General features: G+C 47.1%; 4 protein-coding genes and 1 long non-coding RNA gene across 9 annotated transcripts in view; 2 read left to right on the plus strand and 3 right to left on the minus strand.

The window, feature by feature from the left end:
- Positions 1–1,746, minus strand: part of LOC310753562 (uncharacterized protein) — a 100,132-nt gene extending 98,386 nt beyond the window's left edge. Inside the window, exon 1 of the mRNA XM_083594968.1 lies at positions 1,700–1,746. The gene's annotated coding sequence lies outside the window, so the exon portion shown is untranslated. The remainder of the gene's footprint in view (positions 1–1,699) is intronic.
- Positions 1,747–32,101: 30,355 nt separating this feature from the next.
- On the plus strand, positions 32,102–92,490 carry MUC16 (mucin 16, cell surface associated). Of its 5 annotated transcripts, XM_083594307.1 has the most exons (75): positions 32,102–32,388; positions 34,629–34,745; positions 35,646–35,774; positions 36,333–36,487; positions 36,585–36,652; positions 36,781–36,953; positions 37,388–37,414; positions 37,923–38,077; positions 38,165–38,232; positions 38,361–38,533; positions 38,973–38,999; positions 39,543–39,697; positions 39,789–39,856; positions 39,946–40,118; positions 40,625–40,651; positions 41,164–41,318; positions 41,410–41,477; positions 43,991–44,163; positions 44,675–44,701; positions 44,988–45,142; positions 45,239–45,306; positions 45,434–45,606; positions 45,930–45,956; positions 46,176–46,324; positions 46,410–46,477; positions 46,610–46,782; positions 47,981–48,007; positions 48,354–48,508; positions 48,605–48,672; positions 48,806–48,978; positions 49,443–49,469; positions 49,689–49,837; positions 49,923–49,990; positions 50,123–50,295; positions 50,611–50,637; positions 50,825–50,979; positions 51,076–51,143; positions 51,277–51,449; positions 52,198–52,224; positions 52,418–52,566; positions 52,652–52,719; positions 52,852–53,024; positions 55,111–55,137; positions 55,271–55,434; positions 55,651–55,718; positions 56,638–56,810; positions 57,849–57,875; positions 58,004–58,164; positions 58,570–58,637; positions 58,775–58,947; positions 59,856–59,882; positions 60,053–60,192; positions 61,499–61,569; positions 62,066–62,238; positions 63,196–63,222; positions 65,124–65,272; positions 65,362–65,429; positions 65,807–65,979; positions 66,391–66,417; positions 68,406–68,548; positions 70,177–70,244; positions 71,454–71,626; positions 73,360–73,386; positions 73,479–73,624; positions 74,991–75,058; positions 75,451–75,623; positions 79,755–79,891; positions 80,947–81,014; positions 81,963–82,117; positions 85,414–85,577; positions 87,355–87,422; positions 87,564–87,736; positions 88,699–88,737; positions 88,942–89,021; positions 90,942–92,490. In XM_083594307.1, the coding sequence occupies exons 1-75, from the start codon at positions 32,283–32,285 to the stop codon at positions 91,038–91,040; spliced, it is 8,034 nt and encodes a 2,677-aa protein (XP_083450433.1). In that variant the 5' UTR covers positions 32,102–32,282; the 3' UTR covers positions 91,041–92,490. The 5 variants fall into 5 exon arrangements, with proteins under 5 accessions (XP_083450433.1, XP_083450434.1, XP_083450435.1 ...); XM_083594308.1 differs by lacking the exons at positions 51,076–51,143; positions 51,277–51,449; positions 52,198–52,224; positions 52,418–52,566; positions 52,852–53,024 and adding an exon at positions 54,025–54,197 and having other exon boundaries at positions 32,103–32,388; XM_083594309.1 differs by lacking the exons at positions 50,123–50,295; positions 50,611–50,637; positions 50,825–50,979; positions 51,076–51,143; positions 52,852–53,024 and adding an exon at positions 54,025–54,197 and having other exon boundaries at positions 32,103–32,388.
- On the minus strand, positions 36,452–40,143 carry LOC310753625. Its single transcript, XR_014543397.1, has 4 exons — positions 40,004–40,143; positions 38,410–38,505; positions 36,830–36,925; positions 36,452–36,626 (listed from the first exon to the last, which is right to left on the minus strand). It is a non-coding gene; the product is annotated as an uncharacterized lncRNA (long non-coding RNA).
- Positions 92,491–99,542: 7,052 nt separating the features above from the next.
- Positions 99,543–101,244, plus strand: ACTL9 (actin like 9). The gene has a single exon (XM_083594291.1). It carries the CDS (start codon positions 99,826–99,828, stop codon positions 101,155–101,157), a length of 1,332 nt encoding a protein of 443 aa, XP_083450417.1. The 5' UTR covers positions 99,543–99,825; the 3' UTR covers positions 101,158–101,244.
- Positions 101,245–124,757: 23,513 nt separating this feature from the next.
- ZAP70 (zeta chain of T cell receptor associated protein kinase 70) overlaps positions 124,758–142,983 on the minus strand; it is a 24,689-nt gene continuing 6,463 nt past the window's right edge. Inside the window, exons 2-13 of the mRNA XM_083594603.1 lie at positions 140,730–141,188; positions 139,060–139,220; positions 137,135–137,273; positions 135,220–135,301; positions 133,306–133,346; positions 133,017–133,071; positions 132,384–132,567; positions 130,998–131,204; positions 129,315–129,507; positions 127,038–127,178; positions 126,029–126,141; positions 124,758–125,673 (exon numbers count right to left, since the gene is read on the minus strand). Of these exons, the coding sequence (XP_083450729.1) occupies positions 125,556–125,673; positions 126,029–126,141; positions 127,038–127,178; positions 129,315–129,507; positions 130,998–131,204; positions 132,384–132,567; positions 133,017–133,071; positions 133,306–133,346; positions 135,220–135,301; positions 137,135–137,273; positions 139,060–139,220; positions 140,730–141,131 (1,836 nt within the window). The 5' untranslated portion in view covers positions 141,132–141,188 and the 3' untranslated portion in view covers positions 124,758–125,555. The remainder of the gene's footprint in view (positions 125,674–126,028; positions 126,142–127,037; positions 127,179–129,314; positions 129,508–130,997; positions 131,205–132,383; positions 132,568–133,016; positions 133,072–133,305; positions 133,347–135,219; positions 135,302–137,134; positions 137,274–139,059; positions 139,221–140,729; positions 141,189–142,983) is intronic.

Raw genomic sequence — 142,983 nt, forward strand, 5'->3', positions numbered from 1 at the left:
TTTCCAGGCCTTTGACCATTTTGGTTGCCCTCCTCTGGACACGTTCCAGTTTGTCAGTGTCCTTCTTGAACTGTGGTGCCCAGAACTGGACACAGTACTCCAGGTGAGGCCTGACCAGAGCAGAATACAGTGGCACTATTACTTCCCTTGATCTAGATGCTATACTCTTAACTCTTTATAAAAGTCATTTATAAAGATGTTGAACAACAACGGGCCCAGGACAGAACCCTGTGGCACCCCACTTGTCACTTTACCCCAGTATGATGAGGAACAATTAATGAGTACTCTCTGGGTTCAGTTAGTCAACCAGCTACACATCCATCTAACAGTTACCTCGTTAAACCCACATTTTACCAACTTCCTCATGATAATATCTTTTTTTATATATACATTTTTATTGGGTTTTTTTAACATATCATTTCGCACAATCATATAACCTAACTTCTTATCTTATACAATATTTTAGACGCCTCTGATGATTTTTCATTCTTTATCACTTATTCTGCATTTCTTAATTTCTCTATTACTCTTAATTATCATTAACTAATAGTTCTCCTCATAGTCTTTCTTGCAATATTTTGAATAATCATCCTTACAAAACTTCTTGCAATCCTACTAGTGTAATCTGTTCATTACTATTACTTTTCAAATAGTTCGTATATTTACCCCAGTCTTCTATGAATCTCTGGTCCTGCAGGTTTCGAATCCTTCCTGTTAATTTATCCAATTCTGCATAGCCCATCAATTTCATCCTCCATTCTTCTTTCGTTGGTAATTCTTCTTGCTTCCATTTTTGTGCCAATAATATTCTTGCTGCTGTCATTGCATGTAAAAACAACTTACAATCCTGTCTATTGATATCATCTCTTACAATGCCGAGTAAAAATGCTTCTGGTTTCTTAATAAATGTGTATTTCAACATCTTTTTCATCTCATTTCCTCGTGAGAATATCATGGGGGACTTTGTCAAAAGCCTTACTGAAACCAAGATACACTATGTCCACAACTGGTTTTACATTTGCTTGCTTGTAAACATGGTGCCGTCAGTGTGCATGGAATTTCACAGAGGTCGAGAAATTTCACAGGTTCACTGTCCTTGATAGGAAGTACCTGTCTGATGCTTTTACAAAACTTTTTTTTTTTTGAATTTAAATTTTTTATTAATTTTCCAATATAAAATTGTACAAAACAAAACATCCAATTTATCACCAACATCCTCTTTTTGGACTTCCATCAGCATGTCTGATAATTCTCCGTTTTACTCACTTCTTCCACATTTCTTAATTTAATATTGCACTGCATTAATATCTTATTTTATCTTATTTTTTAAACAATATTTCTACTGTACATTTTCACAGAACTTCCTGAAAGCTTACAAACGTTATCTGATCATCACATGTACTTTTCATATAATCTGTAAATTTATTCCAGTCTTCCGTGAATTTCTGGTCTTGTCGGTTCCGGATCCTTCCTGTTAGTTTATCAAGTTCTGCATATTCCATTAATTAAATTGGAATTAATTAAATTCCATTAATTAATTTAAATTGATACTTTTACAAAACTTGGGTGTCTGCACCCCTCTCTGCCGAGCAGCGGCAAGAGCCCCTGGGGTCCCAGGCACCCGCACAGGGTCTGTGTCCCTTTGGAGAATAGAAGATGCGACGGAGACTGTCGTGGCTTTAAGAATAGGTTTACTCACCTATTTACACCTTCAGCCTGCATGGAGGGTGTCCAGATCTTGCAGCAGTTATTTCCAGAGCCTCCCCCCAAAAATGGAGGCGTACGCTTCCCAGTCTCCAGATGCTGGGTTGAACGGCGAGAAGCTGCTGTCGGTTGCCATTCTGAGTTCCTTGTGTCCCGGAGCTGAAGCCTGGATACACGGTGCGAGGCAGCGGTGCGGCAGGTGGTGGTGCTGCGGTGCTGTGTGTGGCAGTCAGCTCAGCGGGATCCCATCCTTGTCGCCAGTGAAATATACTCAGAGTCACAAAGTGATTTCATGCTCTTTATTCAGCTCATAGTGGTGAGGAGGAATGAATCAAAGTCCCCTCAAAGTATCTGCTTTATATACATTATTTACACAATGGGCTGCACATGATTGGCTAATTCCGGAATTCTACTGTAAGCCAATCAGGCTGTGGATTCACTTCTATCTGGAGCATGATTGGGTGGTTCCTGCCGACCAATCATACTGCTGCATTGTTCTAGGACCAATCAGACTGCTGCAGTTTGGATCCTATTGTTCTAGGACCAATCAGACTGCTGCAGTTTGGATCCTATTGTTCTAGGACCAATCAGACTGCTGCAGTTTGGATCCTATTGTTCTAGGACCAATCAGACTGCTGCAGTTTGGATCCTATTGTTCTAGGACCAATCAGACTGCTGCCTTTTGGATCCTATTGTTCTAGGACCAATCAGACTGCTGCCTTTTGGATCCTATTGTTCTAGGACCAATCAGACTGCTGCAGTTTGGATCCTATTGTTCTAGGACCAATCAGACTGCTGCCTTTTGGATCCTATTGTTCTAGGACCAATCAGACTGCTGCAGTTTGGATCCTATTCAACTCAGTACATAACACATTTTCTCCTCCTCCTTCTTCCCAGAACCCTGGCTCAAAAACACCCCCATCACCCTTCAAACCCCTCTGTCTGTCCACACCTCAGGGCAGATGGGGGGAGTTTTCTTGCATTGGCAACCAACCCTCAGCGGCCCTCTATTGTTCCCTTAATGGCCCTCGCTTGGCCCGGCTACCCAGGAATCTCTCTGCAGCTTATATTTCTCCCTTCCCACCCCAAATATGGCGGCTGACAGATTGAGGTTGAATCCTGACAAGACAGAAGTACAGTGGTACCTCGGGTTAAGTACTTAATTCATTCCAGAGGTCCGTACTTAACCTGAAACTGTTCTTAACCTGAAGCACCACTTTAGCTAATGGGGCCTCCCGGCGCTGCCGTGCGATTTCTGTTCTCATCCTGAAGCAAAGTTCTTAACCCGAGGTACTATTTCTGGGTTAGCGGAGTCTGTAACCTGAAGTGTATGTAACCTGAAGCGTATGTAACCTGAAGTATATGTAACCCGAGGTACCACTGTAATAGTAGTAGTACAGTGGTACCTCTGGTTAAGAACTTAATTCGTTCCGGAGGTCTGTTCTTAACCTGAAACTGTTCTTAACCTGAAGCACCACTTTAGCTAATGGGGCCTCCCGCTGCTGCCGCACGATTTCTGTTCTCATCCTGAAGCAAAGTTCTGAACCCGAGGTACTATTTCTGGGTTAGCGAGGGTGTAACCTGAAGCGTACGTAACCTGAAGCATATGTAACCCGAGGTACCACTGTACTGTTTTGGGGGGACAGTGACACGCAGCGTAAACTAATAATGCAGAGTTTTAGAGAATAAAAGCGTTACTTCTTCATAAACAACATGGTTCCAAACAGTTTGACTGAGATTACATACTGACTCTGTTCGCAACTGAAACAGACGTCTCACTGACATCTTACAGAGAGCACAAAGTGAAAGCGGCTGCTAAGCCACATGACTCAGAATGACTCAGCAGTTAGCAGTTAGGCCTGGAGAACTTGACTTGGCCCAAATGACTGTGCAGTTCCATCACTTCCCAGCCTGCTTTGCTGCTTCGGCTCTCAGGTGTCTTTGTCACATGACAGACAGGGGGCGGCAGGTGTGGGGATTCCCTGGTCCTGAATGGGGCAACTGTGTCCCTGAAGGACCAGGTGCGCAGCCTGGGGGTCATTTTGGACTCACCGCTGTCCATGGAGGCACAGGTCAGTTCTGTGTCCAGGGCAGCTGTTTATCAGCTCCATCTGGTACGCAGGATGAGACCCTACCTGTCTGCAGACTGTCTCGCCAGAGTGGTGCATGCTCTGGTTATCTCCCGCTTGGACTACTGCAATGCACTCTACGTGGGGCTACCTTTGAAGGTGACCCGGAAACTACAACTAATCCAGAATGCAGCAGCCAGACTGGGGACTGGGAGCGGCCGCAGAGACCATATAACACCGGTCCTGAAAGACCTCCATTGGCTCCCAGTACGTTTCCGAACACAATTCAAAGTGTTGGTGCTGACCTTGAAAGCCCTCAACGGCCTCGGTCCAGTATACCTGAAGGAGCGTCTCCACCCCCATCTTTCTGCCCGGACACTGAGGTCCAGCGCCAAGGGCCTTCTGGCGGTTCCCTCGCTACGAGAAGTGAGGTTACAGGGAACCAGGCAGAGGGCCTTCTCGGTGGTGGCGCCCGCCCTGTGGAACGCCCTCCCACCAGATGTCAAAGAGATAAACAACTACCTGACTTTTAAAAAACATCTAAAGGCAGCCCTGTTTATTGAAGTTTTTAATGTTTTATTGTGCTTTTAATTCTGTTGGGAGCTGCCCAGAGTGGGTGTGGAAACCCAGCCAGATGGGCAGGGTATAAATTATTATTACGTATTACAGTGGTACCTCAGGTTAAGTACTTAATTTGTTCCGGAGGTCCGTACTTAACTTGAAACTGTTCTTAACCTGAAGCACCACTTTAGCTAATAGGGCCTCCTGCTGCTGCTGCACGATTTCTGTTCTCATCCTGAAGCAAAGTTCTTAACCTGAAGCACTATTTCTGGGTTATGTGTATGTAATCTGAAGCGTATGTAACCCGAGGTACCACTGTAGTAGTATTATTATTATCATTATTATTATTATTCACAATCCTAGAATTCATTAATTTCTAGGGTTATGGGGGATCCCCCCCAATCTATAACAATACTTAAAGACTGGACCCCAACTCCCCGAACAATGGCCTTGCTAGCTGAGGCTGCTGGGAGTCAGAGTCCAGCAACATCTAGAGAGGCACAGATTCTCCACCCCTGATTTTAAGAATAAACATTCCCTTCTTTCGGTAGGGAAAGAAATGAAATTCCTACTGTGAATCTCAGATTGCTCCTGCGCTCCAGCATCTGGCGAGCAGGAAGCCGATTGTGTCAAAATTAAATTCGGGTTCTTTGTCCTACTCCGAGTCCCTGAAGGGTTTGTTTAAGACTTGCACGCTTCGTTTAAAACTGTAACGAGGCAAAGGGTAGCGAGGAAGAAACTTGTTAATTAAATGAAGGCTCGCCCGGCAGCCCAGACTGCTACAGCGAAGAGCCAGCCATGCCACAGCTTCCTGGGCAGGGGGAAAAAACAGATTTAAATCAGGCTTGTTCCTTGGTTATCCCAGCAATTTTACAAGTATTATTAGATTGTGAGGATGATTAGGGAGGCAGGAGAGGATATATTATTTAATGCTATCCTTCCGTATTCTAGGAGAGTTCCAAACATCCCCCTTTTTAGATTACGCAGCGATCAGCTTGTTGCTGACTCGTCTAAGTCTTACTATTAAAGATTCCTTCCTGGTAAAATCCCTTGCCTTTCCCTCTTAAAAAGAATGAACACAAGAATCTGATTAACATTAATATAAAAGTCGTTTACTCACAGATTCATTCAGGTTCACAGACATATCCCTGAAGGCAGGCTTAGGTTACATAACAAATAGAACTATTCCGTAAAAAAGTTAAGTCCCAAGTGACTGTGACTAAGCAGTCACTTCTCTAAACACACAGCAACATACACAATGGAGAAGACACACGGATCAGAACATGGAGGCCGTGGGCTCCTCCATGCTAGTACAACACAACACACCCTCTTCAAGTCACAGGTCTACTGTCGGCATGCTGTACTTGACTGCAGTTTTACATCCCACAGCGATTAAGGACCAGAGAGAAAAATGCTGAGGGTGGGGCTGGGAAGCCTGTACTCAGGAGAATGGTGCTGAGTTGCACCATTGGATGGCATTGTCTGTCACGGATCCTTTAGCTGAGATTCATAGAATCATAGAGTTGGAAGAGACCACAAGGGCCATCGAGTCCAACCGCCTGCCAAGCAGGAAACACCATCAGAGCACTTTGTTTGCTCCTGCGCTCCAGCATATGGTTGTCAAGCCTCTGCTTAAAGACCTCCAAAGAAGGAGACTCCACCACACTCCTTGGCAGCAAATTCCACTGTCGAACAGCTCTTACTGTCAGGAAGTTCTTCCTAATGTTTAGGTGGAATCTTCTTTCTTGTAGTTTGGATCCATTGCTCCGTGTCCGCTTCTCTGGAGCAGCAGAAAACAACCTTTCTCCCTCCTCTATGTGACATCCTTTTATATACCGTATTTGAACATGGCTATCATATCACCCCTTAACCTCCTCTTCTCCAGGCTAAACATGTCCAGCAAACATTCCTGCACTGCAGAGGGTTGGACTAGATGACCCTCGGTGCACCTTGCAACTCTGCAGTTCTTTTTTTCCTTTTTTAAAAACTTTATTCCAAAACCGAAAAAGAATTGCAAACATCAAATTCAAAATCCATATTCGTTTTGTAACATAAGCCTATTACATAACTGACTTGGTTAAAATATACCTAATTGCTATAGACTTCCCTTTGCTATATATAAATGCAACACAAATAGAAATATTATATTAGAAATTTTTATAAATTCCCTTATACCCTGCACTCTGCAGTTCTATGATTCTTTGATTTAACAGGTCCAGCAAACTTGAAACAGGAGCATTTTAGGGGAATCGCAGAGCTGGGAGAGGTTACAGGAAGAGGGTTAGGAGAAAGGCAGCCCCCCTCCCGTCTCCCCCTAGAAAACTTTCTTTGATGTATTACATTGTGCTAAAAGTGGTCAGGTTTAGAGATGATCGATCACTTGCAAACCTGAGTGCTTTGTTTATATGGAAAGGGTGTGTGGATGTGGTTTGTTTGGGAGAGAGAGAAGGGCGATTCTATTTTTCCGCACCCTCTCCACCAACTTTTTATAATGCGGGAGGGGGGTAGTTTTAAAATTCCATGGCATGCTCCCCCCCAGTCCTAATCCTAAACTTTCCCACGGAATGCTGAGCACATCCAGACCGTCATTTATTTTCTTTTAATCCACACATTGTGGCTGGTTTTCTGAGCTGCTTTGGAACTGCCGTTGTTACGCTATGTATTGCTTTGTGCTGTATTCTGTTTCACTGAATTTTATTTTTTAATATAATTTTGTGTGGCTGAGAAGCCCCTAGGCGATGCCCAAATAACCAGTTCTGTTGCTTTGCTTCCAAAATGTTTGTTGTGGAAACACCCACCCGGGGCATCAGGAGGGTGACGGTGACGATGCAAAAAAACGGTGACTTTGCCTGTAGTTGGCCCCAATTCGCTGCCAGAATGATTGTCACAGGAACACCCACGTTTGGTATTTAGAGGGCGTGCAGCAGTGACGAGAGCATGAGGTATTTGGGGATTCCTCAGTTGCTGCGAAGTGGAAGAGTTAAGATTCCAAGTGACTGTTGCGCTACACCTGTTCTCAGCAGGCTGCAGTTACCAGATGGGTCCAGCAGGAGACGGCATCTAATCATGGGAGTTGAGGTAGACCTGGGTAAGGTGGCATCTTCTCAGAATAATAATAATAATATTTATTTTTGTTATTATTATTAATTTATACCCCGCCCTTCCTGGTTCAGAAAACCGGGCTCAGGGTGGCTAACAACAAATTTAATTACCGTATTTTTTGCTCTATAAGACTCACTTTTTCCCTCCTAAAAGTAAGGGGAAATGTGTGTGCATCTTATGGAGCGAATGCAGGCTGTGCAGCTATCCCAGAAGCCAGAACAGCAAAAGGGATTGATGCTTTCACTGCACAGCGATCCCTCTTGCTGTTCTGGCTTCTGAGATTCAGAATATTTTTTTCTTGTTTTCCTCCTCCAAAAACAGTCTTATGGTCTGGTGCGTCTTATAGAGCAAAAAATACGGTAAATTTAAATAACTTTAAAATTTAAAACGTGAATAACAATAAATTCAGAATTCAAAAATCAGTTTAGGGGGAAAATCCATCCAATAAACATTAGATGATCACCAGGGCTAGCTGGCTAAATTAGTCCTATCTGGGCCAGCGAGGAGACCGGGGGGGAATTAGCTGTGGGATCCCAGAGCGGGTAATCTTCATAAAAAGGGGAGACGGAGGGAAGGAAGGGGAATAAACGATCAGGCAACAGCAGTATTTTACTGTAATAGGGATGGGGGTGGGGGGAGAAAGAACCTCTCAAAGAAGCACTTCCGTAAGCTAGATGTTAAACAAAAATGATGCTCTTGAGCATAGTAAAAAAAAGAGAGAGAGACATTATCATTTATTTATTAATCACCTTTCGAACAACTCTAATTCCTGCAATGAAAGTGGGTTGGACTAGATGACCCTTGGGGTCTCTTCCAACTCGGAATGTCCTACTTTTCCTTAGGATGTCCCTATTTTTTTTGGAGAAATGTTGGAGGGGATGGAGAAGGACGTCTCTATTGTCATTGGAGGACGTCCCTATTTTCATCGGGGAAATGTCGAAGGTTATGAAATAGGATGTCCCTATTTTCGCCAGAGAAATGTTGGAGGGTATGCCAGAGTTATCTCCAGCAACGTTCTTCTCAGAGTAGACCTATTGAAGTGAATCGGCGCGGCTAATTTTGGTCCATTCATTTCAATGGCACCACATTCACATCAGACGCTCTGATGAGAACAGGGACGTTCTACCACACTCTCCAACATTTCTCCAATGAAAATAGGGATGTCCTAAGGAAAAGCAGGACATTCCTGGATCAAATCAGGAACCAGGACAGCTTCTGAAAATCTGGGACTGTCCTTGGAAAATAAGGACCTCTGCTCCTTTTGCAGATGCAAGTCCCTTTTAGCTGCCGTAGTTAATAGCAATTTGTCTAATCCTCCCCAAAGCCACCTTAATCCCCCGCGGCCATCGCCACACTTGCTGTGCCGTGTGTTTCATAAGGAAATAATTCAATGTATGCAGAGATATTTCCTTCTGCCAATCTGTGGTCACCCAAGAAGCAATTTCCTTGAGCTCTAAGTGTTGTGAAACAGCCCTTTCTCCCCACGGTGCATTATCTAAGAACGTAAGAGGAGCCTGCTGCAGGATCAGGCCAGTGCCCATCTAGTTCAGCATCCTGTTCTCACAGAAGCCAACCAGATGGCTGTGGGAAACAGAAGCAGGATCTGAGCACCAGAGCAACTCTCCCTTCCTGCAGTTTCCACCAAGCGGTTTTCAGATGCCTTGTTTCCCCCGACCGTGGAGACACAGCATAGCCATCCTGCCTAGTAGTCTTCAATACCGTGAAAATCCCTGAAACGAGAAGTAATCGACTGGAAATATAATCTTATGGAAATAAACTAAACAACACAAATCAAAAAGTTTAAGGGAAAAGTTAGGAAAACCTAAAAATTGAACGAAGCCTTAACGAGATGCCGGCTGCAAACCTCGTTTCACTGAAATATTCAGTTTCCTCAGAAGGAAATTGAACAATCATAAACCTTAAATGACCAGAATTTTAAAAAAAGGGGGTAGAACTCCCAAAAATTCTGAAGTATTATAATCCTAGCTCGACCTGGGTGAAGCAAAGAGTAGTAATAAAGTACTGAATTTACAAAAAAGGGTTTGGAAACCTAAATGGCAAGCCCAACTTAAAGAAAGCAAAGCACAGTAATAAAGAGTTGAGGACTCAGCTGTGAAAATACTAGTGTTGCCATCACAAAAAGGTTTTAAAAACCTAAATGGCACAAATTCAAAGGAAGGAATACAAGATAAGCTGTTTTAGATTTTAAACAAACTCAAGGACAGGGCTGAAACTCTCCTCTTTTAAAGCCAACCAAGTTGGGAGCCAACACTGTCTCCTGTGGAAGTGAGTTCCACCGTCCAACTGTGCACTGCAGAAATAAGTTCTTTCTTGTATAATAATAATAATAATAATAATAATAATAATAATAATAATTTATTTATTTATTTATTTATTTATACCCCACCATCCCCAACCAGAGCCGGGCTCAGGGCGGCTAACACCAATAAAATCACAGTAAAAACATAATGGGGGGGAAGAGAGGGGAGGGAACCAATTTAAAATACAGGTTTAAATACAATTTAAAATGCAGTCTCATTTTAAAAGTAGCCCATAGATCAAAACCCTAAGGGGAGAGAAACATAAGGGTCAGACTGAGTCCAAACCAAACGCCAGGCGAAACAGCTCTGTCTTGCAGGCCCTGCGGAAAGATGTCAAGTCCCGCAGGGCCCTAGTCTCTTGGGACAGAGCGTTCCACCAAGTTGGGGCCAGTACTGAAAAGGCCCTGGCCCTAGATGAGACCAACCTTGCAACTTGGGACCTCCAGAGTGTTGTCATTTGTGGACCTTAAGGTTCTCTGCGGGGCATACCAGGAGAGGCAGTCCCGTAGGTACATGGGTCCTAGGCTGCATGTCTGCTGTCGCACTCGGGTCCTGCTTGTGGGCTTTGTATTGGACCACCTGGTTGCCCCCTGTGAGGTGGGCTTCCCTTTTGTTCTGGTCCAGCAGGCTATTCTCCTGTTCTGATATTCTCTGTCATGGCCAGAGCCATTAGGTCCATCTAGATTAGTATTGTCTACACTGACTGGCAGCAGCTCTCCAGGAGTTCAGGCAGGGTTCTATCCCAGCTCTACCTGGAGATGCCATTGGGGATCGAACATGGTACCTTCTGCATGCAAAGCAGCTGCTCTACCGCTGAGTTGCAGCCACCAAAACATAATCAGCTTGCAGTATTAGCAATGGGGCTGGGACGCAGTGGCGCTGTGGGTTAAACCACAGAGCCTAGGACTTGCCGATCAGAAGGTTGGCGGTTCGAATCCCCACCACAGGGTGAGCTCCCGTTGCTCGGTCCCTGCTCCTGCCAACCTAGCAGTTCGAAAGCACATCAAGTGCAAGTAGATAAATAGGTACCACTCTGGCGGGAAGGTAAATGGCATTTCCGTGCGCTGCTCTGGTTCGCCAGAAGCGGCTTAGTCCTGCTGGCCACATGACCCGGAAGCTGGACGCTGGCTCCCTCGGCCAATAAAGCGAGATGAGCGCCGCGACCCCAGAGTCGGCCACGACTGGACCTAATGGTCAGGGGTCCCTTTACCTTTTTATTAGCAATGGGATCAAACTGAGTTTTGCCAGCATGGGACGCTCTGTAGCACTTGAACAGACCTCCCCGTCAGGATGGGCTGGGTGGGAGAGTCGAGCTTTGAGAGCCCCCAAGTGCCCCTCCAACTAGAAAACCCAGCAGCTCTTTCCAAAAAGGAGAGACTGCCTCCAGACTCGCTGCCGTCTGCAAACGTCAGGGAGCCAACAAGGAGATCAGAGAAAGACAGGGAAACACCGGCTAACTTAGTTTCTTTATTAGGGAAGCAGAATGGAGAACACATGGAGAGTTCAAAGGGTTGCTCCTGTCTAGATGAAGCATTTGCACAGACTGGCTTGTAGCTCCCCCTCCACCTCCAGGTCGCAAGGTGGTTAGATTGGTCTCAACTAGGGCCAGGGCCTTTTCAGTACTGGCCCCGACTTGGTGGAACGCTCTGTCACAAGAGACCAGGGCCCTGAGGGACTTGACATCTTTCCGCAGGACCTGCGAGACAGAGCTGTTCCGCCTGGCCTTTGGTTTGGATTCAGTTTGACCCTTATGTTTCCCTCCCCTTACGGTTTTGATCTATGGGCTACTTTTAATATGACGCTGCATTTTAAATTGCATTTTAAATTGGTTCCCCCCCCCACTATGTTTTTACTGTAATTTTACTGGTGTTAGCTGCCCTGAGCCCGGCTTCGGCCGGGGAGGGCGGGGTATAAATTATTATTATATTATTATTATTATTATTATTATTATTATTATTATTATTATTATCCATCTGTGCCAGGCCCTTTCCTCTGTCTATGGTGAGCCCCAAGGGACCTTCTCCATTTCTGCCTGGCTCCCTGCTCTGTAACATGCAATAGACAACCTTGTTCTGAGGGGCTTGCAGGCTGTCAGCAGAGAAGCTGTTGGGGTGGCTCTGCAGGAGAACTGCCAGGTCTGATTCCTGCCTCTGCCCTGTGCTGGGACACCTGCCTGTTTCCTCCTCTTTACTATCTTTCAAACTTCCTCTTTACTATCTCTCAAGTGTTGGACTAGGACCTGGGTTCAAACCCCCACTTGGCCAGAAATAATAAATAAATAAATAAAAATTTAATTTATACCCCACCCTTCCCGGTTCAGAAAACCGGGCTCAGGGCGGCTAACAACAAATTTAAAGCACTTAATTGATGCAACAAAAAACAGCATAAAATACAGTACTGTATAAAATGTGAATAACAATAAATTCGGAATTCAAAAACCAATTTAGGGGGGAAATCCATCCAATAAACATTAGATGATCACCAGGGCTAGCTGGCTAAATTAGTCCTATTTGGGCCAGCAGGGAGACCAGGGGAGAATTAGCTGTGGGATCCCAGAGCGGGTAATCTTCATAAAGGGGAGGGGGAGGGAAGGAAGGGGAATAAAAGATCAGGCTGAATTCAAATTAAAGGCCAGGCAGAAGGAGGTTAAATCCTGCAGGGCCCTGGTCTCCTGGGACAGAGTATTCCATTAGGTTGGAGCCATCACTGAGAAGGCCCTGGCCCTGGTAGAGGATAATCTGGCTTCCTTAGGGCCCAGGACCTCAAAACTAGGATTATTCATGGACCTTAAGGTCCTCTGCGGGGCAGACCAGGAGAGGCGGTCCCGTAGGTACGAGGGTCCTAGGCCGTGAAGGGCTTTAAAGGTCAAAACCAGCACCTTGAACCTGACCCTGTACTCCACCGGGAGCCAGTGCAACTGGTAAAGCACTGGATGAATATGCTCCCATGGCAGAGACCCCGTGAGGAGCCTTGCTGCAGCATTCTGCACCCGCTGGAGTTTCTGGGTCAGCTTCAAGGGCAGCCCTGCATAGTGTGAATTACAGTAGTCAAGCCAGGAGGTGACTGTTGCATGAAGCCCTGTGCATGGCCTTAGGAGCCAACAACTCTTGCCTCTCAAGCCTAACCTCCCTCGCAAGGTTGTTGTTGGGATTCGGCGAGGTGGAGAACCCTGAGCTCCTGGGAGGAAAAGTAGAATAAATAAATAAGACGCCATTCAAAGTACGTCCCCTCCGGAGCTTAAATATTTGGGGTGATTAGTGTCCCTTGCGATGAGTCACATGCTGCACTGTCCCAGATCAATGTTCCAGGAAATGATGACCTTTCTTCAAAACACAGAAAGTTTCTCTTGATTCGTCTTATCAAGGGCGGGGAAGGCAGAGCTCTAAGAGGCGGCGATGGGTGTGTCTTCTGACACCTGCTCCTCAAACAAAGGGTTTGGTCAAGTGAGCAGGAGATGGCACTTGGGGACAGGACCTGATCCAAGCCAGAAGCATCGTGCTCATAGTCGGAGAGAAACCACAAGCAGTGCATGGCATTCTCGCAGCACCTGCACGCTGGAGAAAAACAACTTTCATGACAGAGGGGTGCAATTTCGCGAAGTTTCCATGAGATGGGAGTGTACACGGTTGCGTGTTACCTTCTGGGTGAGTCACTTTTTGGGGGGTCTTTTTAGAGTTATGGGTTGCATTCAGGGTAGCACTGAGGATCATAGAATTGTGGAGTAGGGAGGGACCTCCAAGGGTCAACAAATTCAACCGCCTGTATTGCTACAGAATTCCTGACAGGTGGCCATGCAACCTCGGCTTCAAAACCTTCTTGGTTGCAACCTCCACCGCCTAATGGATTTCTCTGCCAGAAAGTTCTTCCTGGTGTTAAGTCCGAATTGCCTTTCTTTTCTTTTCTTTAAATGATTTTTATTAGATTTTCCACTTTTATCATATTCACATTTTGTTACATAATTCTATAACTTAATACATTACTCTATAAGAGCATCGACCTCCCTCTTTCTGACTTCCACACACCTTTCTATATTCTTTGCATTTCTAGAATCACTTGTTTACCTTCTGTCTTATTATAATATTTCACCTTGTTATCGGTAAATCAGTTCCTTATATTTACCTTACAAAACATTTCAATTCAAGCCTACAGACGTTTTCAGATGTTTACAATTTTCTTTCATATAAAGTATAAATTTGTTCCAGTCCTTTTGAAACAGTTTGTCACGCTGATTCCCAATCTTCCCCGTCAACTTGGCCATCTCTATGTACTCCACATCCTAACCTGCCAGTCTTCCAGTGTTGGGAGTTCCATTTCTGAGCCAGGAGTATCCTTGCAGCCGTTGTGGCATAAATAAACATATTTTGCCTTTCTTGCAACTTGGATCCGTCAGTTCAGGATCCCCCCTCGGGAGCGGAAAAGGCAAGCTTCCATGGGACAGCGCTTGAGATATTTGACGGTGGCTTAAGGTGCCGTCACTGTGAAGGTTTTTCCTTGCATGATTCCCAGGTGAACCCACTGTGTCCCTCTTAAATTTGTTCAGAGAGTTTCCCCAATCCTCCGGAGCAGATTTTGGGCTGGAGGGTGGGAGAGGAAGAGGAAATATACTTTTTGTGTTAGCACTAATCTTTGTGCTAACGCAAAAAGCGTGTTGAATCCCTTTTGTTAATCATAATTTTTTAACTGCTTTCCGTAGAGTTTAACAAATTCAGATCAGTTTCTCTTAGCCTTTTGACTTCCCATCTGTACTCAAATCCTTTTCTCTGCTGCCTTAAATGCAATGCTTGTTTCTGTAATACATATCCTACATTATATTCCTTTCTCTTTCTCATTCCTACGCTTAAATTTCTAGTCTTGCCCGCAATTTTTATTTACTATAACATTTTCTCAGGTAATCCAGAACGGGTCTCCATTCTCCCACAAATATTTCGTCTTTTGGGGGTCTCTTACTTTTGCTGTCAATTTCGCCATCTACATATCATCCAGTAGTTTTAGAAGTCCACTCCTCTTTTGTTGAAATAATAGAATTACAGAATCATAGAACCGTAGAGTTGGAAGGGACCACAAGGGTCATGCAAGAATATTTGGCCCAACCTGAGGCTCGAGCCCACAACCTTGAGATCAAGAGTCTCATGCTGTACCGACTCAACTTCTTCTTCTTTCCATTTCTACCAGAGCACAGAATCTTGAGGGACCCAGAGTAGGAAGTGACATCCGCTCTTAATAAATTGTCTGTATTTTTTGACACTGCCCATGGATTATATCCCAAGGGTGGTTTGATGCTTGATCCCCAGTTTTGGGTGACTCTGAGGTAGACTGCCTTGACTGGGGAGGCTCCATTGAGCGCTCATGCTTAATTGCTCAGGAGAAACTAATCCTCGACGGAGATGTCCTTTCTATTTTTAGTGATAACGGACCAAACTTGCTTGGTCTGGAAAAGGTCACTGAACATTAAGGGCCTGTGCTGGCTGTGGGGAGGAGCATGCTAAATGCGTTCTTTCACATATTTTCTTCTCCATTGCGTCTTAGTCAGAGTCAGTGTCAAAACTGTTTGAGATCAGGCACTGGAAGGGAGGATCCTGCCCCTGGCAGATCTAATCTTCTGTGACACCACCTGTCATATTCCGGTGAGCCACAAGCTGTTGACCTTGGAGGCGAAATTAAGCCAACCAATTAAGCAACCTGCCTGATGCTCTCTCAAGGTGTTTGCTTTGCTAAACAGCTCTTCTTCTGCTTCCGCGTAAAGGTGCCAGAGAATGGGAACAGGATCAGGCCGTCTAAATCCCTCATCCTGTCCTCGCAGTGGCCAACAAAATGGGAAGCAAGGACCTGAGCGCAACAGCAACTCTCCCCGCTTGCAGTTTTTAATTAATTTACTAATTATTAAATGTGAGTACTGCCCCGGCACCTGCAGGTCTCAGGGCAGTTACAACATGAAATCACAATACAAAAACACAAAATACATAATCAAAACCAAAACAATCAGCCCAAGGCCTGGTTGAAGAGGGACATTTCGGCAGCTAAAGGTGCATAATGAAGGCACCGGCTGAACCTCGCTGGGGAGAGCATTCCACAAATGGGGAGCCACTGCAGAATAGTTTGCAAATATTCACCAAAATCTATCTTTTGCAGTCTTTGCTGGGGTGCGCCGGGGTTCTGTTCTTTTCTCTTTTATATATATATATATATTTATTTATTCATTTTCAACATATTATTTTCAACAATAATTAAACGTTTTTTAACATCTTATACAGTTTTTTGCCTTCCATCAATCTCGTCTGAAAATTTTCCAATCTAATCACTAAATATACATTTCTCATTTCCACAATTACATTTAACTCATAACTAATATCACTATTCTTTCTCTAATTTGCAATGCTTCATACATATCTCCTTACAAAACTTATTGTAGTCCTACTAACGTAATTTGTTGATTACAGTTGCTCTTCAAATAGTTCGTATATTTCTTCCAATCTTCTGTAAATCTCTGCTCCCACAGGTTTCGAATCCTTCCTGTCATTTTATCTAATTCTGCATAGTCCTTTAATTTTGTCTGCCATTCTTCTTTCATCGGAATCTTTTCTTGCTTCCATTTCTGGGCTAACAATACTCTTGCTACTGTTGTTGCATATAAAAACAATTTAACATCTTGCCTATTAATATCCTCACCTATAATACCAAGTAGAAATGCTTCTTTTTTTAAAAAAAAAAGTATATTTCAACATCTTTTTCATCTCATTATATATCATTTCCCAGAAGTTTTTTACTTTCTTACATTCCCACCACATATGGTAAAATGTTCCTTCTTTTTCTTTACATTTCCAACGTTTATTATTTGTCTTATACATTCTAGCTAATTTCACAGGTGTAATATACCATCTTTACATCATTCTCATCATATTCTCTTTCAAGGCATTTTATTCTTTCTTTCCACAAGTTCTTTTCTCTTTTTTTAGAGAGGGGGAGGGATAGTTAGAGTGTAGCCCAAATGTACGGAAAATTCCTAGCTTGGAGTTTTCATTCCATTATTGACAGGTGAGCAGTCACCCGTGTCTAGAAAACAATGGTTTGTCTTTTGGAAGGGAAGGTGTTTGGGATGATGAACTTTGAGAGCACATAAAAAAAGGAGGAAGAGGTGTTGGGTTGAGACAGACGTTCCTTCCTGAGGTTGTTTTCACTGGCGTCCTTCTGCTATTTGTTTGGGAACGGAAAGGGCACCAGGAAATGGCATGTTTTTGTTGTCTTAGGGTTAATTCAATGTCGCAACAAGAGCCGTACATGTCATGGTTGCCTCTTCCAGGTTAAACTTTGGGTGAATCTATCAACAGTGTCAATGCTCTGCCACTGCAGCTGCAATCCCAGTTGCTGCAAATTTCAGGAGGGGAGAGTTGCTCATGTGATGGACTCCAGCATTCAGGTTTCCCCACAGGCATCTGAGTGGCCACTGTGAGAACAGATTGCTGCATTAGATGGGCAGCTGGCAGCAGGAACCGCATACGTTAGCTCCTGGCTTACTAGCAGTACACGTGAAAAAGATCTTGAGGTCTTGCATGATCACAAGCTGAACATGGGCCAACAGTGTGATGCAGCAGCAAGAAAGGCTAATGCTATTCTAGGCTGCATCAACAGAAGGGAAGTAATGGTCCTACCCTGTTCTGCCTTGGTCAGACCACACCTGGAATATTGTGTCCAATTCTGGGCACCACAGTTTAAGAAGGATGTTGACAAGCTGGAAGGTGTGCAGAGGAAGGTGAACAAGATGATCTTGGGGTCTGGAAACCAAGCCTTATGAGGAACGGCTGAAGGAGCTGGGGATGTTTAGCCTAGAGAAGAGGGAGGCGGGTAGCGCTGTGGTCTAAACCACAGAGCCTAGGACTTGCCAATCAGAAGGTCGCCGTTTGAATCCCCGCGACGGGGTGAGCTCCCGTTGTTTGGTCCCAGCTCCTGCCAACCTAGCAGTTCGAAAGCACAAAGTGCAAGTAGATAAATAGGTACCGCTCTGGCAGGAAGGTAAACGGCGTTTCCTTGCGCTGCTCTGGTTCGCCAGAAGCGGCTTAGTCATGCTGGCCACATGACCCGGAAGCTGTACGCCGGCTCCCTCGGCCAGTAAAGCGAGATGAGCGCCGCAACCCCAGAGTCGTCCGCAACTGGACCTAATGGTCAGGGGTCCCTTTACCTTAACTTTGAGCCTGGAGAAGAGGAGACTGAGAGGAGATATGAGAGCCATTTTCAAATATCTCAAGGGCTGTGACAGGGAAGAGGGAACAAGCTCATTTTCTCCAGCTTTAAATGGTAGGACTTGAACCAATGGCTTCAAGTTACACGAATGGAGATCCTGACGTCAGGAAGAACTTTCTGACAAGTAAGAGCTGTTTGGCAGTGGAACTGTCTCCTTCGGGAGATTGCGGACTGTCCTTCCTTGGAGGCTTTTACACAGAGGTTGGATGGCCATCTGTCATAGATACTTTAGCTGAGATTCTTGAATTGCAGGGGGTTGGTCTAGAGCAGGGGTCTGCAACCCGCAGCTCCGGAGCCGCATGTGGCTCTTTTACACCTTTGCCGCGGCTCCGGGGCAGATACTAGCGAGGGGAGGAGGCGCATTGTGCGCCCCGACGTTCCCCACTGTGGCGGGCGCTGTACTGGCTGTGACGTCGCATGTGGGCGGTGCGTGCGTTAGTCGCGCACCGTCCCGACGTCACCTTCCCGCCTGCCCGCCCGCTACATTGTAAGGGGCATGTACGCTGGTCACTGCATTGAAAGGGGGTATGTACACTGGCCACTGTTTTGAAGGGGAGTGAAGAACACACACACACAAAAAAAAGGTAACTTGTTAATTTAACGTTTATTTCTATGAGGAGGAGTAATTCTGAGGGGTCAAACAAAGAAATAATAAAAAGGTAAAAAAAAAGTTGTTTTTATAATGATGAGTTTTGCAGCTCCCATTTTTTTTTTCTTCGGAAACGGGTCCAAGTGGCTCTTTTTGTCTTAAAGGTTGCAGACCCCTGGTCTAGAGGACCCATGGGGTCCCTTCCAACTCTATCATTCTATGATTCTATGATTAACCTTTCCCCCTGAGTTTACTGGATCTCTAAGAGGTCCAGCCCTACTGTTAGACCTGTGTAACAGCAGACTCAGCTTGCAGGGTCAGGCAGTGCCCAAGTGTTGAGAACACAGAGCTGTTGTAAGAACATAAGCAGAGCCCTTCAGGATCAGGCCAATGGCCCACCTAGTCCAGCATCCTCTTCTCACAGTGGCCAACTAGATGTCCCAAACAGAAACCTCCAAGGAGGACTGAGTGCAACAGCAGCTCTCCTCTCCCTTGGCTTCCAGCAGCTGGTAATAATAATAATAATAATAATAATAATAATAATAATAATAATAATTTATTTATACCCTGCCCTCCCCAGCCAAGACCGGGCTCAGGGCGCCTAACACCAAGTATAAAAACAATTGATTAAAATACAACTTAAAAACAAGGTTAAAATACAACATTATAATGCAGCCTCATTTCAGTAGAAACTCAAATCAAAAACTTTTTGGGGATGAAAACATCAAATCTTCACCAAGGCCAACTATCCAGACTGGTCCTACGTGGGCCAGAAAAAAAGCCAGTGAAGTCCCCAAATAGGAGTTCCATCACAGAAGGAGAAAGGAAAAAAGAAGAGGGGGAGGGGATCAAGTGGATTCCAAGCCAAAGGCCAGGCGGAACAACTCTGTCTTACAGGCCCTGCGGAAAGAAATCAGATCCCGCAGTCTCATGAGACGGAGAGTTTCACCAGGCTGGAGCCAGTGTTGAAAAGGCCCTGGCTCTGGTTGAGGCTAATCTGACTTCCTTAGGGCCCGGGACCTCTGGGGTGTCACTATTTTTGGACCTTAAGGTCCTCCAAAATATTACTGGCTCCAGCCTTGGAGGCAGAGAAATAGCCAACATGGCTAGTAGCCATTGATAGCCTTTGTGTGCCTGCCCTGGGCTCCCCAAGCAAGCCCAGTGCCCTCAGATGCAGTGATATGGTGGAGGCTGTTATCCTGTTGCCAGGGGTTGAAACAAGGAAGGGTTTGCTGCACCACTCCTCCTTCCTTTTCCCTTGCCACGATGCAATGGAAAGACTGGGGAGGGATTATTTCTCCTTGGCTCCTCTCCCTGTCCTGTTTGGATGGCGGAAGGTTGATGGCTTGGCCTTTGCCTGCTAAATGCCAAGGAGCGGGTTGCTGCCATTTGACGCTAGGAAAACACACCAGAGGATTTCTCAGCAGGTTAATTCACTTGCAAGCTGGAAAAGGCTTCTGTGATCTTGGCTGTGAACATACAAACTTCTGCATGACAACAGCCTTATATTCCTATTTATATAGGAGGATGTGAAGTCTTAGTTGTGTCTGATGTGCTCAGAGAGTGATAGGAGGACCTGTCCATTTTGATTCTCAAGGTTTCTCATTTTTTCAGTCTGAAATTCTGTTCCCCACTTTTTGCAGAAGTTTGCGATTCTTTTCTATTCCTCGTCAAAATCTACCAGCCTTTTAGTGTAGCTTTCTCCCATTGAACATATTTTTTACCTTGCAGTTTTGACGAATGTCCATATTTCTGCCAGCAATTTTCCTTAACGCATTGCAACTTTACAATGTTACTTTTACTAATCTGTTCATACACTTTCCCTCAATATATGCCTTTTTGTTAGTGTTGGAGAACTGCATTGCAAATTTTGGATAAGTACAGATGGCTGCGTTTCAGTACTAAAATTGTTTCAGAAAGTAGAAATTAGTTTTCCTTTAAATGTGAACAGTCCCTACTCGCCATTGCATTTGAATCAAAAGAGGCTGTGCAGGTGTATGTTATTGGAAGCTTAAGAACATAAGAACAGCCAGATGGATCAGGACCAACAGCCTAGTCCAGAGATTGACTGGATTGAGGCCCAGTGAGCTTAAGCTGAATCCTGATAAATTAGAAGTGGGGGTGGGGGGGGTCCATTTCCACCAAAATTTGGTGGAATGAATTATGTCAGGAAAGGGTGAACTACCCCTGAAAGAACAGGTTCATAGTCTCAGACAGTGTTTGCCAGAGATTGTGCTGGGCCCGGGGGTAACCCAAGTAACGCGGTCCAGGTCCGGTCCTGAATCCAAGGGTTCCGTGAGGAGTCAGTCCGACAGAGCCAAGGCAGGAAACCAGGCAAGGTCAGGCACAGGATCACAGGCAGGTTCTGGCAAACAGCAATGTTGCTCCCGCAACCTGGGCTGGGGTCCAGCAGCCTTTTATCTTTGTCGGGGTAAAGGCCGGTCCTGATCCCCCGGTGACTCACCTCCCTGTCTCGCCCAAAAGCGAGCACTCCTCCTGCGAGTACTCAGGTCTCTCCCTCTCTCAGACCTCAGTCTCTGCAGCTTGGGAGATGTCGGTGGGTTACTAGACCCAGAGGCTGCCTCAGCCTCTCCTGACCCAACTGGTAGAGGAGCAGCTGTAAGTGATGGCCCAGCTGAAGGCAAAGAGGTAATCCCCACATCTGGAGCTAGGGCAGGCTCAGGCACCTGCAGGGGAACCTGTGCAGACTGGGACTCTTCAGGATCAGGCCCCAGACTAGGTTCAGCTGCCGCCTGAGGCCAAGGATCCAGTTTGGACTGAGACTCCTCTGGCTCCAAGTTCGACCCCGAGTCCCAGGCCATCACAGAGATGATGGGAACTGCAGTCCAAAACAGCTGGTGACCCAAGTTTTGGAAGCACTGGTCCAGAAGTATTCCTAGATTCAGCATCTCAATAGAGTCCAAAGTGGCCGAGTGCTGAGAATACGAGTGTCAAGGCCCACCTTAAACTGCTTTTGAACCAGGATAGCCTGGACTCCATTCTCCAGAGACCTCCTAGATTGACTACTGCAAAGCATTCTGTGTCGGGCTGCCCTTGACGGTGGCCCAGAGGCTGCAGCTAGTGAAAACATCAGAGGCCCCTATCTGTATAATGCAATGTCGTATGTTTTATCAAGAGCACTTGCTCGGTAAACAATGGTCCATTGTGAAATTGGGTATTGCAAATGGAATGGGAAAATGTAATCCATGGGATTACAAATGCACAAAGTCAAGAAACATATGCCAATGGAAATCTTCAAATAAACATGAATGTGCTATTCATAATACCTTCCGTGTTGCTTTAACAAATTGCAGTTAACAGAATCTAATAAAATTGTGTCCAAAGCATGAAAGTAACATTAATGTGTTTCACTTTAAAGTAGCAGGAAGCCTGCTGCCTTTGTCTACAACACAAGCAACAACGGCATCTGCAGAAGGCACATCTTCTCCGATCTCAATTGCGGTGCCCCCATCAAGTACCAAAACTGAATCCAATACCACCACAAAGACAACAGGACCGATAACAGCATCTGCAGAAGCCACAGCTTCTGTGATCTCCACTATGGTTCCCCCATCAAGTACCGAAACTGAATCCAGTACCACCACAAAGACAACAGGGCCAACAGTGACATCTGCAGAAGCCACAACTTCTGTGATCTCCACTATGGTTCCCCCATCAAGTACCGAAACTGAATCCAGTACCACCACAAAGACAACAGGCCCAACAGTGACATCTGCAGAAGCCACAAGTTCTCTGATGTCCACTATGGTTCCCCCATCAAGTACCGAAACTGAATCCAGTACCAGCACAAAGACAACAGGCCCAACAGTGACATCTGCAGAAGCCACAAGTTCTGTGATCTCCACTGTGGTTCCCCCATCAAGTACCGAAACTGAATCCAGTACCACCAGAAAGACAACAGGGCCAACAGTGACATCTGCAGAAGTCACAACTTCTGTGATCTCCACGGTGTTTCCCCCATCAAGTACTGAATCTGAATCAGGTACCACCACAAAAACAACAGGGCCAACAATGACATCTGCAGAAGCCACAGGGTCTCCAATCACAGAGTCGGTGCCCCCATCAAGTACCGAAACTGAATCCAGTACCACCACAAAGACAACAGGGCCAACAGTGACATCTGCAGAAGCCACAACTTCTGTGATCTCCACTATGGTTCCCCCATCAAGTACCGAAACTGAATCCAGTACCACCACAAAGACCACAGGACCCACAGTGACATATGCAGAAGCCACAACTTCTGTGATCTCCACTGTGGTTCCCCCATCAAGTACCGAAACTGAATCCAGTACCACCACAAAGACCACAGGACCAACAGTGACATCTGCAGAAGCCACAACTTCTGTGATCTCCACTATGGTTCCCCCATCAAGTACCGAAACTGAATCCAGTACCAACACAAAGACAACAGGGCCAACAGTGACAGCTGCAGAAGCCACAACTTCTGTGATCTCCACTACGGTTCCCCCATCAAGTACTGAAACTGAATCCAGTACCACCACAAAGACCACAGGACCAACAGTGACATCTGCAGAAGCCACAACTTCTGTGATCTCCACTATGGTTCCCCCATCAAGTACCGAAACTGAATCCAGTACCAACACAAAGACAACAGGGCCAACAGTGACAGCTGCAGAAGCCACAACTTCTGTGATCTCCACTACGGTTCCCCCATCAAGTACTGAAACTGAATCCAGTACCACCACAAAGACAACAGGGCCAACAGTGACATCTGCAGAAGCCACAACTTCTGTGATCTCCACTATGGTTCCCCCATCAAGTACCGAAACTGAATCCAGTACCACGACAAAGACAACAGGCCCAACAGTGACATCTGCAGAAGCCACAAGTTCTCTGATGTCCACTATGGTTCCCCCATCAAGTACCGAAACTGAATCCAGTACCAGCACAAAGACAACAGGCCCAACAGTGACATCTGCAGAAGCCACAAGTTCTGTGATCTCCACTGTGGTTCCCCCATCAAGTACCGAAACTGAATCCAGTACCACCAGAAAGACAACAGGGCCAACAGTGACATCTGCAGAAGTCACAACTTCTGTGATCTCCACGGTGTTTCCCCCATCAAGTACTGAATCTGAATCAGGTACCACCACAAAAACAACAGGGCCAACAATGACATCTGCAGAAGCCACAGGGTCTCCAATCACAGAGTCGGTGCCCCCATCAAGTACCGAAACTGAATCCAGTACCACCACAAAGACAACAGGGCCAACAGTGACATCTGCAGAAGCCACAACTTCTGTGATCTCCACTATGGTTCCCCCATCAAGTACCGAAACTGAATCCAGTACCACCACAAAGACCACAGGACCCACAGTGACATATGCAAAAGCCACAACTTCTGTGATCTCCACTGTGGTTCCCCCATCAAGTACCGAAACTGAATCCAGTACCACCACAAAGACCACAGGACCAACAGTGACATCTGCAGAAGCCACAACTTCTGTGATCTCCACTATGGTTCCCCCATCAAGTACCGAAACTGAATCCAGTACCAACACAAAGACAACAGGGCCAACAGTGACAGCTGCAGAAGCCACAACTTCTGTGATCTCCACTACGGTTCCCCCATCAAGTACTGAAACTGAATCCAGTACCACCACAAAGACCACAGGACCAACAGTGACATATGCAGAAGCCACAACTTCTGTGATCTCCACTATGGTTCCCCCATCAAGTACCGAAACTGAATCCAGTACCAACACAAGGACAACAGGGCCAACAGTGACAGCTGCAGAAGCCACAACTTCTGTGATCTCCACTACGGTTCCCCCATCAAGTACTGAAACTGAATCCAGTACCACCACAAAGACAACAGGGCCAACAGTGACATCTGCAGAAGCCACAACTTCTGTGATCTCCACTATGGTTCCCCCATCAAGTACCGAAACTGAATCCAGTACCACCACAAAGACAACAGGCCCAACAGTGACATCTGCAGAAGCTACAAGTTCTGTGATCTCCACTGTGGTTCCCCCATCAAGTACCGACTCTGAATCAGGTACCACCACAAAAACAACAGGGCCAACAATGACATCTGCAGAAGCCACAGGGTCTCCAATCACAGAGTCGGTGCCCCCATCAAGTACCGAAACTGAATCCAGTACCACCACAAAGACAACAGGCCCAACAGTGACATCTGCAGAAGCCACAAGTTCTGTGATCTCCACTGTGGTTCCCCCATCAAGTACCGAAACTGAATCCAGTACCACCACAAAAACAACGGGGCCAACAGTGACATCTGCAGAAGCCACAGGGTCTCCAATCACAGAGTCGGTGCCCCCATCAAGTACCGAAACTGAATCCAGTACCACCACAAAGACAACAGGCCCAACAGTGACATCTGCAGAAGCCACAACTTCTGTGATCTCCACTGTGGTTCCCCCATCAAGTACCGAAACTGAATCCAGTACCACCACAAAAACAACAGGGCCAACAGTGACATCTGCAGAAGCCACAACTTCTGTGATCTCCACTATGGTTCCCCCATCAAGTACCGAAACTGAATCCAGTACCACCACAAAGACCACAGGACCCACAGTGACATATGCAGAAGCCACAACTTCTGTGATCTCCACTGTGGTTCCCCCATCAAGTACCGAAACTGAATCCAGTACCACCACAAAGACCACAGGACCAACAGTGACATCTGCAGAAGCCACAACTTCTGTGATCTCCACTATGGTTCCCCCATCAAGTACCGAAACTGAATCCAGTACCAACACAAAGACAACAGGGCCAACAGTGACAGCTGCAGAAGCCACAACTTCTGTGATCTCCACTATGGTTCCCCCATCAAGTACTGAAACTGAATCCGGTACCACCACAAAGACAACAGGGCCAACAGTGACATCTGCAGAAGCCACAACTTCTGTGATCTCCACTATGGTTCCCCCATCAAGTACCGAAACTGAATCCAGTACCACCACAAAAACAACAGGGCCAACAGTGACATCTGCAGAAGCCACAGGGTCTCCAATCACAGAGTCGGTGCCCCCATCAAGTACCGAAACTGAATCCAGTACCACCACAAAGACAACAGGCCCAACAGTGACATCTGCAGAAGCCACAAGTTCTGTGATCTCCACTGTGGTTCCCCCATCAAGTACCGAAACTGAATCCAGTACCACCACAAAAACAACAGGGCCAACAGTGACATCTGCAGAAGCCACAGGGTCTCCAATCACAGAGTCGGTGCCCCCATCAAGTACCGAAACTGAATCCAGTACCACCACAAAGACAACAGGCCCAACAGTGACATCTGCAGAAGCCACAACTTCTGTGATCTCCACTGTGGTTCCCCCATCAAGTACCGAAACTGAATCCAGTACCACCACAAAAACAACAGGGCCAACAGTGACATCTGCAGAAGCCACAGGGTCTCCAATCACAGAGTCGGTGCCCCCATCAAGTACCGAAACTGAATCCAGTACCACCACAAAGACAACAGGCCCAACAGTGACATCTGCAGAAGCCACAACTTCTGTGATCTCCACTGTGGTTCCCCCGTCAAGTACCGAAACTGAATCCAGTACCACCACAAAAACAACAGGGCCAACAGTGACATCTGCAGAAGCCACAACTTCTGTGATCTCCACTATGGTTCCCCCATCAAGTACCGAAACTGAATCCAGTACCACCACAAAGACCACAGGACCCACAGTGACATATGCAGAAGCCACAACTTCTGTGATCTCCACTGTGGTTCCCCCATCAAGTACCGAAACTGAATCCAGTACCACCACAAAGACCACAGGACCAACAGTGACATCTGCAGAAGCCACAACTTCTGTGATCTCCACTATGGTTCCCCCATCAAGTACCGAAACTGAATCCAGTACCAACACAAAGACAACAGGGCCAACAGTGACATCTGCAGAAGCCACAAGTTCTGTGATCTCCACTATGGTTCCCCCATCAAGTACTGAAACTGAATCCGGTACCACCACAAAGACAACAGGGCCAACAGTGACATCTGCAGAAGCCACAACTTCTGTGATCTCCACTATGGTTCCCCCATCAAGTACTGAAACTGAATCCAGTACCACCACAAAAACAACAGGGCCAACAGTGACATCTGCAGAAGCCACAGGGTCTCCAATCACAGAGTCGGTGCCCCCATCAAGTACCGAAACTGAATCCAGTACCACCACAAAGACAACAGGCCCAACAGTGACATCTGCAGAAGCCACAACTTCTGTGATCTCCACTGTGGTTCCCCCATCAAGTACCGAAACTGAATCCAGTACCACCACAAAAACAACAGGGCCAACAGTGACATCTGCAGAAGCCACAGGGTCTCCAATCACAGAGTCGGTGCCCCCATCAAGTACCGAAACTGAATCCAGTACCACCACAAAGACAACAGGCCCAACAGTGACATCTGCAGAAGCCACAAGTTCTGTGATCTCCACTATGGTTCCCCCATCAAGTACCGAAACTGAATCCAGTACCACCACAAAGACAACAGGACCAACAGTGACATCTGCAGAAGCCACAACTTCTGTGATCTCCACTGTGGTTCCCCCATCAAGTACCGAAACTGAATCCAGTACCACCACAAAGACAACAGGGCCAACAGTGACATCTGCAGAAGCCACAACTTCTGTGATCTCCACTATGGTTCCCCCATCAAGTACCAAAACTGAATCCAGTACCACCACAAAGACAACAGGCCCAACAGTGACATCTGCAGAAGCCACAACTTCTGTGATCTCCACTATGGTTCCCCCATCAAGTACGGAAACTGAATCCAGTACCACCACAAAGACCACAGGACCAACAGTGACATCTGCAGAAGCCACAGGGTCTCCAATCACAGAGTCGGTGCCCCCATCAAGTACCGAAACTGAATCCAGTACCACCACAAAGACAACAGGGCCAACAGTGACATCTGCAGAAGCCACAACTTCTGTCATCTCCACTATGGTTCCCCCATCAAGTACCGAAACTGAATCCAGTACCATCACAAAGACAACAGGGCCAACAGTGACATCTGCAGAAGCCACAAGTTCTGTGATCTCCACTATGGTTCCCCCATCAAGTACCGAAACTGAATCCAGTACTACCACAAAAACAACAGGCCCAACAGTGACATCTGCAGAAGCCACAAGTTCTGTTATCTCCACTATGGTTCCCCCATCAAGTACCGAAACTGAATCCAGTACCACCACAAAAACAACAGGGCCAACAGTGACATCTGCAGAAGCCACAACTTCTGTGATCTCCGCTGTGGTTCCCCCATCAAGTACCGAAACTGAATCCAGTACCACCACAAACACAACAGGGAAAACAATGACATCTGCAGAAGCCACAGAGTCTGTGATCTCGACTACAGTGCTCCCATCAAGCACTGAGGCTCTATCCACTTCACCAAAGGAGACTACAGTGCTGACATCAACTGCACCAGAAGCCACCACTTCTCCACTGCGGACCACAGAGCTCCCATCAAGTACTGAGGCTTTATCAACTTCTCCAAAAGAGAAAGCAGTGCTGGCATCAACTGCAGCAGAAGCCACCACTTCTCCACTGCAGACCACAGAGCTCCCATCAACTACCGAGGTTCTATCCACTTCACCAATGGAGACCTCAGTGCTGACATCAGCTGCACCAGAAGCCACTACTTCTCCACTGCAGACCACAGAGCTCCCATCAAGTACTGAGGCTCTATCCAGTACACTAATGGAGACTACTGGGCTGACATCAGCTGCACCAGAAGCCACCACTTCTCCACTGCAGACCACAGAGCTCCCATCAAGTACTGAGGCTCTATCCACTTCACCAATGGAGACTACCGGGCTGACATCAACTGCACTAGAAGCCACCACTTCTCCACAGCAGACCACAGAGCTCCCATCAAGTACTGAGGCTCTATCCAGTTCACCAATGGAGCCTACAGTGCTGACATCAACTGCACCAGAAGCCACCACTTCTCCACTGCGGACCACAGAGCTCCCATCAAGTACTGAGGTTCTATTCACTTCACCAATGGAGACTACAGTGCTGACATCAACTGCACCAGAAGCCACCACTTCTCCACTGCAAACCACAGAACTCCCATCAAGTACTGAGGCTCTATCCACTTCACCAATGGAGACCTCAGTGCTGACATCAACTGCACCAGAAGCCACCACTTCTCCACTGCAGACCACAGAGCTCCCATCCAGTACTGAGGCTCTATCCACTTCACCAATGGAGACTACAATCCTGACATCAACTGCACCAGAAGCCACCACTTCTCCACTGCTGACCACAGAGCTCCCAACCAGTACTGAAGCTCTATCCACTTCACCAGTGGAGACTACAGTGCTGACATCAACTGTACCAGAAGCCACAACCTCTCCACTGCAGACTACAGAGCTCCCATCAAGTACTGAAGCTCTATCCACTTCACCAATGGAGACTACAGTGCTGACATCAACTGTACCAGAAGCCACCACTTCTCCACTGCAGACCACAGAACTCCCATCCAGTACTGAGGCTCTATCCACTTCACCAATGGAGACTACAGTGCTGACATCAACTGTACCAGAAGCCACCACTTCTCCACTGCAGACCACAGAGCTCCCATCCAGTACTGAGGCTCTATCCACTTCACCAATGGAGACTACTGTGCTGACATCAACCTTACCAGAAGCCACCACTTCTCCACTGCAGACCACAGAGCTCCCATCAAGTACCGCAGTTCTATCTACTTCTCCAAAGGAGACTACAGTGCTGACATCAACTGCACCAGAAGCCACCACTTCTCCACTGCAGACTACAGAGCTCCCATCCAGTACTGAAGCTCTTTCCACTTCACCAATGGAGACTACAGTACTGACATCAACTGTACCAGAAGCCACCACTTCTCCACTGCAGACCACAGAGCTCCCAACCAGTACTGAAGCTCTATCCACTTCACCAGTGGAGACTACAGTGCTGACATCAACTGTACCAGAAGCCACCACTTCTCCACTGCAGACCACAGAGCTCCCAACCAGTACTGAAGCTCTATCCACTTCACCAGTGGAGACTACAGTACTGACATCAACTGCACCAGAAGCCACCACTTCTCCACTGCTGACCACAGAGCTCCCAACCAGTACTGAAGCTCTATCCACTTCACCAGTGGAGACTACAGTGCTGACATCAACTGTACCAGAAGCCACAACCTCTCCACTGCAGACTACAGAGCTCCCATCAAGTACTGAAGCTCTATCCACTTCACCAATGGAGACTACAGTGCTGACATCAACTGTACCAGAAGCCACCACTTCTCCACTGCAGACCACAGAACTCCCATCCAGTACTGAGGCTCTATCCACTTCACCAATGGAGACTACAGTGCTGACATCAACTGTACCAGAAGCCACCACTTCTCCACTGCAGACCACAGAGCTCCCATCCAGTACTGAGGCTCTATCCACTTCACCAATGGAGACTACTGTGCTGACATCAACCTTACCAGAAGCCACCACTTCTCCACTGCAGACCACAGAGCTCCCATCAAGTACCGCGGTTCTATCTACTTCTCCAAAGGAGACTACAGTGCTGACATCAACTGCACCAGAAGCCACCACTTCTCCACTGCAGACTACAGAGCTCCCATCCAGTACTGAAGCTCTTTCCACTTCACCAATGGAGACTACAGTGCTGACATCAACTGCACCAGAAGCCACCACTTCTCCACTGCAGACCACAGAGCTCCCATCAAGTACTGAAGCTCTATCCACTTCACCAATGGAGACAACAGTGCTGACATCAACCTTACCAGAAGCCACCACTTCTCCACTGCAGACCACAGAGCTCCCATCAAGTACCGCGGTTCTATCCACTTCTCCAAAGGAGACTACAGTGCTGACATCAACTGCACCAGAAGCCACCACTTCTCCACTGCAAACCACAGAACTCCCATCAAGTACTGAGGCTCTATCCACTTCACCAATGGAGACTACAGTGCTGACATCAACTGTACCAGAAGCCACCACTTCTCCACTGCAGACCACAGAGCTTCCATCCAGTACTGAGGCTCTATCCAGTACACTAATGGAGACTACAGTGCTGACATCAATTGTACTAGAAGCCACAACCTCTCCACTGCAGACCACAGAGCTCCCATCCAGTACTGAGGCTCTATCCACTTCACCAATGGAGACTACAGTGCTGACATCAACCTTACCAGAAGCCACCACTTCTCCACTGCAGACCACAGAGCTTCCATCCAGTACTGAGGCTCTATCCAGTACACTAATGGAGACTACAGTGCTGACATCAATTGTACTAGAAGCCACAACCTCTCCACTGCAGACCACAGAGCTCCCATCAAGTACTGAAGCTCTATCCACTTCACCAATGGAGACTACAGTGCTGACATCAACCTTACCAGAAGCCACCACTTCTCCACTGCAGACCACAGAGCTCCCATCAAGTACTGAAGCTCTTTCCACTTCACCACTGGAGACTACAGTGCTGACGTCAACTGTACCAGAAGCCACCACTTCTCCACTGCAGACCACAGAGCTCCCATCCAGTACTGAGGCTCTATCCACTTCACCAATGGAGACTACAGTGCTGACATCAACCTTACCAGAAGCCACCACTTCTACACTGCAGACCACAGAGCTCCCATCCAGTACTGAGGCTCTATCCAGTACACTAATGGAGACTACAGTGCTGACATCAACTGTACCAGAAGCCACAACCTCTCCACTGCAGACCACAGAGCTCCCATCCAGTACTGAAGCTCTATCCAGTACACTAATGGAGACTACAGTGCTGACATCAACTGTACCAGAAGCCACCACTTCTCCACTGCTGACCACAGAGCTCCCATCCAGTACTGAGGCTCTATCCAGTACACTAATGGAGACTACAGTGCTGACATCAACTGTACCAGAAGCCACAACCTCTCCACTGCAGACCACAGAGCTCCCATCCAGTACTGAAGCTCTTTCCACTTCACCAATGGAGACTACAGTGCTGACATCAACTGCACCAGAAGCCACCACTTCTCCAGTGCAAACCACAGAGCTCCCATCAAGTACCGAGGTTCCATCCACTTCTCCAAAGGAGACTACAGTGCTGACATCAACTGCACCAGAAGCCACCACTTCTCCACTGCAGACCACAGAGCTCCCATCCAGTACTGAGGCTCTAGCCACTTCACCAATGGAGACTACAGTGCTGACATCAACTGTACCAGAAGCCACCACTTCTCCACTGCAGACTACAGAGCTCCCATCCAGTACTGAGGCTCTATCCACTTCACCAATGGAGACTACAGTGCTGACATCAACTGTACCAGAAGCCACCACTTCTCCACTGCAGACCACAGAGCTCCCATCCAGTACTGAGGCTCTATCCACTTCACCAATGGAGACTACAGTGCTGACGTCAACTGCACCAGAAGCCTCCACTTCTCCACTGCAGACTACAGAGCTCCCATCCAGTACTGAGGCTCTATCCACTTCACCAATGGAGACTACATTGCTGACATCAACTGCACCAGAAGCCACGACTTCTCCACTGCAGACCACAGAGCTCCCATCAAGTGCGAAATCTTTATCCACTTCTCCAGTAGAAACTACAGAGGCAACATCAACCATACATGTTGCCTCCACTATTCCCATAGTGCCTGTGGAAGTCACGTCTAGTGGAGAACATCCATCCACTTCTGCAATGCGTACTACTAAGTTAGCATCATGGTCAATAGCTTTTTCTACTTCCCATGGAGAGACTACTGGATTCACATCAGAGACAGCCACCACTTTAGAGACAGAGAGAGGTATGTTCCTTTATTTCCTAAGGGCTCATCCACTCTTATCTTTCCCCAAATTTTCTCGGTGCAGGTCTGTGGTTTATAATGCTGTATCTGAATGTTCAAAACAAAACAAAACAACCCTGACTCTTTCAGGAAAAAAACTTGCTGTTTAATGCTGAATTGCAACAAATCTGCCAATTTAGTGATAAAGTGTGAGCTTCTGCAGAGGAAACTGCTGTGGTGGGCAAAAAATGACTCAGCCTTTCCACTTTTAAAAAAGTTAAGAGTGCTTTACTTACAAACTCTCCTAAGGTCAGATTCACGTCATTTTCCATACAGAATTCAGAAAAAGTTGCACAGGCAGTAAAACTTAGTTTAGTTACAGTGGTAATTTTTTCCTATATTATTGGTTTAGTAACTCAAGAGAGGCTTATAAGAACAATGTGGTCTGAGCTGCAGCAACTAGCTCAGACCTCCTCACATTTTGAGCTTCTCAGACGCTGTGTTTTAAACCACTGTGCCGCTTGGACTTGCCGATCAGAAGGTTGGCGGTTCGAATCCCCACAACGGGGTGAGCTCCCATTGCTCAGTCCCTGCTCCTGCCCACCTAGCAGTTCGAAAGCACGCAGTGCAAGTATATAAATAGGTAGCACTCTGGCGGGAAGGTAAACGGCATTTCCGTGCGCTGCTCTGGTTTTGCCAGAAGCGACTTGGTCATGCTGGCCACATGACCCGGAAAAACTGTGGACAAACGCCGGCTTCCTCGGCCAGTAAAGCGAGATGAGTGCCGCAACCCCAGAGTCGTTCGCAACTGGACTTAATTGTCAGGGGTCCCTTTACCTTTAAGCCTGTCAGGACAGCTTACTCTATAGTCTTAACCCTCTCATGCAAAGGGCGAACCTCAACCTAGGAACACAGCACAAAAGGAAACCTACATGATCCCTTCCCTTATATACAGGATGCTTTGCAAGGAACAGGTATGGGGTCACCTGGCCCAGGCACTCCCTGTCTGACACAAACAGGAAGCGGTGGAGGATGGGGAGACCTGGAGGATGGGCTGGTGTCCTGAGACCTGTGGAGAGATCTTGGAAGGTTTGGTCAGAGCGGGTGGAGGAATGGGATGAGGATGTAGAGCTCTCAGAACTGGATCCCAAGGAGGTGCTCAGTAGATTAGGCGGCCTTGGCCTTGGGGATGGCCCAAGAGAAGCCAACCCCAGTGGACCCTGAGACCCCAAGTGTTGCATCACAGCAGTCTGATGTGACCCCAGCACTGTTAGAAAAGAGTCATTTGGATTTGAATATTCTCAACAGGTACAAATATTATAATAAGAAGGAGGTGACACATTTGCCGTATTTTTCGCTCTATAAGACGCACCAGACCACAAGAGGCACCTAGTTTTGGGAGGAGGAAAACAAGAAAAAAAATATTCTGAATCCCAGAAGCCAGAACAACAAGAGGGACCGCTGCGCAGCGAAAGCAGCGATCCCTCTTGCTGTTCTGGCTTCTGGGATAGCAGCGCAGCCTGCATTCGCTCCATAAGACGCACACACATTTCTCCTTACTTTTTAGGAGGGAAAAAGTGAGTCTTACAGAGCAAAAAATACGGTATTTTCTATCCCATGTAAAGACTTTTTGACAGTCCGCTGTTGTTGGGGTTCCCCCAGACCTCCTCTCAGTGGTCCGGCCTGAGGATCAGGACACCAACTATGCAAGTGTCTGACTTCTCCGCTCATTGAATGGGAGGCCCCATGGGGCCAGTGGCGTAGCGTGGGTTGCCCAGGGCCGCGTGGAGCAGGGTGGCAAAGAAACAGTTGGAGTACGCTTTCACATTCAACTGCATGTGTCACCCAGGAGATCGCAGCTGCAGAGATAAGAAAATAGGAGCCATTCCATGGTCTGGAGAGGTCACTTCTGGGTTCCCATGGAGAAGCCCAGTGACGGAAGCATGTAGCTGTATTGAGGCAGCACCGGGTGTTGAAATTTTGTGCCCCTTACAATTTTGTGCCCAGGGCAATCGCCTCTGGGTCCCCCCTATGCCACACCACGGCACAGGGACTGTCAGTTGTTGGCACAACATCTTAGCTTCTCCTTTGCCACATATCTCGGCCTCTGTTGCGTTTCTTGACCTGCATGCCGTATGCATCATAGCAACCGATGCACTGGCTGATGGAAACCGAGCTGAGAGTCTGTGTCTGAAAGTGGGAGCAGGGACATGTCAGCAAAGATCTCTGGCCGGCAGTAATGGAAATCTGTCCCCTTCCAGCCACCAAACGCAACGAATCTGTGATCCAGCCTGTTACCGAAAAGCCAATCCTGCAACCGGGAGGTGTTAAGAATGCCACAACACCACAGGCAACTACGCCCCGTGTCGGAACAACAAGTGAGTATTAACTATTGCTGATACTGTTCGGGATAATTCACTTTCTGACCCACCCTTCACTGCAATGTCCCTGGCAGGTCTTGCTCTCATTTTGAAAAGATGTCTATCCATATTCTGCAAATAGATAGATGATAGATAGATAGATGATAGATAGATAGATAGATAGATAGATACTCTACTACACTTAAATGTTTCTTGGATTGTCCTTGAATCTTCCTGCCACACTTGCCATCCTCTCCTTTCAATTCTGGATCCACACATCCTTTTCTAGTCCCGAGCTGCTCAACTGCCTCATTCCTTTAGTCAGAATGACTGAATCTGTATCCGCCGCCCATGTCCTGGTTCATGACTAGGGCGTCCACATTTCATGGTCCTGCTCCTGTTACCATTTGCCAATCACCATGGGACTTTTTTTGAGTGGTGGGGTGGCTTTTTTGAAGAAGCCTGTGTGTGAATTTGTTTTATGTGTGGGGATCAGTAAGGCTGTATTCCGATGACATGAGTATCACGGCGACCGGTAGTTTCTTCGTCCGCCTTCACAACCGTTGTAACATGCCCCTTGTTATCTTCCACCTGTTCTGCTGTTGAGGACTTCTTGGATCATTCTTTGTCTAGCTCCTCGCCTTTGACCTTACTGCCTTGGGTGACCCTGCTGGGAGTACGAGATTCCCGACAGCTTCACTCACAAGGGTCATAGGAACATGCAAACCCACTCACCAGGACGAAACGATGATCCTTTGAGAACCAGTGCTCTAAGCATGCATCACATAAGTTATCTTTCGATTTCATTGATATGAACCCTTTCTGGGGACTTAAAGGGCAGGCAAAGGGAGAAGGATTATCTCATCTCCCCATCACATATTCTCATGGTAACCCCCTGGCTCTCTATTTCCTCCATAGGCTCTTCCGCAAAACCTACGCTGCCTCCACTTATACCCGCAACAGCCCGCACAACCATCAAAATCACCCCGGTAGTGACAACCCCCAGACAGCTGCCAGTAATTTCCTCCACGGCATCCCAGTTGACAAGTAAGAAAATTTCACAGTGATGGTTTTGTTTTTAATTATTAAAAAATGATTTTTAAAGGGAGGGGGAGCTGGAAGCATATTAATAATGATTTTATTATTTAGACCCCACACATCTGGCTGGGTTTCCCCAGCCACTCTGGGCGGTTCCCGGCAGATACAAAAACATTAAACATTGAAAAACATTTTAAAAACTTCTCAATACCAGGCTGCCTTTAGTTGTCTTCTAAAGATTGTATAGTTACTTATCCCCTTGGCATTTGATGGGAAGGGGTTCCACGGGGCCCGCCCCTGGGGAACTCCCACCTGAAACCTGCCGCCATTGGCCAATTGGCCGGCAGTTGGGAGATCCTTCCCCAGCCAGCCAACAGATCAGTGGAGCCCCCTGGCCACGCCACCTTTGAAGGCGGGCAAACTTATGACATTCATTTCAAATATTGTATTCTGGGTATTGCTTTATTTCATTTCCCCCTTTTAACCATCCTGGGTGCCCTTTGCTAAGAAAGAATGGGGTAGAAATTTACCGAATACACACGTTCATTTATTCCCCCTCTGTTCCAGCCACTCTGCCGACGCCAGTCCAAACAACAACCCCAATTCCAGCGGTTGAACAATTCACCCTCAATTTCACAATCACCAACCTCAAGTACAGGGAAGAGATGGGAACTCACAATTCCAAAATATTCAATGCAACGGAAAGTGATCTAATCCGCCTGGTAAGCCTGACTCCATGGCAGTTAGCAAGGGATGTGTAGATAAATTTGTACACTTTTTATAGGGTCGAGTATGCTCAATGTCTCTTTCCTTCCTCAGCTTGATGGAATTCTCCTCAACAGCAGCATTGGCCCGGCATATCTGAGGTGCAGAGTGACTCAACTCAGGTAAGCCTTCCTCAAAGGTGAGAACATATCTGCTCTGCTGGCAACCCAGGCAAACAAGGTTGGCGTCTTCTGTCCTCCCTTGCCATATCTGTGGTCAATCCTGAATCCTGATTTCCCTCTCCTCCCAGACCAGTGAGAGATGGGGATGAAACCGGAATGGACGCCGTCTGCACTTACCGCAACGACTCCACCACGCCCGCCTTTGACCGAGTGAAGGTGTACCACGAGATCGTCAACCAGACCAACGGTTTCACCGAGATGGGGCAATACTATCTGGAAAGATACAGCCTCTACGTCAATGGTAGCTGAGTGGTTTTTAAGCTTTGGATGTGCATCAATTATCTGGATATGTGTGGATGTGTGTGTGTCCATGAATGTTAATAAAAGCAACACAGCGGTTCCCCCAGCCCAGCCTTCTTCAGAGGCCAAATTTCTAGCACCGAATGCTGCGGACTTTGATGAATATGATACTGTGTATTGTTTGGGTAGAATGGGGCTAATCATGATGCAGAGATATGACTATGGAGGTTTTCACCAGATGTTGTGTGAGGGTCTGAGGCTCCTTGGCAGTGAGATGATTTTCTCATAGAGGTGATGGATGTTCATTCCTGTGTACAGACGGTGCACCGTCCAAAATAGTGAGGAATCCCAACCAGTTACTATTATATTTCAAAAGCCTGTTTGTGGTATTACATTGTGCAATTTCATAAATGATCGTCTCTTCCATTTCCCTAGGTTATCATGAAACCCCTCCTGAACCAAGTAAGTGGAACCAAATTTAAATTCTAACACAGCAAGCCCCCCCCCCTGACAATCAGAGGAGCTGATGTTGACAATGCATGAGTGGAAGTGTACCAAAATGAAGCTTATTTGATTCAAGCGATTCATTTGTTAGATTTATCAGTCTCACCATGTGATCGACACTTAGTTGACATACAAAATATTTCAATCTGTTAAGAAGGGGATGTATAATTTGAGAATATGGAGTTTCATGGCCTTTGTTTTCATTCTTGCATTCTGAATATTGCTTTATTTGGTTTTCTTTTCTGAATTCTCAATCACACCATTCCATTGACTTTTGTTGAAAATAAAAGTATTTCAATCTCTTAAGGAGGAAATATATATCGTGAGTCCTGGGAGTTTGATGTCATGCATTTTAATTATTGTATTCTGGGAATTCCTTCATTTGATTTCCTCTTGTTTTAACTATTCTGCTTCCCCTTTGGGAAGGGTGGAATGGAAATTCATAACATACCTACATCTATTACAGCCACTCTGCCAACGCCAGCCCAAACAACAACCCCAATTCCAGCGGTTGAACAATTCACCCTCAATTTCACCATCACCAACCTCAAGTACAGGGAAGAGATGGGAACTCACAATTCCAAAATATTCAATGCAACAGAGAGTGATCTCACCCATCTGGTAAGCCTGACTCCATGGCAGTTAGCAAGGGATGTGTGGACACTTTCTGTAGGGTGGAATATACTCAGTGTCTTTTTCCTTCTTCAGCTTGATGGAATTCTCCTCAACAGCAGCATTGGCCTGGCATATCTGAGGTGCAGAGTGACTCAACTCAGGTAAGCCTTCCTAAAAGGCGAGAACATATCTGCTCTGCTGGCAACCCAGGCAAACAAGGTTGGCGTCTTCTGTCCCCCCTTGCCATATCTGTGGTCAATCCTGAATCCTGATTTCCCTCTCCTCCCAGACCGGTGAGAGATGGGGATGAAACCGGAATGGACGCCGTCTGCACTTACCACAACGACTCCACCACGCCCGCCTTTGACCGAGTGAAGGTGTACCACGAGATCGTCAACCAGACCAACGGTTTCACTGAGATGGGGCAATACTATCTGGAAAGATACAGCCTCTACGTCAATGGTAGCTGAGTGGTTTTTTTAAGCTTTGGATGTGCATCAATTATCTGGATGTCTGTGGATCTGTGTGTGTGTCCATGAATGTTACTAGAAGCAACACAGCAGTTTCCCCAGTCCAGCCCTCTCCAGAGGCCAAATTTCTGAGACAGAATGCTGCCGACTTTGTTGAATATGATATTGTGTGTTGTTTGGGTAGAACGGGGCTAATCATGATGCAGAGATATGACTATGGAGGTTTTCACCAGATGTTGTGTGAGGGTCTGAGGCTCCCTTGGCAGTGAGATGATTTTCTCATAGAGTTGAAGGATGTTTATTCCTGTGTACAGACGGTGCACCGTCCAAAATAGTGAGAAATCCCAACCAGTTACTATTATCTTTGAAAAGCCTGTTTGTTGTATTACATCATGCAATTTCCTGAATTAACGTCTCTTGCATTTCCATAGGTTATCATGAAACCCCTCTTAAAACAAGTAAGTAGAACCAAATTTAAATTCTGAAAACAACACCCCAATCTGACAAAAACAGGGAAAAGAGTGATGGGATGGGGGGGGGGTGATGTGGAAAATGCACCAGGGGAAGTCTAGCAACATGAGTACTCTTTGGTTTGTTTGTTTGTTTGTTTGTTTGTTTGATTAGATTTCCAAATCTCACCATATGACCGACTTCTGGTTGACATTGAAAATATTTCAATCTGTTAAGAAGGGGATATATAGTTTGAGAATATGAAGTTTCATGGCCTTTGTTTTAATTCTTGCATTCTGAATATTGCTTTATTTGGTTTTCTTTTCTCAATTCACATTCACACCATTACATCGACTTTTGTTGAAATTAAAATTATTTCAATCTCTTAAGGAGGAAATATATATTGTGCGAGACCTGGGAGTTTGATGTCATGCATTTTAATAATTGTATTCTGGGAGTTCTTTCATTTGATTTTCTCTTGTTTTAACTATTCTACTTCCCCTTTGGGAAGGGTGGAATGGAAATTTATGAAATACCTATGTCTATTCCAGCCACTCTGCCCACACCTGCCCAAACAACAACCCCAATTCCAGCGGTTGAACAATTCACCGTCAATTTCACCGTCACCAACCTCAAGTACAGGGAAGAGATGGGACAACCCAATTCTACAGTGTTCAACACAACGGAAAGAGCACTCATCGCAGTGGTAAGTCTGATTGCGACTGCTTGTGAGAACGGCTTGTGAGGAGGGGTAGACCAGGCTCTTGTTTTGACGTCGTGTCTCATTCCTCTCTCAGCTTGGCAGATTCCTCAGCAACAGCAGCATTGGCCCTGCGTATCTGGGGTGCAGAGTGACTCAGCTCAGGTAAGTCTTCCTCCAGTGGGAACACACCTTGCAAGTGGGACTCCATCCTTTCTACCCTTAATGATCTCCCTCTCTCTTTGTCCTCCCAGACCAGTGAAGAACGGGGATGAAACTGGAATGGACGCTGTCTGCACTTACCGCAATGACTCCACCAGCCCCGCCTTTGACCGAGTGAAGGTGTACCATGAGATCGTCAACCAGACGGACAACTTCAGCAAGATGGGGCCCTATGAGGTGGAAAGATACAGCCTCTACGTCAATGGTAAACAAGTTGTGGAGCCCTTGATGTACCTTGAGGGTACTGCACAAAACACTCTCTCTCTCTCTCTCTCTCTCTCTGTGTGTGTGTGTGTGTGAGTGAGAGAGAGAGAGAGTGTGTTTTGTGCAGTACTCTCAAGCCCAGCCTTCATCTGAGCCAATGTTTACAGAGATATTAGGATCCCTGCTTGTGAACTGAATGCTGGGGTATTTTCAAGTGATTTTGTTCCTGCTTGAGTTGCTGTGCCAATCTGGGTGCAGGGATGATGTTATAGAGGTCTTTGTCCTCTGCCCAGGAGGCCTCCCCATGTCATGAAAGTGTCCAAAGCTGATTGAGGGGATTGTCATGTGATGGACATGATTGTGTCATATACGTGCAGGATGGGTCTCACTGCCTCTGTGTAGTGTATCTTCCAAATACAGGAGGACATAACTATTCTCCTGCCCCAGAAAAACCCTCTATCAATATATTGAGAGCTTCTCAAATGACTGTCTCTTACTTTTCTGTAGGTTATCATGAAGACCCGCCTGAAACAAGTAAGTAGAACCACATTGAAATTCTAACACTTATACCCCCCCCCTTCTGACAATCAGAGTAGCTGATGTTGACAATGCATGAGTGGAAGAGTGCCAAAATGAAGCTTCCTTGATTCAAGTGATTAATTTGTTAGATTTATCAGTCTCACCATGTGATCAACACCAAGTTGACACTGCAAATATTTCAATCTGTTAAGAAGGGGATATATAATTTGAGAATATGAAGTTTCATGGCCTTCCTTTTAATTCCTGCATTCTGAATATTGCTTTATTTGGTTTTCTTTTCTCATTTCTCAATCACACGGTTCCATCAACTTCTAGTTGAAATTAAAAGTATTTCAATCTCTTAAGGTGGAAACATATATTGTGTGAGACCTGAGAGTTTGATGTCTTGCATTTTAATTATTGTATTGTGGGAATTCCTTCATTTGATTTCCTCTTGTTTTAACTATTCTACCTCCCCTTTGGGAAGGGTGGAATGGAAATTTATGAAATACTTACGTCTCTTCCAGCCACTCTGCCGACGTCAGCCCAAACAACAACCCCAATTCCAGTGGTTGAACAATTCACCGTCAATTTCACCGTCACCAACCTCAAGTACAGGGAAGAGATGGGACAACCCAATTCTACAGTGTTCAACACAACGGAAAGAGCACTCATCGCAGTGGTAAGTCTGATTGCGACTGCTTGTGAGAACGGCTTGTGAGGAGGGGTAGACCAGGCTCTTGTTTTGACGTCGTGTCTCATTCCTCTCTCAGCTTGGCAGATTCCTCAGCAACAGCAGCATTGGCCCTGCGTATCTGGGGTGCAGAGTGACTCAGCTCAGGTAAGTCTTCCTCCAGTGGGAACACACTTTGGCAAGTGGGACTCCATCCTTTCTACCCTTTTTTTTAATAAATTTTTTATTGGTTTTTCAACACATATTAAAAAGACAATACAACACAATACATAAACAAACAAACATATAAACACGTATAATTTCTTGACCTTTTTTTCCTTAAACCTTCTTTCAGCGACTTCCCCATACCTCCCCTTTCTGCATCCCTGTTTTAAATCTTTTCAGCAACCCCTAATTTCAAATACTTATAGCACTTTCTTTAAATCTTTTTCTCATATCCAATTGTTTGTCACTGCAATTCTATTTTGCATTACCCAAGACATTTTAACATTCATTAATTTTACAACAATTCTTAAGATAAACTTTAAATTTCTTCCAATCTTCTTCCACCGTCTCTTTCCCTTGGTCACGGATTCTGCCAGTCATCTCCGCCAGTCCCATATAGTCGATCACCTTGGTCTGCCATTCTTCCAGTGTGGGTAGTTCTTGTGTCTTCCAGTACTTTGCTAAGAGTACTCTTGCTGCTGTTGTAGCATACATAAAAAACGTCCTATCTTTCCTTAACACCAATTGACCTACCATGCCCAGGAGGAAAGCTTCTGGTTTCTTCACGAAAGTGCATTTAAGCACCTTTTTCATTTCATTATAAATCATTTCCCAGAAGACCTTAATCCTAGGGCACGTCCACCAAAGGTGGTAAAAGGTACCTTCAGTTTCCTTACATTTCCAACATTTGTTATTGGGCGTATGGTAGATTTTTGCCAGCTTGACTGGGGTCATGTACCACCTATAGATCATTTTCATAATGTTCTCTCTTAAGGCATTACATGCCGTGAACTTTATACCGGTGGTCCATAACTGTTCCCAGTCAGCAAACATAATATCATGTCCAATGTCTTGTGCCCATTTAATCATAGCTGATTTAACCGTCTCATCCTGTGTATTCCATTTCAACAGCAAGTTATACATTCTTGACAGATTCTTAGTATTGGGTTCCAATAGCTCTGTTTCTAATTTTGACCTCTCCACCTGGAAGCCAATTTTCCTGTCCAGTTTGAAAACTTCATTTATCTGATAGTAATGAAGCCAATCTCTTACTTTTGACTTCAATTTCTCATAGCTCTGCAATTTCACTTTTCCCTCCTCATGTTCTATAATTTCCCAATATTTTGGCCATTTGGGTTCCATATTAAGTTTTTTCACTTCCTTAGCTTCCATTGGTGACAGCCACCTGGGGGTTTTGTTTTCCAGCAAATCTTTATACCGAATCCAAACATTATATAATGCTTTCCTAACAATATGGTTTTTGAAACCTTGATGAATTTTAACCTTGTCATACCATATATATGCATGCCAGCCAAATCTGTTATTGAACCCTTCCAAATCCAAAATGTCTGTGTTTTCAAGAAGCAGCCAACTTTTCAGCCAGCAAAAAGCCGCTGATTCATAATACAACTTTAAGTCCGGCAGGGCAAACCCCCCTCTTTCTTTTGCATCAGTTAATATTTTAAATTTTATTCTGGGCTTTTTGCCCTGCCAGACAAATCTAGATATATCTTTTTGCCACCTCTTGAAACAATCCATTTTGTCCAAAATCTGCAATGTTTGAAACAAAAACAACATTCTCGGCAAAACATTCATCTTAATAACAGCGATTCGGCCTAACAAGGAAAGTCTCAAATTTGACCATACTTCTAAATCTTTCTTAACTTCTGACCAACATTTCTCATAATTATCTTTGAATAAATTCACATTCTTAGATGTCAAATTAATCCCCAGGTATTTCACCTTCTTTGCTACCATTAAACCAGTTTCACTCTGAAACCTCTCTCTTTCAACCACTGTTAGATTTTTATCCAATACTTTCGTTTTCTGTTTGTTCAACTTAAATCCTGCTACTTGACCAAATACTTGTATTAGCTCTAAAACTCTTCTCGTACTAGTGTCTGGCTCTTGTAAAGTTAATACTAGATCATCTGCAAACGCTCTCAGTTTATATTGTTTAGCTCCGACCTGAATCCCTTTAACCAGCTGGTCCCCTCTGATCATGTTTAATAAGACCTCCAAGACAGATATAAAGAGTAATGGGGATACTGGGCACCCCTGTCGTGTCCCTTTTTCAATAGCAAATTCTTCTGTTACTACATTATTTACAATCAGTTTTGCTTTTTGTTCAGAATAAATTGCACCTATACCATTCTCAAAACCTTGGCCTACCCCCATCCCTTGGAGATTTTTTTTCATAAAACTCCAAGAAATATTGTCAAAGGCTTTCTCCGCATCCACAAATATTAATACTGCCTTAGTATTAATATTAACTTCCAGCAACTCCATAATATCTATTATGTTTCTCACATTGTCTGACAAATGTCTTCCTGGAAGAAAGCCCGCTTGGTCTTTATGAATCTCCCCCACCAAAACTCTTTTCAATCTTCAATTTTTGCAGACATTTTGGCATCCTTTCTACCCTTAATGATCTCCCTCTCTCTTTGTCCTCCCAGACCAGTGAAGAACGGGGATGAAACTGGAATGGACGCCGTCTGCACTTACCGCAATGACTCCACCAGCCCCGCCTTTGACCGAGTGAAGGTGTACCATGAGATCGTCAACCAGACGGACAACTTCAGCAAGATGGGGCCCTATGAGATGGAAAGATACAGCCTCTACGTCAATGGTAAACAAGTTGTGGAGCCCTTGAAGTGCATAGATTCTATATGTGTGTGTGTGTGTGTGTGTGTGTGTGTGTGTGTGTGTGAGAGAGAGAGAGAGAGAGAGAGAGAGAGTTTTGTGCAGTACCCTCAAACCCAGCCTTCATCTGAGCCAATGTTTACAGAGATTTTAGGATCCCTGCTTGTGAACTGAATGCTGGGGTATATTCATGTGATTTTGTTCCTGCTTGAGTTGCTGTGCCAATCTGGGTGCAGGGATGACGTTATAGAGGTTTGTGTCCTCTGCCCAGGAGGCCTCCCCATGTCATGAAAGTGTCCAAAGCTGATTGAGGTGATTGTCATGTGATGGACATGATTGTGTCATATACATGTGAGATGCTTCTCAGTTCCTCAGCTTGGTGCATCTTCTGAATACACGAGGACGTAACAATTCTCCTGCCCCAGAAAAGAACCTCCTCATTTTAAATATCAATATATTGAGAGCTTCTCAAATGACCATCTCTTACTTTTCTGTAGGTTATCATGAAGACCCTCCTGAAACAAGTAAGTAGAACCACATCGAAATTGTAACACAACACACTCCCAGTTTATCTTGTCCTTTTCTAGGTTACAATGAAGCCCCTCTTGAAGCAAGAAAGTACCACCTAAGTATTTTTAAGTAGAGTCTCTTACAACATAGTCAGGGATGAGACTCATGATGTTAAAGCATTTGGTAATGCATCAGTGAACCGTGTGTCAATATGAGCACCCTTTAATGGATAGGGTATAATTATTGTATAATGCTATAAATCTCTTGACCCTAGTACGTATCTTTCTTCTCCTGTTCCAGCCACTTTGCCAGCACCAACACAATCACAAACCCCAACCCCAACACTTGAACGCTTCACCATCAATTGTACCGTAACCAACCTCAGGTATAAGCCAGAAATGGGAACTCCCAACTCGAAGGCCTTCAACGCTACAGAGAAAGTGCTCACGATGCTGGTGAGTCTGATTTTGAGGCGCTTGTGAGAATGGCATGCAATGAGGTGTGAGTGAGCTTGTTGATTTCACCAATTAAGTGTTTCTTTTCTTCTTCAGTTTGGAAGAATTCTCCGCAACAGCAGCATTGGCCCGGCGTACCTGGGATGCGAAGTGACTCAGCTCAGGTAAGCCTTCCTCAAATGTGGAAACATGTATCCTCTGGACATTACTCACTCCGGCAACAGTGACTTCATCCCTCCTCTGTTGTTCACCTTTTTGGTCTGTCCTGAAATTCTTTCTCTCTCCTCCCAGACCGGTGAGCAATGGGGAGGAAACCGGAATGGATGCCGTCTGCACTTACCGCAATGACTCCACCACGCCTGCCTTTGACCGGGTGAAGGTGTACCATGAGATTGTAAACCAGACCAGTGGCTTCACCAAGATGGGTCCCTACAACATGGAAAGATACAGCCTCTACGTCAACGGTAGCCAAGAGATTCTTAGTCACTTCATGTGCATAGATTAATTGTCTGTGGTTTGTGTAATGGAATAGAATAGACTGTCCTCTGAGCTCAGTTTCTTGTTGTGTCCATGATTTCCTGAGAGATGAGGCTCCTCAATCCCGAACTGAGGATGTCATCTTTCATAGGCAGAAGGAAATTTGGGAGTGGGGCATGGAGAGGGGGGAGCCTCCCCTGAGGAGGATTATACTCAGTGGAAGTATGAATTGAACCTTTTTCAAGTGTCTACAACTGAAATACCACTGTCTTGGTCCAATCACAAACCAGCCTGTCTTCCTTTGTCCTAGGTTATCATGAGGTCCCAGCTGAATCAAGTAAGTTTACTTTTAAAAATCCTACATCTTAAAGCCCTTCATGGCCCTTTCACCAAACTCAAGGAAAGGAGTTATAGGAAGGCAGTAGTGTTGGCTGTTTGTCAATGGAAGAGCATCTGTGTGAACACATATAAACTGATTGGTTGTTACTTTGGTCAGTCACACCATGCAGTGAGCCACTAGCCTCTCCTGATCCATTTATTTCATTTCCTGCGGTAGCCCCTCCACCAGCCCTGACACCAACCCCAGCCCTGGCAGTTGAACCCTTCACCGTCAACTGGACCGTAACCAACCTCAGGTACAACCCAGAAATGGGGACGCCCAAGTCAAAGGCCTTCAACGCTACAGAGAAAGCTCTCACCACACTGGTAAGTCCAATTCCTGCCCACTTGTGAGAATAGCTTGCCATGATCCTGTTGGTTTGATGTACTCAATGCCTCCTTTATTTTTCAGCTGGGAAGAATTCTCCGCAACAGCAGCATTGGCCCAGCGTATGTGGGATGCAAAGTGACTCAGCTCAGGTGAGCCATCCCCAAACACGGGAACCTTTTAGCTCTGATCATCCCTTGAACAGACACAAATGATCCTGTCTCGCCCAGCCATTCCAACTGCTCATAATTCGGCTCAACCTGTCTCTCTCTCTTTCCTCCCAGACCTGTGAGTGATGGGGATGAAACCGGAATGGACGCCGTCTGCACTTACCGCAACGACTCCACCACCCCCGCCTTTGACCGGGTGAAGGTGTACCACGAGATCGTCAACCAGACCAGCGGTTTCACCAAGATGGGTCCCTACAGCATGGAAAGATACAGCCTCTACGTCAATGGTAACCAGCTGTTTCCTAACCATCTCGTGTGCATGCCTTATCTCTGTGTGGGGTTTGTGTCATAGTATAGAAATAGACTGTCTTCTGAGCTCGGTGTTCTTGTTGTGTCCATGATTTCCTGAGAGATGAGGCCTCTCACTCCATCATCACCATCATTATCATTTTTAATTTGTGTACCGTCTTTCTATGTTACAATACTCAGGGCGGTTTACAAGCTGAAGAAACAAAAATTGTACATCTTATAACAATCTAATGCAATGCAAAAATGTGATAATAAAGATAACTTTAAAATAGGCAGCCTACATCAAAAAAGTAACATTCAACAATCATTAGAATAGTATAAAATAATAATATCAATGTCATGTGGCTGTAGCGGTTGCTCGAGAGTAACCAGGCAGGACTCCGACCTGTGTTTTACAGGCTTTCTTTTTGTGCAAACTATTTACAGCGAAGAGCCCCAAAGCTCATGTCTGGCTCAATCGCTAGCAGAATCCGGGAGTGGTCTTTTTTTGGACCTCCCCAACATAAGAGTCTCGTTACCCCCAACCGTCTCCTCCTCTCGCTGCGCCCCAAACTACTGCGCAGAATGGGTGGTGGCAAGGGCGTGTTTCCCTCCAGACCAGCTTGCCCAGAAGCAGTGTTAAGGCTCCTGCCAGCATCCTCTGGTCCTTGCCTCTCTTCCCCACTGGAGGTGGGGCTTTCCTCCTCCCTGGTAGAGGAACTGAGCTGCATCGCAAGATTTTCAGAGGCTCCCTGTAACACAACTGCCCTTCTATTTCTCGCCTCTGAGCCAATGGCAGTTCCCTGTCAATCAACATATAAAAGTTAAACAGAAATCCACTCAACAGTTATAATAAATAATATCTAAACTATAATCAATAAAACAACAGCAAGCCACAGTGCATAAAACAATACAATACACATTGAGAAGCAAAGACTAGAGGGTAGAGCAAGGCAGGCAGAAGGAGGCCTTGCCTGATGGAGTCTCTCCCCTCACAGTTCTTCCTTCAGGAACAGCTCCCTTATGAGGGGATTTCATGGTTCATAGGTGGAAAGAGGGGGGAATGGAGAGGGGGGAGCCTCCCCTGAGGAGTATTACACTCAGTGGAAGTCTGGATTGAACCCTTTTCAAGCGTCTGCAACTGAAACACCGCTGTCTTGGTCCATTCATAAACCAGCATGTCTTTCTTTGTCCTAGGTTATAATGAAGTTCCTGTTGCATCAAGTAAGTACCATATCATAATCCTTAAACTGTGTGAGTATGTTGTAGAAATTTTTCCACATTTATTATGGTATTTATGTGATACACAAATGACATGAGAATATGTGCTATACATGTTTGTATAACATTATTATTGTTTATAAAACCCAATAAAATAAAAATATAAGAAACTGTGCTCCTCATGACAAACTCAAGGGAACGACTAAAATGAGTGTGTCAGCAATGGCCGTGCCTCAGTGGAAGAGCATAAATTCTAACATGCTTTTGTTGATTGTTTTGCTGTGTGTCACAGTCCCATCACACAATGTACCTCTCAACGCTGCCATGTGTCCTTCTCTTCCACTTGCAGCCACTCTGCCAACGCCAACACAAACGCCGACCCCAACCCCAACACTTGAACACTTCACCCTCAACTGTACCGTAACCAACCTCAGATACAAGCCAGAAATGGGAACTCCCAACTCAAAGGCCTTCAACGCTACGGAGAAAGCACTCACCATGCTGGTATGTCTGATTCCCATCTACTTGTGAGACTGGCATGGGATGTGTTGTGGGTGAGCCTGATGATTTCACCAATTCAATGTTTCCTTCCTTCTTCAGTTTGGAAGAATTCTCCGCAAGAGCAGCATTGGCCCAGCGTATCTGGGATGTGAAGTGACTCAGCTCAGGTAAGCCTTCCTCAAGTGCGGAAACGCATATCCTCTGGTCCTTTCTCACTCTGGCAAGAGTGACTTCCTCCCTCCTCTGTTTTCCACCTTTGTGGTCAGTCCTGCATCCCAAATTCTCTCTCTCTTTCCCCAGACCGGTGAGAGACGGGGATGAAACCGGAATGGACGCCGTCTGCACTTACCGCAACGACTCCACTGCGCCCGCCTTTGACCGGGTGAAGGTGTACCATGAGATCGTCAACCAGACCAGTGGTTTCACCAAGATGGGTCCCTACAGCATGGAAAGATACAGCCTCTACGTCAACGGTAGCCTAGTGTTTCTTGATGATTTCATGTACATAGATTACCTCTCTGTGTGGTTTGTGTCGTAGTTACAGTGCAGGTGTCCTGAGGGTACCGTCTGCTCATCAGGTTTACTGTTTTCAGAGAGATGAGGGCTCCATCTCCAGAATGACATGTTTTCAAATGGGCTGAAGGAAGCTGAATTGGCTCCAGAGATAGATAGTGGAAGAGGTCATAACAACTGAGAAGGACGCCTCCTTCTTCCTCCTGCCCCTATTACTTCACCACATAGCCCATGTTCAAGAAGCTTTTCTAATCCCCACAGAGCTGGTTGGGAGTTAGGTAGATTGGAGGCCCACCCCACCCTGCTCAGAGCAGTACACTAGGCAAGGGAATTCTGGATGCAACCAGTTATTTTTTTTGCCAGAATCCCCATCTGAAACACCACTGTTTTGCTGCATTAACATGTGTTTCTTCTTTTTCCCCAGGTTATCATGAAGTCCCAGTTGAACCAAGTAAGTTTGCTTTAAAAGCTCCAACTTCTAAAAACCCTTCATGGCCCTTTCACCAAACTCAAGGAAAGGAGTTATAGGAAGGCAATAGTGTTGGCCATATGTCAATGGAACATCATCAGTGTGAACACATATAAATTGATTGGTTGTTACTTTGGTCAGTCACACCATGCAGTGAGCCGCTAGCCTCTCCTGATCCATTTATTTCATTTCCTGTGCTAGCCCCTCCGCCAGCCCTGACACCAACCCCAGCCCTGGCAGTTGAACCCTTCACCGTCAACTGGACCGTAACCAACCTCAAGTACAACCCAGAAATGGGGACGCCCAATTCAAAGGCCTTCAACGCTACAGAGAAAGCTCTCACCACACTGGTAAGTCCAATTCCTGCCCACTTGTGAGAATAGCTTGCCATGATCCTATCGGTTTGATGTACTCAATGCCTCCTTCATTTTTCAGCTGGGAAGAATTCTCCGCAACAGCAGCATTGGCCCAGCGTATGTGGGATGCAAAGTGACTCAGCTCAGGTCAGCTATCCTCAAACATGGGAACCTTTCAGCTCTGATCATCCCTTGAACAGACACAAATGATCCTGTCACGACCAACCGTTCCAACTGCTCATAATTCGGCTCAACCTGTCTCTCTCTCTTTCCTCCCAGACCTGTGAGTGATGGAGATGAAACCGGAATGGACGCCGTCTGCACTTACCGCAACGACTCCACCACGCCTGCCTTTGACAGGGTGAAGGTGTACCACGAGATCGTCAACCAGACCAGCGGATTCACCAAGATGGGTCCCTACAGCATGGAAAGATACAGCCTCTACGTCAACGGTAGCCTAGTGTTTCTTAAAGATTTCATGTACATGCCTTATCTCTGTGTGGGGTTTCTGTCATAGTACCGAAATAGACTGAGCTCAGTTTTCTTGTTGTGTCCATGATTTCCTGAGAGATGAGGTTTCTCACTCCAGAACTGAGAGCTCTCTAAACAGGGGTTTCATGTTTCATTGATGGAAAGAGGGGGGGGAGCCTCCCCTAAGGAGGATTATGCTCAAGAGGAAGTCTGGATTGAACCCTTTTCAAGTGTCCACAACTGAAACACCGCTGTCTTGGTCCATTCAAAAACCAGCATGTCTTTCTTTGTCCTAGGTTATAATGAGGTTCCTGTTGCATCAAGTAAGTACCGTATCATTTTCCTTAAATTGTGCTCCTCATGACAAACTCAAGGGAAGCAGTTATATGAAGGTGTCAGCAAGGGCCGTGCCTCAGTGGAAGAGCATAAATTTTAACATGCTTTTGTTGACTGCTTTGCTGTGTGTCACAATCCCATCACACAATGTACCTCCTATGCTTCCACTTGCAGCCACTCTGCCAACGCCAACACAAACCCCAACCCCAACCCCAACACTTGAACACTTCACCCTCAACTGTACCGTAACCAACCTCAGATACAAGCCAGAAATGGGAACTCCCAACTCAAAGACCTTCAACGCTACGGAGAAAGCACTCACCATGCTGGTGAGTCTGATTCCCATCTACTTGTGAGACTGGCATGGGATGTGTTGTGGGTGATCCTGATGATTTCACCAATTCAATATTTCCTTCCTTCTTCAGTTTGGTAGAATTCTCCGCCAGAGCAGCATTGGCCCAGCGTATCTGGGATGTGAAGTGACTCAGCTCAGGTAAGCCTTCCTCAAGTGCGGAAACATATATCCTCTGGACATTACTCACTCTGGCAAGAGTGACTTCCTCCCTCCTCTGTTTTCCATCTTTGTGGTCAGTCCTGCATCCCAAATTCTCTCTCTCTTTCCCCAGACCGGTGAGAGACGGGGATGAAACCGGAATGGACGCCGTCTGCACTTACCGCAACGACTCCACCGCGCCCGCCTTTGACCGAGTGAAGGTGTACCATGAGATCGTCAACCAGACCAGCGGTTTCACCAAGATGGGTCCCTACAGCATGGAAAGATACAGCCTCTACGTCAATGGTAGCCTAGTGTTTCTTGATGATTTCATGTACATAGACTACCTCTCTGTGTGGTTTGTGTCGTAGTTACAGTGCAGGTGTCCTGAGGGTACCGTCTCCTCATCAGGTCTAATGTTTTCAGAGAGATGAGGGCTCCATCTCCTGAATGACATGCTTTCAAATGGGGGATTTCAAACTCTATGAGTTGAAGGAAGGTGAATTGGCTGCAGAGATAGATTGTGGAAGAGGCCATCAACATCTGAGAAGGACGCCTCCTTCTTGCTCCTGCCCCTATTACTGCACCACGTAGCCCATGTTCAAGAAGCTTTCCCAATCCCCACAGAGCTGGTTGAGAGGGAGATAGATTGGAGACCCACCCACCCCGCTCTGAGCAGTACACCACACAAGGGAATTCTGGATGCAACCAGTTACCATATTTTCCGCTCTGTAAGACGCACCAGACCACAAGACGCACCTAGTTTTTGGAGGAGGAAAACAAGAAAAAAATAATCTTGAATCTCAGAAGCCAGAACAGCAAGAGGGATTGCTGCGCAGTGAAAGCAGCAATCCCTCTTGCTGTTCTGGCTTCTGGGATAGCTGCGCAGCCTGCATTCGCTCCATAAGACGCACACACATTTCCCCTTACTTTTTAGGAGGGAAAAAGTGAGTCTTATAGAGCAAAAAATGCGGTATTTTTTTGCCGGGAATCTCCATCTGAAACACCACTGTTTTGCCTCATTTATAAACCTGTGTTTCTTCTTTTTCCCCAGGTTATCATGAAGTCCCAGTTGAACCAAGTAAGTTTGCTTTAAAAGTTCCAACTTCTAAAAACTCTTCATGGCCCTTTCACCAAACTCAAGGAAAAGAGTTATAGGAAGGCAATAGTGTTGGCCAAACACATTTAAATTGATTGGTTGTTATTTTGGTCAGTCACACCAAGCAGTGAGCCGCTAGCCTCTCCTGATCCATTTATTTCATTTCCTGTGCTAGCCCCTCCGCCAGCCCTGACACCAACCCCAGCCCTGGCAGTTGAACCCTTCACCGTCAACTGGACTGTAACCAACCTCAAGTACAACCCAGAAATGGGGACGCCCAATTCAAAGGCCTTCAACGCTACAGAGAAAGCTCTCACCACACTGGTAAGTCCAATTCCTGCCCACTTGTGAGAATGGCTTGCCATGATCCTATTGGTTTGATGTACTCAATGCCTCCTTCATTTTTCAGCTGGGAAGAATTCTCCGCAACAGCAGCATTGGCCCAGCGTATGTGGGATGCAAAGTGACTCAGCTCAGGTGAGCCATCCCCAAACACGGGAACCTTTCAACTCTGATCATCCCTTGAACAGACACAAATGATCCTGTCTCGCCCAACTGTTCCAACTGCTCATAATTTGGCTCAACCTCTCTCTCTCTCTTTCCTCCCAGACTTGTGAGTGATGGGGATGAAACCGGAATGGATGCCGTCTGCACTTACCGCAATGACTCCACCACGCCCGCCTTTGACCGGGTGAAGGTGTACCACGAGATCGTCAACCACACCAGCGGTTTCACCAAGATGGGTCCCTACAGCATGGAAAGATACAGCCTCTACGTCAATGGTAACCAGCTGTTTCCTGATCATCTCGTGTGCATGCCTTATGTGGGGTTTGTGTCATAGTATAGAAATAGAGTGTCTTCTGAGCTCGGTGTTCTTGTTGTGTCCATGATTTCCTGAGAGATGAGGCCTCTCACTCCAGAACTGAGAGCTCTCTAAACAGGGATTTCATGTTTCATAGGCTGAAAGACAGGGGAATGGAGGGGGGGGAGCCTCCCCTGAGGAGGATTACACTCAGTGGAAGACTAGATTGAACCCTTTTCAAGTGTCTACAACTGAAACACCGCTGTCTTGGTCCATTCATAAACAAGCATGTCTTTCTTTGTCCTAGGTTACAGAGAAGTTCCTGCTGCATCAAGTAAGTACCATATCATTATCCATAAACTGTGCTCATGACAAACTCAAGGGAACGACTAAAATGAGGGTGTCAGTAATGGCTGTGCCTCAGTGGAAGAGCATAAATTTTAACATGCTTTTGTTGATTGCTTTGCTGTGTGTCACAATCCCATCACACGATGTACCTCTGAGCACTGCCATGTGTCCTATTCTTCCACTTGCAGCCACTTTGCCAGCGCCAACCCCAACCCCAACCCCAACACTTGAACACTTCACCCTCAACTGTACCGTAACCAACCTCAGATACAAGCCAGAAATGGGAACTCCCAACTCAAAGACCTTCAACGCTACGGAGAAAGCACTCACCATGCTGGTATGTCTGATTCCCATCTACTTGTGAGACTGGCATGGGATGTGTTGTGGGTGAGCCTGATGATTTCACCAATTCAATGTTTCCTTCCTTCTTCAGTTTGGAAGAATTCTCCGCCAGAGCAGCATTGGCCCAGCGTATCTGGGATGTGAAGTGACTCAGCTCAGGTAAGCCTTCCTCAAGTGCGGAAACGCATATCCTCTGGTCCTTTCTCACTCTGGCAAGAGTGACTTCCTCCCTCCTCTGTTTTCCACCTTTGTGGTCAGTCCTGCATCCCAAATTATTTCTCTTTTCCCAGACCTGTGAGTGATGGGGATGAAACCGGAATGGATGGCGTCTGCACTTACCGCAACGACTCCACCACGCCCGCCTTTGACCGGGTGAAGGTGTACCACGAGATCGTCAACCAGACCAGTGGTTTCACCAAGATGGGTCCCTACAGCATGGAAAGATACAGCCTCTATGTCAACGGTAGCCTAGTGTTGGTTTTTAAAGATGATTTAGTAGTGGGGGGGTGGACATGTCTGTATTATTCTAATGCTTCTGAATGGTTGTTGTTGCTGTACACTTTGGAGTAAGGGATGGCAAGTTAGGAAGTTTGGGAAACTTTGTGCATCAGGTTGTTCCTTCACATTCAGGGAGGAATAACCAGGTTCAGAAAAGAGAATTGGGGAGGCACCTGGCTTGACAGGATGTGAAAAAAGTCTAGGTGTCTTAGTAAACAACAAGCTTAACATGTATCAACAGGGTGAGACCGCAGCCAAAATGTGAATGCTTTTCTAGACAGCATCAACAGAAGTCTAGTGTCCATATCAAGGGAAGTCACAGTCCCACTCTGTTCTGCCTTGGTCAGACCACACCTGGAATACGGTGTCCTGTTCTCGGCACTACAATTTAAGAAGGATGTTGACATGTGCAGGGGAGGGTGACTAAGAAGGGCCTGGAAACCAAACCTTATGAAGAATAGTTGAGAGAGTTGGGTGAGTTTAGTGTGGAGAAGAGGAGACTGAGAGGAGATAGGATAGCCATTTTCAAATGTTGGAAGGGCGAGGAAATATCTGAACATGGAAGATGGGGAAAGCTTGTTTTCTGCTGCACCAGAGGGTAGGACACAAACAGATTAAAATGACAAGAAAAGAGATTGTGACTAAACATCAGGAATAACTTTCTGATGGTGAGAGCTGTTCAACAGTGGAAGAGTGGGTCTTGGAACGGGGTGGGCTCTGTGCCTTTGATTGTGTATTTGTAACGGCTTCCTGGGATATTGGGGGGGGGGTTCCAAGTGTCCATGGGCAAGTGCATCTTGTAGACCAGGGATCAAAGCAAGAATTATTTCATCACATTCATTCTAACACAAACCATTCCTTCCTTCCCTTTTACCTAGGGTATAACGAACAGCCTCGTGAAACAAGTAAGTACCGTATTGGAAACCTGATTTTGAGTCCATTCAGAACATGGAGGGCAGGGAAGGAAAACCGGGGGTGACGGTCTCGTGACAGAGCTTCAACGGAAGACTGCCAAGATATCGTTGTTTTCCTTTCCAGCTGTTTTGCCTCCAGTGCCAACCAAAGCACCAACCCCAACCCCACCCCTGGCGGTTGAACGATTCACCGTGAACTGCACCGTAACCAACCTCAGATACAAGCCGGAGATGGGAACTCCCAATTCGAAGGCATTCAACTCCACAGAGAAAGCACTCACCACTCTGGTAAGACTGGTTCCAGTTGGCATCGATTGTTTGGGATGCTGTGGTGGTGTTCCCTGGTAGTTTGACCTCCACTGACAGGCTAGGACTTTTTCTTCTTCTTTATTTAGACAGGCATTTGGTAAGAGTTGGGTTCCGATCCACTTGCCAAAATTGATTCTCGTAAGGTGCGGAGCATCTAGGTTCAACGTACTCAATGTATCTTGTCTTTTCCCCCAGCTTGGCAGAATCTTCTCCGTAAGCAGTATCGCCCCAGAGTATTCGGGATGCAAAGTCACAGCTTTGAAGTAAGCCTTGCTTTTTTCCTGAGTCACGCAGAGTGATGCAGCGGTTTCACCCTCGAAGCCCTAGTGATGAAGTAGAATCCACACATGAGACTTTGAAGATGACCCTTTACTTGCAGGATGGCAGCTGTTACAAGCAATATCATACATATATGCTAAGTCCAATGCAACGCATCTCACTCTCTTGAGTCCAAGAGAGGATCTTCTAGCTTCCAAAACACCTTTGAAGCAGCCCATAAATTATAGCTTGTCTGTCCGCACCAGCTCCTTCAGACACACACATGGTCACTTTTAAAGGGCGTTAACACATTGACAAGGCCACAGTTCAGCATTTCTGTGCCCTTAACTGGAGTCACAAGATTTTGCAGCCATTACATTACATAGGTTTTATTTTCCCCAGCACAACTTATTCTTTGTAAAATACATTTTCTAATAAATACAGTACAAATACCAAAGGGCAGGTAATGGGGAAGTGAAGGGAAGGTAGTGAATCTGGCCCTGGAGAGCAGAGAATACCAGGCTAGATGGTCTGACTGAGTATGGGGCAGCTTCCTGAGCTCCTGTTTAACCTAGAGGACTAGAATCTTGTACTACATTTAGGGGAAAGACCATAACTTGGTTGCTGAGCGTCTGCTATGCAAGCAGTAGGCCCCAGACTCAGTCCTCAGCACCTCTGGGTTGGGCAGGGTAGTAAGGAAGACTGCTGGGGAGGTGCTGCCAATCAGTGTGGACAATATTGAGCTTGATGGACCAGTCGGTATAAGTCAGTTCCCTGGGTTCCTAGTTAAACCAGCCATTGTTCAAAAGGACCAGCATCATCCTGTGCCCTTCTGTTCCTAACAATTCAATACTCCTTACTCTTGACCCACACATCCCAATATTTCTGCTAAAACTCTCTCTTTCCTTCTCCCTCTCCTCTCAGACCAGTGAGAGACGGGGATGAAACCGGAATGGACGCCGTCTGCACTTACCGCAACGACTCCACTATGCCCGCCTTTGACCGAGTGAAGGTGTACCATGAAATCGTCAACCGGACCAGCGGTTTCACCAAGATGGGTCCCTACAGCATGGAAAGATACAGCCTCTACGTCAATGGTGGATATTGATTATATATTTTTGTGGTTTTCTGTTTTGATTTTGTTCTGTGAACCACCCTGAGACCTCCAGGTATGGCGTGGTATATAAATTCAATAAATGATAATAATAAAATAATGGTAGCCAAATTTAAAGTGAAATGAAAAAAATGAAACAAAACGACATTGGCCAAATAGTTTTTATGCATTTCACGTGCGTTGAATATCTGTGGGTGTGTTTGCAGTATTGCAACATTGCCAAAGGCTCATTCCTTTGCTCTGCCATAATGGGAATCCTTTTTCACACAACATTATTATGCTTTCCTTATATATATGGAGGGGGTTTGGTGCCTGCATATTGCAATCAGGGATCGTCGTAATAATTCTTTCTCCCCCTTGCCTTTCATGCTAGATAGATAGATAGATAGATAGATAGATAGATAGATAGATAGATAAATTTATTACGGTCGGAGACCAGCTTATAAAACACACCTGGGGGTACAATCCCAGAAGGAAAACAAACATTTAAAACAATGTACAACAGTAAATTTAAAATTTATAAATGCGATAAGCGTATAGACACTTAAAACTTTAAGATAAGCTACCGCAGAGAGATGACCCAGAATCACCCATGGAACCGAGTTTGGGGATTTTCTTAACGAACTAGTTTGGGTCGGGGGATGCTCTGTGCCTACAGATCTGTACACAGAATCTGGCGACCATCCGGGTCGTCTTATGATCTTTGCCTAACAGGAAAAGGTCAAATTTTTGCTTTTCCGGGAGGTCAGCGAGCCTCACCAGCAGGGGATCAACGGTCTCAACTACGTGCCTCTTCCTAAAAGGGACATTTAAAGAACAAGTGCTCTGGGCTTCCTATATCCCCACAATGAACAGGCGCAAAGTATCTGAGCATATGGGACTTTTTAAAAGGATCCTTCCAAGACCGGTGAGGGCAGAGCCAAGCTTCTGGCGAGTGTAAAAGCCCTTCTTGCATTTTTGGAAAGAAGAGATATGCTGCTGACTTTCATACTAATTGCTCTTATCTTTCCTTTTTGCCTAGGCTACAATGAGCAACCTCTCAAACCAAGTAAGTCCCACAATCAAATCCTAACTTTGTTCAGAACGTGGGGAGAGGGGAAGGGGAGCCAGAGGATGTTGGGTCTCTTGCAGAGCTTCCATGGAAGAGCATTGATCGATAGCTGTTTTCCTTTCTAGCTGTTTTACCCTTGGTGACCAAAGCACCAACCCCAACCCCAGCCCTGGCAGTTGAACAGTTCACCATGAACTGCACTGTAACCAACCTCAGATACAAGCCAGAGATGGGAACTCCCAATTCGAAAGCATTCAACTCCACAGAGAAAGCACTCACCACTCTGGTAAGACTGGTTCCAGTTGGCGTTGATTGTTTGGGATGCTTTGGTGGTGTTCCTTGGTAGTTTGACCTCCAATGGTAGGCTAGGACCTTTTAGACATAAGCTTCGGTCCATAAACTGGCTATTAAATAGGTTGTAACTGTTGGGATGTGACTTGATGCTAGGAGAGGATAAATTTATTAGATATTATCTTTCCTTCCTCATGTTTGTGAGTTCAGCAGCTTGAAAGGGAAGCTTAGATCAGCTAATTTTAGCCTTAATCCTGGATGCTTTAAGGCAGTCTGGATTCTCCTGGTATTTCGGCTTAAAATAACAATCACACAATCTTGTAAAAGGTACAAATAACATTTACTCACTCGGAATATTGGATTCAAAATAACAATACTCAACGTATCCTTTCTTTTTCAGTTTGGAAGAGTCCTCCGCAGTAGCAGTATCGGCCCGGCGTATATGGGATGCAAAGTGTCAACTCTGAGGTCAGCCTTCCTCTTACCTGTAGACATTTCAGCTTTGATCATCTCTTCCCCGGACAGCAGCAGCTTCATTCCTCTCGGACCCACCCCTTTGGCCTGTTCTAGAGGCTCCTGCTCAAATCCTTTCTCTTGCCTTCCAGACCGGTGCAAAAAGGGGACGAAACCGGGATGGATGCCGTCTGCTCTTACCGGAACAGCTCCGCTGCCCTGGCGTTCAACCGAGTGAATGTGTATCATGAAATCGTTAACCGGACAAGTGGCTTCACCAAGATGGGGCCCTACGACTTGGAGAGATACAGTCTCTGCGTTAACGGTAGCGAAGCAGTTTGGGGGCATTTGCTCATTCTGCTATAGATTCCCTCAGGTGCCATGCTTTTGAGTGGCCTTCCCATTGGGGTGTCAAGGGGCTAACAGGAAGATCAGGTCATTCACTGGTCAGAGAGGAAGACATGAGTCTATCGCCCATTTAGTTTCTTTATTAAGGGAAGGAAACAATACCGTATTTTTCGCTCTATAGGACACTCCGGACCACAGGAGGGGGAGAACGAGGGGGGGGAATTCTCCCCCTCTCTGCTCAGCGCCCCTTCAGCGAAGCGGCAGGAGAAATGGAGCCCCTTCCATTTCTCCTCCCGCTTCACTGAAGGGGCGCTGCGCAGAGAGGGAAAACTGTGCAGCGCCTCTCCAGTGAAGCGAAGCCTGGAGAGCAAGAGGGATCATGTGCACCGACCCCTCTCGCTCTCCAGGCTTCAGGCGGCTATCCGCAAGCCTTCCAAGCGCAGCGGAACTCCTGCTGCGCTCCGAAGGCTTGCGGATAGCTGCCTGAAGCCCCCAGAGCGCAGCTTTTGAAGCCTCCACAGAGCAGCGGGGTGAAGGCACCCCACTGCCCTGTGGAGGCTTTGCGCAGCCATCCCCAAGCTAGAACAGCGAGACGGAGCACTGTGCAGCGCTCCGTCTCCCTGTTCTGGCTTTGGGCTTAGCCACGCATCCTGAATTTGCGCTATAGGACGCACACACATTTCCCCTTAATTTTTGGAGGGGGAAAAGTGCGTCCTATAGAGCAAAAAATACGGTACAAGGAGGCACCAATCCCAATATGAAGAGCTGCAGGGCAGAGGGGAGGGAGAATCTTGCCTATTTTCCTGCCAGTTTTGCCTTAGAGAAAAATGCTGCAATGTCTTCTTTTTCTCTCCACAAACTATCACCTCTTCTCTTTCCCCCCAGGATATAATGAAGTCCCTCTGGAACCATGTAAGTATAACTATGAAAGGCTGTAGAATCCTTACAAGAGGCATATGGTTATCTTGATAATGGCTCTAATGGGAATGAAGTGCAAACCTGTTAGTTCTGCACTGAAATGAGAGCCAAGCTGAATTTTCTCCCTCTTGCCTAAGACTGCCTCCGTCTCCGCTTTATTCCAGCAACAACTCAGACCCCTCCAGCTCGGGCAATTGAGCACTTCACCGTCAATTACACTGTCACCAACCTCAAATACAAGTCGGAGATGGGAATTCCGCATTCGAAGGTCTTCAATGCCACGGAAAAAGCTCTCACCACGGTGGTAAGAGTCCGGTTCTGATCCAGTTGTTGATAATTGTTTGTGGTCCTTTTGGGTTGACGTAGTTAGTGTATCTGCTGGAATGTTGCTCCTCAAAGGTGCCTAGGAGCTCTGGGTTCTGTTTGTGTCAGAGACCAGCCTTGTGCTGGACCCCTGCCCAGTTGGGCTCTCCTCTCTCTCTTTTAAACTTTTATTCACATGGTTTCATCATCATAGTTCTCATTCAACATTACAATCAAAAATTTTAAAATTAAAACATTGACTTCCCTTCTGCCTTTCCATGCCTTCCTTCTAACATCTTTTACTGCTGCATATTATAATCACGTGGGTGGCGCTGTGGGTTAAACCACAGAGCCTAGGACTTGCCGATCAGAAGGTCGGCAGTTTGAATCCCGGCGACGGGGTGAGCTCCCGTTGCTCAGTCCCAGCTCCTGCCAACCAAGCAGTTCGAAAGCACATCAAAGTGCAAGTACTGTAGATAAATAGGTACCGCTCCGGCGGGAAGGTAAACGGCGTTTCCTTGCGCTGCTCTGGTTCGCCAGAAGCGGCTTAGTCATGCTGGCCACATGACCCGGAAGCTGTACGCCGGCTCCCTCGGCCAATAAAGCGAGATGAGCGCCGCAACCCCAGAATCGGCCACGACTGGACCTAATGGACAGGGGTCCCTTTACCTTTACCTTATTATAATCACTCTGTCTTTTCTCTTTTCACATTTTATTTCCACTGCTGAATTTATTCTAAACCTGCTAGCGTTTTGACCCGTTTACAGAAGTTCTTCATATAGTCTACAAACATTTTCCAGTCCTCTTTAAATGCTTTTTCCTACTGCTCTCCAATTCTGCTGGTTACACTCACCAGCTCTGTGTATTCCATCGTATTTGCCATTCCTCCCTCGTTGGGACTGCCCCCTCCCTCCAGTTTTGAGCATATAAAATCCAAGCTGCAGTTGTTGCATAGAGAAATAAATTCTGGCAGTTCTTAGAAACATCTGACTCAATTATTCCTAAGAGAAATGCCTCTGGTCTTTTTGGGAACAAACTTTTAAACACCCCCCCCCCATCTCATTATAAATTGTCTCCCCAAAGTCCCAGCTGGGCTCTTCCCATCACACAACGCCTGTGAGTCAGCCTATTTCCCATGTTGCAGGGGGTTTTTTTGTAGTCTAAATGAACTGTATTATAAATAAATGCCACTATCCAACCTCCCATGTTTTGGGGGGGGAAAGTTGCTCCTGTCTACAAGGTATTTTTGGTAGCAACGATATTAACAAGTTTCAACAAAGTTTACCAATGGTATTTTTTTTTTCCAGCTTGGCAGAGTCATCTCCAGTGGCAGAGGCGTCGGCCCAAACTATCAGGGATGCCAAGTGACAGCTCTGAGGTCAGCCTTCCCCAACACAACCCTGCCTTCCCACTCTCTAAGGCTCCTCCTCTCCCAGATGTTTCCCAAGCAGTCTCAAACTGTGTCTGTGTACCTCTGGCCTCTGTTCTGCCCTCCTCATTATTCTGCGTGTTCTTGGAGAGAGCATGTTGCAGCCAGAGACTCCCTGGTTCTTCTGCAGCCTCTTGACTCCCCTCCTCTGCTTCAGCCAGGAGTCTGAACTGCTCCCTGTCACAGACTCCTCCTGCTCACCAAACCCTGTTGCCCCTTCAGTATCCAACACCACCTCCTAATTTCCCCCCTCCTCGGTGAGATCTGAGCCTTCCTCCTCTGGAGGTTGTGTTGAGGGTTTCCCAGCTGGCTCCTCCCACCACTCCTCATTGTCCAGGCGGTCCTTGACATGTGCTTACGTTGTCCAGACAATAGGAATTGCATCTTCTCCATCACCTCTGGTCCACTCTGAGTGTTTCTCTTTGCATTCCTCCTTTCCTTCCAGGCCGTTGAGAGATGGAGACGAAACGGCAATGGATGCCGTCTGCGAGTACAGGGCTCCACCCCCCTCCTCCCCCTTTGACCGAGTAACGGTGTACCACGAAATTGTGAACAAGAGCAATGGCTTCACCAAGATGGGGCCCTACAATCTGAGCCCAAACAGCCTCTATGTGAACGGTAACCAGGTTTTCGATTTCTCCGATATTTTCTATCTGCCTGCTGTGTCTCAGAACGTTTAGGATATAAGCCAGTAGGGTTGCTAACCTCCAGTTTCAGGGCCTGATCTGCCCCACCAAGTCTGACAACTTCAGAAAATAGGTAAAGAAAGACCCCATCCATCCATCCATCTCCTCCTCTTTCTCCTCCTCCTCATTTTATTATTTGTACCCAGCCACTCTGGGTGGCTTCCAGCATCTACAGGAACATAATAAAACATTAAACATAAAAAACTTCCTGATACAAGGCTACCTTCAGATGTCTTCTAAAGGTTGTATGGTTACTTATGTCCTTGATATCTGATGGGAGGGTGTTTCACAGGGAGGGTGCCACCACCAAGAAGACCCTGTGCCTGGTTCTCTGTAGCTTCACTCCTCCCAGTGAGGGAACCGCCAGAAGACCCTCAGAGCTGGACTTCTGTGTCCAGGCTGGACAATGGGGGTGGAGACTCTCCTTCAGAGGCCGAGGCTGTTTAGGGCTTTAAAGGTCAGCACCAACACTTTGAATTGTGCTCGGAAACGTACTGGGAGCCAATGTGGGTCTTTCAGGACCGGTGTTATATGGTCACGGCGACTGCTCCCAATCACTAGTCTGGCAGCTGCATCCTGGATTAATTGTAGTTTCCGAGTCACCTTCAGAGGTAGCCCCACGGAGAACGCATTGCAGTATCCCAAGTGGGAGATAACCAGAGCATGTCCCACTCTGGTGAGATGGTGCGCAGACAGTCTCAACCATCGCACCAGATGGAGTTGGTAGACATCTAGTTGAAAGTGGACCAAAAATGCAAAAACATTAGCCACTCCTGATATAAAGAGACCCAACCCTATTCTAGGACAAAAGTGGGCAAACGTCCATGCTAGAAAGTGGAAGCAACTGAACCCAATTCTACCTTTAAACAAGTGTTCCTTTTCTTTCCAGGTTACAATGAAGCATCTCTTCCTACAAGTAAGGGCATAATAATTGCAATGCTTAATTTTTATTCGTTGTGGGCAGGCTAATCCACAATTGTGGTGCATCAGTGATTCTCAAAGTGGGGAGTTCTGCCCCCGGGGGAGAATGGGATTACTTAGGGGGTTGCTAAGAGGCAAGGAAGGGGGCGGCAGGGGGTGCAGGAAGTGTAAAGTTCATTGAATGAAACTGAGTAGTTTTATTTGAATTCTGAATGAAAGGGCAATCAGTTGTTACTGTTCTATTGTGTCATGATCTTCCTCATGAGAACCGCTCTATTGAACAATGCTTTTCCTTTTTTGCAAATATTATTTTTTACTACGTTTCCAAAATTTCTCAAATTATCTTCAGGTTAGATAATTACATAGCAGCTTTGTGTCATGGATTGATTTCCCACCCTGACCTCCACAGTGTTTTTATTCAAACCCATTGCATCATTGTTGACTTAATTAATTCATCTTGTGTTGAACAATGCTGTAAAAAAATAATAATATAGAGCAGAGTAGGGGCACTGGGGATGAGTTTTTGGAACTGCCAGGAGGCTGCGCTGAAAAAGCGTGGCAACCACTACGCAGAATTAGATAAATTAACAGGAAAGATTCGAAACCTGCAAGACCAGAGATTCTTAGAAGACTGGAGTAAATAGATGAACTATTTGAAAAGTAATTGTGATGAACAGATTACGCTTGTAGGACTGCAAGAGGTTTTGTAATGTGGATTATTTGAAATATTACAAGAAAGACTATGAAAAGAATTATTAGTTAAGGACAATTAAATGTAATATAGAAATTTAGAAATGCAGAATAAGTGATAAAGAACAGAAAATCATCAGAGGTGTTGACGGAAGTCTAAAATATTGTATAAGATAAGAAGATATGTTGTATGACTGTTGGAACTGATGTGTTAAAAAAATCTATAAAATGAGTTAGATGTTGGGCTGGAAAAAAGAAAAAAAAGGGGGGGGAAGAAAAAGCATGGCAACCTCTGACCTATCAGTTAGATGGATAGACAATTTCAGCGCTGAGAAGCCGGATCAGAAATAATTAAAAACTGGGAGAGAGCAGGAAACAAAGCCTGGAATTGAAGCCACGTGTGTATGGAGTGCACATAACCTCAGTGTGACTAATCAAGTGTCTCAGGTCATAGGAGACATTTCTGGGGGGCCCTGGCTGCCAAGGCACGCACAAAACTATCACTGCGAGTGCCCAGCCGGGCGACCCAACACGGTGTGTGCATGACAACACACGGCACGCCAAGGCCCAACAGGGCCAGTCATCATGTGTGTGATGCTCATGAGGTCATGCGCATGCGCAGGGCACCCACAATGCGGGCAGACCCCTCACCACCCCTGCACTTTGCATTATGTCCCATAGCCATATAAGCAAAAGGGGGTGCTGATTTAAGTTTTTTAAAGGGAGGGCAGCAGTTCCAGGGCCCAATGAACCAGACCCAGAGGGCTCAGACCCCTTGGATGACCCCCTTCTGGTGGGAGGGTCTGGAGAAGAGAAGGCCAGCGCACTGTTCGGAGATGTCTGAGGCAGTAGGACAGGATAGTGAGGCTGTGACTACCTCCTGTTGAACTCCAAACCTCATCATCTTCAGCCAGTATGGCCAACGGTCAGGGATGATGGGAGTGGTAGTCCCGCAACATCTGGAGGATCAAGTCTGGATAGGATTGCATAAACAAAAAATGCTTTTGGCTGGAGTCAGAAAGAGTACAGGAAAGGCGTCCGCCTGTTGTCAAGAGGCAGGGAGTTCCAAAGGGTAGTTTCTGCTACACTCAAAGATGAATTTCTTCCAAGTGTAGATTGGGTATTATGCGCTGGTAATGCAGACTGGTGAGGTTGGGGGGCATACATGGGGCAAGGCTGTGATCTCACAGATTATCTCCCTTACAGCTGCCTCGCCCACCACTCCTTGGCCTCCAACGGCAGCAGTGGATCACTTTACGGTGAACTACACCGTGACGAACCTCATCTACAAGCCGGAGATGGGCACTCCCCAGTCGAAGGTGTTCAACGCGACGGAGAAGGCCCTGTCAGCACTGGTAAGTCCCCCCCCCCCGCGCCCAAGAGCACACCTTCTGCTTTTTAAGGGCAGGAATAAATAAATGACAGCACCTCCCTTTCTGCCTAGATGGGTCGAGCAGTGCGGACAAGCAGCATTGGACCTGCGCTCATGGGATGCAACGTTTCGGAGTTCAGGTATGGATGCAGAATGGGTGCTTTTTTATTATTATTTTAAAGGTGGTCTTTGAAATTTTATCAAGCAAGTAAGAGATGCAAAATAACAAATACATCACAAAGCTTGATTGTGAATGCAGTCCTTGTATTAAAAACCTCAATACGCATCTTAATCTCTGGCAGGGCAAGCGGCTCACATGGAGCTTTCCATGGTGCTGAAACGTCTGACCTGCCTTGTCCTCTTGGAGGTGCCACTCCAGCAAAGTCCCTGCTCCTTACCAGCACCACTGGTCCTTTCCTGGGACATCTAATTTAGGGCCAAAAGTGTTGAACTGGAAGGAGGAGGAAGAGGTCCCACTTAGGAAGAGTTTTAAAGTTTTTAACCTTTCCATTTCCAGATCCATAGATGACGGGAAGAACACTGGCGTGGACAGTGTCTGCAGCTACCAGAGAGACTTGATGGCATCCCCTTTTGACCGGGTGCAGATGTATCGGGAGATTGCCAACAAGACAAAGGACTTCACCAAGATGGGGCCCTACGACCTGGACCGGGACAGCCTCCTCGTGAATGGTGAGGAGCGGAAGCTTGCTGTTATGGTTGAAGCATGTGGAGGTGTTCTTGTGGAAATCAAACCACAGGACAACTCTTGTTTCTCAGCTGAAGTTTCTCTTTATTCCAAATGCCCGGGGCAGAGATCTCTGCTCTCCTGAGAGCCAGAGAGTCCTCCGAACATGACACAGAGGCCAGAATATTTCTGCAATGATTGATATGCCATAAGCGCAGAGACTTACTTCCTCAAATATAAATGCAATATTACAAAGCAATATTTCAACATGTTCCAGAATAGTTGCTTACTCTGGCAGTGTATGGTTACATGTGTTAGAACATTGTTCGCCATCCTGATTTCTTTAGCCTGGGTGGGACATTCCCCAAACAATGTGCTCTCTGCCACCTTCTAACAAGTCTTCCCTTCTTCAACAGGTTATCATGAACCATCTCGTCAACCCAGTAAGTGTGCTATTCACAGAACTGCGACACCTCAACCACATCCCAGCCGAACATAGAAAAATGCCCTAGCATCAGCTTCCCAGCGTTTCAGACTCAAGGGCCTTTCCCAGACCTGCCCTGGAGATGCTGGAGATTGAACCCTATGCTTTCCTTTAAAATAAAGCAAAATTCCAGCCCTTGTGGCCAGTGGCGTAGCGTGGGTTGCCAGTGCCCAGGGCATTCAAGCATCACCTGGAGTACTGTGTCCAGTTCTGGGCACCACAGTTCAAGAAGGACACTGACAAACTGGAACGTGTCCAGAGGAGGGCAACCAAAATGGTCAAAGGCCTGGAAACGATGCCTTACGAGGAACGGCTAAGGGAGCTGGGCATGTTTAGCCTGGAGAAGAGGAGGTTAAGGGGTGATATGATAGCCATGTTCAAATATATAAAAGGATGCCACATAGAGGAGGGAGAAAGGTTGTTTTCTGCTGCTCCAGAGAAGCGGACACGGAGCAATGGATCCAAACTACAAGAAAGAAGATTCCACCTAAACATTAGGAAGAACTTCCTGACAGTAAGAGCTGTTTGACAGTGGAATTTGCTGCCAAGGAGTGTGGTGGAGTCTCCTTCTTTGGAGGTCTTTAAGCAGAGGCTTGACAACCATATGTCAGGAGTGCTCTGATGGTGTTTCCTGCTTGGCAGGGGGTTGGACTCGATGGCCCTTGTGGTCTCTTCCAACTCTATGATTCTATTCTATGATCACCCAAGAGATCTCAGCCACAGACGTAAGAAAAGTACGGAGAGGTCACTTCCTGATTTACATGGAGAAACCGTTTTCAGTGAAGCCCAATGACAGAAGTGTGCAGCTGTATTGAGGCAGCACCAGGTGTTGAAATTTTGCGCCCCTAACAATTTTGCGCCCGGGGCATCCGCCTCTGGGGGCCCCCCATGCTACGCCACTGCATAGGGTCTGTCAGTTGTTGGTATAACATCTTCGCTTCTGCTTTGCCACGTACCTCGGCCTCGGGGCAGCCACCCATGTGACCCTTCCTCACACTACGCCACTGCTTGTGACCTTACCTGCTGCCTTGTGGGACATCTGGGAGGCCCTGCACAAATCCAGAGTGGAGTCCCTAAGGCTGTTGGATGGTGCCTTGTCAGCCTGCTTCCAGCAGCTCCTTCAGTCAAGCGAGTGCCAAGCATCTTGCTCTGCTTTCCTTTGGAATTTACGGGACCGCCTCTCCTGCTCTGCCCCGCAGAGGACCTTAAGGTTCATGAATAATCATAGTTTAGAGGTCCCGGGCCCTAAGGAAGTCAGATTATCCTCCACCAGGGCCTTCTCAGTGATGGCTCCGACCTGGTGGAATGCTCTGTCCCATGAGACCAGGGCCCTGCAGGATTTAACTTCCTCCCGCAGGGCCTGTAAGACAGAGCTATTCCACCTGGCCTTCAATTTGAACTTAGCCTGATCTTTTATTCCCATTCCTTCCTTCCCTCCCTCTCCCCTTTTATGAAGATTCCCCGCTCTGGGATCCCACAGCTAATTCTCCCCTGGTCTCCTCACTGGCCCAAGTAGGACCAATTCAACCAGCTAGCCCTGGTGACTATCTAATGCTTATTGGACGGATTTCCCCGAAATTGATTTCTGAATTTTATTGTTATTTATGTTTCTATACTGTATTTTATGCTGCTTTTACAATTAAGTGTTTTAAATTTGTTGTTAGCCGCTAGCCGCCCTGAGCCCAGTTTTTGAACCAGGAAGGGTGGGGTATTATTATTATTATTACTATTATTATTATTATTATTATTATTATTATTATTATTATTATTAGACACCCTCAGCGAGACCTCCAGACACACGTCTCAGGCTTATGGCATTTCAGGGATGGTGATGATCATGATGGTGCAACATGAAAAAACTGTTTCAGCTCAGCTCTTGGAGACAGCAATATACTTGAGGAGACAGACATCTACGTCAATAATGGCTTCTTCTTCTCTGTTATGCAGGCGTTGTCCCAACTTCTCCCCACCCTCCAGCCAGTGAACGCTTCACGACCAACTTCACTCTGACCAACCTCAGATACAAGGCGGAGATGGGGGATCCGAGTTCGAAAGCTTTCACTTCCACACAGAGAGTTGTGACCACTTTGGTGAGTCTCAGTTTCCCTGTACTTCATGGGCGCAGGATATTAGTAGGTCTAGATGAGAAAAATCCCTTGCAGAATCCCAAAAAATTCCACTCCCCCCACCACAGGGTAGGTGGGCTTACCTGGCCAGGTGCCCCCCATCTTGCTACAGCTGGGGGTGGGTCAAGGGTTGGTCAAGGGCTTTTTGGCCCAGGCTCACCTTTGTTTCTTAACAGCTTCACTGCTCTTGGTCTTCTCTAGGTAAGTGTTCCTTACCTAACTTTGGGGCTGGGATGCGACCTGCTGGGCATCCTGTGAACGTTGAGGCTTGGCTCGGGGCTCTTGTGGAGGCCTCAGAGAGGCCTGGCGGTAAAAGGCGAAAGATTTATACGATCTGACCTTCCAGGTTAAAATCGTTCGTAACTTGAAAAAACATATCTTGAAGTGTTTGTAACCTGAGGTACCACTGTACTATTACCATTAATCTACTCATAATAATCATCACTCTATTATTGTTACTGTTAATTTATTATCTCTCAACAACAATAATTGTTGTTTAGTCGTGTCCGACTCTTCATGACCCCCCTGGACCAGAGCACGCCAGGCACTCCTGTTTTCCACTGCCTCCCGCAGTTTGGTCAAACTCATGTTGGTAGCTTTTATAAGACTGTCCCACCATCTCGTCCTCTGTCGTCCCCTTCTCCTTGTGCCTTCATCTTTCCCAACATCAGGATCTTTGCCAGGGAGTCTTCTCTTCTCATGAGGTGGCCAAAGTATCGGAGCCTCAGCGTCAGGATCTGTCCTTCCAGTGAGCACTCAGGGCTAATTTCCTTAAGAATGGAGAGGTTTGATCTTCTTGCAGTCCACGGGACTCTCAAGAGTCTCCTCCAGCACCAGAATTCAAAAGCATCCATTCTTCGGCAATCAGCCTTCACACCTGTGCTTCCTCCAATGAACTCAAGGTCACCATCCCCTAATCGCCCCTCACAACAACCTTGTGAAGTAGGCCAGGCCCTAAGGTCACTGGCCCAACATAACGTACAGCCATACCTCATGTTACGTCCGCTTCAGGTTATGTCCGCTTCAGGTTACGTCCCGCGGCGACATGGAAGTACCGGAAAGGGTTACTTCCGGGTTTCGCCACTTGCGCATGTGCAGAAGCGCAAAATGACACCACGCGCATGCACAGAAGCAGCGAATTGCAACCTGCGCATGCGCAGACATGCCACTGCGGGTTGCGTTCTTTTCATGTTGCGAACGGGCCTCCAGAATGGATCCCGTTCGCAACCAGAGGTACCACTGTACAGTTCGTTTAGTCATAGAATCATAGATTCATAGAATCGTAGAGTTGGAAGGGACCCAAGGGTCATCCAGTCCAACCCCCTGTAATGAAGGAATCTCAGCTCAAGCATCCTTGACAGACGGCCATCCAATCTCTGCTTAAAAACCTCCAAGAAAGGAGAGTCCACCACCTCCTGAGTAAAAAGTAGGTTCTACTCTATTCAACGGGACTTATGCCCCAATAAGCGTGTGATGCAGTCTTTCCTAAACCTGGACCAAAGGGCCAGTCTAGATGCCAGACAACCCAGAGTCAGAATTTAATAATTCCTTCTCCAGAGTCGGGCTAATATGAGATTCTTTTCTGCCTTTAGCTGGGCCAAATGTTGAGGAAAAGTAGCATTGGAGACACCTATTCCGGATGCAACGTTACGGCTTTACGGTAAGACGTCTCGACATTCCGGAATCTTCCATGTGGCTATTATTGATTTGAACCCGCATGTTGCCGTTAAACAGTATTTCCATTCCAGTGAATTTCAACACCAATGTGCTGCAACCATTAGCCAAGAATCATAGAATTATTGAGTTGGTTTAGCAAAGCAAAGAGTAATTCTGTTGGTTTTTTTGGAAAACGTGTTATAGGGTTGTAATTGTTGTTGTTTTTCAGAAATGTTTATTAAATTTTTCGCAATATAGTAAAAAGTACATCTAGAACAGATGAAATCATAAAAAAGAAAGAGAGAGAAACAGCAAATAAAAGAGAGGAAGACAAAGGAAGAAAGGAAACAGAGGAGAAAAACAATAGAGATGATAATAAAACACACACATCTATATGTTGATAAAAGGAAGGGCAGGGATTGAAATATACACAATGGAAAATGATGCTATGAAGACTTAAAAAATAATAATGTTAAAATGATAAATTGTTTTAAATAATAAAGAGACAAGTAGATTAAAATATGTTTTATAATGCAGCAAGATAGGAAGAACAAGGCACACGTGAAGGAAGGGTGGGAAAGCAACTTTTAAATATTTAATTCGGATTAATTTGTTAATTTTTTTTGAAAAGCAATACAAATTACTAAAGATAAACTGGGGAAAAACAATAATTGTAGAGTTGGAAGGGACCCCAAGGGTCATCTAGCCCAACCCCCTGTGACGCAGGAAGAGAAATTCCTGTTCAGTCAGAGTAAAGGGTGGTGCACCAAAATGAAACAAAGGAAAAGGAAAAAGAATATAAAGCAATCAACGGTAGGATTTGAGAACCACAGGCCTGGCCCTCTAGATCTTTTGCTATCTGGCCCTTGGCAACTCTCCCTAGGCCACACCCCCTCTCCCCAGGCCACACCCCCTCTCCCCATGCCACACCCCTCTCCCAGGCCACACCCCCTCTCCCCAGGCCACACCCCTCACTTCACTCCCCAGCTGACTGATTTTCACCAGGCTAGAGATATGCCCTGGACTGCTGATCTTGCCCTTTACTTGCCTGCAGAGGATTCTGTGACTGTGGGTAGCGGCTGGCCAGAGGTACAACGATTGCCCCGCCCATTTCTGCCCCTGGCATGCGGCCCCTGCAATGCAGCCCCCGGGCCGGAAAAGCGCTCAACCCCTGCCTGCTTAGGGACTGACCATCGCGCCTTCGATCTTGCAGGTCTTCGGATGGTGGGACGGCAACTGCAGTGGACACAGTCTGCAGCTACCAGCGAGATGCGACGGCGCCACCATTCGACCGAGTGAAGGTGTACCGGGAGCTGATAAATATGACCAATGGCTTCACCAAGATGGGGCCCTACACTCTAGACAAGGACAGCCTCTACGTCAATGGTGCATTTTTAATAATAATAATAATAATAATAATAATAATAATAATAATAATAATAATAATATTTATAGCCCGCCACTCTGGGAGGCTTTCAACAGATATAAAAACACAATGAAGCGTCAAACATTAAAAACTCCACAGGGCTGCCTTCAGATGTCTTCTAAAAGTTATATAGTTTTTTTATTTCCTTGACATCTGATGGGAGGGCGTTCCACAGGGAGGGCGCCACCACCAAAAAGGCCCTCTGCCTGGTTCCACATAACCTCAGTGGCGTAGCGTGGGTTGTCAGCACCCGGGGCAAGGCAAGTAATTTGCGCCCCCTAACCCGTGGATTTGCGCCCCCTAACCCGTGGATTTGCGCCCCCTAACCCATGGATTTGCCCTAACCCCAGATGTTGCGCCCGGTGCGGCCCGCCCCCCCTGCACCCCCCACGCTACGCCACTGCATAACCTCACTCCTTACAATGAAGGAACCGCCAGAAGGCCCTCAGAGCTGGACCTTAGTGTCCGGGCTGAACGATACGGGTGGAGGCGCTCCTTCAGGTATACTGGACTGAGGCCATTTAGGGCTTTCAAGGTCAGTGCCAACACTTTGAATTGTGCTCAGAAACGTACTGGGAGCCAAAGTAGGTCTTTCAGGACCGGTGTTAATGTGGTCTCAGCGGCCGCTCCCAGTCACCGGTCTAGCTGCCACATTCTGGATTAGTTGTAGTTTCTGGGTCACCTTTAAAGGTAGCCCCACATAGAGCACATTGCAATAGTCTAAGCGGGAGATAACTAGAGCATGCACCACTCTGGCGAGACAGTCTGCGGACAGGTAGGGTCTCATCCTGTGTACCAGGTGGAGCTGATAGACAGCTGCCCTGGACACAGAATTGACCTGCGCTTCCATGGACAGCTGTGAGTCCAAAATGACCCCCAGGCTGCACACCTGGTCCTTTAGGGTCACAGTTACCCCATAGAGGACCAGAGAGTCCCCCACACCTGCCAAAACTCTTGTCATCTCCCCAGAACAGTACTTCTGTCTTGTCAGGATTCAACCTCAATCCATTAGCTACCAACCACCTCCAGGCAGGTGACTCCAGTTGAAGAGTCTTCTGGGTCAGCAGAGAGAGAACACCTGGCTTCACACACAACAAACTTCCCCAGCCAGCAGGCTGCAAGACGGACCCTGAATACATCTTTGGGGTTTTTTTTAGATAGCATGGCTCTAGTCCTCATGAAGGGGCAGGAGTAGCAATTTTATTTGTTTAGCTATAAGCCCTAAGCATAACAAAAGGCCATCCCAGCTGAGCCACCCATTTGGCAGCCGAGGCAAATGAACCCCAGGAGTCCATAATTTCCCTCATCCGATAGCAGGAAAGCATGCAAAGTCACTTGATGCAAGATCCCCCCCATATATTCTATATTCTATAGACTATATAGATGGATATATTTCACGGGGATCTTTGAACAGAGGAGGCTGGGTAATGCAGTGAACAATGTCCCCTGTAACTGTTTTTTTGGGAACACACAGAGGGTGATTTCTTACTGCACCATCCAGATATAAAGGATATTAATATTAAGTATTAATTTTGTGGGGGAAATGCACAGTTCTACATGGAGGCACGAGCTCATCTGCAGTTAGTGAGAAAGCAGCCTCTGCTTGGAGGCCTTTATTTTATTTTATTTTAACACAGGGGGATCTTGTTTCCTGTGCAGAAAACTTAGTTTCTTTACTGTCTTTCCTTTGCAGGTTACAGTGACCTGCGTAGCGTTCCGTGTAAGTATTCCGAAGTGCCACCATGCGAACGGACAACTCTCTGATCGAAACGACTCCCACCTTGAAATTCACATTGTTTCTCCTCCTTCCAGATCTCCCCGCCGTGACCCCTGACAAGATGCCAACTTTGCGGAATTTCACAGTCAACTACGCCTTGTCCAGCCTCCCCTACATGAATGACATGGGGACCCCTGGTTCTCGCAAGTTCAACGCTACGGAGAAAGCCCTGAACTTCTATGTACGTTTCATGTCCCCCACTTGTGTGCACCACCTGCAGCACAATTTGCCCAGTCCTGGAGACTTCCTGGTTAGACTACTGCCCTGCATTAGATGTGGGGCTTGCCCTTGAAGACTGCCTCCAGTGCTAGAAACTCCGATGTATAAGCTAGATGCCAAATGGTTCCTTAAACCAAGGTTGTAGTTGCCAAAACGGAATGTCTAGTTGCCATTTTGGGGCAAGATGGCTCTAAAGTCCAATTGATGGGCTGACTGGGATTGATTCTCAGCTAAACATCTGGCTAGTTCACCTTGAGCTAGTTTTAAAACTGCACACAAAAAAGAACTTTGGTTCCAGAATTTCATTCTGAGTTATCTATTTTTAGCCTACTGTTATTTTAATTTCTTGAAAGTCTTAAATTATGGCTGTTCCTTTTTCTTATGTATATTTTTATTGCTTTACCCTTTTTTTGTAATCAGCTTTGAGACCGTTGTTTTGCTTTTGTGCAATCAAGCAGTGCATAGATTTTATAAAATAAATAAGCATATGGGGCTGGGTTGCTAAAAGGGGGTCTTGCCACTGGACCCCACTGTTAGTTGTGGGTCCTTGGAAAATGCCTCCCTGGGCCAACTCTTGATGCCTCTTCCCTCTTGAGAAACCTTTAATATCCCCCTTCCTATCTCTTGTGTGCTTTTATTTATTTTGCAAAAATCTATACACCGCTTGATCATAGGAAACCTCAAAGTGCTTTACAAAAAGAATAAAACAGTAATAGTAAAAACAATTACAGTGGTACCTCGGGTTAAGTACTTAATTCGTTCCGGAGGTCTGTTCTTAACCTGAAACTGTTCTTAACCTGAAGCACTGCCTCCGTGCAATTTCTTTTCTCATCCTGAAGCAAAGTTCATAACCCGAGGTACTATTTCTGGGTTAGCGGAGTCTGTAACCTGAAGCGTAGGTACTATTTCTGGGTTAGCGGAGTCTGTAACCTGAAGCGTATGTAACCTGAAGTGTATGTAACCCGAGGTACCACTGTAAAACATTCAGAAAAATAACAACAAACAAAACCAGCAACAACCTAAAAACACATCAGCATTCTAAATTTCTGAGTCTAATAAAAAAACATCTTTAGCAGGTGCAGCAAAGAGTACAGGGAAGGTTCCTGCCCAGTGGCAGGGAGTTCCAAAGTTTAGGTTCCACCATGTGCTGAAAGATTAATTTCTTACAAATGCAGAATCTTCTTCTTCTTTGGCGATAACTCATTAGGTGGCACCGTTAACAGTGCCCCCTCCGCAGATCATTCTGCCTTTCCGGCAAAGCTTTCAAAGCGACTGATCTGCAGGTGACGGACCTCTGCCGATATTTTTCTTTCCTTTCTCCCTTCCAGATGGAGCCTCTTCTCAAAAAGACACACGTTGGCCCGGCGTTTGCATATTGCAGAGTGGAGAGATTTTGGTAAGAGTCTGGGATGGGCAGCTAAGAGGGTGGGCAACAGCCAGGCCTTCCAGTTCCAACCAGTTCTCCTGGCAGGCCTCCCGAGGTAGACTGCTGTTGAGCGTGGATGTTCCATATACCCATTTTGAGCCCCAAACCCCCCCCCCATTGATAGGGTCTGGAAACCAAGCCTTATGAGGAACGGTTGAAGGAGCTGGGTATGTTTAGCCTGGAAAAGAGGAAACTCACAGCCATCTTCAAATATCTGAGGGGCTGTCGCAGGGAAGATGGAGAAAGCTTGTTTCTGCTGCTCTGGAGCAGAGGACCCCCTTTCATTGCAGGGGTTGGGCTAGATGACCCCTGAAGGACCCCCTCTGTTTTATAATTCTATAATGCGCATTTGCTTTCCTTAGGGCTCCACAAACCAGGCATGCTGCGGCGGTGGACACTGTCTGCAGCTACTGGGAAGATCTTCTCCCTGCCCCCTTTGACCACGTGAGGCTTCACCGGGAGATCAGCAACCTGACGAGGGACGGCACGAGGCTCGGCCACTACAGCCTGGAGAAGGGCAGCCTGTCTGTGAATGGTAAGCCAGTTGGGGGCCAGAGGCTGGATGGGAAGAACCCGAGACCCATGGAAATCGACAGGCTTAAGTCATTCATTTTTTTTTATTATAAATTTTTATTGATTTTCCAACATGAATTAAAACACTTTACAACTAACAATACACAGACAAACATATAAACACGTATAATTTCATAACCTTTTTTTCTTAAGCCTTATTTCAACGACTTCCCCATGCCTCCCTTTTCTGCATCCCTGTTTTAAACTTTTTCAGCAACCCCTAATTTCAATTACTTATGATTCACTCTCTTTAATCCTTTTACTCTTACCCAATCATTTATCGCTGCAATTCTGTTTTACGTTACCCATGACATTTTAGCACTCATTAATTTTACAACAGTTCTTAAGATAAACTTTAAATTTCTTCCAATCTTCTTCCACCGTCTCTTTTCCTTGGTCGCGGATTCTGCCAGTCATCTCAGCCAGTCCCATATAGTCTATCACCTTCGTCTGCCACTCTTCCAGCGTGGGTAGTTCTTGTGTCTTCCAGTACTTTGCTAAAAGAACTCTTGCTGCTGTTGTAGCATACATAAAAAACGTCCTATCTTTCCTTGACACCAACTGGCCTACCATGCCCAGGAGAAAGGCCTCTGGTTTCTTATGAAAGGTACACTTAAGAACCTTCTTAATTTCATTATAGATCATTTCCCAGAAGACCTTGATCCTTGGGCACGTCCACCAAAGGTGGTAGAAAGTACCTTCAGTTTCATTACATTTCCAGCATTTATTATTGGGCAAATGATAGATTTTTGCAAGCTTGACTGGGGTCATGTACCACCTATAAATCATTTTCATAATATTCTCTCTTAAGGCATTACATGCCGTAAACTTTATACCGGTGGTCCATAACTGTTCCCAGTCAGCAAACATAATGTCATAACCAATGTCTTGTGCCCATTTAATCATAGCTGATTTAACCGTCTCATCCTGTGTATTCCATTTCAACAGCAAGTTGTACATTCTTGACAAATTCTTAGTATTAGGTTCCAACAATTCTGTTTCTAATTTTGATCTCTCCACCTGAAAGCCAATTTTCCTGTCCTGTTTGAATACTTATTTTATTATACTTATTATTATTATACTTATTTATCTGGTAATAATGAAGCCAGTCTCTTACTTTAGACTTCAATTTCTCATAACTCTGTAGTTTCACTTTTCCCTCCTCTTGTTCTATAATTTCCCAGTATTTTGGCCATTTAGATTCCATATTAAGTTTTTTCACTTCCTTAGCTTCCATTGGTGACAGCCACCTAGGGGTTTTGTTTTCCAACAAATCTTTATACCGAATCCAAACATTATATAGTGCTTTCCTAACAATATGGTTTTTGAAACCTTTGTGAATTTTTACCTTGTCATACCATATATATGCATGCCAACCAAACCTGTTATTAAACCCTTCCGGATCCAAAATGTCTGTGTTCTCAAGAAGTAGCCAGTTTTTCAGCCAGCAAAAAGCCGCTGATTCATAGTACAGTTTTAAGTCTGGCAGGGCAAACCCCCCTCTTTCTTTTACATCAGTTAATATCTTAAATTTTATTCTGGGCTTTTTGCCCTGCCAGACAAATCTAGATATGTCTTTCTGCCACCTCTTGAAACAGTCCATTTTATCCACAATCTGCAATGTTTGAAACAAAAACAACATTCTCGGCAAAACATTCATCTTAATAACAGCAATTCGGCCTAACAAGGAAAGTCTCAAATTTGACCATATTTCTAAATCTTTCTTAACTTCTGTCCAACATTTCTCATAATTGTCTTTAAATAAGTTCACATTTTTAGATGTCAAATTAATCCCCAGGTATTTCAGTTTCTTTGCTACCATTAATCCGGTTTCACTATGAAACCTCTCTCTTTCAGCAACTGTTAGATTTTTCTCCAGTACTTTCGTTTTCTGTTTATTCAGCTTAAAACCTGCTACTTGACCAAATACTTGTATTAGCTCTAAAACTCTTTTCGTACTAGTGTCTGGCTCTTGTAAAGTTAATACTAGGTCATCTGCAAACGCTCTCAGTTTGTATTGTTTAGCTCCGACCTGAATCCCTTTAACCAGCTGGTCCCCTCTGATCATGTTTAGTAAAACCTCCAAGACAGATATAAAAAGTAATGGGGATATTGGGCACCCCTGTCGTGTCCCTTTTTCAATAGCAAATTCTTCAGACAGGCTTAAGCCATTCATCATTGCGCCCATTCATCTCAGTGGGTTTGCTCCTTTCCCACCCTGAGGGCCTGAGTTACCTTCCGAGGGCCGCATGCCAGGGGTGGGCGGGACCAGGTGCAAAAGCGGGCGGGGCAATGGGTGGTAAATGAGATTCCTTTAGTTGAGATTCCTGCCTTGCAGCAGGTTGGACTAGATGACCCCCAGGTGTCCCTTCCAACTCTACTGTTAATGGAAAAATCTGAGGGCTCCCTTGGACAAAAAACAAGGACACCAGCCAGGAATACCAGAGCAAAACAGCAACCAGTAGGCTTGGTCTTTACTGAAGACTGTCGCGACAGGACTCCCACCTGCCACCAGGTGGAACAAGATGGAAGCCCCGACAAAAGAAAACCCAAAGTTTTATTAGCTGCTAATCCCCATGTTGGGACGCGGGTGGCGCTGTGGGTTAAACCACAGAGCCTAGGACTTGCCGATCAGAAGGTTGGCGGTTCGAATCCCCGCGACGGGGTGAGCTCCCGTTGCTCGGTCCCTGCTCCTGCCAACCTAGCAGTTCGAAAGCACCTCAAAGTGCAAGTAGATAAATAGGTACCGCTCCAGCGGGAAGGTAAACGGCGTTTCCGTGCGCTGCTCTGGTTTTGCCAGAAGCGGCTTAGTCATGCTGGCCGCATGACCCGGAAGCTGTACACTGGCTCCCTTGGCCAGTAAAGCGAGATGAGCGCCGCAACCCCAGAGTCGGACACGACTGGCCCGTACGGGCAGGGGTACCTTTACCTTTACCTTTAATTCCCATGTTACACCCCCCCCCCCAAACTACATCACTAATGCATCATGGTTACATCATGAAAGGGGAGGTCTGGTGGCAGGAATCTGAGCATCCTGGACCCTGCCCCATGGTCCCCTTGCCCTCCACCAAACACCCATCAAGTGTAACAAAAGAGATATTTACATTTCCCTGTTTCCCAGCCAAGTTCATCAGACCCTTTTGTCTTCATCTGGGTTTGTTATTTCTGGAATGGCTACCTGTCCGGCACTCAGGTATCAGGAGGCCAGGGATTATCACTCAGGCAGAGGGGCTGCTGAGCAGCTGAGCTCACATGTCTATATGAATTTATGAAGTTTTCCCAGTGAGCCAGTACAGAGATCAGTGAATTCTTACATTTGGTATCGTGCAGCAAAGGCCCTTTGAATAGATAGGAAGAAACTGTGATGAAGTGTTTTGTGGGGACAAATCACAAAAGCGATTGTGCTGGTTTTGGTAGTGGGCTGCATGTGCATGATATCTGCTGGAGGGGCAACCCCCCCCCAACCTATACATAAATTCCTGCAACACTACGATTCTATAAAATGTAAGCTTTGTAGAGAATAGGCTAGTTTCTACACACACACACACACACACACACACACAGCCCTCTCTAGCCTTCGTCCAGGCAAACAAGAGGCCGGATCTGAGTTTGAAACACCCAAGGAAGGTGTGGAACAAGGAGGGCCTAATTCTTTTTTTAAAAAAACCCGATTCTCAGTTTTGTACATTTCAATAATTTTACAACCATTTTAACATTTCAAAACTCGACTTCCTTCCCTCTCTTTCTGTGGTTCCTTAAATTGGTTTTTAAAAATATTTTCTGCATATTCCAAATTAACTTAATTGACCCATTTATTCATTATACAGTACTATTTATACAATAATCCTGCCAATGTTCTTATCTGTTTACAATTTATTTGTGAATATTCAAAAAACCGTTTCCATTGGGGGGGCCTAATTCAGTCCTCCTCCAAGGGTGACTACATTCACACCATGCCTTTAAAGGGAGGTCCTAATTGAAACCTGGACGGCTTCTGTAAATCCAGGACTGTCTCTGTAAAATAAGGACACCTGGAGGTCCTGCCATTGCCTACACACCTGTTCACCACCTGCTCCTTCCAACTCCTTTGCAGGATACCCACCAGCCCTCAGAGGAGGGGAGGAAGGGGTTGGCTATGAGCTCGGCTTCACGGTCATCAACCAGAACTTGACCCACACGGACCCGTCGTCTCCAGAATACCAGCGTCTGAAGTCTGCCATCGCCCACGAGGTCAGGATCTGTGCGCTGGGACTCACCAGACCCTAGAGGGCATAGGAGCCTTGAGGAAAGGGTCTCACGCACTTCCTTCAGTGTCCTCATTTTCTATGTGTTATATTTATATTGAAATAATTTCAGTAGTAAAGAAATGAAGTGACAGAAAGGGGGGAAAGGGGAGAAGGGAGGGGAACCAAAGATGTGTATAAGAAAGATATATAAACATGCAATGTAATAGACTCCCGTGCATTGCAATATAAATTGATATAGTGTTATTATCAGTGTTAAATTTTTAATTGCCCATCCTCGCACCTTCCTTCTGCCGTTCTGGAGTTTAAGGAAGAAGAATGGCAAAGTGTGTTTTGTCTAATCTCTTTGTAAAGCTGTTCCTAAGAACAGCAGCAGGATCAAACCCAAATTCTGAAACCCTCACAGCAGTCTGTGCAGATAAAATGCAGCCCTGAGATCGCTTCCCATTCCTATTTTTATTTTACCATACATACGTATGGCAACCCATGTCAAATTTCCTTAAGAATAGCTCAACAACAACAACAACAAACTCAACAGCTTTGCCAAAAAAAGACCAACTTTTGTGTCTGGATTTTCAGTTTTTGAAATATGGCAGCCCTATACAAGCGCCTTCCATTATTTGTAGAGGAGGCCCATAGCTCAATTGTAGGGCGTCTGCTTTGTATGGGGAACGTCCCAGATTCCACCCCACAGCATCTCTAGGTAGGGCTGGGAAAGACCCTCTATGTTAAACAGTGAGGCTGCGTGGTTTTTCTCACGCTTTGCAATGCACAGAGGCAGTGTGGTGCAGTGGTTAGAGTGTCGGGTTAGGACCTCAGGGCCCAGGGTTCGAATTCACACCAATCCATGGTGCTCAGTGGGTGTCCTTGTGGGCTCGTCGCTCGCTCTCAGCCCAACCTACCTGGTAGGGTTGTTGTGAGGGTTAAGCGAGGCAGAGGGAAACCGTATTAGCCACCTCCTCGAAGGATGCAAATGCAATAATAATAATAATAATAATAATCGCAGCAGTTCCTTATTTTAGTTTGTTCCACCCATTCCAGTTAAATCAACTCTTCCTCCGGAGTGCCATCCGAAACGGATTCAACATTTGCAAAGTAACTGGACTGAGGTCAGTACCGATAGGAAGGAAAGTGTAAGCAGTTGTCCAGGCTCCTGAGACATCTACCTGAATCAGAGATAAGGAATCTTTGGACTTCTTTATGTTGAGGGACTCCAACTCCCATCATCCCTTGCCTGTTCAGAGGCTCCAACTCCCATCATCCCTTGCCTGTTGAGGGGCTCCAACTCCCATCATCCCTTGCCTGTTGAGGGGCTCCAACTCCCATCATTCCTTGCCTGTTGAGGGGCTCCAACTCCCATCATTCCTTGCCTGTTGAGGGGCTCCAACTCCCATCATCCCTTGCCTGTTGAGGGGCTCCAACTCCCATCATTCCTTGCCTGTTGAGAGGCTCCAACTCCCATCATTCCTTGCCTGTTGAGAGGCTCCAACTCCCATCATCCCTTGCCTGTTGAGGGGCTCCAACTCCCATCATCCCTTGCCTGTTGAGAGGCTCCAACTCCCATCATTCCTTGCCTGTTGAGGGGCTCCAACTCCCATCATCCCTTGCCTGTTGAGGGGCTCCAACTCCCATCATCCCTTGCCTGTTGAGAGGCTCCAACTCCCATCATTCCTTGCCTGTTGAGGGGCTCCAACTCCCATCATCCCTTGCCTGTTGAGGGGCTCCAACTCCCATCATCCCTTGCCTGTTGAGGGGCTCCAACTCCCATCATCCCTTGCCTGTTGAGGGGCTCCAACTCCCATCATCCCTTGCCTGTTGAGGGGCTCCAACTCCCATCATCCCTTGCCTGTTGAGGGGCTCCAACTCCCATCATCCTTTGCATGTTGGCCTAATGGGAGATGGGAGTCACAGATAAGAACATCAGGAGAACCTTGTGGAATCAGGCTGGTTTTTTGAATTAACCATGTTGTTCAGAGGGATTGCCTTGGGGTTGGGTTTGTTTTTGTCTGGGATGTCCTCTTGCCCCTGACTCTTCCTCTGCCCATTGCAATTCTCAGGCACGGCTCCATTGTGGTCGACTGCAAGTGCTACTTTGACCCGGCGACAAACACCAGCCAAGAAGTCGTCCGAGAGACGTTCCAGCAGCAGACGAGGAACGCCACGTCTCAGTGGCTGGGAAAGCAGTTCCAGCTCAAGGGGGTGACTGTGCGAGGTACAGAAACACCCTTCAGCATAAATCAGGAAAGGTCACCGGTTGTGAAAAGTAAAACACGCGTGGTTCTGTTGGGTCCACTATTTGGACCAGGGCAGCCTTTGATCAGTGAAAGCCAACAGATTCAGGAGATCCAGGAAAAATACTCTTTTTAATCAGCTGAGTAAAGCAGAGGGCAGCACTTTCAATACAGAGAAAGAAACTGCTGCAAGGGGTCAGCAACCTTTTTCAGCAGGGGGCCGGTCCACTGTCCCTTAGACCTTGTTGGGGGGCAGACTATATTTTTTGGGGGGAAATGAACAAATTCCTATGCCCCACAAATAACCCAGAGGTGCATTTTGAATAAAAGCGCACATTCTACTCATGTAAAAATACACTGATTCCCGGACTGTCTGTGGGCCGGATTTAGAATACGATTGGGCCGGATCCAGCCCCCAGGCCTTACTTTGCCTACCCATGCTTTAAAGCTTCTCCGTCCCCCGCTCTCCCCCTCCTTACAATTCCTATTCGCTGAGAACTTGCAGCTAACAGACTTCCCTAAACGCCCATTTCATATCTACGTCCTGATATGTGCCTCCTCCCTTTACATACAACCCATGTTCATGTAAATTAGCAGTTTAAGGACAAGGGGTGTGTTTTTTAATATTCATGAGGCTCTAGAGCATGCACAGAGCCCTAGAGGTAGCATCTGCTAAATCTCCCAGTTTAGGAACTAACCTTAAACTATGGTTGCCAGATTTTTTTTCAATGAATCCGGGGACATCATCATCATCATCATCATCATCATTATTATTATTATTATTTTGAAGCTGAGTAGCAACAGGGAGTCAGTAGTGGGGATGGTGAAGCAAAAGACCCTGGGCCCAAACACACATGCATATTATATAAAGGTGCAAAGCCCTTCTTTTGCACCCTGTGAAACATAAATGCGCAGAGTTTTTAAAAAACTGGGCAATGGCGTGCCACCCACCCGTGACTCCTGAGCCTTCCCCAATCAATCAAAACAAAGGGGGCAGGGGGCAGGAGATTGGGGAAGGCTCAGGAGTCACAGGCGGGCAGCACGCCATTGCCCAGGAGGGGCGCAAGGGGCGCAGTTTCTCTGCTGGGCAAGGTGCAAAACCCTTCTTTCGCACCCTGTGAAACATAAATGCGCAGAGTTTTTTAAAAATGGCAACGGCACACCACCCGCCCGTGACTCCCAAGCCTCCCCCGGTCTCTTCCCCCCTTTGTTTTGACTGATCGGGGGAAACTTGGGAGTCGCTGCCGGCTGGCCGTTGCCCAGTTTTTAAAAAACTCTGCGCATTTATGTTTCACAGGGTGCAAAAGAAAGGCTTTGCACCTTGCATGGCAGAGAAACTGCACACTTTGCGCCCCTCCTGGGCAATGGCTGCCCGCCTGCAACTCCCAGGCCTCCCCCCACCTGTGAAAACAAAGGGGGAAGAGGGCAAGAGATCTGTACCGCCGGACGTCCCCTGTTACCCTTTGGCAGAGGCAGCCAGAGCCAACTGTGATACCAGGCTGGCTCCCGGCTGCTGAGGCTGCCACTGCCACGTTTTCCGGGGACAGATTTGCAAATCTGGGGACAATCCGGGGACAGAATTTGTCCAGGGACAGATTTGCAAATTGGGGACTGTCCCTGGGAACGGGGGATGTCTGGTAACCCTGCCCTAAACCTATAAATCTGTCGATCTCAGGGGCCTCTTGGCTATAAATCAGACCAAGCTGGTTTACAAACCTTGAGCACCAGACACAGGAAAATGACTCCCTACCATTCTCAGTACAGTTCCATTCTTCCACAAGCATGACCATTAGGCTGATTAATGGGCTTACGTAGGATACAAAAACAAAGACCAAGCTTTTTGCAGATAGCAAGGCCACAAATTAATTGACAGGTTTTTGTTGCAGGAGACAAACTTCCAAGGTAACTTGGTATCTACTAAAAACTCCATTAAATTCCTTGGCAAATGTTCTGTTAACTACAAACTATTAATTTAGCAAGCACGTTGTACAGAAGCAAATATGGCATAACTTATCCTATAAGCAGAAAAGGGAAGGCTTCTACATCTTTTTCCGAGACCCTTATATTTCTTGAGACCCCACAGTTCCATCTTCACCCTGAGTGCTCCAAATGTGCCCAGGCCATTTCATCTCAGATGTTGCCCTTCTGTCCCCTTTCCCCTGGCAAACAGGCCTTGTCGGGCTGTTGACATGCCTGTCCCCGTCTCACTTCCCTTCCCTCTTCTATGTCCCAGGAGGTTTCAAAGATAGCTGTTTTTACACACTGGTGCCAGCTCATGACAGACTTAGAATAACAACCTTAATGGCCATTTGTGCCACTTTCAAGGTTAGAGTTTCTTGTTTATGGCCTAGAGAGCATAAGGTTGCAAAATGCAGGCCCCCAGAAACCTTACCCAGAAATGAAACCTTTCCCTTCGTGCATTCTATCTGAAAGGTTGAATGCAACTAAAAGCTGAATCTTCATTAAAATCAAAAGTATACACCTTGGGATTGCTGGGGGGGGGAGGGCTATGAGGCGAGGGGTTGCATTGGGGGTGTCAATGACGACCAGGCTTTGGAAAGCCAGTGCCACTGGATGAAGATAATCAGATTTGTTGAATTAAGGAAACTGAATCGTTTTAGGTGGATTTCCAATATATGTGCAATCCGTTGTTAGAGTTTTGATTTTGTTTGTTAGTAGGTCATGTCAAGTGCAAGTAAAGAGAGTATTTTTCGCTCTATAAGACGCACCAGACCACAAGACGCACCTAGTTTTTGGAGGAGAAAAACAAGAAAAAAAATATTCTGAATCCCAGAAGCCAGAACAGCAAGAGGGATCGCTGCGCAGTGAAAGCAGCGATCCCTCTTGCTGTTCTGGCTTCTGGGATAGCTGCACAGCCTGCATTCGCTCCATAAGACGCACACACATTTCCCCTTACTTTTTAGGAGGGAAAAAGTGAGTCTTATAGAGCAAAAAATACTGTAAATAGGTACCGCTCCAGCGGGAGGGTAAATGGCATTTCCGTGCGCTGCTCTGGTTCGCCAGAAGCGGCTTAGTCCTGCTGGCCACATGACCTGGAAACTGTACGCCGGCTTCCTTGGCCAATAAAGCGAGATGAGCGCCGCAACCACAGAGTCGTCCGCAACTGGACCTTAATGGTCAGGGGTACCTTTACCTTTACGTTTAGGTCATGCAAACCACTCTTTTAAATAATATCAGCTGGGAGCACTGGGAACCAAGGGGACGGTGGCCGAAGGGGTATTTTTTTGAATTTTTAGGATCCTTCCTTCCTCCCCAGCTCCCGAATCGGCCATTGAGTCCGCCACTGCCGCCCTGCCGCCCCAACTCCAGATGAAGAACTTTGCAGTCAATTTCACCGTCACCAACTTGCCGTATGCAGGGGAAATGGCAGATCCCGACTCGGATGTCTACTGGAAGACCAAAATGAGTCTTGAGAGCGAGGTAAACGGCTCAGGAGAGACGCTAAGCAGAGTCCAGGCCTCACTCCTGACTTTGGCTGTGGCCCTCCAGAGCACTCTGCCAGGCCCCCGGGACTCGCTTCAGGCTTGGCCCTGACCACTCTTCTTTCTCTCCCTTCTCAAGTAGCCATTGTTATTTCTCAAACTTCTATATCCTGCCTTTCCTCCCCGAAGTTCCCAAGTGCGAAGTTTAAAAAACAAAGGGAAAACATTCTAAGAGCCGATCCAATTTTAAAAGAGTTAGAATTAAAATAATCTCAAATCATGTTTTGTTTTATACTCTTCATTGGAAAATGCAGAGTACAAAATTAAAACTGCGCAGGGTAATTATAAGACACAAGAAGTAACACCTATGCGGGAAATAAAACAGAAAAAAAGATATTTGTGCACATTACAAAAAAGAGGAAATTGTTACTGCAGTTAAACATACCTTAATTGGGATGTGGGTGGCACTGTGGTCTAAACCACTGAGCCTAGGACTTGCAGATCAGAAGGTCGGCGGTTCGAATCCCCACGACAGGGTGAGCTCCCGTTGCTCAGTCCCTGCTCCTGCCAACCTAGCAGTTCGAAAGCACATCAAAGTGCAAGTAGATAAATAGGTACCGCTCCGGTGGGAAGGTAAACGGCGTTTCTGTGCGCTACTCTGGTTTCACCAGAAGCGGCTTAGTCATGCTGGCCACATGACCCGGAAAAACTGCCTGTGGACTAACGCCAGCTCCCTCGGCCTGTAAAGCGAGATGAACGCTGCAACCCCAGAGTCGTTCATGACTGGACTTGAACTGTCAGGGGTCCTTTACCTTTACTTTTATACCTTAATCAAAAATGGTATTTATAAAAATGAATTCCAAATATCATTAAGTTTGTCCATGGGCAATTTTTTTAATCATCTCAAATCATGTATTTCTTTCATTTATATATCTCCTGTTTCTCTGAGGTGCTCAGTGTAGCTTATGTGAGGTTGGTGGGCCTGAAAGGTCACTCAGTGAGTTCCACAGCTGAGCGGGGATTCGAACCCTGGTCTCCCCCCGAGCCGAGAGGGCAGCCAGCCTCCATGAGGTGCGGCTACCACAGGGGCACAGCGAGCGAAGACCACCCGTTGCCTCCTGCACAATGCCCGCAGTGAGGTTAGGGGGCACAGTCAGTGGCAATGCATATTATGCCACCCGACTTAAAATGTTCTTGTTTTGCTATGTGAACTAAGTTTAATACATTCAAATAAAGTGGCTATTATTTCCAGAAACTATTTAATCGCTGAAGGGTGAAGGGGCACCTGCTATGTGTGTGCACGCACCTTAAAACCCGTGTAACAATGGCACAGGCCACGCCAACGTGATATGACTCAAAGAGAGACCCGAATTACACACCTGTCTGTCTACGTTCACCCTATGCTTCCAGAGAAAGCTGCAGAGATAGCGCAGGACAGTGCGCACCCCGGAAATGATCTCTTTCAGCTTCTGCCTTCTGGAAGAAGGTCCAGGGTTATAAAGACTAGGACTAGCCACCTGAGAAACAGTTTCTACCCAAATGCGATTTTGGTTTTAAACGCAGTGTAAGGTAGTCTCTGTGAGAGTATATTGTATTTAATTATGGGGTGTCAGAGTTTTTAGGGGGCTAACCAGGCTGGGACAGCTGGGATAGCAGGCTTGTTGGTTTCTGAATGTCTGACGTAGATTTTTCAATTGTTCTGTATGGGACAATGACAATAAAGATTATCGTATTGTATCGTATCGATCCCGTTCTCCCCTTCTTCCTCCAAACAGCTCCACCAGTTATACCAGCGCAGCAGCCTGCAGAAGGAGTTTGTGCAGTGCTCTGTTGAGAGCTTCAGGTGTGTGTTTGTGTGGTTCGAAGGCAGTCTAAGTGAGGGTCAGTAATCTCCGCTGCCATTGGGAGCCTCCAACATCCCTGCTTCAGAGACATCAGTCATGGCGGTTGACCAACATTTGGCTGTGTTTTAATTTTTGCATAGACCGACTGACCTGCAGACCGAGACGGCGGTCGGTGCCGCCTGCACATTCGCGATGGATTCGTCCACAAGGACGTTCGACCGAGCTCTGGTGTACGATGCGTTTAGGAACTGGACGGGCAATGCCACAGCGTTGGGGATGTACACACTGGACAACAGAAGTCTGTTGGTCAGCGGTAAGAGTGCAGTGGGTGCCAGAGACCCTGGACAATGGCAGAACCTTCCAGGGGAAAGTCAGAAGGGCCTGCAGGATTAGGCCAATGGGTCATCTAGTCTAGCGTCCTCGCCTCACTGTGGCTCAAGAGTCACTCTCCCCTGCCATGGCTTCCAGCGACTGGAATCCAGAAGCACAATTGCCTCCAAGGCTGGGGTGTATGGGGTGCTAAAGGCACTGGTGTTTGTGTGTTACCTCTGGTGGGGGACATACCATGCTCCTTTTGCAGTCGTTGGTCCACCTTTGGTCCCTACCTGCACCCAAACTCTCACCTGTGGCTCCTGGAAGCTGTCGGCAGGCAACAGCGGCCACAACCCAAGAAGGGCTTCAGCTGGCCGGCTAAACCAGGCGAGGGGAGCTGATGGGTCCCAGTCCCTCAAGGAGTTAGGGACTTTCCCTGCATGCGGAAACAGACTCCAGCAAGACAGGGTGGACGAGACCAAGCGTGGGTCCAGTGGTCAAGAAGGTGGTCTCTGCACGTGCTGTAGAAGGAAGTGAGAAGGGAAACTCTAGTTCTATACCCTGCTGCCTTGAGGAATATATTTGGGAGAAGAAAAGGCTAAGGAGGAAAGCATACACAGATCTGGAGTGGAGTCCCTAAGATGGCTCTTTCCAGCAACTCCTTCAGCCAAGCAGGTGCCAAATGTCTTACTCTGCCTTCTTTGGACCCCATCAGCGAAGCTGAGAGGGGAGTCTTATCCTCTGGGCAGCCCAGGACCTCCAGACACAACACCCAGAGTCCAAAATGACTCCCAGGCTGCGCACCTGGTCCTTCAGGGGCGCAGTTACCCCATTCAGGACCAGGGAGTCCCCCACACCTGCCCGCCCCCTCTCCCCCAGAAACAATGCATTAGATGGGGCCCTTTTGGCTTGATTCAGCTCCTGGGTTCATTTCACACTGTTATGTTTATGCTTTATTTACAGGTTATCCTTCAACAGTGACCCCAGTGCACCATCAAGGAGGTTAGTGATGCTTCTTTGGTTCAGTATTGATTCAAGGTTGGAGGGTCCCGGTTTCTGGTGGGTGGGTCCCCTCTTTCAATTCTTCCACCGGCCATCGGATTTACTCAAACGCCCCAGCCTCAGAAGCTGCCCATTTTAATTCTCCACAATGCCATGGGTCAAAGCCTGCCAACATTTAATACTTTTTTTTTTTTGTCTTTCCAGGGTTACCTTTCTGGGCCATCATCCTGATATGTCTGTCTGCTCTCCTGGGCTTCCTCCTCCTCTTCCTCATCTGCTTCCTGGTATGTTCATCCTCTGCATTCAAGACAGAGGGGAAAGGAAGTTCTTTCCTCTTTTTTATCATTCTTTATTTTAAGAATGTCCTGCCAACCTAGCAGTTTGAAAGCACATCAAAGTGCAAGTAGATAAATAGGTACCACTCCAGCGGGAAGGTAAACGGCGTTTCCGTGCACTGCTCTGGTTCGCCAGAAGCGGCTTAGTCCTGCTGGCCACATGACCCGGAAGCTGTACGCCGGCTCCCTCGGCCAGTAAAGCGAGATGAGCGCCGCAACCCCAGAGTCGTCCACGACTGGACCTAGTGGTCAGGGGTCCCTTTACCTTATTTTAAGAATGCACACAGTGCTTATGCATTTTTGGGGTAGGGACATGGTCGAGATTTCCCACTTCTGACACCAGTTGCACCCAATGTGGGGGAAATCACATTTCCCCAGAACCATTTCACATGGAAGGCGGCTGGAGAATGATGTGGGTGAACTACTTGCGCAAGTATATATATATTTTTGCATTGGGAAATGCCCTGGTGTGCTGATGGAGGTAGTTTTGGGAGGGGAGGACCCAAATGTCATTTAACTTCAGCCAGGTATTTAGCTGGAATCTCCTTTCTTGTAACTTGAAGCCATGGGTTCGAGTCCTACCCTCCGGAGCAGGAGAAGACAAGCTTGCTCCATCTTCCATGCGACAGCCCTTGAGATATTGGAAGATGATGCTCATATCTCCTCTCAGTCTCCTCTTCTGCACACTAAACATACCCAACTCCTTCAACCATTCCTCATAAGGCTTGGTTTCCAGACCCTCAATCAGGGGTTGGAAAGGTTAGGCCTGTGGGCCACAGGCGGCCCACGGGGGTCGTTTAACTGGCCCACGAGCCACCCCCAAACCAAGCCTCCCACTCAGCGAGCCCCCACGTGCTGTGCTAAACTGGTGCAGCGTGGCGCGGGGACTCGCTTCTGCAGTGGCGGAAATTGTGTCTGCGCAGACGCAGACATTGGAAATCGCGGGCACGCTCGCGTAGAATCTGGCCCATGGAGGGAACTCCGCTTGAGTGAACCGGCCCAGGCAAGGTAAACCTTGCGGCCCCCTGCCCTTGATCATCTTGGTCGCCCTCCTCTGCATACCTTCCAGCTTGTCAACATCTTTCTTAAATTGTAGTGTCCAGAACTGGACACCGTATTCCAGTTGTGGCCTGACCAAGGAAGAATAGAGTGGGACTATGTGTTCCCTTGATCTGGATGCCACACTTCCGTGGATGATGTTGATGATGATGATGATGATGATGATGATAATAATAATAATAATAATAATAATAATAATAATAATAATAAAATTTATTTGTACCCTGCCCTCCCCAGCCAGAGCCAGGCTCAGGGCGGCTAACACCATTAAAATTACAATAAAAATATAATAGGGAAGGGGGACCAATTTAAAAAAGGTTAAAATGCAATTTAAAATGCAGCCTCATTTTAAAGGTAGCCCATAGATCAAAACCATAAGGGGAGGGAAACATAAGGGTCAGACTGAGTCCAAACCAAAGGCCAGGTGGAACAGCTCTGTCTTGCAGGCCCTGCGGAAAGCTGTCAAGTCCCGCAGGGCCCTGGTCTCTTGTGCCAGAGCATTCCACCAAGTTGGGGCCAGTACTGATAAGGCCCTGGCCCTAGTTGAGACCAGTCTAACCACCTTGCGACTTGGGACCTCCAAAGTGTTGTCATTTATGGACCTTATGGTCCTCCGCGGGGCATACCAGGAGAGGCGGTCCCGTATGCAGCCTAGAATAGCATTTGCTTCTTTTGCTGCTGCATCACACGGTTGGCTCATGTTCAGCTTGTGGTCCATCTGCTGGTGCAGGAAAGGGAGCATTGTCCGCACACAGACTTGTATGACAAGTGTTCTTTTTCTCTCTCCTCTGTTCTTTCTGCACCAACCAGGTTGCCTTCTGTCTGCGGAAGAAAGCCGGAAAGTATCAGGTGCAGCAGGACATCCTTGGTCTCTACTTCCCACACTTGGATATGAGGAAAGCGCGATGATGTGCAGACCCTTTTGCGGCCTTGACTCTCTGTGCCCCACGAGGTGGGAGTGGGGGGGGGGTCTCCTTTCGCACACCGCTCCCACCGTCCACAGCAAACAACTGTTTTGGCACAGCTGGAACAGACGTCTAGATTAAGAAGTGAATCACAACCAATCAACGCTAGCTTGGACCAGAGAGAGAGAGAGATGGTTCCTGCATTGCGTGGGGTTGGACTAGATGACCCTCGTGGTCCCTTCCGGCCCTATGATTCTATGACTATTGAGCATGCTCTATGAGATATTTTGGACATTGACCTCGGCGACCCTGAAGACTGCCGGATTCAGAACTGAGTGGGGAAGCTCCGTTCCAATTTATTTATTAACGCACGGTGGACTTAGGAATGTAATTTTAATATATATATATATGTAGCCACAGATTATTTAATTATTTGTAGACGGATTCTGCCTGGGATGCAGATCAGTGTCAAGTCCTTCTCCGCCTGCCCCACGTTCTCTGAAATGTCCAGAGATGCGTCGAAGGAAGTTCAGACTGTATTGCACTTTAGATTCCCTTAGAATTTTGCTTTTCAGCCTTTATTGGCATACCTTAGACAGTAGAATGGGTTTTTTTACAAACCATCCATAAAACATTCGTAATATTAAACTCATAAAACATAAAAAAGACTCAGTAGCCACCGTTAAATAAATTAAGCTGTTTTAAATTTGACTTTAAAAATCTCAACTAAATATCCCGAAACAATCTCGGCATTTTCGGGAATATCATCCCTCAGCAGATATTGTATCTGTTTGCAAAAATGAGTTCTGTTTAGCTCAGGGACTAGGAGATCTCGTTCAGCTCAGGGGCCGGCCCCCCTCTTGGGGGATCTTCCGAGGGCCACATACCGTTGGAGGGCGGAGCCAGGAGCAAAAAGTAGGCGGGTCTATGCTAATCACCTATGTTTGGTAGGCTACACATCACCGCAGGAATGAAGACCAGAGGTTTCTTTCCTCTTTCCGTCCTCCGTCCAGGCCAGCAGGAGGCATTATCAAAGACACATTTCCCGCCAGGCTAAAGCACTTGTGGAAGGTGGGGTGCAGGGTGTGGCCTGACAAGAAAGCTGTGGCCCCAGATAGAGTCCTGGAGGTCTCTTGCCCCGTTTTACCTAAAACTAAATAGCAATATTTAGTGATTGTCGGCAGGGATGGTTTTTCTATTTAAAGTAGGGATGCTCTTTTTGGAGAGGTGATGAAGTTTGCTACACTGGAAGGATAATTCCACACACACACACGCCCCCAAAAAAACAACAAATGGGGCTGTGGTTTAGGAGAGAACCAGATTCCAAAATAATATATATTTGTATGTCAGCGATTGATATGATGATTGTTCTTTGTTTTCTAAAATATCTCAATATTTAAAAACGTTCTCGATTTCTTACAAGCCAATCAATAAACAGCAAGCTGAAAAACGAACTTGAGATGGTGTGTGTTTGTGTATAAACATATCTGGAATATAAAGCCAACCTGAAAGCAAATGAAACCCAGCGGTAATCATACATCCATTATGCCACAATGCAGCTCATGACGTGAGAGTCGGGTCCTAATAGCATACATTTATTTGCCTTAAGGGTACTGGAAGGGCAGAAGAGGAAGATCCGGTTTCTGAGTTAAGACTCCTTGATCTTTAAATCCCCAAATGACTGCCATATAAAAGAGGCAAAAGTCATCAGTTTATATGATTGTTGTCTTAAGAGGGCAAACCCTCTCTTTTTATGATTATTAAATTGAGAGTAGGGTGTGCGCCAGCCCTGAGTGCTCACTGGAAGGACAGATCCTGAAGCTGAGGCTCCAATACTTTGGCCACCTCATGAGAAGACTCCCTGGAAAAGACCCTGATGTTGGGAAAGATGGAGGGCACAAGGAGAAGGGGACGACAGAGGCCGAGATGGTGGGACAGTGTTCTCGAAGTTACCAGCATGAGTTTGACCAAACTGCGGGAGGCAGTGGAAGACAGGAGGGCCTGGCGTGCTCTGGTCCAGAGTCAAGACACTACTCAACAACTAAACAACAGTAAAGCTCCTCTTGTGGGTGTCAAGTTGGGCTCTTTCTGGGGTTGTTTGTCCACCTTTGGTCCCCCACCTGCACTCTGCTCTCACCTGCGGCTCCAAGAAGCTGCCAGCAGGCGACAGCGGCCACAATCCTGGGAACGGCTTTGACTGGTCAGCTAAACCAGGCGAGGGGAGTTTTGGGGTCTCAAACCCACAATGAGTTAGGGGCTGTCATGAGTTCAGCCTACACTCGAGTAGGACCCTGGCAGAGACACATGCCCGATTGGCATGTTCCCTCCCTCCTGGTCTTTCGTTCGGGAGCTTCATAAGCTTTCTTCTGCCCGAACATCACAGCGACCAATGCCAACAGACACTGGCACACTTACAGATCCGCAGAGTTTGCGCAGTTCGCGTAACAGACCTCAGCAACTCAGCATTTTGGCTAATCTATGTTTATTTACATATAAACATACACGGAGCACTGCAACATGGCTCCCTCTCTCTCTCGCATCAGACAGCAAAGAGGAAAAAAACAAAGGACAATAGTCCCACTTCATGGAACACAGTAACACAGACATCCTGTCTCCGTCACTTCCCACTCTGTGGAGTCAAAACATATACTGTCATGTGATAGACAACAATCCCATGACTGCAATCAGGGAGCAGGAATTCTAACAGGGGCTTCCCCTGCATGCGAAGACAGACACTCGGGGATGGAGTGGAGGGAGTCCAACGGTCAAGAAGGCGGTTTCTGGCCATGCTGTAGAGCAGGGGGTCAGCAAACTTTTTCAGCAGGGGACCAGTCCACTGTCCCTCAGACCTTGTTGGAGGCCAGACTATATTGGGGAGGGGAATGAATGAATTCCTATGCCCCACAAATAACCCAGAGATGCATTTAAAATAAAAGGACACATTCTACTCATGTAAAAACACGCTGATTCCCAGACTGTACACGAGCTTGACTGAGAAGGCGATTGGGCCGGATCCAGCCCCTGGGCCTTAGTTTGCCTACCTGTGCTGTAGAGAGAAATGAGGGGCAGATGGGGCTCGTCCACCTGGGAAGGGAGCCCATCCAGGAGAAGGAAGACTCTGACCCTAAACCTCCACTGCCTTGTGGGATACTTTGGGAGAAGAAAAGACTCAAGAGCAAACCCTACACAAATCCACTCTGGGGAGTCCCTAAGGCAGTCGGATGGCGCCTTGTACACCTCCTTTCGGCAACAGGTGCCAAACGTCTTGCTCTGATTTTCTTTGGACTGCATCAGCCCAGGAGCTCCAGACACACTGACTACTAGGCTTGCGCCACAGAGAAGTCACTTTGGTGCCGCTCAACACCAGCTTAACATGAGTCAACTGGGTGATGCAGCAGCAAAAAAAGCGAATGCTATTCTAGACTGCATCAACAGAAGTCCAGTGTCTGGGTCAAGGGAAGGAATTGTCCCACTCTATTCTGCCCTGGTCAGACCACACCTGGAGTCCTGTGTCCAGTTCTGGGTGCCACAATTTAAGAAGGATGTTGACAAGCTGGAAGAGGGTTACCAAGGTGATCAATGGTCCGGAAACCAAGCCTGATGAGGAACGGCTGAAGGAGCTGGGTATGTTTAGCCTGGGAAAGAGGAGACTGAGAGAAGGTATGATAGCCATCTTCAAATATCTCAAGGGCTGCCACATGGAGGAGGCAGGAGCTTGTTTTCTCCTGCTCTGGAGGGTAGGACTCGAACCCATGGCTTCAAATTTCAAGAAAGTAGATTCCGACTAAACATCAGGAAGAACTTTCTGACATGAACAGCTGTTAAACAGTGGAACAGTGGCGTAGCGGGGGTGCAGGGGGTGTGGGCCGCACCGGGCGCAACATCTGGGGTTAGGGCAAATCCATGGGTTAGGGGGCGCAAATCCACGGGTTAGGGGGCGCAAATCCACGGGTTAGGGGGCGCAAATTACTTGCCTTGCCCCGGGTGCTGACAACCGACGCTACGCCACTGCAGTGGAACTTTCTTCCTTGTGAAGTCTCTCCTTCCTTGGAGGTTTTTAAGCAAAGGTTGGGTGGCCATCTGTCCTGCATGCTTTATCTGAGATTCCTGCATTTCAGGGGTTGGACTAGATGACCCCCAGGATCCCTTCCAACTATACAATTCTATCATTGTATGCTTTTGAATCCCAGCTGCTGCAAGCCGCAGGAGGGGAGTGCGGCTCTTGTGATCAAATCTTGCTTGTGGGTTGGCCGCTGAGAGAAAGGGATGCTGAACTCGATGAGCCTCAGTCCTGATCCGGAAAGCCATTCTTACGCTTTCTGCCTCTCAGAATGCAAATACCGTTCATTCTTCCGCCCTCCCAGTCACCTCTCCTGCCCTCGGGGAGGGCGGCTATGTTGAGAAAGGGTGTCTTTCTATGCTTTTGACCCTTACGTATTCTACGAAAGAGGGAGCAGAGTAAATGGAGCGTGGCTCAACTGAAAGTGAACTTTTCGTGAAGGGATGCCCTGGGATGCCGTGCAAGAGATCCAGGGCAAATTGGGAGGGATAAGACGCATGAGCAAAAATAAAATAAAATGGTGTGTCACGCAGGAGTGGTGAATCCATTCCAGATCATAAGTTCTCCGTAAGTTGACTATTATTGTTACTATCTTAATTACTATCACTCTGATAACATGATATATAGATCAGCCTTGCCCAACCAGCTCCCCTCCAGATAATAATAAATGATAATAAATTTTATTTATACCCCGCCCTCCCTGGCCGCTCAGGGCGGCTAACACCAGTAAAATTACAGTAAAAACATAATTGGGGGGGCATTTTAAAATACAGGTTAAAATGCCATTTAAAATGCAGCCTCATTTTAAAAGTAGCCCATAGATCAAAACCATAAGGGGAGGGAAACTTAAGGGTCAGACTGAGTCCAAACCAAAGGCCAGGCAGAACAGCTCCGTCTTGCAGGCCCTGCGGAAAGATGTCAAGTCCCGCAGGGCCCTGGTCTCCTGTGACAGAGCGTTCCACCAAGTTGGGGCCAGTACTGAAAAGGCCCTGGCCCTAGTTGAGACCAACCTAACCACCTTGCGACTTGGGACCTCCAAAATGTTGTCATTTGTGGACCTTAAGGTCCTCCGCAGGGCGTACCAGGAGATACTGATGGACTCCAACTCCCATCATCCCTGGGAGTTGGAGTCTAACCACACCAGGAGGGTCATCAATGTTCCCTGTCCCTGCTGTAGGATTGTGGACTCGCAGACTTGCAGAATTGAAAGGGAACCCTAAAGGTCATCCAGTCCAACCCCTTGCAATGTAGGAAACTCAACCCCTGCTTAAAAACCTCCAAAGAAGGGGGGTCCATCACCTCTCTTGGGAGTCCGTTCTACTGTTGAACGGCTTTAACTGGCAGAATGTTCTTCCTGAAGTTTAGTCGGAATCTCCTTTCTTGTAACTTGAAGCCATGGGTTCGAGTTCTACCCTCCGGAGCAGGAGAAAACAAGCTGGCTCCCTCTTCCATGGGACAGCCCTTACGATATCTGAAGATGGCTCTCGTCTCTTCTCCCAGTCTCCTCTTTTCCAGGCTAAACATACCCAGCATGCTCTCCAACATTCCTCCAGTGAAAATACAGAAGTTCACCAATCATTGAATCACAGAATTGTCAAGTTGGAAGGGGACCCCAAAGGTCATCTAGCCCAACCCCCTGCAATGCTGGACTGAAAGCTGAATCATCCCTGACAAACAGCCACCCAACCTCTGTTTAAAAACCTGCAGTGAAGGAGTCCATCACAATATTTCTGACACTATAGATGATAATTGCATCTAAGCCATATCATGCGCTGGAGAGCTCAGTTGGTTGGACCATGGTGCTCATAATGCCAAGGTTGCAGGTTTGATCCCCGTATGGGAACTGTAGTCCTAAAACAGCTGGAGACCCAACTTTGGGTCTAGATTAACAGCTTTTCATTTTGGTGGGATTGTGATTAATTGATTCACTCCTGCCACCTGCTGGCAAATTTAAGACATTGTTGCCTTAACTATATTCAGCGCGTTAGGACTATAGGAAACTGCCTTGAACCCTCTGAGGCTAATGGTCTGTCTAGTTTAGTATTGTCTGCACTGACTGGCAGCCTCTCTCAGGTTTCCCAGCCTTACCAAGCTGCAGATGGATTGTTGGGGCAATGAAAAAATGGGTATAAAAAGTCAAATTCCTGGATGCCAAGATCCAGATTTGTGGCAGGCACTTTGAAGAAGCATTTTTCTTTATTGGTCCCGAATTTCCCAAAATCTGCCTTCATTGGATAATTTTAAAAAAAGTAACTTTTCCCGGCTGCATTCCTATCAGCTAGTGCTCAGAGATAGACCACCTCTGAAACTGCAGGTAGCAGCCATTGCTGGCTCTCTGTGAATTTGTCCAAAGAACATCAGCAGTTCCCTGTTGGATTGGGTCAAGGAGGCACCCATTAGGATATGCAGAAAGTCACAGGTTTGATCCTGGGGAGAGAGGAGTCCCCTTGTCTAAAATCCTGAAGTGCTGCTGTTAGTCAGCGTACATAATGCCTGCTAAATGGACTTGTGGGTCTTTGACTCACTCTGTATCCATGAAGGAGAACATAAGAATGTTAATATACAGTGGTACCTCGGATTAAGAACTTAATTTGTTCCAGAGGTCTGGAACTGTTCTTAACCTGAAGCACCACTTTAGCTAATGGGGCCTGCCGCTGCACCGCAGCCATGCAATTTCTGTTCTCATCCTGAAGCAAAGTTCTTAACCCAAGGCACTATTTCGGGGTTAGCGGAGTCTGTAAGGTGAAGCGTCTGTAACCTGAAGCATATTTAACCTGAAGTACCACTGTAATATTGATCTTCTGGATCAGGCCAAAGGCCCATTGAATCCAGCACCCTGTTCTCTGGGCAACTTCCAACACATATAAAAACACAATAAAACACCAAACATTAAAAACTTCTCAATACAGGGCTGCCTTCAGATGCCTTCTAAATGTCAGATAGTTGTTTATTTCCTTGACATCTGATGGGAGGGGACATTCCACAGGGTGGGTGCCACCACTGAGAAGGCCCTCGGCCTTCTCGCAGTGACGGAACCACCAGAAGACCCTCGTAGGAGGACCTCAGGGTCCAGGCTTAGTGATGATGGTGGAGACGCCCCTTTGGGTATACTGTGGTACCTCAGGTTACAGACGCTTCAGGTTACAGACTCCGCTAACCCAGAAATAGTACCTCGGGTTAAGAACTTTGCTTCAGGATGAGAACAGAAATCGCGCCGGGGCAGCACGGCAGCAGCAGGAGGCCCCATTAGCTAAAGTGATACCTCAGGTTAAGAACAGTTTCAGGTTAAGAACGGACCTCCAGAACGAATTAAGTTCTTAACCCGAGGTACCACTGTACTGGGCCAAGGCTGTTTAGGCTTTAAAAATCAGCACCAACACTTTGAATGATGCTTGGAAACATAGTGTAGATCCTTTAGGACCAGTGTTGTATGGTCCCGGCGGCCGCTCCCAGTCACCAGTCTGGCAGCCACATTCTGGATTAGCTGTAGTTTCCGGGTCACCTTCAAAGGTAGCCCCATGGAGAGCACATTGTAGTAGTTCAAGCAGGAGATAACCAGAACATGGACCACTCTGGCGAGACAGGGCGCAGGCAGGCAGGGTCTCAGCCGCCGTACTAGATGGAGCTGGTAGACAACTGCCCAGGAAACAGAACTGACCTGTGCCTCCCACATAGCTGTGAGTCCAAAATGACTCCCAGGCTGTGCTCCTGATCTTTCAGGGGCACGGTTACCCCATTCAGGACCAGGGAGTCCCCCACCTGCCTGCCCCCCATCCCCCAAAAACAGTACTTCTGTTTTGTAGGGATTCAACCTCAATCTGTTGATCGCCATCCACACCAGAAACCTACACTGGATGTTCTCTGCCTTCACTGGTTCTGATTTAAAAGAGAGGCAGAGCTGGGTATCATCCGCATACTGGTGAACACCCAGCCCAAACCCCCTGGTGATCTCTCCCAGAGGTTTCATATAGATGTTGAGAAGCATGGGGGAGAGGGCAGAGCCCTGAGGCACCCCACAAGTGAGAGCCCAGGGGTCTGAACCCTCATCTCCCAACACCACTTTCTGGACACGGCCCAGGAGGAAGGAGCGGAACCACTGTATGACAGTGCCTCCAGCTCCCAGCCCTCCTAGACAGTCCAGGAGGATACTGTGGTCGACAGCTGCTGAGAGATCCGTTAAGAACCAAATACCCCAAAGGAAAGCCTGTAAACAGAACCTGAGTGCAACAGGGCATTGTGATTCCCAGCAGCCGCAACTCCCGAGCTGTGGATGGAGAAACCATCACTTATCTGTGGGTCCAGATACAAAATGTGAAGCCCTGAGACGCCACTCACTCAGGAGAGAACATGCCCAGCTGACTTGTGGTGTTCCATGTTCATGGAATCATAGAATCACAGAGTTGCAAGGGACCCAAAGGTCATCTAGCACCGAAGATTCCAAGATTCCAGGCCTGCCACCCATTGTCTCTCGCGGAACAATTCAGAGCCTCCTGACGACCAATGGTGGGATGGACTGAACACCCAGGTTTCGCGCTTTGAGCGATGGTCGGAGGGAGGCAATCGCAGCCGGCCGAGACCACGTGGCCTGTCCCAAGCCACGTCACCCAAGGAGCTGGTGTGGTGTCATAGTTCCCTTTGTGACAGAGTGAGGCAGAATTCTGCAGGGCACTCTGTGTTGTAGCTCAGTGGCTGACCTTGAAGAAGGGGGTAGCTCAAGGGCCCGTTCAAGATGTCATTCAGGAGTACCAGGAGAACCAGCCCCGGCCCTTCACGGACAAGGAGCCCAGCATCCTCACGATCAAAGAGCCCCGGGTCGAGGCCGGTCAGCCCAGGACGTGCTGGAACAAGGAACGCATCCCCGGGATACACACTGGACCGCTCGTCTAGATCGCGGGCATCCTCAAAAGAAGCTCCTCGGTCAAAGACTCCGGAAAGAGGGCGCTCAGTTGTGAAGACAGGAGCAGTAATCATCGATACAGGTACGGGGACATGTAAAGCGGGGTTCGCAGGTCAACAGACTCCTCAGGCAGTCATTGGAACGTTGGTTGGGCACCCCACCGAGAAGTCCATGAGGACCAGGAGAGACAGGCCAGATACCTTTGTCGGGGAGCGGGCGCGGTTAGAGCCGGACGTCGATATCATTTTGCCCGTCCGGCACGGCATCATCATCGACTGGGACGCGGCGGAAGTTCTGTGGAGGCACCTGTTCTACCACGACCTCAAGGTTGCTCCGGAAGACCACGCCCTCTTGATGTCCGACCCTCCGCTCTGCCCCACGACCAACAGGGAGAAGTTGGTGGAGGTGGTCTTTGAGTCGCTCAACTCGCCCGGGATGTATGTGGCGTACCAGTCGGTGTTGTCGGTGTACGCCCACGGCAAGATCAGCGGTTTGGTAGTGGACACGGGACATGCCACAACCCACACTGTCCCTGTCCACCAAGGGTACAATCTGCCACACGCCACCGAGAGGATGGACATCGCGGGCGCCAACATGACATCTTTCCTGATGGACCTTCTCAGGAACATGGGACATTACTTTGATGAGAGGATGCTGGATGTCATTGACGACATGAAGCAAAAATGCTGCTACGTGGCCTTTGATTTTGAGACTGAGTGGAACCGTCCGAAGAGGGAGTACATGGCAGACTACCAGCTGCCCGATGGCCAGATCATCAGCCTGGGCAAAGAGAGATTCCAGTGTCCAGAGATGTTGTTCAACCCTCCGCAGATGCCCGGACTGAATCTTTTGGGGCTTCATGGTATGGCGCTGAGAAGCGTCCGGAAGGTCCCTGAAGAATCCCGGAAGGAAATGTACGAGAACATCATGCTCTGCGGTGGCTCGTCCCTCTTTGAGGGGTTCGAGAAGAGGTTCTTGCATGACCTCATGGTGGCTGTGCCCACCAACACAAAAGTGAAAGTCACAGCCATCCCTCTGAGGAAGTACTCTGTTTGGACTGGGGGGTCCATTCTGGCTTCCCTGAAGAACTTTCAGCCATGCTGGATCCGGAAGGAGCAATATCACGAACACGGCCCCTACATCGTCCACCGGAAGTGCTACTGAGACGGGCCAGGCGAGAATCCCCCGGGGGGAGTTTGGGGCTGGGATGCCAGGGGACCAAAAATAAATCAGTTTGCATAAGAATGACAACGAGGCTCGCAGTTATTGGCTGGAGGGGATGAGCTCAGCGCCGGAGGCAGTGCTGGGGTCAGGGAGCCAACAAGGAAAGCAGCTGTGTTAAGAATGAACCCCGCAATTTATCTCCAAAAGGGCTTTTGCCCACAGCTGTGCTGGAGATCCCTGGGAAGGAGGCGACAAGCCCCGAAGCCTCCTTGAGGCCATTACAGCTGTAACCGTCTTTGCTGCAGGCAAGGAAAAGCAGCAGAGACCTCTTTTCCTCTTATTATTAATAGATGGATTTCATAGAGTGAGGAAAAGAAAGGAAAAAGTGAGTGAAATGGCTGGGGTGGGGGAGAAAAAACACTGTTACATTAACATGCATCAATATACAGATGTGCATATTCTTATTATCCTAATACACATATACTGTATTTTTCGCTCTATAAGACACACCAGACCACAAGACGCACCTAGTTTTTGGAGGAGAAAAACAAGGGGAAAAAATATTCTGAATCTCAGAAGCCTGAACAGCAAGAGGGATCGCTGTGCAGCGAAAGCAGCAATCCCTCTTGCTGTTCTGGCTTCTGGGATAGCTGCACAGCCTGCATTCGCTCCATAAGATGCACACACATTTCCCCTTACTTTTTAGGAGGGAAAAAGTGAGTCTTATAGAGCAAAAAATACGGTAATTGCCAATAATCTAGTATACTCTGTGTGAACCCATTCCCAATAATAATTGCATTTATCCAAAGAAAGTATGTGTCTATAAGCTGTCTGTTCACAGACCCTCCAAGTGTCCCTGTTTTCCAGGGACACCCCCAGTTTTACAGAAGGTGTCCCAGTTCCTTATTTGATCCCGGAATGTCCCACTTTTCCTTAGGACATCCATATTTTCATTGGAGAAATGTTGCAGGCGATGGAGTTATCCAAGCCCCGAGCCATCTGAAGGCAGCCCTGTACAGGGAAGTTTTTCAATGTTTCATGTTTTTTTCTGTTTGTGCCCCAGATGGACAGCGTATAAATATTATAATAATAATAATAATAATAATAATAATAATAATAATAATAATAGAATAGGACATCCCTATTTTCGTTGGAGGGTATGAAAAAGATGAAAATAAGTTGCCAATGTTGTCATGCTGTCAAACCACTGATTAAGAGGAATTGTATCTCTGTTCTTCCAATTCACTGTCCTATTGTCCATTTCCATACAGTGGGTATATAGTTCAAGAGCATATTCACCTCTGAAAATCTTAAGGTTTCCCATAGTGCATTGTTTATATAAAGGTAAAGGGACCCCTGACCATTAGGTCCAGTCGTGACCGACTCTGGGGTTGCGGCGCTCATCTTGCTTTATTGGCCGTACAGCTTCTGGGTCATGTAGCCAGCATGACAAAGCCGCTTCTGGCAAACCAGAGCAGCACACGGAAACGCCGTTTACCTTCCCGCCGGAGCGGTACCTATTTATCTACTTGCACTTTGACATGCTTTCGAACTGCTAGGTTGGCAGGAGCAGGGACCGAGCAACGGGAGCTCACCCCGTCGTGGGGATTCGAACCGCTGACCTTCTGATCGGCAAGCCCTAGGCTCTGTGGTTTAACCCACAGCGCCACCCGCGTCCCTTATTGTTTATATAGTCCAGGCCTTTCTCCCAAAACTTAGTCAGTGTGCGACATAGCAGAAGCCTATGTTTCAAAGAAGCATTGTCCATATTACATCTCCAACAGAGAGATGCATTAGATGGTCCTTTTTTATGCAAACACCAGGGAGTCCAATAGATTCTAGATAATATTTTATTTTGCATATGTCTTAGTTTAAGATCCATTGGTATGGCTGATACCGAAGCCAAGACGTTTTCACACTGTCTTTGGCCTCTTAACTTGCAGCCAAATTGCTCGTGCTAGGCTCCATGCTGCAGTTGTAACCACCACGGCCTGTGGTCAATTCTGCTTGCAACATTTTGCAAAGCCTCTTTGTGGTCGGTTCCCTTTATCAATACATCTCCTGCCTCCCCCCCCTCCCAGCAACAGGAAAGAGGAAACATAATGTCACCATTAAATAAAAATAAATTTTTATTACTTTTTGAGCAGGTGGATAGAGACACAATCAAGGATTTGCCCGTTTTTGGTTTCATATGTACCAAGTGCTCCTGAGCATGGGCAGAGTGATTTCCTCTCCTCCTCCTCTGAGTAGAACATTCCTCTCCCTTTCCCCCCAAAATTGTAAGCATGCAAGGGCAGAGAGCCTTCCTTATGTAAAGGGAGCAGGATTGTGTGGGATGCGATTTTAAAGGTCGCTCATAGTACCTCTGAGCATTTGCAGAGTGCCTTCTCTAATGAGAGGCAGCAGGTGGGTTTTAATGCATCCCTTAAGGGTGGAAGATTCAAGGAAAGAGCAAATTTATTTCCCTGTTGTGGAATCTCCTTCCGCGCAGGCTTTTAAGCAGAGGTTGGACGGCCATCTGTCCTGGATGCTTTAGCTGAGATTCCTGCATTGCACGGGGTTGGACTAGATGACCCTTGGTGGTCCCGACTCTACAATTCTACACTTATTCTATGATAACAAAAAACCCAAACAAACCAATAACTTCCCTCCCCCCGCAAAAAAAAAACCACGCCCCACATTTAAAAGGCCATGGGTTGTTTAATCAGCCAAAGGCCTGGTTCTAGAGAAACACTTTTTGTCTGGATACATAATGAAGCTGCCAGGCAATCCTCCCTGGGGAGAGCATCCCACAAACAGGGAGCCACTGCAGAAAAGGCCCCGTTCTCGTGTGGCCTCCCTCCAGACCTCTTGTGGAAGAGGCACACGAAGAAGGGCCTCAGATGTTGATTGTGGGGTCTGGGTATGTTCCTTGAGTTATTATATTTTTCGTTCCTATTCAGCCCTTCTTCCAAGAGGCTCAGGGCAGCATACAATAGTCGTTCCTGCTGCCCACCATTTTATCCTCACAACAGCCCTGCAACGTAGGCTAGGCGGAGAGTTTGTGTCTGGCCTAAGGTCACACAGAGAGCTTCAGGGCCGCTGGGCTGCTGGCAACTTGAACCCGTCTCTCCCCAGTTCTTAGTCCCGTCATTGAAGTTCTGCCACCACGTTTGAGCTAGTGCAAGTATACAAAATTAATTCTACCTCCAACCTCCTTCCCCCCTTCTTCTCTACCTCTCCCCCCCCCCCAGGCAACCCCCCTCCTCCTTAACAATCACCCGGCTTTATGGAGTCAGGGAGAATATTGTGGGAAAGGACCACGTCTGCATCTGTGTCTTGTACTGCGTGTTTCATCCTTCCCTTCCTCACAATAACACAACATTCCTGCTTCTGATCTTCATCTTGTTTTGCCGTGGTCTCAGAAAGGTTGCAAACCACTGTCCTGATCCAAATATCTGCATCTAAAAGTTGGTTGCTAGGCCATAAGTCCCATATCATCCTTCATCTCCAAGGACTGACCCTCGTCCTTTTCCGTACAGTGTCTGTGATTGCTGCCATTTCCCCAGGAGTTCAAATAACTTGCCTTAATCCGAAGTTTATGGGGCAAGACAGAGCGGCGTTTGTTCGCCTGCAGCGTTTCGGAAGCATCCGGCAACCTGCAAGGGGACGAGTTGGTCCCACCCAAAACCTTTGGCGGGGTTTGGGGTCGGCCATGCCTCCCTCCTTCGCCAGCGGTCAGTGACTCAATTGGGAAAGGGGGTTCTCCAAAACCCGGGAAACGATGGCCGTAACTGTGGACGAGGTGGTAGTCGAGGAAGTTTGGGGAGAAGGCCGATCTGCAAAAAGTGGGTTCCTCGTGACCCCTTTTTGGCAGAGAACCCAAGCCTGGCGGAGAACCTGGGAGGTTCCCGGAGAGGTAGATAAAATCAACTGGTTCTTGAGCTGCAGGGGGGTCATGGCAAGCCCTGAAGCAGCCCCCGTCTTGTCTGGGAAGGAGAGGGAAGACTTGGGGGTCTGGGGTTTGCTGGGCACAGTGGGCCTCCAAGTCGGCGAGGCTGAACCGGGCCCTCAGCTCTAGAACCTCCCAGCGGAAGCGCAGGTTCTCCTCTTGGAGCGTGGCCACTTGGCTCTCGATGGCGAAATCGTTGAATCGCTTCCTTTCCCGGGACCGCCTGGCCGCCTCGTTGTTCTTCTTCCTCTTCTCCCAGTAGGTGGTGTCCTTTTTGTCGTCGGGGGTGAACTCCCGCTTCCTCCGCAGAGCCCCCTTGGGGGGAGGGCCTGTTGTGGGGCGAACGGCGAGGGGGCTGAAGACCCCACAGGGGCCCTGGAAACCCTCCCCAGTCCGCTCACTGCCTTCTGTGAAAGAAAGAAAAATGGGTTCAATCGGGGTGAGAAATCTCGCTTCGTCAAAGCCATCAGGGATGCTTGGCCTGAGGTTCCTGCCTGGCTGGGGGTTGGACTAGATGACACATGGGGTCCCTTCCAACTCTACATTTCTATGATTCTGTGAAAGGGGGAGCTTTGCTGAATATGCACGCAAAGGCAGAAGAGAGTTTTTTTGCTTAGCTCCATGGTAGAAGGTTCTAGGTCCTGGGAGACATAGGTGCCAATTCTATGGGGCTGAGGACACCTCAGCCACCGCCCCTCAAGTATTTGGGGATGAAACTGAGCCCCCCCAATCTTGGGGGGCCAGGCCCTGCTGGTTTTCCCCACGGTGGCGGCAGGCCTTGCTGAGCCTCACAGTCTTCTGACATGTATGATGTCTCACATGGGTGTCACACGTGTGACATCACACCCACAATGTCGGGCGGAACTCTGCGCCCCTGTTGGAAATCTGAGGGAGACCCCTGTCTGAGACCCCAGGAAACCTGCTACCGTTCAGAGAAGGTGACACTAGGTTAGAATAAGGCAGCTTCCCCTTTAATTTCAACCTTCCCCCTGCCCCGAGATTCATGAGGACTAGAATCTCTGCAGAAAGTCCCAGGTTTGAGTCTGCATTTCTGCCGGTAGAGCTGGAAATCCCCCTTGCCTGAAACTTTGGTGCGCTGCTGCCAGTCAGTGTAGACAATACTGGCCCGGTGAGTAAAAGGTTCCCATTTAAATCGACTTTTTAAATTCAGGACCATGAGGACTAGGATGTTACGTTTTCTTTATGGGAGGGGCAATAGCTCAGGGTTTCAGCATGCAAATGGCCCCCTGCTTCCATCCCTGATGGCATCTGCACTTGATGCCCTGACACCCTGTAGAGCTGCTGCCAGCCAGTGTCAACAGCACTGAGTTAGATGCACCACTGGTTTGATGATGCAAGGCAGTTTTAGTTGTCCTTGTTCAAACAAGCCCTCCATTCCAAATCACATCTGGAGGGCCATGTCCCCCCCATCCCTGGTTCACTGCCCCCTTAGTCCATCCATCCTGGTTGCTTTAGCTGAGCTTCCTGCCTTGCAGGGGTTGGACTAGATGACTCATGGGGTCCCTTCCAACTCTACAATTCTATAATTCTATGATAATTGGGAGGGGATCATGGCCAGCTGCCGCCTCACAGCCTCTTGCCAGGGATTATATTTTAGGGCCACGGTCCCCTTGGCCTCGTTTCAGGTCTGCCGTTCCTTACTAGGCTTCTCTGCTGCCTCATCGTGTTGCTGGCACTGATGGGGGCGCGGACTCAGCGGAGGCGCAGGGGGTGGCCCCTCCTCCATCAAGGGACAAATCAGCATTTTGCCAACAGCTTCTCTTGCACCCATTCGCCCCCAGGAGCTTTCCTCTTCAGCTCCTTGGGCACCACCAGAAAGCGTGAAATTATAAACTGTGGGAAAAAACTGCCATTTGGGTGGGTTGGAGAGGGACGAGTCACCCAATGAAATGTGGAGGTTCTTAAGGCAGGGATCGTAGCCTCCAAGTGCCTCTATTTTCCAGGGAATTACGAAAGCCATCCCGGCTTCTCATTTGATCCCGGAACGTCCCCATTCCCCCCTTTAAAAAGGTAAAGATAAATGACCCCTGACAGGTAAGTCCAGTCGCAAACGACTCTGGGGTTGCGGCACTCATCTCGCTTTACTGGCCGAGGGAGCCGGCGTTTGTCCGCAGACAGTTTTTCCGGGTCATGTGGCCAGCATGACTAAGCCGCTTCTGGCGAACCAGAACAGCACACAGAAACGCCATTTACCTTTTATCTACTTGCACTTTGACGTGCTTTCGAACTGCTAGGTTGGCAGGAGCTGGGACTGAACAATGAGAGCTCACACCGTTGTGGGGATTCGAATCACCGACCTTCTTGATCGGCAAGCCCTCGGCTCAGTGGTTTAGACCACAGTGCCACCAGCGTCCCATATTCCCCCCCCTTTAGGTGCCTTCTAAAGGTTGTATCATGACTTATCTCCTTGGCTTGGGGATCGCATAACTCCACACCCTCCAATATTTCTCCAGTGAAAATAGGGATGGCTAATCGCCGAAGAACTGATGCTTTTGAATTCTGGTGCTGGAGGAGACTCTTGAGAGTCCCATGGACTGCAAGAAGATCAAACCTCTCCATTCTGAAGGAAATCAGCCCTGAGTGCTCACTGGAAGGACAGATCCTGAAGCTGAGGCTCCAGTACTTTGGCCACCTCATGAGAAGAGAAGACTCCCTGGAAAAGACCCTGGTGTTGGGAAAGATGGAGGGCACAAGGAGAAGGGGACGACAGAGGACAAGATGGTTGGACAGTGTTCTCAAAGCTACTAACATGAGTTTGACTAAACTGCGGGAGGCAGTGGAAGACAGGAGTGCCTGGTGTGCTCTGGTCCAGGGGGTCACGAAGAGGCGGACATGACTAAACGACTAAACGACAACAAGGAAAAACTGGACATTCCGGGATCAAATCAGGAACTGGGGCTGTAAATCCAGGAGTGTCCCTGGGAAATGGGGTCTGCCACTGAGCTTCACAATCCAATGGGTCTGCCCCTCCTACTCCATCACTCTAACCACTGCACCACACTCTCCTGGCCTCGTGAGTTCAGGCTCTTGACCTGCAGTCCTGGACAGCGCGTGTCTTGCCCTGGGATCCCAGGTTTCCGTCTCCAAGCCTAGAACTCTGGGTTTCCGGCACCGACCACATTCTGATCAGGAGTGAGGATGGTGTGAAGAACACCTCTGGTTTCCGGTGGGCTGCGAAAGACGGATGCCACTGCTGTGCCATGACAAGGCTTCCTCTGGCGCAAGCAGCAAGGGCACGGCTGCAAGCCACAAACCTCAGCTATTATTAACAGACCGACCTGGCAACAGGTACGTCCTTTGTTTTGACAGCCACACAACGCAGACTGTTTCACACCTTACAACCAGAACCTCACGCTGCCCTCTCTGCTTCGTGACTCCAATTTGGTGGCTGAGGCGACCCGGTCAGATGGGCAGGGTACAAATAATAAAATTGTTTTTAAAAATATATATATTATTGAATCTGTCGATTTCACAACTTCTGAAACACAAGAACCTGCGAATATCTAGCCAAGCTGAATGCTGGGCGATTCATGGGCAGAAAGAATAATAGAATCAAAGTATTGTAGAGTCGGAAGGGACATCCAGGGGTCATCCAGTCCAGCCCCCTGCAATGCAGGCATTTCAGCTAAAGCATCCCCGAGACTCATTTTTGAGAGAACATGCTTTGGGTCCAGCAGCACAAAAGTCTTGTGATATGAAATGTGTCATGTGGGGGAGGGAGACAGTGTTCCTGAAGGTAGGAGTCTATCAATTGATGAAGATGATCATCCAAATGTCATAGACCAAATGGAGCAAACAGCACGCAGACCTAGTGGTGGGAGGAAAAAATCCTTAAATAAGAGACACGGGGGAATGATTAATGGACTTCAATGTCTGTACACTAATGCGCAAAGCATGGGAAATAAACAAGATGAGCTTGAGCTCTTGGTACAGCAAACTAAATATGACATAATAGGCATCACTGAAACCTGGTGGGATAAGTCCCACGATTGGAATGTAATAATGGAGGGATACAATCTATTTCAGAGAAACAGACCAGACAAGAAAGGAGGAGGAGTGGCGTTATATGTCAGGGATGTGTATACCTGTGAAGAGATCCAAGATTTAGAACCTCAAAGCCAAAGTGAGAGCATTTGGGTCAAAATTAAGGGAGAGAAGAATAACAGTGACCTCATTGCGGGAGTTTACTATAGATCCCCAAGCCAAACGGAGGACATAGATGATGCCTTCCTGGAACAGATGGCCAAGCATGCAAAAGGAAGGGAGATAGTAGTAATGGGGGACTTCAATTACCCGGATATTTGTTGGATGTCAAACTCAGCCAAGAGCATAAGGTCAAACAGATTCCTCACTGGCCTTGCAGACAACTTCATTGTCCAAAAAGTGGGAGAAGCAACAAGAGGAATAGCCATTTTAGATCTGGTCCTAACCAATGTTGATGACCTGGTTAGTGGGGTAGAAGTGGAAGGATCATTAGGCGCGAGTGATCATGCTCTTCTGAAATTTACTATACAGCGGAAAGGAGCAGCCAAGCATACTAGGACTCAATTTCTTGACTTTAAGAAAGCCGACTTCATAAAACTTAGGGAAGTGCTGGGTGAGATCCCATGGACAGTAATACTAAAAGGAAAGGGAGTTCATGATGGCTGGGAGTTTGTTAAGAGGGAGATAGTAAAAGCACAACTTCAGGCAATACCAATGAGACGGAAACATGGAAGGTGCCTAAAGAAGCCAGGGTGGCTATCTAAAGAACTTTTAACTGAGTTAAGATTAAAAAAGGATGTGTACAAAAAATGGAAAAGGGGGGAAACCACCAAAGAGGAATTCAAACAAATAGCCAGCACGTGTAGACACAAAGTCAGAAAAGCTAAAGCACAGAATGAACTCAGGCTTGCTAGAGAGGTTAAAAGCAACAAAAAAGGCCTTTATGGGTATGTTCGTAGCAAATGGAAGAACAAAGAAACAGTGGGGTCACTCAGAGGAGAAGATGGTGAAATGCAAACAGGGGACACAGAAAGGGCTGAACTCCTCAATGCCTTCTTTGCCTCAGTCTTCTCCGATAAAGAAAACAGTGCCCGACCTGAAGAATTTGGAGCAAATGATTCAGCAGAGGAAACACAGCCCAGAATAACTAAGGAGATAGTACAAGAATACTTGGCTAGTCTAGATGTATTCAAGTCTCCAGGGCCAGATGAACTGCATCCAAGAGTATTAAAAGAACTGGCAGATGTGATCTCAGAACCACTGGCAGTCATCTTTGAGAATTCCTGGAGAACAGGCGAAGTCCCGGCAGACTGGAGGAGGGCAAATGTTGTCCCTATTTTCAAAAAGGGGAAAAGAGAGGACCCAAATAATTACCACCCAGTCAGTCTGACATCAATACCAGGGAAGATTCTGGAGCAGATCATTAAGCAAACAGTCTGTGAGCACCTAGAAAGGAATGCTGTGATCACCAATAGTCAGCATGGATTTCTGAAAAATAAGTCATGTCAGACTAACCTGATCTCGTTTTTTGACAGAATTACAAGCCTGGTAGATGAAGGGAACGCAGTGGATGTAGCCTACCTTGATCTCAGCAAGGCATTTGACAAGGTGCCCCATGATATTCTTGTAAAGAAGCTGGTAAAATGCGGTCTTGACTATGCTACCACTCAGTGGATTTGTAACTGGCTGACTGACCGAACCCAAAGGGTGCTCATCAATGGTTCCTCTTCATCCTGGAGAAGAGTGACTAGTGGGGTGCCACAGGGTTCTGTCTTGGGTCCGGTCTTATTCAACATCTTTATCAACGACTTGGATGATGGACTCAAGGGCATCCTGATCAAATTTGCAGATGACACCAAACTGGGAGGGGTGGCTAACACCCCAGAGGACAGGATCACACTTCAAAATGACCGTGACAGATTAGAGAACTGTGCCAAAACAAACAAGATGAATTTTAACAGGGAGAAATGTAAAGTATTGCACTTGGGCAAAAAAAAAATGAGAGGCACAAATACAAGATGGGTGACACCTGGCTTGAGAGCAGTACATGTGAAAAGGATCTAGGAGTCTTGGTTGACCACAAACTTGACATGAGCCAACAGTGTGACGCGGCAGCTAAAAAAGCCAATGCAATTTCTGGGCTGCATAAATAGGAGTATAGCATCTAGATCAAGGGATGTAATAGTGCCACTGTATTCTGCTCTGGTCAGACCTCACCTGGAGTACTGTGTCCAGTTCTGGGCACCACAGTTCAAGAAGGACACTGACAAACTGGAACGTGTCCAGAGGAGGGCAACCAAAATGGTCAAAGGCCTGGAAACGATGCCTTATGAGGAACGGCTAAGGGAGCTGGGCATGTGTAGCCTGGAGAAGAGGAGGTTAAGGGGTGATATGATAGCCATGTTCAAATATATAAAAGGATGTCACATAGAGGAGGGAGAAAGGTTGTTTTCTGCTGCTCCAGAGAAGCGGACACGGAGCAATGGATCCAAACTACAAGAAAGAAGATTCCACCTAAACATTAGGAAGAACTTCCTGACAGTAAGAGCTGTTTGACAGTGGAATTTGCTGCCAAGGAGTGTGGTGGAGTCTCCTCCTTTGGAGGTCTTTAAGCAGAGGCTTGACAACCATATGTCAGGAGTGCTCTGATGGTGTTTCCTGCTTGGCAGGGGGTTGGACTCGATGGCCCTTGTGGTCTCTTCCAACTCTATCATTCTATGATTCTACGTGGAAAGGCTGACAATGTAAAACAGAAAATTTAAGCCATTTGTGCTACATCTGGATGATAACGTGGACTAGATCGAGAGAGAAATAAAATATATTCTCATTCCTTCTTTCACACACTTTCTCTTTCCCTGAGATGTCAAGTTCTGCACTTAGGGAGGAAGAACCAGGTGCATAGGATGGGGGACAATTGGCTTACTAGTAGTACCTGTGAAAAGGATCTCGGGAACTTAGTGGACCACAAGCTGAACATGAGTCCACAGGGTGATGCAGCAGCGTAAAAGGCTAATGCTGTTCTAGGCTGCACCTATAGAAGTTGACTGTCCTGATCAAGGGAAGTAAGGGACGCGGGTGGCACTGTGGGTTAAACCACTGAGCCTAGGGCTTGCCAATCAGAAGGTCGGCGTGTTGAATCCCCACAACAGGGTGAGCTCCCGTTGCTTGGTCCCTGCTCCTGCCCACCTAGCAGTTCGAAAGCACGTCAAAGTGCAAGTAGATAAATAGGTACCGCTCTGGCGGGAAGGTAAACGGCGTTTCCATGCACTGCTCTGGTTCGCCAGAAGCGGCTTAGTCATGCTGGACACATGACCCGGAAGCTGTACGCCGGCTCCCTCGGCCAATAAAGCGAGATGAGCGCCACAATCCCAGAGTCGTCCGCAACTGGACCTAATGGTCAGGGGTCCCTTTAACTTTATTCTGCCTTACTCAGCCCACTTTCTGTTGGAGTTGGGCAGAGTGGCCATCACCCTGCGGTGTCACAGTCCTGCGACAGGAAAGCCGGTGGGTCTCTTCCACCAGGGGTTGCGGTTATTCATAAAATCCTGCTAAGCATGCCTCGTCTGCTTAGCTCAACAACTTTGAGGGTGTCAGGATTGTTGCTTTTTGAAAGAAAAAAATTAGTCTCTTAAGCTTAAGCCAAGAAAGAGTATTCTCCATAAGACTGAATATCAATACATGTATCAAGACTTTGAGATTAGACCACTGAAGAAGCCCAGAAAACTACCTTGGGGGTGGGCTACCTGCAAGCCCCAGAAAAAGGGTCCCATCGGGGACGAACAGTGGCCTCTTGATTACTTGGACTGCCAGGGCAAAACAGGTGCAAAACACCGGCACCCAGTCGTCTACAACTTTATTGTCTACAACTTCATTAACATCCATCTACAACCTCACTAGCATCTCTCGGTATTGTGAATAGCACCGAACTTACCTTTTGTTGGTATCTTCATGAACTTTTCTAAAAGGCTGAGTTAAGCATTTGAAAAATCTATTGTAACCAGACATTATAAGTTCATCTTAGGTTGGGTAGTTCGCAAGTCTCTGTGGCTTTGCATAAGGTTTTGTATTTTTCTCAGAAGGTTGATAAAGTATGTATAATTATTGTTCTGTGTATATTAATCGCCAACGTGTTGCATGAGTCGCACCACTGCTTTTTGAAATATGGCAAGCCTAACTGTGTTCAGTTCTGGGCACCACAATTTAAGAAGGGTGTTGACAAGCTGAAACATGTGCAGAGGAGGACAGCCAACGTGATCAAGGGTCTAGAAACCAAGCCCTATGAGGAACGGTCGAAGGAGCTGGGTCTGAAACTGGCATGTGAATTCACTTTAGCTGACTTGCGTTGCTGGCGATTGGACTAGATGACCCTTGGGGTCCCTTCCAACTCTACAGTTCTTGATTCTACTATTCTAAGATCCAGTCCAGCCCCCGGTAATGCAGGACTCCTCATCTTATGTTCTTACTACAGAACCCCAGCTCAGCTCAGCATGAAAATATAAAAACGCCAACTCTTCTTTCTATGTACGTCACTTGGGGTCACCTGGGGGATAAATCTGGGCGGGACTTGGGGGCCGATTTGCCCTGTTCCCCCAAACACATCAGCTGCTGGGAAGGAACGGTGCCTGGAACAAAACCCACCTTGCAAAACGAAAGGCGAGTGGCAGTTACCTAGAAGAGATGCCTTTTCGCCACGAACTAGTTGACCTTTCTCCATGGAAACGTCAATCTCACCATTGCCAGAGCAAACCACAGATTGTTTTGTCAATCTCTTACTGATACCTAAGTTCCGGTAACTGGCGTGGGAGAAGAGGAAATCGTTGGGGGTTATGAAATGAAGCTGGTGCTTGGAAGATCTCTCCACCACAGGTCGATAAATTCCACTGGCAGATGAAACTACTAGATTACGTAGAGATGGCAAGATTGACCGGGAAACTTAGAAATCTGGAGGACCGAAACTTCAGCAGAGATTGGGATAAATATAGATTGTATTTGCAAGAACACTGTGAACACTTGAACTCCCTGGCAGCCTTTAAATAACTCCTGCAATGTTACAAAGGCTTTGGAAACAACGGAGAACTGAAATTTGGATGAATTATAATATGCAGTTGATATAGGTATTTTAAGAATCCATGGAGGGGAGGAGGAAAGTCCTAAGATTCGAACATTTCAAGAATGCTAATTGTGTGATTGATTTTGTAAAACCAAATAACAATTATTATTTTTTTAAAAAAGAAAGAAATACTGTGCGCAGTTCTGGTCACAAAAATGATCTTGCAGAGCTGGAAACAGTTCAGAAAGGCAAGAAGAATTACTTTCTTTCACCCAAATCTCCCAATTTTGTGCTTCCTTTCTGACCCTCAGCTTTTCAAATTCTGAGAGATGGAGTGGGGAGGAATCGGCTGTCTCCTTATTGTGCGTAATTTTACAGATCTCAGTTGTATCTCTCCCCTTCCCCCCAACAACTCACCCTTTCTCTAAACAAAAGGGGATTTTTAATTCAGAAAAAAATGGGGTAACGTCATGCATCAGAGAACTAGAAAGAATCCACATCTGGCAATCCATGCACCACTTTGGTTTCAGATAGCGCCTGGGAAGACAAGTCTTAAAAAGCAAGGACACAAATTTTCACGGTCCTCTCCCAGCTACAGTGGCCCGTTTACCAAAAGTAATGTATTTAACATTAACTCCGGAAGTGTAGACTCGATTCTGACAAAACTACGCCTGCTAGAGCAGGGGTCAGCAAACTTTTTCAGCCGTGGGCCGGTCCACTGTCCCTCAGACCTTGTGGGGGGCCGGAATTTATTTTGGAAAAAAATAATGAACAAATTCCTATGCCCCACAAATAACCCAGAGATACATTTTAAATAAAAGCACACATTCTACTCATATAAAAACACACTGATTCTCGGACCGTTTGTGGACTGGATTGAGAAGGTGATTGGGCCGGATCTGGCCCCCGGGCCTTAGGTTGTCTACCAAAGTCCTAGAGCAAAATATCCATCAGTATGACCCCCCCAAAAGACCATAAAACCTTCATTCCCTCCCCCCTTTAATCATAGATATGAGGCATCCTTAAGACATAACTGGAATTTTAATTACAGTAAAAATCAGGAACTGGGAAGGCTTCTGTAAATCTGGGAGTGTCCCTAAAGGTAAAGGTAAAGGGATCCCTGACCATTAGGTCCAGTCATGGCCGACTCTGGGGTTGCGGCGCTCATCTCGCTTTATTGGCCGAGGGAGCCAGCGTACAGCTTCCGGGTCATGTGGCCAGCAGGACTAAGCCGCTTCTGGAGAACCAGAGCAGCGCATGGAAACTCCGTTTACCTTCCCGCTAGAATGGTACCTATTTATCTACTTGAACTTTGACGTGCTTTCGAACTGCTAGGTTGGCAGGAGCAGGGACCGAGCAACGGGAGCTCACCCCGTCGCGGGGATTCGAATCGCCGACCTTCTGATCAGCAAGTCCTAGGCTCTGTGGTTTAACCCGCAGCGCCACCCGTGTCCCGGGAGTGTCCCTAGAAAATAGATATTGGTCAGAAAATAGATAAGGTCAGCTATTGCGGGTGAACATTCATTGTGTGTTTTCTCCTGCCTCGGGATCTTAGGGTGAAAGGCAGGTAATAGAATCGTAGAACTGTAGAGTAACAGGGGACCCCAAGGGCACCTGGAAGGTCATGGTTCGAATCCCCACTCAGTTCTGACCCTCCCTGGGGGACCTTGGGGGAGAGCGGGGTGCCTCTCAGCCTAACCTGCCTCTCAGGGTTGTTGTGCGGGTTAAAAGAGGAGAGGGGAGAACCACCTTGAGCTCCTTGAGGAGAAAGGTAGGCTATAAATGCAATAAATAAATATGCATTTATATGGAAAACAGAGAGAGAAAGAGGGATTTATATGATGCAGAACTTTTCAGTTCCCTTCTGTTAGCAATAGGAAGCAAGAGTTTAGTTTGGACACCGTTTCACTGCTGAGATAATGAACTGTTAAGATGAATTAGACTGGGCTGTACAGTGGTACCTCAGGTTACAGATGCTTCAGGTTACGGACTCTGCTAACCCAGAAATAGTACCTCGGGTTAAGAACTTTGCTTCAGGATGAGAGCAGAAATTGTGTGGCAGTAGCGGGAGGCCCCATTAGCTAAAGTGGGGCTTCAGGTTCAGGTTCAGCTTCAGGTTAAGAACGGACCTCCAGAACAAATTGAGTACTTAACCCAAGGTACCACTGTAAATAGTGTAATAATAATAATACAGTGGTTACCTCGGGTTACAGATGCTTCAGGTTACAGATGCTTCAGGTTACAGACTCCGCTAACCCAGAAATAGTACCTCGGGTTAAGAACTTTGCTTCCAAACGGTCCAGCCAAACTAACGTTTTCGTCACACCTGCCTCTTTCTGGCTGTGGCTAATCACACGGCTCCTTGTTATCCAATCACCCGGAGACCCAACCGGGCATCACTTGCACAAGAGGGACCAGGTTCAGAGGCTCCGCCCAGCTAGGTGGGCATCCAATATTTCAGCTCCCACAATGCCCTGGGTTGTTGATTCTGGTGCCACAGAGATGCCCTTTTGTCTCTGACCAAACCCAGTTTAATGTGCCGACCTCCCAGTTCTTAGGCTGCACTATTCCTTTGAAAAATCAGATTTGAAATAAGGGTGCCTCTAAGCTAAGGTTACCAGATGTCCCTGTTTCCCAGGGACAGTCCCCAGATTTACAAATCAGTACCCATACAAAATCCACTGAAGCTGAAAAGTGTCCCCGGATTCATTGAAAAAAATCTGGTAACCTTACTCTAAGCACTTAGAGTGACATTAACTTGCACTCTTAACACCCAGTCTTTTTTTCTGGGGGAGGCGGCGCAGTCTTTATGTAGTTATATTGGCTTTAAATTACTGCCCCTTTGTTAGAAAACTATTACAGTGGTACCTCGGGTTACATACGCTTCAGGTTACAGACTCCGCTAACCCAGAAATAGGACCTCAGGTTAAGAACGTTGCTTCAGGATGAGAACAGAAATCCTGTGGCGGCTGCACAGCAGTAGGAGGCCCCATTAGCTAAAGTGGTACCTCAGGTTAAGTACAGTTTCAGGTTAAGAACGGACCTCCGGAACGAATTAAGTTCTTAACCCGAGGTACCACTGTATTCAGCTAAGGCCAGGGGTCAGCAAACTTTTTCACCGGGGGGCCGGTCCACTGTCCCTCAGACCTTGTGGGGGGCTGGACTATATTTTGGTAAAAAATAATGAACAAATTCCTATGCCCCACAAATAACCCAGAGATGCATTTTAAATAAAAGGGCACATTCTACTCATGTAAAAACACACTGATTCCCGGACCATCTGCGGGCTGGATTGAGAAGGCGAATGGGCCGGATCCAGCCCCTGGGCCTTAGTTTGCCTACCCATGAACTAAGCTGTCCTGAGAGGAAACTTGTTGATTTATACGGGGAAAGAAATTGGATTCAGTTTGCATCTGAATACTATCAAATTCGTACTTTCTGAAGCAATACAAGAACCTTTCGAAATTTGCACCAATCTGAATTTTATCAGAAATTTGCACTTATCTGAATTTTATCAGAAATTTGCACTTATCTGCATTTCCAGAAATGCATATGTTCGGGCAGGGGGAGTGTGTTTTTAAATTAACTTGTTAGTGAAAATAGCGTACAAGAACGCATTGTGTTAGGGGAGATCACTTGCACAAAATGGGTCCATTAGTCAAAACTGCCTAGAAAAATGTGTGTTAGGAAAAAGCCGCACTATAATTCTGAAGAAGTCTTGTGATAATTTTTTAAAACAGAATTCACTAAACGCTGCAGAAATTTATACTCAGAGGAGATCCCTAGAAAGCAATAAAACTAAATTTGCAGTGTCTGTTCCTTTCAGTTGGTCTACCCTGAGTAGGACAAAACTTGGCTACAACCTGACCTAGTTATCTCTTGCTTTAAAGATTTAATATAAAAATATTTGTACAGCATGGAACCAAAGGAGTGTGTGTGTGTGTTATTTTTATAGACATATATACACAGAACCATCCTTGGTTTGCTTCCATAAATGAAAATAATAACATATTTCTATCAGTCTAACCTGGGGGAAATTACCCTTGGCTATGACCCAACCTAATTATCTCTTTATTTACAGGTTGGTTTGTTTTTTTTAAAAAAATCTTATTATTTTCTTAAATGTATAACAAACAATTCTGAAGTATTCCAATAATTTGACAAAGAAAAAATGAGAAGAAACTGTTGAGCAAGACCAGGTATAAGATAAGAATCAACTTGTACAAAGTAAGCAATACATCACTATTCCAAGAAAAGACCTAAACAGTGGATGAAAAACTCTTATTGGATATGTTATATAATGACATTCAGAAAAAAATTTAAGTGATTTTTCCCAAGGGGCCAGAATCCTTCCTTCTGGGAATAATAGTGAAATCTCAAAAAATTGAAATACTTAGAGATGGCAAAACTGACAGCACTAAACCCAGATTTAAAATCTTTTAAAGAAGACTGGGACCCATTCCTAGTCTATATGAAAAGTTATTTCCCATAAGCGAAGACCACAGCAGGGTTCGAAGAGCAAGAAAACAGCAGAACGTATTAAAAAACGTGCTAGAGAGGATGAAATCAGATAAGACACTGAGGACTGGAACCTTAAAACGCAATTGTGTGCAATTTGAGTTAAAAGCATTGATGTTGGGTGAGTGGGAAGTCACTAATTTTGTTGAATTGGAATAGAACTATTGAATAGCATAGAAAAAGATAGAGATATTGGTTATGAGTTTGAAATGTAATAGGGAAAATAAGAAATGCATACTAAGAGATTAGATTGGGAAATTTTCAGACAGGACTGGTGGAAGTCAAAAAAAACTGAATAGGATGTAAAAGTATGTTTAATTGTTGTTGAAAATGGTATGTTAAAAAAACTAATAAAAATTTATATTTAAAAAAACCTGTTGAATAGCAAATGTAACTTTCTATATGGAAAAAGAATTATATATATATATAATCTCATATAATAAAAACCAGCACAAGGCAAAATTGTATTTGGGTGGCATTTGTCATTAAACTGGCTGCCCCAAACCCATCAGTCAGCTGCAAAGTCCAACAGATCCACTTTCCCTCTGAGAACCTGGAGTCTGTGGGTCAATTTCTCTTATGCGGCTCTAAGTATAGCTTTTAAAAACCAATTTGTAATAGATTACATAGCAGCCTCCTCCCAGCCTTGAGCTGTGACTATGCGGGTAGCTGTTAGCAAGGGAGTTATTTGCGTTAAGTTACAGATTGAATATAAATATTTCTGTATAGAACCAAAGCAATATATAGAGAGAGAAAGAACCATTCTTTGGCATTCAAGGATCATAAAAAATAAAATAGTTTGATAGGCCTCCCCTGAGCAGGGCTAATCTCAGCTGTGACTTGAGGCATCTATCTCTCTATTTGCAGATTTAATATAAACGAAGGTATATAACCAAAGCAATGTATATAATGGGGGGTTGGACTAGATGACCTTTGGGAGTCCCCATCCAACTGTACAATCCTGTGAATCGTATGCCATCTTTCGACATTTGTGCCGTGTGAATTTTGGAAGATGGCCGAGTTTCGGTTCGTTCATTGGAAAATGTCAATAGGTAAAGAAAACGACCAAATTATTTATATATATGATGACAGCAGCTAGAATATTGTATGTGTAGGAATGGAAAGAAGAGAAGGTAAATAATAATAATAATAATAATAATAATAATAATAATAATAATATAGCGGCTTTTGAAAGCAATGGGCTACCAGAAATGGCACAGCTGACCACGAAATTAAGAGATCAAAATGATGAACTTTTCATAGAAGAATGGAAGCCTCTCATGGACTATTTTTTAAAAAAACATTACAGTCAAATGAAATCGTGGGCAGGATTCGAGATGAAAGCAGCAGAAGAAAAATAATTGTAATAGAGAAACTTTTTTTGTAAGAGATAAAGATATAACGCAGTGGAAAAGGTTTGAGTAATTGTAGAGTGGAGGAAGTCAATTATGAAACTGCATTTGATTTGAAGGTTATGGTAAAAATGTTTGGGGGGAAAATAATTAAAAGTTATATAGGAAAATGTTGATAGGTCCGCCGCTGAGGGCGAACTGAATTTGATTTCTAGCTCATCCCTATGAGGAGGAAGCCCAACTTACCTGCCGACATTTGGAAGATGAGAACAGGGTTCCCGCAATCTTTCTAAGATGAACCAGGGCAGTGGGTTGGGGACGTCTAAAGGTCTCAACTCTGTCTGTCTGTCTCCAGTCTAAGAAAAATGGGTGAGCATCTCACAATTATGTGAAGGAGAGAGGGAGGGAGGGAGGGAGGGAAGGCGGTAAAAAAGGGGGTGCAGGTGGAGATCTCATTTCCCTTTTGAACCCGACTCCCTAGATGGAGGCAGGGGCAAAGTGGCTGATCCACAGGGCAGCAGGTTTATTTCTAAGATCAGAGGGTGGGAAATGAGTCACTGGGGAAGTTGTGTGTGAAAAAGAGAGAAAGAGAGAGCGCCAACGATCAGATGAGCGAGGCAGCCACACAGGTTGCAAACTTTTCAACCCAACCTTTGCTCCTGGACCACATGGAATAGGGCGTCCCTATTTTCATTGGAGAAATATTGGAGGGTGCTATAAGGGTGGGGCAACTGCCCCCTTTCCCTTATGGGGCACCCAAGAGCCAGTATAGAGTCCTTACTTCTCAGAAGGAGAAAAATAACAGAGGCCAACCAGAGAATATTGAGAAGCAAAGCAGCTAGTAAGTCTGATCTTTATTAATCTGTTGCAACAGGGTCCTCACTCACCACACGCAGGAGAGAGGAGGAACCCAGAACAATGGTGTGCCAAGCCCTTATATAGACTTTTGAAATTGCCCACCCTGGAGCCCAAGACCACCCCCCTAAAACATCATACATACATCACAGAAGGAGGTGGTCTCCAGCTGAAATTTGAGTGCGTTGCTTCTCTCCTGTCTGCCAGGAGACCTGATCATGCCTTATCAATTGCCTTTTCTGGGTAGCCTGGCCATTCCTTGCAGATGGTAAATACTTCCTGAATCTCTTACACATATTGATCGTGTGCTCAGCTTAACAGATACTTGCCAGACTGTATTTGCAGGGAGGTGTAAGCCCCTACAGGCCAAAGACAATTGGAAAGCTTTTCCCAGTTCCTTCCTCCTTGCAGAGAAATATTTGAGGTCAATTTGGGAGAGTCAAAATGGCTTTGGGATTGTTCTCCTGTACTATTTCAGACACGTGGTTTATATACTTATGTATGTGTTTGCCTTGTATGTTTATGAACTTTTATTTTTTGTATATAAAACCTTAGAATTCCTATAACAAGGACATGAAGATTCCTTTCATTCATTCATTCATTCATTCATTCATTAATGGGCGTCTTATTTAGCAATGGCTGAATTCGAAACTTTTACGTCACAGGAGTTTCTGCGGGCTTTCTGGAACGGAAAAGTAATTTCTGGGGAAGACAGGGGAGTAGTTTCAGAATGAAATGGAAAAGGAGTGGGGTGGGAGGGGACTTCATACGCACAAATTCCACAAAGTTGCACTGGCTTCTGAAATGGAAGAAAGAGAAACAGGACGTAAGGTGGACATTGAAGTCCCCACTGTCTGTTTGCTGGTGAATCAGAGCAAGTGTCCATCGGGTTTTCTCTGGTTTAGCGCTAAAGGGGGTGTTTCTAGGGGGAAAGAGGGGGGTCAAAGGCAAAACTGCTCAGAGCCATGCTTCCTAGGCATGCAACATCTGGAAGTGTGGACAAGTCCTAGATGAGATCGTTGGGCTTTTGTTATTATTAATGCTGTTGTTATTATTATATTTATATTTATGTGCCACCCATCTGACTGGGTTGCCGCAGCCACTCTGGGAGGCTCCCAACAAAATATTAAAAATGCAATAGAACCTGAGATGGCCGTCGGTCATGGGTGTTTTAGCTGAGATTCCTGCATTGCAGGGGGTTGGACTAGATGACCACTGGAGTCCCTTCCAACTCTACCATTCTAAATGGTAAATAATATTTTTATTATTTATACCCCGCCCATCTGGCAGGCTTCCAGCAAAATACAAAAAAATAATAAAATGTCAAACATTAAAAACTTCCCAATACAGGGCTACCTTCAGGTGTCTTTTAAAAGTTCTATAGGGTTTTTTTTATCTCCTTGACATCTGACGGGAGGATGTTCCACAGGGAAGGCACCACCACCGAGAAGGCCCTCTGCCTGGTTCCCTGTTGCTTTGCTTCTCACAGTGAGGGAATTGCCAGAAGGCCCTTGGAGCTGGACCTCAGTGTCTGGGCTGAGTGATGTGGGTGGAGTCGCTGCTTCAGGTATACAGGGCTGAGGCTGTTTAAGACTTTGAATTGTGCTCGGAAATGTACTGAGAGTCAATGTAGTTCCTTTAGGACCGGTGTTATATGGCCCCAACAGCCTCTCCCAGTCACCAGTCTGGCTGCAGCATTCTGGATTATTCGCGGTCCTGAGCCATTTATAATGCATTTGCGGATGTTATTTTCCACAATGTATTAATTTTTGTGCGGATATTCCCCTAATATGCCATTTCTGTCAATGGTGGTGTGTCAGCAAGCCACGCTGCAAAATTTAGATATCTGTGAATTTTGAAAGATTGGCGTGTTTCGGGTCTTGCAAAACTGCAAATTCAACAGATTTCTCTTTGGATGTGAACCGAATCAATCTCTCCCCCCCCCCCATCCCTAGACTGGCAACTTATTCAGATTTGCCTTTTTAAAAGGCTTTTTAGCTGTGGTCCTTCCTTTGCAGGGGGTTGGACTAGATGACCCTTGGCGTGCCTTCCGAATATGCACATTCTGTGATTTATAATGTTTGAGGGTTCTTAAAAAGTAAAGGTACCCCTGCCCGTTCGGGCCAGTCTTGACAGACTCTAGGGTTGTGCGCTCATCTAACTCTAGAGGCCGGGAGCCAGCGCTGTCCGCAGACACTTCTGGGTCACGTGGCCAGCGTGACGAAGCTGCTCTGGCGAACCAGCACCAGAGCAGCACACGGAACGCCGTTTACCTTTCCGCTATAACGCGGTACCTATTTATCTACTTGCACTTAAGGGTGCTTTCGAACTGCTAGGTGGGCAGGAGCTGGGACCGAACGACGGGAGCTCACCCCGCCGCGGGGATTTGAACCGCCGACCATGCGATCAGCAAGTCCTAGGCGCTGAGGTTTTACCCACAGCGCCACCCGCGTCCCTCGAGGGTTCTTACGAAACCATAAATGAGCACTGCCACAATCGCTGCCACCCCCACCTCTGTATTAAACAAACAAGAACATAACTTTACAGTCAGAACCTAAAACATTCACCTGTAACTAAAATACATCAGAAAATAAAATACATCTCTCAAGGGCTGGTCACATTTTAGCAGAGGACGGCTGTCCGTCCTTTCAGAAGTGTTGTGCTTGCCTCTTGCTTTGATCAGAGGTGAGGGCTGGCTGGCCTTCACAGACCCCGCAGGGAGAGAAAAATGGCCGAGTTACCTCAGCCCTTAAAAAAACTCCTTGATTAAACATCTTTGAAGATACAAATGAAAAATTAAACATCCAAGAGGTGAGTTATTAATGTGACAGAGATCCATAACTATGCACACAAATAATCTTAATGCTTTCTTCCTCCTTTATATTTCCTTTAGAGGGTTTCCCTTTGCAGGAAGTGAAGAGATTACTCAATGGACTGGTATAGCTCAGTCGGTAGAGTTTGAGGCTCTCACGGTTGGGGGTTCGAGTCCCAGGCTAGGTGTCAGGGAACTGCCATCAGGGCCGGAGGGAGAGAGAGGGCTCCAGAGGGACTCCAGAGAGCGCCCCGGGATGGGGAGAGGCAGCCCATCTTCTGGGGAAGGGAATCAGCGTAGCACCAGTGGAGAAGGGGGGCAGAAAGGGGAATCGGCGAGGGGGCTCCAGGACTCCTCACCGGAGACCAGCGGGGAGAGCACGGGTCCTCCGCTGCCCACACCCTCCCTGCGCAGAAGGCTTTCGCGCAGGGAGAGTAGGCGGAGACTAGGCGTCAAAGAGCTTCTTTGCTGGAAGAAGTTCAAGAAACGCCCACTGACGGATTCTGCCAGCGATTGAGACAGCCACGGGCGAGTGGCTGTCCGGACAGAAAAGGTTCACTCAGCCAACCCAGCCAGGTGTGGCGCCAGTTTATGCACGAGCAACCCCTAGAACCGTTACACTAGGCAAAAAGATTCCTGCTTTGCAGGGGGTTGAACTAGATGATCCTTGAGATCCCTTCCGACCCTACGATTCTGTGACTAGGCAAAGATGGCAGGAATATTAAGAGGTCAAAATGGTGAACTTTTTATAGAAGAATGGAGGCCTCTCTGTTTTGGAGTACAGTCATACCTCGGGTTACAGCCGCTTCAGGTTGCATTTTTTCGGGTTGCACACCGTGCCGAAACTGGAAGTACCAGAAAGGGTTACTTCTGGGTTTCAGCGCTTGCGCATGTGCAGAAGCACTAAATCGCGCTTTGCGCATGTGCAGAAGCGCCGAATCACAACCCGCGTGTGCGCAGACATGGCGCTGCAGTTTGCGAACGCTGCGAGTTGCGAACGTGCTTCCCGCATGGATCATGTTCGCAACCTAAGTGTCTAATGTATATTTAAAAGAATGAAAGAAATCGCAGGCAGGATTCAAGATTGGAGCAGCGAAAGAAAAACGATAAAGTAATTGTATTAGACATTTGAGTTTGATTTATAATTCAGTAGAAAAGGGTATGAACAGAAACAATTCGGGGGGGAATCAATACATGAAACAATGTAACTATTTAATTTGAAGTCCATTTGGAAAAATTAGGAAATTCAATAAAAAGTACATTATGTATAACGAAACAGATAACTCTTGAACTTGATGGCCTTTGAGGGTCCCTTCCAATGAATTGTATTCTCTGATTCTATGAAGGCTACTAGCCACAATCTCTGGGCTCTGCCTTCGAAATCAGAGGCAGCAATACCTCTGAACAACAGTTGCCGGAAACTGAAGGAGGGGAAGGGGCTCTTGCGCACGGATCCTGCTTGCATGGTGGCCACTGTGAAAATAGGATGCTGGACTGGATGGGCTTGATCCAGCAGGCTCTCACGTTCATATTCGCTGAGGGAGGGGGAAGGGAGAGGGAAACCTGGAGCCACTACTGAATTTGGATCAACAGTGTGCAGTGTACAAGAGGAGGACCGCCAGTAGGGGGCACCAGAGTCAACGAGAGGCAGAGAAGCTGTGCAAGACCAAGGATGAGGGAGGAAGCTGACAGGCAGGAGGGCTGGTTGCACACAAGAAGGCAGGCAGTTGTGGGCCTGGGTGAGGGCCAACTGAGCTTGGTCTCCACCAACTCTGGATTTGCAGCCGCAGAGAAACAGCGCAGCCTGCAAAGCATCCCTTCCCAAAGGCGGAAAGATGTCTTGGCTGCAGAGGGTTTTGGGTGGGTGTCCGGAGCTCAATCGGGCGTAGTTTTCGCTTTCTCCTCTTGCCTTTCCTCCGTCCGGGCGGCGATGCTGTAGTAATAGGTGCGGATGAGCGTCTCCACCGTGGAAAAGTCCGGCCGGTCTTCCCACCTGGGAAACGGAGGGGAGAAAATTAAGTGGGAGATCTGCATATTTGCCAATGAGATTTGAAGGTTGCAAAAGGGGCCGGCGTCCTGGAGACTCGTACTTGCACTGGCCTCTCCCAACCCTGCAGCAGGGAGTTCCGCAACTTAACTTCTTTCTGAACGAAGAAGCATTCCCTGTCTCAGATATCAGGTGTGGGTATTTCTTGGCTAACAGAGTGATGTTATAGCAAGGGGAAAGTTGTACTGTAACTTTTGAATAAATGTTTTTTTAACTAAAAGAATCCCAGATATTGGCCTGCCATCCCTTTATGGTTTTTGAGAGGGTTTGGCTAATTTAGAGCACTGCAGAAGGGTCTTACTTGAAAGTCCAGCACTGCTGCATCAGCTTGTACATCTCCGGGGGGCATTTTGGGGGGCAATCCATCCTCTTCCCTTCCTCAAGGAATGATATCACCTCCGGTCCTTTCATTTTCTAGTGGCAGAGAAATTGACTGGTTTGTCTTAAGAGCAGAGAATAATAGAATCATAGAGTTGGGTCATCTAGTCATAGCTGTCAACTTTCCCCTTTTCTTGTGAGGAATCCTATTCGGAATAAGGGAATTTCCCTTGAAAAAGGGGAAACGTTGACAGCTATGCATCTAGTCCAACCCCCTGTAATGCGTATGATTAAGAGTATCATGGTCTAACAACAACAACAACTGCATGGTAAATAATAAATATTATATATATATATATATATATATATATATATATATATATATAAAAACATATAGGTAGATAGATTCTTCGGACGCGGGTGGCGCTGTGGGTTAAACCACAGACTTGCTGATCAGAAGGTTGGCGGCTCGAATCCCTGCGACGGGGTGAGCTCCCGTTACTCGGTCCCTGCTCCTGCCAACCTAGCAGTTCGAAAGCATGTCAAAGTGCAAGTAGATAAATAGGAACCGCTCCAGCGGGAAGGTAAACGGCATTTCCGTGCGCTGCTCTGGTTCACCAGAAGCGGCTTAGTCTTGCTGGCCACATGTACGCTGGCTCCCTCGGCCAGTAAAGCGAGATGAGCGCCGCAACCCCAGAGTCGTCCGCGACTGGACCTAACGGTCAGGGGTCCCTTTACCTTTATCTTAGATAGATTATTATGGACAGATAGATGGATTCTCATGGAATCATAGAGCTGTAGAGTTGGAAGGGACCCCCGAGGGTCATCTACTCCAACCCCCTGCAGTGCAGAAGCATGCAGTCCCCTGTCCAATTAGAAACCAAAGCACTCTGCTTCGTTTGCGAATGTGCTAGCAGTTTTTATATAAGGTGAGCCTGGTGGAATGTTGCAGGGTGTGGGGCTCCCGAGCTACTCAGCTTAGGGGTGCTCACCTTGTAGGGTTTCTGTCCGTAGCTAAACGCCTCCCACATCGTGACGCCATAACTCCAGACGTCACTCTTGCTGGAGAACTTTCGGAAGAGGATGCACTCTGGGGCGTACCACTTCAACGGCCACTTCCCTGTCGTCTTGGCCTGCATCGAAAGGCACAGAAGAGGGGCAGTGAAGAATCGCCAGGTCATGTGCGTGGTGCAGAAGGAGAAGACTTGGGTGGACGACTCGCTCTCCCCAAGCAGAGACAGGCCCCACCTTAGCCCAGCATGCTGTCCTCACAGGGGCCAACCAAAGCCTTCCTCCCTCCTTTGTTCCCCGTCATTCTAAGGTAGACTGCCTCTGCCCATGGAAGCTCTAGGTAGCAGTCGTAAGAAACTCAGAGGAGCCTGGTTCCTGGATCTGGCCAAAGAGGGCCCGTCCAGTCCTATCTTCATGGCGTCCGACAATATGCCCTGACCTCTGAATGCAACGGCAGCAACTCCCCCCAGTTGTGATTCCCAATAACTCATATCCAGAGGTAAGTCATTAGAAATTCATTTCAATGGGCAAGACCTGTTTTTTATTCCATTTCTAACCCAGATTTCTTCCCAGGAACTCAAGGTGGCATGCATGACTCTCCTTGGGCCCATTTTTATTCTTCTGAGGAACGCTAAGAGACTGTGGCTCACCCCAAAGTCACCGGATGAGCCTGACTGAGGGTTTGAACCCTGTTCTCCCAGGTCCTAGTTCATAACACCATCATCACCACCACCACCACCATCAACAACAACTTATTGCTTACACTCTAACCATGCTGTAGTTGGAGTCACCTCGATAGAATCAAATGCCTTCTTGTTTTCTCAGGATCTAGTTGAGCAGTTTCTGCCCCCCTCCCTTAGATATCTTAGCTAGGGCTGGACGATATATCAATATATCGCCCAAAACCAGTTTGAAGTCCATATTGTGATATTGGTTTCCTAGTTTTTGACCTGGCAATAAATATATTGCGAATCATGATGTGTGTTAGGGCTGGGCGATATATCATCCAAAGCCGGTTTCAGGTCCATATCATGATATTGGTTCCATAATTCTTGACCTGGTGATATATTGCAAATCATGGTGTGTGTGTGTGTGTGTGTGTGTCAGGGAATCAGGAGCAGGAGCACTGGGGAGAGAGGAATTGGAGAGCGAAGGGGAAGAATCCGAGGGCAGCGTAGGGGAGTATGACAGTGGCCCGAGAGATTCCATGAGCTTCTCCAGCGAATCAGAAGATTCCCAGAAGGGGGCTCCGATGGTCAGGGCAAGGGGGGTCCCAGGGGGGACGCACCAGAAACAAGGAGCCAGAGGGGAACCCCAAAGCGGCAGTGGAGGATCGGGACCAGTTTCCCCACCAGAGCGTAGTGGGGGGGAAGAGTCACATGTGTCAGGGCCAGCGTCTCCTCCGGAGGGGAGGGAGAGTAAGTCAGGGCTGACCACGCCTCCATCGGAGAGTGGGGGAATGGAGGGGAGGTCAGTTGCAGCTAGCCCCCCCGAAGGGGGAAGCAGTGACAGCAGCAGTGAAACAGTTAGGAGGAAAACGGCTGGCTGGGCGCGCGCGCCAAGTTCAAATGTACAGGCGCGCGGGACAGCAGGAGACCCGGATGGGGAACCAGCTCCTAAAGCCCGCCGGAGGGAGGGAGAAGGCTCAGGGGAATCAGCGTCAGAGGAGGCTAGGAAGGGCGAGACCCCGGCGGGCAGGCGGACCCAGAGGAGGAAGGAGCAGCGGAAAAGGTGGAGCAAGGCTAGGGTCTTAAATTGGTGTACAGGGGGAGGAGATTCAGAGGGATCATCAGCGGTCTGACAGTTGAGACGTGGGGCTGCGCGCTGCGGCTCTGGAAGTGAAACTGAACTTCAATAAAGACTTTTGTATTTAATTAGAAAGCAGCGTTGGTCCTTTGTGAGCTGGGACCTTGGGCAGCCTTGACAGTGTGTGTGTGTGTGTGTGTGCTCTGCAAAAATCACAATGTGGGGGAAACAGTGAAGCCAGCCAATGCCTCTACATAGCTCCATCCTTATTTCAGACATTGAGATATATCAGTATATCTTGGCATTTAGCTCATGATATATCACAAATTTGAAAACCAGCTCCTTCCTTATTTCAGACATCGTGATATATCCATGTATGACAATGTTTAGTTGGTGATATATCACAGTGCTGAAAACCAGATATCGCCCTGCCCTAATCTCAACCATTCTTGCATCCCAGCAGATCACTCCCTGACCTTCGGTGGATCTTCAACCCATTTTTCATTTCTCACCAGATAGTAACTGTCATCAGCGGCCAGAGCTTTGGACAGCCCAAAATCACTGATCTTGGCGTAGTGTTGGTTGACCAGCAGAACATTCCGGGCAGCCAGGTCTCGGTGGACAAAGTTCTTCTCTTCCAAATATTTCATGCCAATGGCCACCTGGTGCATCAACTCGACCACATTATTCACGGGGACTTCATCTCTAGGGGAGGGAAAGAAAGTTCTTCCACGGTTAAGGCATTGACTTAATGAGGGTTGCTGAGCTGGAGAACCCAACTGCTTTAGAAGAGGGAAGGGGAAACTTGTGCATGTGTGTGTTCAAGATATTAAACAATAAAATCCGAACTCATGTATGAAAGAATGATAAAAACCAACATATCAAGAGAATAAGAAAAGAGAAAAAGCAAGAGGGGGTGGGAAGAGATAAAGATAGAAGAAACTTACCTCCACAACCCTCTCTGTCAATTGTTAGTACTACCATTATTATATTATTTAATATAAACACCCCATGAAAATTGCTGGCTGTAATTTAGATTACAGTTTTCATACTATTCTGCTAAATGGCATTTTGTTACATTTCCCTCCCAGGCCCAGCCTTCCTCTTTTGTCACTCAAAAAGTCCAAAATGGAGAAAGTTTCTTAACCTGAGGACTTCCAGGGAGGTCTTACTTGTATTTTGTTTGGTAGAATCAGATTTGGGAGGGACCTCAAGGGTCATCTAGTCCAACCCCTCAGGGTCCCTTCCAGCTCGACAATTCTATGACCTAAGTACCAGGAGCTCGTCCTACTCTCGAGTAGGACCCTGGTAGAAACACATGCCCAACTAGCATGTTCTCTCCTTCCTGGTCGATCGTTCGGGAGCTTCAAAATCTTTCTTCTGCCTGAACATCACAGCAACCGATGCCAACAGACACCGGCACACTTGGGGATCCACAGAGTTTGCGCGGTTCGAGTAACAGAACTCAGGAGCTCAACATTTGGCTAATCTATGTGTATTTACATATAAACACACACGGAGCACTGCAACAAGGCTCCCTCTCTCTCTAGCATCAAAGATCCTGTCTCCGTCACTTCCCACTCTGTGGAATGAAAACATACACCATCATGTGATAGACAACAATCCCATGACTGCAACCAGGGAGCAGGAATGCTAACATCCAGAAGGTGGCGAACTCTCCTTCACTGGAGGTTTCTAAACAGGGGCTGGGGGGGGCACCTGTCAGGGATTCCTGAGCTGTGAGTTCTGCATTGCAGAAGGTGTCCCTCCCAACTCTACACTTCTATGCTTCTGTGGTAATATAAACACTCAGTGGTAGCCCGTGGCTCACACCTGTGGCCCACATCTCTCAGGAGCCAAGCATTCCATAGTGTGATCCCAATATCGTAAAACCCCCTCCCGGCTGAGATGAGACAGGCCCCTCCCTTGCTGAACTTGACAAAGACTTTTCTATTCCAGAAAGGGGGTTGGACTGGATGACCCTCAGGGTCCCTTCCAAACCTACAATTCTACAATTCTAAAGGAAGTCACATTATGCCTATTTGTAGCCCCTTTTATTCAACGGATGAATTCTGCCACCCGCTTTCTGACCTTCTTTGGAGAAGAAGAGTTGTCCCAAAACCTTGGAAATAAAGAACTGGATTTGCAGTTCCGCCCGGGACCTGCAGATCCAATCTGCGGCGGGATCGACTCACTTCTTAGAGGAGAGGAATTTGTTGAGGGAGCCTCCGGAGGCCATCTCCATCACCAGCATGAGTGCCTCTGCCTCGCAGACCCCGATCATGCGGACGATGTGAGGGTTGTCCAGCTGGTGCATGAGCTGCGCCTCCTTCATCATGTCGTCCCTCTCGGCTTTCTCGTTCCCGCTTTTCAGGATCTTGATGGCCACGTCGATGTGCTTCCTAGGGAGGAGGGGAGCAGAGGTTATGGAGATGGGTGGCAACTGGCCTTTCAGAAGAAGTAGGGAAAGGAGGCTGGGCTCTTAAAGGACTTTTTGGAAGACTATTTGAAAGAGGCATTCCACCAAAACTGGAATAATAATAGTAAAAATAATAATAATAATTTATTATTTATACCCCGCCCATCTGGCTGGGTTTCCCCAGCTACTCTGGGCGGCTTCCAACAAAGTATTAAAATTCAGTGGTCTGTTAAACATTAAAAGCTTCCCTAAACAGGGCTGCCTTCAGATGTCTTCTAAATGTCAGGTAGTTGTTCTTCTCTTTGACATCTGGTGGGAGGGCGTTCCACAGGGCGGGTGCCACTACCAAGAAGGCCCTCTGCCTGGGTCCCTGTAACTTGGCTTCTCGCAGTGAGGGAACCGCCAGAAGGCCCTCAGAGCTGGACCTCAGCGTCCGGGCTGAATGATGGAGGTGGAGATGCTCCTTCAGGTCTACTGGGCTGAGGCCATTTAGGGCTTTCAAGGTCAGCACCAACACTTTGAATTGTGCTCGGAAACGTACTGGGAGCCAATGTAGGTCTTTCAAGACCGGTGTTATGTGGTCTCGGCTGCTGCTCCCAGTCACCAGTCTGGCTGCCGCATTCTGGATTAGTTGTAGTTTCCGGGTCACCTTCAAAGGTAGCCCCACATAGAGCGCATTGCAGTAGTCCAAGCGGGAGATAACCAGATCATGGACCACTCTGGTGAGACAGGGAGCAAGCAGGGAGGGTCTCAGATGGAGCTGGTAGACAGCTGCCCTGGACACAGAACTGACCTGTGCCTCCATGGACAGCTGTGAGTCCAAAATGACCCCCAGGCTGCACACCTGGTCCTTTGGGGTACAGTTGCCTGATTCAGGACCAGGGAGTCCCCCACACCCACCTGCCCCCTGTCCCTCAAAAACAGTACTTCTCTCTTGTTGAGATTCAACCTCAATCCATTATATGGCATCATCCATTTTACAATGGGGGTGGGGGGTTGTTAGCCCCATGAGGACCAGCTCTGTATATAAAATCAATCCCCAGTGTCTCCAGGTGCAGTTGGGATGAATCCTGCCTGACTCTCTGGAGAGCTGCTGCCAGTCCGTGCAGGATATACTGAGGTAGCCGGATCATTGCTCCCGCTCACCATGAGGCAAACTTACTTCTTCATTTTGTAAACACCTTTCCGGACGGAGCCGAAATTGCCTGCCCCCAGCTCCATGTCCTCAACAATCAGGTTGTTCCTTTTCAAGAATAGCTTCTTCTCCTTCAGCTCCTCAGGGTCGCTGTAAGGGCTTTCGTAGCAGGACGTGTCCATGGGCAGGATCCGGTCCTTTTTCCCACGGCCTGCACCGATCCCCAAGAGATTTTTTTAAAAAATGAATTTTATAATTTTCATAGTCACATAAACAAAGCAAAGCATTAAATGAAATTGAACATTGACTTCCCTTCCTCCCCTCCCGGACAGTCGCCAGATTCTGTGTACAGATCTGTAGGCGCAGACCATCCCCCGACCCAAACTAGTTCGTTAAGAAAATTCCCAAACTCGGTTCCATGGGTGATTCTGGGTCATCTCTCTGCGGTAGCTTATCTTAAAGTTTTAATTGCCTATACGCTTATCGCATTTATAAATTTTGAATTTACTGTTGTACATTGTTTTAAATGTTTGTTTCCTTCTGGGATTGTACACCCAAGTGTGTTTTATAAGCTGGTCTCCGACCGTAATAAATTACCTATCTATCTATAAAAACACAACAGTTCACCTTTGCTGGTTTGTTCCCTTGCCCTTTACTCACCTATGGGGTCAGGTGTATAACCATCAGAGTTTTGTGATACGAGTCTCCGTTGAGCCTGGCAAGGAAAAATAGAATCACAGAACTGCAGAGTTTGACCCTGGGGCCATCTACTCCACCCCTTGCAGGTGCAGGATTCGCTTCCGTGCAGAGATCGGTTCAATGGGATTTCCCTGGCCGCTGATGGAAGCCACGGCTGATCTCTCACCCAGGACATGCGTGTCCCCCGGTCCTTAAACCGACCCTGAAAGGCTGTGACAATTTGAGAGGAAGCAAAGAAAGAGATACTTACGAATGCAGATGGGTGAGCCGGTGGGGCAGGCGTCGCGGTTTCTGGAAACAGGAGGAAAGAGTTTGCTTAGGTGACATCTGCAAACGACAAGCCTGAGCTATGGTCCTTCTAGCTCTCCCATGCACAAACAAACAAAGCCAAGCTTCCAGACCTCATGAACCTTGCTTGAAAGGAACTAGGTGGAAAGAAGATACAGTCCCAAACAAGGAAGCGTGGCAGATAAAATTAATGGACTATGCCGAAATGGCAAAACTTACAGGAAGAATTAGAAACCAGGGAGAAGTAACTTTCAATAAAGAATGGGAAGAGTATTTATTGGAAAAAATTATTGGGGGGAAACTAAACCTTGTAGTCAAAAATGGGAAATTAGGATTTAGTAAAAAAAATGAATTATCTAGTCTTTTATATTTTGTATGTGTTTGGATTATCAGTGTATTTGGATGACTGTATGATTTTTCTGTTTTAAGTTATGCCAATAAAGGCTAGTTCCAAGCAGGTCCGTCTTACCCACAGAGGCTAGTGGCGCGGGGCGCCGGGGTGCCAAGTTCTGGAGGGCGCCAGGCAAGAGTCTGGGGAACACCGAATTAGTGCGCTGAGTGAGCGAGGGTGCGTGCACTGCTCCTGCCAAGCGTCGGCTCGGTTTTTTCCCTTGTAGCCTGCAGGTGCCAAATTCTGCGGGGCGCCAGAAGGCTAAAAGGGAAAAAACTGAGCCGGCGCTCGGCAGGAGTGGTGCATGTGTCCTTGCTCGCTCGGCGTGCCGCCTGCTGTGGCCACCGTGGCACGAAGCGGCCAGCTGAACCAGGAGGCGTCCAGCCTCCGCCTCTTCCCTGCCGGAGTAGCCGCCCTCCAGCCGCTGCCCGCCTCCTCCAGCCCTAAAAAAAGGTCGACAACTCTGGGAATGTGGGGTGCCAGAGGGATCTTTGCACCACGGCACCAGATATGCTTAAGACGGCCCTGGTTACAAGTAAGAATTGGATATGGGCTTTGCTTTTTAACCGATGCTTGTAAAAATTGAAAAATTCAAACCACATGTGGTGGCTCTGTAAAAAAATTAAAGAATTCTGGAATATCGTATATGACGAATTCGGGAAAAAAGGTTGAAAGTATCCTTTCCAAAGAAACCAGAGGCCTTCCTTCTTGGCATTCTAGACAAAGAAATATCAATAGGGCTAAAGGAAATATTTCTGTATGCCACTGAGGCCTCAAGGACCCTGATTGCAATGAATTGGAAGGGGGATAATGTGCCATCTAAATCAGAGCGGTTAAATAAACTCCTGGAATATGCTGAGATGGCACAATAGACGACCAGACGGAGAGGCAATTTCAATCAATGCTTTACTCCAAAATGGGACATGTTTAAAAAATATTTACAGAATTACAATCACGGTGTGGTGGCTATGGTAGCATTTGAATGATTTCTCTGTAAATAATAAAATATTATGTGGGAAATAAAACAAGACGTAAGGTTTAGTTTAAAAAAAAAAGACTTTAGGTATATGAAGAACTTTATTGAAATATGAAATTTATTTTAGTACAATCATTGTACTAAAAAGGTATATGCATTGGGTGCAGACGGGACGTCATGTATAAAGATACAGATGTAGAATAATAGAACAGAAGATGATGGATATTTTATCAAAATGGAAAATTATTACTGTTTTTTTTGGTGACCTTCTCTGGTCTTTTCAATATTCAATGTAAATTCTATGATATGTCACTTTTTGAATTTACACAATAAAATCAAAACTTGAAAAATAAATAAATGAAAATGAAAAATTCATATATGTTTTTTAAAGAAACTAGGCCCTATTTAACAAAGTCCACTAAATGTAAAAACACAAAAACCCAACAACTCTTGAACTGCACCTGAAAGTAGTTCCAATATTTTCCATGTGGCAAATATTGGGGTCTCACCTGTTGGCATATCGGGATTCGGTGTGCTCTCCCTCAAATAATAGATCAGGCCATCTGGTTTCAGTTTGAGATATTCCACGAGCTGCAATTGGGAAGGGAGGAGAAGCCCAGAAACAGAGAGAGAATATTTTATTTTTTATATTTTTTTAAAGGGCTCAACTTTGCCTATTCCACATTCTCCTTTTGCTTGAATCCCAAGATCTCCTTGGAGATCGCAAGACGAAATATAGGAGGTGAAATCATAAGCCCAGCTAGGGATGGTCCAGGGGAAGGGTTCCTCCACAACAACAGCAGATTTCATGAATGCAAGGGCCAGATTCCTCTCTTGGCAGCCTCTTAGGGGCCGCCTGCCAGCAGTGGGCGGAGCCAGTGGAAAAGTGGGTGGAGCCACAGAGCCACAGGCTATAACTGAGTACAGCAGGATAATTTCAGCCCACGCCCAGACTGCTTTGAGGTTTTATTTGCACAACCGAGCAGAATATAACTTTAGGAAATTAACACACAACACCCCACTGTCCTCCATTCACTCCTAGCTAGGAATATACACACCCCTCACTTTCCCCCCTCTGTATCACTTTATTTATATACAATCGAAATTATTTCAATAAAATATAATATTAGACGGAAGGGGCGAAGCAAAGCCGGGGAGGGGTGTGTCCTGGGGAGGTTTCCAAGGTCCACACTGAATGGTCCTGAGGGCTGCATGGGGATTGATGCTTGGCTGATACCCCTGCCATGTCACCGACGTGCCTCTAAAACCCCTCCAATCCGCAGAGCCATCAAGAAAACTTCCACTGGCTCTATTCAGTCTTGTTGCTGTTTCCCCCCCAAGTCTCTACATGGCTATTAGTCACTTTCATGACATATGGTCCACTTTCATGACACTCCATTGGGTTCCGCTGCCCATCTGGTTTTCTGTTTGTCTCCCTTGACAGCTGCCGCATATACTCAGTCCAAATGCCTGGCTTAAAACCGTCTATCAAAAACTTCACTCTAGTGGCCTGTCCCCACAACACCTACTCGCTATGGGCCCCACTAAAGCAAACAGTCTAACTGGGCAACGTCTAAAAGATATCGAGCATCAGAACAACCTGGCCATTCTGCCCTTGGTATGTTCATTTTCCACCTCTCCATTTTGATTCTCTGGCCCCATATCTGCACAAACTTATTATCCCAAAATACAGACGTGCTTTTACACTTGCAAGACTGGATGTTTGGCCATCTGCGGTGCTCGAGGGTCAATTCCAAAAGATCACGCCTGAGAAACGTCTTTGCCCCTGTGGAGATGGTAGCACCGAAACAGCGGCACACGTCCTCCTGTTCTGTACTCTCTACAAAGACCTGAGGAACGAGATCATCACCCGACTCGTACTAACCATCTCAGGGCGCTCAGCCACTGCCACAATGTCCTTTCTTCTATCAGATCAAAATGAGCAGATAACAGCAGAGGTTGCTAGGTTCATAGCAGGAGCAATCAGAATAAGGGCCACTAACTGACTGCTGATTCAGGACTTTAAATTGTGCTCTTATATCAGATTTCCTTTTCTGCGTATACTGTAATGTTTTACTGTTGCCATGGCCATTGGCTAATGCGAATAAAGTTTTATCAAAGTACTCAGTCCAAATGGGTCTGCTTTGGGGGTTCCCCCTCCCTTTAGGTGTCCACCCATCCCCCCCCCCAACAAAAGTTGTACCCCTGCAAACCTTGTGGTTTGCCCATGTTTGCTGACGCCTTCTTGGGTGGCAGTGCCATCTTGCCTTAAAAAAAAAACCACAACCCATTGTCGGGGGTTGGGCTAGATGACCCTCAGGGTCCCTTCCAACTCTGCAATTCCAAGATTCTCTTCTCTTCATTGCAATGCAGGCAATCCCAAAAGGAGGAGGGTCTCTAGTCCCACACGCTCACACAACCCACCTGCCACAGAGTATCAAACTTGGTTCCGTCTTCCACCGAATATTTTCCTGCTTTGTCCTGTCTGATCCAGTAGTGATAAACCGTCTTTCCGTAGACGAGGGACAGCGCGTAAGAGCCTTTCTCCTTTTTCTCTCTCAGCCTGGAGGGAAATGGCATGGACGTTGTCAGGATCAGCTCTGTTCCTACTAAGGGGCACCTGGTTTTTATCCAAGGGGCTGGCGAATGCGTCCATTTTCTGTTTCTCATTCTTCCAATCTCAGCTTCCCTATGCAAAGCAGCGTCCCCTGATGTTTGATATTTGCACAAATGTGTGTCTTTTTATGGGCAGGTGGCACTGTGGTCTAAACCACAGAGCCTGGGGCTTGACGATCAGAAGGTCAGCGGTTCGAATCCCCGCGACGGGGTGAGCTCCCATTGCTCAGTCCCTGCTCCTGCCAACCTAGCAGTTCGAAAGCACCTCAAAGTGCAAGTAGATAAATAGGTACCGCTCCGGCGGGAAGGTAAACGGCGTTTCCTTGTGCTGCTCTGGTTCGCCAGAAGCGGCTTAGTCCTGATGGCCACATGACCTGGAAACTATACGCCGGCTCCCTCGGCCAATAAAGCAAGATGAGCGCCGCAACCCCAGAGTCGTCTGCGACTGGACCTAATGGTCAGGGGGCCCTTTACCTTTACCTGCTGCTATATAGGCATTTGACTGGGGGACTGGGGGACCCCTGACAGTTAAGTCCAGTCGCGACGACTCTGGGGTTGCTGCGCTCATCTTGCTTGCTGAGGGAGCAGGCGTTTGTCCACAGACAGTTTTTCCAGGTCATGTGGCCAGCATGACTAAGCCACTTCTGGCGAACCAGAGCAGTGCACGGAAATGCCATTTACCTTCCCGCTGGAGCGGTGCCTATTTTTCTACTTGCACTTTGACTTGCTTTCGAACTGCTAGGTTGGCAGGAGCTGGGACCGAACAACGGGAGCTCACCCCGTCGTGGGGATTCGAACTGCCGACCTTGTGATCGGCAAGCCCAAGAGGCTCAGTGGTTTAACTCACAGCACCACCCGTGTCCCTTAAGGGTCATTTAGTCCAACCCAATTGGCTCCATTAATTACAGGTAGCAATTAACAAGAACCATAAGCAGTTCTGAAAGCAAAGCAAACTCTGGGTAGCTTCCAACATATATAAAAACATAATAAAAACATTGAGCATGAAAAAACTTCCCTATGCAGGGCTGCCTTCAGATGCCTTCTAGCGGTTGTCTAGTTACTGATCTCCTTGGCTTGGGGGTCTCATAACTAATCATACCCTCCAACATTTCTGCAATGAAAAGAGGGACGTCCTAAGGAAAGGCGGGACATTTCGGGATCAAATCAGAAACCAGGACAGCTTTTGTACATCTGGGTCTGTCCCTGGAAAATAGGGACACTTGGAGGGTCTGTTAGTACCGGGCAGAAACTGAACTGCAGCAGAGCCAACAGTGACAACGCTGGGTCGGAATGGAAGTGGATTCTTTCTGACATCCTTACAGGGAGGTGGGCTTGGCTGAAATGGCCTCGCAGGCCAAATGCGGAGACTGGGGGCTCCTCACCCTTCTTGTGGGACATTAGGACGGCCTGGACTCAGCTATTCCAACTCCTTCACCCTGGTTGATAGATGCCCCAGATCTGCAAAGCGAGGCAGGTGGGCGCCCCAACTGCATAATGGCAGCAACACAGAAAGACGACAGGCAGGTTGGGAAAACAATGCAGCAACGGAAGGAAATTATGGGCGCAGAGTGCAGGAAGCCATTTTGGGGGAAGATTGTATTGAATGTGTTTTGATTTGTTAAAATGATTTGGAAGAAGAAGAAGAAGAAGAAGAAGAAGAAGAAGAAGAAGAAGAAGAAGAAGAAGAAGAAGACGACAACAGACAAGAAGCTTTGCCCTGATAACGTGCTTACAAGAATTTCCCATCAGGCTGTGAGCCTGAGTAGAGTCTGCTTTCCGCTTGCGCTCGAGTGATGGGGCCGTGGTACCAGGGCATCTTCTCGTGGGCTGTGGTGGCCAGGAGCTTCTCCACCTGGGGGGCCTGGCTGATGATGGCTTGTTCGAGGGTGTCCCCCTGCAAAGAAGGAAGAGGAGAGAACAGAGACTCTACTGCCTTTCTGGGAATTATTTAAACTTCCAAGACGAGCTGCGCCTGGTGGGGGAAATTAGCAGCCTCCCATTTAACCCCAGTTGGCTCCTACATAAGAGCAGCACTCAACGCCTGGATGTTGGAGATGGAAGGAACTGCTTTTGTAATCCTACATTGTTCTAAACTTCTCAAAATGGGTGGTATGGTCTCCTGGAGGGCAGTGGGATTACCTGGGGGGGTGTGCTCAAAGGAAAGGGGGTGCTGGAAATGTAAATGACTATCTAGTGGTATAGAATTGTAGAGTTTCATAATTTTTGACCTGGCAACATACTGCTAATCATGGTGTGTGTGTGTGTGTGTGTAGTTGTGCTATGCAAAAATATTGATGCAAGAAAAACTGTGAAGCCAGCGAATGCCTCTACACAGCTCCATCCTTATTTCAGACATCGTGATATATCAGTATATCACGATGTGTAGCTGGTGATATATCATGGCATTGGATACCAGATATCTCCCAGTCCTGCTTTGTGATACCCTCCAATAGGAAACGAAGAAGGTTGCAAAAGCTTTATGTCCAATGCAATGCAAATAATGGATTTGAGAGGCTGTAACTCATGGGACGTGGGTGGTGCTGTGGTCTAAACCACCGAGCCTCTTGGGCTTGCCGATCAGAAGGTCGGCGGTTCGAATCCCTGCGACGGGGTGAGCTCCTGTTGCTTCGAAAGCATGTCAAAGTGCAAGTAGATAAATAAGTACTGCTCCAGTGGGAAGCTAAACGGCATTTCCGTGCGCTGCTCTGGTTCGCCAGAAGCGGCTTAGTCCTGCTGCCCACATGACCCGGGAAAACTGTCTGCGGACAAACGTTGGCTCCCTCGGCCTATAGAGCGAGACGAGTGCACAACTCCAGAGTCGTCTTAACGGCCAGGGGTCACTTTACCTTTACCTTTAACTCAGTGTTGAAGACTGAACATTGAAAGGAGATCATCTGGTTTGCCTATGGAAAGGAAAAGGGTTTGCGCAAACAGGCAGAGGCTGAAAACTATCAGGGATAAGAGAATGAATCTACACGCAAGTTGGAAAGAAAAACGAAATGTTTAAATTACTATAAGCGCTCACTTGTTTTTATTTGATGTAATTGTTTTTAATCCTTATGTAGGAGTCAGTAAAGGGACAGCTGAGGGACGAGAATTTTGCTTAACAAAATGGACGTGAAGCAGAAATAAATCTGTAAAATAAGCAGCATGTAAAAGGGGATGAATTGGAATATACCTGAGATAGTGGGAAACCAGGTCTTTTTTGGGGGGGTTAAATCACCTTTAATTCGATTTGGATGTGTTATAAATTTGAAAATGAATAAAAATCAACTTTCAAAAATGTTGCTGCTTTTTTTGACATTTTGCCCTTTATCCTTGGGTGCCGCTCCATATTCCACTGGCCGCAATGTTTCCCCTCTGCTGCCCCCAACCACAGGAAAGGCCCCGATCTTGCCCGTACCTCCAGCTGCCACGTCTGCCGGATATATTCCCGCACCATGTTCTCTCGGATGGAGTCGAAGATGCCCAGCTGGGGTTCGAGGCCGCCGGGACGGTTGCACGGCCTCTTGAGCAGGCAGCAGAGCCCATCAGCGTCCTTGGAGTAGAACTCGCAGAGCTCCTCGGGGCCACAGTGCGCCTTGCCGCCCGCGATGGCAAAGGTGCCGTTCATCAGCCGCTCGATGGGGTAGTGGTGGAACCGGAGGTTGTGGGTGACTGACAGCACGTAGCCCCCCAGGCTGCGAAGGCACTGGCGGAGCAGGAAGAGGCCGTCCATCATTCCGCCCAACTTGAGATGCTCCTCAGCGTCGGAGCGGGAGATGCTGCCATAGTAAAAGGGCAGGTGGGCAGCCGGGTTGGGCATCGCGCGACAGGTCCTGGGGCTGCCCAAGCGGGGAGCATAGGATGCTCAGGGGAACACCTGGGAAACAGGAGCAGGCAGGCATTATTATTACTATTTAAGAGGAAGATATTTAGCTCTCCCAGAATCAGGGCATATCTGCAAATGTAGTAAACAGGAACCTGATAAAGGTAAAGGGACCCCTGACCATTAGGTCCAGTCGTGGCTGACTCTGGGGTTGCGGGCTCATCTCGCTTTCAGGCCAAGGGAGCCGGCATACAGCTTCTGGGTCATGTGGCCAGCATGACGAAGCCGCTACTGGTGAACCAGAGCAGCGCACGGAAACGCCATTTACCTTCCCGCCAGAGCAGTACCTATTTATCTACTTGCACTTTGACGTGAAAACCAGAGCTTGAACTATGCGGACCTTTGTCGGCAAGGTGATGTCTCTGCTTTTTTCCTCCATGCCATGACTAATTTCGTACATTTCTAGGGTTCTGTCTCTTCTTCCTCGCCTTTTCTCTAAGCTAAAAGGTCCTATACACTGGAAAAGGTTCCCTCTGGGGAGTCTCTCTTCTACATGCTTGATAGATTTTGCAATTTATGGCATCCATGTGTTCACACTCCTCTTCTGATCCCGGAAGCCTCTTGAAGAATCAGAAGCCGCTCGTATGTCATTTGGGGGGAAGGAAGTTGCGGCAGGAAGCTCAGCCGTCAAGAGGCGTGACTTAAGAGCGGGCAGATGGTCGCTCTGTGTGTTTGTGCTAGGGGCTTGCTGTGCAAATGTAGCTACGAAACGAAGCCTCTGACACCAGGCTGCTCTCAAGCCTTCCGGGACAGAGCAGTCGGCGAGGCCGTGGCTTCGAGCCCCACAATGGGCAAAAGATTCCTGCATTGCAGAGGGTTGGACTAGATGATCCTCGTCACCCCCTTTGGTCGGGCAAAATATGGGACAAGTCAGGGTGGGGAATGGGGAGGCTAAAATTTTATTTCCCTGTTGCAGAAATGACTTCAAACAATCCATTACAATGGCACACAGGATTTGCAGTGGTTTACGGCCTGGGTCCAGTAGACCTAAAGGAGAGTCTCCACCCCCATTGTTCTGCCCAGACGCTGAGGTCTGGTGCCAAGGGCCTTCTGGCGGTTCCCTCATTGCAAGAAGCCAAGTTACAGGGAACCAGGCAGAGGGCCTTCTTGGTGGTGGCGCCCGCCCTGTGGAACGCCCTCCCACCAGATGTCAAAGAGAAGAACAACTACCTGACATTTAGAAGACATCTGAAGGCAGCCCTGTTCAGGGAAGTTTTTAATGTGTGACATTTTAATGTATTTCTAATCTTTGTTGGAAGCCGTCCAGAGTGGCTATGGAAACCCAGCTAGATGGGCGGGGTACAATAAATTATTATTATTATTATTATTATTATTATTATTATTATTATGGACAACGGGTTGAGGTTGAAACCTGACAAGACAGAATTTCTGTTTCTGGGGGCACAGGAGGCAGGTGGTGTGGGGGAATCCTGGCCCTGTGCAGGGTCACTGTGCCCTTGAAGGACCAGGTGTGCAGCCTGGGGGTCATTTTGGACTCACCGCTGTCCATGGAGGCGCAGGTCAATTCTGTGTCCAAGGCAGCTATCTATAGCTCCATCTGAGACCCTCCCTGCCCACAAACTCACCAGAGTGGTGCACGCTCTGGTTATCTCCTGCTTGGACTACTGCCATGCGCTCTTCACGGGGTTACCTTGGAAGGTGACTCAGAAATTGCAGCTAATCCAGAAGGCGGCAGCCAGACTGGTGACTGGGAGCGGCCGCCAGGACTCTATAACACCCATCCTAAAGGATCTATGCTGGCTCCCAGTATGTTTCCGAGCACAGTGGA

This window comes from Podarcis filfolensis (genome assembly GCF_964270895.1).
Source record: "Podarcis filfolensis genome assembly, chromosome: 18".
Lineage (NCBI taxonomy): Eukaryota > Metazoa > Chordata > Lepidosauria > Squamata > Lacertidae > Podarcis > Podarcis filfolensis.

Excerpts from the sequence above, each read along its gene's own strand:
- ACTL9 (XM_083594291.1), top strand. The coding sequence starts at position 99,826 with ATGTCATTCAGGAGTACCAGGAGAACCAGCCCCGGCCCTTCACGGACA.
- MUC16 (XM_083594307.1), top strand. The coding sequence starts at position 32,283 with ATGCGTACTACTAAGTTAGCATCATGGTCAATAGCTTTTTCTACTTCC. Across the intron at positions 45,143-45,238 it reads AGAAAGTGCTCACGATGCTG|TTTGGAAGAATTCTCCGCAA; the intron begins GTGAGTCTGATT and ends TTTCTTCTTCAG. Across the intron at positions 48,673-48,805 it reads TGTGAAGTGACTCAGCTCAG|ACCGGTGAGAGACGGGGATG; the intron begins GTAAGCCTTCCT and ends CTCTTTCCCCAG.